Source organism: Salmo salar, chromosome ssa01 (assembly GCF_905237065.1).
Source record: "Salmo salar chromosome ssa01, Ssal_v3.1, whole genome shotgun sequence".
In the NCBI taxonomy this organism is placed as follows: Eukaryota; Metazoa; Chordata; class Actinopteri; order Salmoniformes; family Salmonidae; genus Salmo; species Salmo salar.
The window spans coordinates 135,317,319-135,461,497 of NC_059442.1; the positions used below are offsets into that span (position 1 = coordinate 135,317,319).

General features: G+C 42.8%; 5 protein-coding genes across 14 annotated transcripts in view; 4 read left to right on the top strand and 1 right to left on the bottom strand.

Moving 5' to 3' along the window:
- The first annotated feature begins 4,089 nt into the window (after window positions 1–4,089).
- Window positions 4,090–7,209, top strand: ska1 (spindle and kinetochore associated complex subunit 1). Its single transcript, NM_001146667.2, has 7 exons — window positions 4,090–4,126; window positions 5,046–5,137; window positions 5,311–5,435; window positions 5,559–5,656; window positions 6,084–6,218; window positions 6,340–6,509; window positions 6,708–7,209. Exons 2-7 carry the CDS (start codon window positions 5,050–5,052, stop codon window positions 6,854–6,856), a joined length of 765 nt encoding a protein of 254 aa, NP_001140139.1. The 5' UTR covers window positions 4,090–4,126; window positions 5,046–5,049; the 3' UTR covers window positions 6,857–7,209.
- Window positions 7,210–8,578: 1,369 nt separating this feature from the next.
- slc2a11l (solute carrier family 2 member 11, like) lies at window positions 8,579–9,913 on the top strand. Its single transcript, XM_045700555.1, is given in 8 exon segments — window positions 8,579–8,584; window positions 8,734–8,801; window positions 8,803–8,850; window positions 8,885–9,051; window positions 9,208–9,295; window positions 9,297–9,314; window positions 9,409–9,551; window positions 9,741–9,913. Coding segments are annotated over 8 exon segments (711 nt in total).
- Window positions 9,914–14,484: 4,571 nt separating this feature from the next.
- Window positions 14,485–28,833, top strand: nt5c2l1 (5'-nucleotidase, cytosolic II, like 1). Of its 2 annotated transcripts, none has more exons than XM_045690323.1 (18): window positions 14,485–14,779; window positions 17,018–17,091; window positions 18,469–18,586; window positions 19,156–19,251; window positions 21,118–21,209; window positions 21,309–21,366; window positions 21,506–21,599; window positions 21,715–21,768; window positions 21,975–22,058; window positions 22,326–22,367; window positions 22,466–22,567; window positions 24,172–24,238; window positions 26,073–26,243; window positions 26,392–26,443; window positions 26,545–26,605; window positions 27,062–27,238; window positions 27,355–27,450; window positions 27,620–28,833. In XM_045690323.1, the coding sequence occupies exons 1-18, from the start codon at window positions 14,622–14,624 to the stop codon at window positions 27,659–27,661; spliced, it is 1,638 nt and encodes a 545-aa protein (XP_045546279.1). In that variant the 5' UTR covers window positions 14,485–14,621; the 3' UTR covers window positions 27,662–28,833. The 2 variants fall into 2 exon arrangements, with proteins under 2 accessions (XP_045546279.1, XP_045546285.1); XM_045690329.1 differs by lacking the exons at window positions 14,485–14,779; window positions 17,018–17,091 and adding exons at window positions 17,773–17,810; window positions 18,865–18,951.
- A 14,383-nt stretch (window positions 28,834–43,216) lies between these two features.
- On the bottom strand, window positions 43,217–72,264 carry sppl3 (signal peptide peptidase 3). Of its 4 annotated transcripts, none has more exons than XM_014131576.2 (11): window positions 71,731–72,264; window positions 53,606–53,683; window positions 53,300–53,391; window positions 52,940–53,059; window positions 52,219–52,297; window positions 51,809–51,924; window positions 51,468–51,574; window positions 49,857–50,020; window positions 49,445–49,632; window positions 48,482–48,591; window positions 43,217–45,535 (listed from the first exon to the last, which is right to left on the bottom strand). In XM_014131576.2, exons 1-11 carry the CDS (start codon window positions 71,754–71,756, stop codon window positions 45,464–45,466), a joined length of 1,152 nt encoding a protein of 383 aa, XP_013987051.1. In that variant the 5' UTR covers window positions 71,757–72,264; the 3' UTR covers window positions 43,217–45,463. The 4 variants fall into 4 exon arrangements, with proteins under 4 accessions (XP_013987051.1, XP_013987035.1, XP_013987061.1 ...); XM_014131560.2 differs by having other exon boundaries at window positions 53,282–53,391; XM_014131586.2 differs by having other exon boundaries at window positions 51,809–51,921; window positions 71,731–72,263.
- Window positions 72,265–88,085: 15,821 nt separating this feature from the next.
- rab36 (RAB36, member RAS oncogene family) overlaps window positions 88,086–144,179 on the top strand; it is a 65,179-nt gene continuing 9,085 nt past the window's right edge. Inside the window, exons 1-4 of one of the 6 annotated variants that reach the window (XM_045690396.1) lie at window positions 88,086–88,550; window positions 100,246–100,343; window positions 122,525–122,758; window positions 123,142–124,007. In XM_045690396.1, coding sequence (XP_045546352.1) covers window positions 123,285–124,007 — 723 coding nt within the window. In that variant the 5' untranslated portion in view covers window positions 88,086–88,550; window positions 100,246–100,343; window positions 122,525–122,758; window positions 123,142–123,284. Of the gene's footprint in view, window positions 88,551–100,245; window positions 100,344–111,325; window positions 111,951–113,630; window positions 113,742–121,479; window positions 122,323–122,524; window positions 122,759–123,141; window positions 124,008–137,053; window positions 138,828–144,179 lie in introns of those variants that run through there. The other 5 variants (XM_045690399.1, XM_045690389.1, XM_045690394.1 and 2 more) reach the window with 5 other exon arrangements.

Below are 144,179 nucleotides of genomic sequence, written 5' to 3' on the forward strand. Positions count from 1 at the left end.
ATAGGAGATTCGATTGACCGCTCAAACTTTTGCCACCTCAATCTCCTTCACCCTTACAGGGCACTCAGGAACTCGGGATCATGATCCCCACCACAATTGCAACACCATCGTCCTTCTACACACCGTTCTTCAATATACTCTGTCCGTCTGCACACAATTGAAACATGGCCAAATCCTTTACAATTCTTACATTGCAATGGTTTGGGAACGAAAGCTCTTACGCCGTATCTTACATAACCAAGCTTCACAAGCGTAGGTATTTGATCTTCATCAAAAAACAACAGGACCGACAGACTTTCTTCTTTTTCTCCATTGACCCAGCGGGTCAGACGATGGGCACCAACCACACCAGGAATTTTCTTCAAGTATTCAACCTGAATATCTGTCGTCACCCCTGAGATGACTGCTTTGACGGGTGCTCTACTCCGAAGTTCAAAACTTCTTTGGATGTAAGGATTATTTTGAGGCTCACTGCAATCTTCCACTGTTCTTAAGAAATACAATTGATCAAAATAAGACCACTCCTGGTCACTCTGACAGAGTCCACTTTTCCCAGTGCGTACTTCACCATTTAACACCTCAAAACAGATTTCCCACATACAGTGCCTTGGGAAAGTATTCAGACCCCTTGACTTTTCAAATTTTGTTACGTTACAGCCTTATAATATTGATGAAATAAAAACAAATCCTCAGCAATCTACACACAATACCCCATAATGAAAGGGAAAACAGGTTTAGAAATTTTACCAAATGTATTAAATAGAAAACAGAAATACCATATTTATATAAGTATTCAGACCCTTTGCTATGAGGCTCGAAATTGAGCTCAGGTGCATCCTGTTTCCATTGATCATCCTTGATGTTTCTACAACTTGACTGGAGTCCACCTGTGGTAAATTCAATTGATTGGACATGATTTGGAAAGGCACACAACTGTCTAGAAAAAGGTCCCACAGTTGACAGTACATGTCAGAGTAAAAACCAAGCCATGAGGTCGAAGGAATTGTCTGTAGAGCTCCGAGACAGGATTGTGTCAAGACACAGGACTGGGGAAGGGTAGCAAAACATTTCTGTAGCATGGAAAGTCCCCAAGAACACAGTGCCCTCTATCATTCTTAAATGGAAGAAGTTTGGAACCACCAAGACTTTTCCTAGAGCTGGCTGCCCGGCCAAAATGAGCAATCGGGGGAGAAGGGCATTGGTCAGGGAGGTGACCAAAAACCTGATGGTCACTCTGACAGAGCTCTAGAGTTCCTCTGTGGAGATGGGAGAACTTTCCAGAAAGACAACCATCTCTACACCACTCTACCAATCAGGCCTTTATGGTAGAGTGGCCAGACGGAAACCACTCCTCAGTAAAAGGCACATGACAGCCCGCTTGGAGTTTGCCAAAAGGTACCTAAAGACTAGCAGACCATGAGAAACAAGATTTTGTGGTCTGATGAAACCAAGATTGAACACTTTGGCCTGAATGCCAAGCTTCACGTCTGGAGGAAACCTGTCACCATCCCTATGGTGAAGCATGGAGGTGGCAGCATCATGCTGTGGGGATGTTTTTCAGCGGCAGGGACTGGGTGACTAGTCAGGATCAAGACAAAGATGAATGGAGCAAAGTACAGAGATCTTTGATGAAAACCTGCTCCAGAGTGCTCAGGACCTCAGACTGGGGCGAAGTTTCACCTTCCAATAGGACAACGACCCTAAGCACACAGCCAAGACAATGCAGGAGTGGCTTCGGGACAAGTCTCTGAATGTCCTTGAGTGGCGCAGCCAGAACCTGGACTTGAACCCGATCTAACATCTCTGGAGAGACCTGAAAATAGCTGTGCAGCAACGCTCCCTATCCAACTTGACAGAGCTTGAGAGGATCTGCGGAGTATGGGAGAAACTCCCCAAATACAGGTGTACCAAGCTTGTAGCGTCATACCCAAGAAGACTCAAGGCTGTAATCGCTGCCAAAGGTGCCTCAACAAAGTACTGAGTGAAGGGTCTGAATACTTACAGTTGAAGTCGAAAGTTTACATACACCTTAACCAAATACATTTAAACTCAGTTCTTTACAATTCCTGACATTTTATCCTAGTAAAAATTCCCTGTCTTAGGTCAGTTAGGATCACCACTTTATTTTAAGAATGTGAAATGTCAGAATAATAGTAGAGAGAGTGATTTATTTCAGCTTTTATTTCTTTCATCACATTCCCAGTGGGTCAGAAGTTTACATACACTCTAATTGGAATCAGGAGTCAGCTAACCTGGAGTTCAATCAATGAGACGAGATTGAGGATGTTGGTTACAGCTGCCCTGCCCTATAAAAAACACTCACAAAATGTGAGTTTGCTATTCACAAGAAGCATTGCCTGATGTGAACCGTGCCTCGAACAAAAGAGATCTCAGAAGACCTAAGATTAAGAATTGTTGACTTGAATAAAGCTGGAAAGGGTTGCAAAAGTATTTCTAAAAGCCTTGATGTTCATCAGTCCACAGTAAGACAAATTGTCTATAAATGGAGAAAGTTCAGCACTGTTGCTACTCTCCCTAGGAGTGGCTGTCCTGCAAAGATGACTGCACGAGCACAGTGCAGAATGCTCAATGAGGTTAAGAAGAATCCTAGAGTGTCAGCTATAGACTTACAGAAATCTCTGGAACATGCTAACATCTCTGTTGACGAGTCTACGATACGTAAAACACTAAACAAGAATGGTGTTCATGGGAGGACACCACGGAAGATTTCACTTCTGTCCAAAAAAAACATTGCTGCATGTCTGAAGTTCACAAAAGAGCACCTAGATGTTCCACAGTGCTTCTGGCAAAATATTCTGTGGACAGATTACACTAAAGTTGAGATGTTTGGAAGGAACACACAACACTGTGTGGAGAGAAAAAAGGCACAGCACACCAACATCAAAACCTCATCCCAACTGTAAAGTATGGTGGAGGGAGCATCATGGTTTGGGGCTGCTTTGCTGCCTCTGGCCTGGACAGCTTGCTATCATCGACAGAAAAATGAATTCACAAGTTTATCAAGACATTTTGCAGGATAATGTAAGGCTATTGAAGCTCAACAGAAGTTGGGTGATGCAACAGGACAATGACCCAAAACAAAGAAGTAAATCAACAACGACCCAAAACACAGAAGTAAATCAACAACAGAATGGCTTCAACAGAAGAAAATACGCCTTCTGGAGTGGCCCAAGCAGACTCCTGACCTCAACCCGATTTAAAATTCTGTGGCATGACCTCGAGAGCGGTTCACACCAGACATCCTAAGAATATTGCTGAACAGAAACAGTTTTGTAAAGATGAATGGTCCAAAATTCCTCCTGACCGTTGTGCAGGTCTGATCCGCAACTACAGAAAACGTTTGGTTGAGTTTATTGCTGCCAAAGGAGGGTCAACCAGTTATTAAATCCAAGGGTTCATATACCTTTTCCACCCTACTGTGAATGTTTACACGGTGTGTTCAATAAAGACATGAACATGTATAATTGTTTGTTATTAGTTTAAGCAGACTGTGTTTGTCTATTGTTGTGACTTAGATGAAGTTCAGATCAAATTTTATGACCAATATATGCAGAAATCCAGGTAATTCCAAAGGGTTCACATACTTTTTCTTGCCACTGTAGCTCAATGGTCTGCTTCATTCGAGCTCAGCATACACTTCCACCGTCTTTTCCTTCTTCCGAAGCCATCACTGGGGCTTTATCTATTCGTCTGGAGGGGTCCTCATGGTTGTTGATTGTCACGGTATTCAGAGCCATGGCTGCAGTGGCGTACTGCAGTTTCGCAAGGCCCCGCAATGCCAATTATTAAAAACATTTTAAGAATACATTTTGTTTTATGAAAACAATTACTGCAATTCTCCAAATGTTTCCATGGGGCAGGGAGACCATTTCCAGATGTATAGCCAGTCTCATGCTATTCTACAAACGTTGCCATGAGGCTGAGGAAATGTTACTGTTTTAAAGATTGGCAGGGCATTCCGTCTGGTTGGCTGCGCAACTGCATTGCAGCAGTGATCATTGTGGACACAGCGGTAAGATTCGAATTGTGCCCGCGGGAGGGAGGTTGAAGAACAGAACATTAGCTATCTCGAAACACTCAGTCAACTACGAGTTGATAACTTTGGGTAAGTTACTCTGTGTTACTTGGGTTTTTAACGTCAGGACATGGTTTTGACTAACTGGACGGTTGAGCCAGTGTGGATTCAGATAAGCTAACTATCTAGCTAGTTAACGTTAGCTATCCATCGTTGTGACTACATTTTTTTAATGTAATATTATTTAACTAGGCAAGTCAGTTAAGAACAAATTCTTATTTGCAATGACGGTCTACCAAAAGGCATCCTGCAGGGACGGTGGCTGGGGTTAAAAATAAAATACATTTTATAGGACAAAACACGCATCACGACAAGAGACACCACAACACTACTATATACATAAAGACATAAGACAACAACATAGCATTGTAGCAGCACAAAACATGGTACAAACATTATTTGGCACAGGCCAAGAAGGTAGAGACAACAATGCATCACGCGAAGCAGCAACAATTGTCAGTAAGTGTCCATGATTGAACTCAATGTGGTTGAATGCAGCCAGCTACTCGCGAAATTCATATATTGAGCTAGATAGGATTGACAGTCTAGGAGGTTGATTATGTATTTTCACTTCCTAGCTAGTCTTTTTTTCCCCCCAAACACTTTACATATAACTAGCTACTGTAAGAATGTTGTAACGCTTCAAATGCGTTCTTTATTGGCAACTGTTACTTGCAACGTTTTTAGAAAGGCATTGTTTTCCTGAAGCTTTGTTTTTTGAGACAAAAGACATCAAGCGATAACAAAAAGAAACAATGGGGTAATTAACCGTTATATTTTGGGTTATGATAGTGGAAGACATTTAATAAGCCCATGAGGCATTTAGGCTAAGGCATTCTTCAAGATTCATTTGTCAAAATGAACATTGGCTGAACAGCAGGAAGTCTTCCAGCCTGTGCCTTTTTTCATTTTATTGAACAGCTGGGCCTTTTCCCATCTTATTTTTCAGCAATATGAGTCATTGTGAGCTTGAGGATATAACCCTGCACTTGAATGACAGGATTTCATCCACAAGACGTGTCTTGGAGCTGCGGACAATTGGTATGATGAACTGAGATGTGTGTATTTATGTAATGTATGTATGTATGTATGTATATAATAATATATATAGCTTGTTATCTCATGTATTTAAACACTGTTTCAGCTAACAGGAATTCAATGGTTTTGCATAACTTAATTTAAACTTTAAACTTTGATTTATTCCCTATTTTCAGCAAAAGATCAAGACAAGCGGGTCATTCTAGGGAAGATAGGACAAGATATCCTTGCAATAGATGGACTCCTTGACCAGTTTGAGAAATGTGTTGGCCGCCAAAAAGACCTACTTAAGCATTTAAAGGTATTTCATGCGTTCTTCACAATACATTTTTAGATGGGTCCTTTTAGCTTGTCTGGATTGCAATATCTTTAAGTATGCTATTTGTACTGTATGTCAGTGTGAAATTTGTTTTTTGTTTCACAGGAACTAGAGGGTTTCTTCGAGGAGGATGTGCAGGATGGAAAGAACCTTAGGGACAACATGCCCACACACATGCCCAGGAAGGGACAGCCAGCAGTCCAGTAAGGAGTGTGTGTGTGTGTGTGTGTGTGTGTGTGTGTGTGTGTGTGTGTGTGTGTGTGTGTGTGTGTGTGTGTGTGTGTGTGTGTGTGTGTGTGTGTGTGTGTGTGTGTGTGTGTGTGTGTGTGTTGGAGGATGTCATAATTGTTTTTATTTAACTAGGCAAGTCAGTTATGAAAAAAAATCGTATTTACAATGACGGCCAAACCGTTACGACGCTGGGCCAATTGTGCGCCGCCCTCTGGGACTCCCAATCACAGCCGGTTGTGATACAGCCTGGAATCGAATCAGCATCTGTAGTGACGCCTCTAGCACTGAGATGCAGTTGCCATAGACCTCTGCGCCACTCGGGAGCCCAGAGGAGAAGCTACTGAGTACAAACCAAGTAAATGTGTTGTCCTCTATTTTGCCCCTCCTTTGATATCCCAGCGGAATAGGGCCTGTGGGTCAGAGTGGACCTGTGAATGTGCAGCCAGTCCAGCAGGTTCACCCCAGGAAAACCTCAAAAAAACAGATCAGAGAGATGGAATTCATCACCAGCCCAGAGTTTGATACCATCCCTCAGTGAGTCTTCCTCAGCAGCACTATATCCACATACTACAATGTAGCTTTATTTATTTAAATGTTTTTTTTTCTTTATTGTTATTGTAAGATATATTTCTTCTGTAACTCTCTCTCTCTCTAGGTACATGAAAGGCCGTTTGACATATGAACAGCTAAACACTGCTGTGGAAAACATTAACACAGCCGTAACAGGGAAGTACAAGATCTTGAACCAGCCAGCAAAAACCCTTAACAATGCCACACGCAAGCTTCATCAACGATTTAAGGAGGAAGAGAACAAGGACACAAAAGGTACCTCAGTCAAACTACTCTGTTCTAAAGAAGGCTCTCTGCTTTGCTGTCCTTTGACACACAACAAGGTTGGTCATTGCATTGAGTAATTGTCTCTAAGCAAGGGCCATTATCTTCTCTGACCCAGATGGCATTGTTATGACAACCTGCATACTAATGGAAACAAACTATCACACTACTCCTCTGTGTTCCCTACAGGTCTGTTTTTCATTGTAGAAGCTGACATTAAAGAGTTCACTCAGATGAAGGTGGACAAGCGCTTCCAGAGCATCCTCAGCATGCTGCGTCACTGCCAGCGTCTGCGAGAACAGCGAGGGGGAGGCATCACACGCTACGTCCTGCTGTGAAAGGAGCAGAGATGGAGAAAGGGGGGTTGTCACTGAGCTTGATCTGAATGCATTGAGTTGTCCTCTGTCTCTAACATGATCGGCTACAACATCTGTCATATTGACTGAGGGAGGGGTGAAAATAATTATATTGAGAATAGTGGTTGTGGCTCAAAACATATATGTGCCTAGTGAAGAATAATTGTTTGGGGTGGGTGGAGGTTTGTATTTGAACTTAGTTTCGTTCATGCAACATTTTTTTAAATTCAAAGGTTGTTGTATTAGCTCATTTTAATTGTATCATCAATGTGACTTTGTCCATAACAACCATGTTTTATACAGGTAGAAAGGCAATAAATATTAAAAAAATAGTTAAACAAATCTTTTGGATCAATTATTATATTAATGTCAATTGTGTGCAATGTGTAATAATCTCTTTCCAGGTACCACTTGACATTGCAGGATGCACATAATAAGTTGTATCTTATTCTTCCCTACAAGGATGTGCATTTGTTTTTATAAGGGCACGGTGTGGTTGCTTTGATGTTTGATCCTGTTGGTTACTAATTTTAGCTGTATAAGTTAACATTTCACCAGTTTCAGTTAGGCATCTTTATTTTGGATGTCACATTTGCCCTCATTCAAGACATTACATTGAACCAGGGACTAGCTACATGCATATCACATGCCTAGACACTCCTGTTAAGTGGCAATATCTGTGATTATCTTGTACGTTAATTTTGGATTGGCCATTTGTGACTAATGATAACTACGCAATGCCCAACTATATCACTACTTGTTTGTGAATTATAATTGCTAGTGCTATTTTAGTTTTAATGCATTTTTACATTTTAGTCATTTAGCAGACACTCTTATCCAGAGCGATTTAAAGATAGCTAGGTGGGACAACCACATCACAGTCATATTAAGTACATTTTTCCTCAAAGTAGCTATCGCTAGAAAGGGGGGTTGGGGGGGGGCTGCTGCTGCTCTGTGGGATTATTTATTATTTCAAATACCAACGGACGAATCTGGATTTGGCGGATACGAGGAGAACGCTACCTGCCCGAATGCATAGTGCCATCTAAAGTTTACTGGAGGAGGAATAACGCTCTGGGGCTGTTTTTCATGGCTTGGGCTAGGCCCCTTAGTTCCAGTGAAGAAAAAAACCTTAAGGCTATAGCATACAATGACAATCTTCCAACGTTGGCAACATTTTGGGCAAGGCCCTTTCCTGTTTCAGCATGACAATCCCCCTGTGCACAAAGTGAGGTCCAAATGGTTTGTCGAGATCCGCGTGGAAGAACCTGACTGGCCTGCACAGAACACCTGATCTCAACCCCTTTGAACGCCTTTGGGATGAATTGTGAAGCCGACTGCGAGCAAGGTCTAATTGCCCAACGTCAGTGCCCGACCTCACTAATGCTCTTGTGGCTGAATGGAAGCAAGTCCCGGCAGCAATGTTCCAACATCTAGTGGAAAGTCTTCCTGTAAGAGTGGAGGCTGTTATAGCAGCAAAGGGGGGACCAACTCCATATTAATGCCCATGATTTTGGAATGAGATGTTCGACAAGCAGGTGTCCACATATTTTTTTGTGTATCTGTCCTGACCTCACTTCTGTGAGTACTGTAAATCCACATCAAAAGTATTAAAATGTCAAGAGTAGACCACCATGTCAGTATTAACAGATAAATGTGGCTTTACAAAACAAGTGCAGTTATTGTTACCTTATTGTTTTGGAAATGAGTGTAATAGCTCTGAATAACTTTTTTTCTCAACAAACTAACAACTTCAGTTGGATACATGCCAATGAAAATTAGAAATGGTTTGAGATCCATAAATGTTTGACTGACCCAACCTCCATAGCGTCACGGCCACCCTCTTGGTGTTACTGCAGTTCATAAAGGAGCTGGTGAACACCACATGCCAACAGCAGCATAGGATCTCCTAGGAGCAGTGGGAAGTGACTTATCTGGTCCTTCATCGTCTGCATCTGGGTCCTCCAGAGGTCTCTGTTTATTTGAAGGTGTGGTTACTATTTGATGTAGTAGAACATTAATTATGATGATTTTGTCCACCACACTTTCCAAAAAGAGATGCCTGTTATTGAACAACCTGTTCGTCATTGGCAGTGCTGTGATGATGCTGTTGTGCAAAACGGCCATGTCCTTTGAGATGATCATGGTTGGACATTTCCTCTATGGCGTTAATGCAGGTCCGCTGATTTTCATCTTATGAATTGATATCATTATTTTACTGTAGGCCACAAAACAAGGTCATCTTTATACCTGTCTTTTAATATCTCACTAGAGGAATTATGCTGACAAACTGTGTCTGTGATATGGTCTGTCCTTTCCAGTGTGTGCTGCAGGTGTTAGCCTCAGTCTCCACCGAATGTGGTGATGTAATGTACCCTTTAACGGCTGTGAGGAATGGTGGTTTGTGTCTATGGGGAAGTTCTCAGCTTCTGGGGATCAGGTGAGCTGTCGGTTCTAGTGTGTCAGTCAGGGATGCTTATATCAGTTTAACCCGTGGTGAATGAACACTATGTGATAGCCTTCTGTCCTTGCAGTGAGTTATTGGGGACAGAGGACAGGTGGTTGCTGGGCTTCAGTGGTGCGACCGCCATGCTCTAGCCTGCCACCCTGTCCCTCCTCCCAGAGTCACCCCGATACCTGCTGCTGGACCGGGGCGACCACCAGGGCTGTGAGAAAGGTAAGCACCTGGGTGGAGCTCTGTGAGGAATATGGACAGGTAACAGGTTGCCTAAGGAAAACTACCTCACCAAAAGTGTACTTGCAATTAGTGTTATCATAGTCATCCTCACAATCATCATTATGCCTGACTCAGCTGTCTTTATGTCCTTTTCCACCTGTGTATCTTATTTGGCCTTTCCCTCTGTAGCCATCCGCAGGCTGTGGGGCAGCAGAGACCACAGTGTGGAGGTGGAGGAGATGCTAGTGGAGCAGGCCTCCCTGAAGGGGGTCCACAGCAACACTGTGGTGGACCTGATCCTGGACCAGGCCGTACACTGGCAACTCCTCGCCGTCCTCGTCACCTTCAATGCTGTGAGTTGATGCATGAAGTCGATCCATGAGATCAGTGTGTTTAGAGTTAGAGTGAGCAAAAGGGTATACAAATGTAGAATGGCATGGTCATGTCATTTTCTGATCAAAGCCTACCTAGAATCTTACGTTTTTTTTCAATTAGATACAGTATGTCTGATTGACTGAGTGATGAACTTTGTCATTTTGCTCCTCTTCAGATGTGCCTTTACTAATTTGACGAGTTCCATATGACGAGGATCCCCACCCACCAGTTGCGCCATGTTGCCTTGGGAACCAGTCTGTGTGAGATTTCCACCTCTGTGACCTGTGTGAGTCCTATTTCACATATCCCTCACCACTAACCCTAATTAACCCTATATTAACATTGATGAACACTGTGAAATGAAAATGACCGTTCTTCATGTTTTGGTTGACCTTTAAAAGGAGGGGTTTGACAACAGAGCTTACATGTTATCAAGCCTGTAATTACAGTGCGTTCAGAAAGTATTCACACCCCTGGACTTTTTCCATATTTTGTTGCGTTACAGTCTGAATTTTAAATTGATTAAATTGAGATTTTGTGTCATTGGCCTACACACAATACCCAATAATGTCAAAGTGGAATTATGTTTTTAGAAATGTTTACAAATTAATAGAAAATGAAAAGCTGAAATGTCTTGAGTCAATAAGTATTCAACCCCTTTGTTATGGCAAGCCTAAATAAGTTCAGGATGCAATTGTCTGTAAGGTTCCTCAGTCGAGCAGTGATTTTCAAACAGAGATTTAACCACAAAGACCAGGGAGGTTTTCCAATGCCTAACAAAGAAGGGTACCGAGAGCAAGGAAACCGGTCAGGGATTTCACCATAAGGTCAAAGGAGGCTTTAAAAGTTAGAGTTTAATGGCTGTGGTAGGAGAAAACTGAGGATGGATCACTAACATTGTAGTTACTCCACAATAAAAACCTAAATGACAGAGTGGAATTAAGAAAGCCTGTACAGAATAAAGATATTCCAAAACATGCATCCTGTTTGCAATAAGGCACTGAAGTAAAACTGCAAAAAATGTGGCAAAGGAATGAACTTTATGTCCTGAATACGAAGTGTTATGTTTTGGGCAAATCCAAAACAGCACATCACTGAGTACCACTCTTCATCATTTCAAGCATGGTGGTGACTGCATCATGTTATGGGTATGCTTGTCATCGGCAAGGACTAGGGAGTTTTTTCTGATAAAAAGGAACTGAATAGAGCTAAGCACAGGCAAAATCCTAGAGGAAACCTGGTTCGGTCTGCAGTCCAACAGACATACATTCACTTTTCAGCAGGACAATAACCTAAAATATACCTCCAACCTCCAAATATACACTGGAGTTGCTTACCAAGACAACATTGAATGTTCCTGAGTGGCTTAGTTACAGTTTTGACTTAAATCGGCTTGAAAATCTATGGCAAGACTTGAAAATGGCCAATGGTCAACAACCAACTTCACAGAGCTTGAAGACTTTTTACTCCAGAAGACTGCCAAAGGTAATTAACATGTGTGAATACTTATCTGAATGAGATATTTCTGTATTTTATTTTATAAAAACACTTTCACTTTGTCATTATGTGGTATTTTGTGTAAATGGGTGAGAAAATTAATACATTTTTATACATTTTGAATTCAGGCTGTGACACAACAAAATGTGGAATAATTTCTCAAGGCACTGTATGTACTCAGAGTGCCCCCCCTGTGGCGTGTCATTTATCTGGAGTCGACAGTGAAACTTCTACCGTAAGTACTTGACACTGATTGGTATGACAGGTGATGGTAATAGCAGAGGTGCATAAATATGGTAGACCCCATGCACTTACCACAAATTCCTCTTTTTGCTAAGTTCCGTTGCTCTTTTTTTGTATGTTCATTTGCATAGTATTCATGATCCCAATTTTAGCTTCAAAGTCGATTGTGCTGATTTATTGGCACACTGAACCATGTTGCGCACCGTAGTTTAAAAACTCAATGTATAGTGCTAAAACAATGACGCCATATCTGCCATCCTAATGCACGTTCACCATTGATAGCACAGGAAAAAGGCTGCTCCTCTACAGGGATTCCCTATGCATGGCAGTTTCCCAGGGTCTTCTGGGTCACTCTACCTGCAGGTAAGTCACACTTTATAAGCAACACACTGCTCTGTCATCATGGGTGACATCTTTTCCATGAATGGAACGATGGTCATTATGAATTAATGAATGTCATTCATTCATAATGCCACAGAATGTCCCTATATATTATCACTGGGTTACATCAATCTTTTACAATGGGTGGCAACATCAGTGGCTCATCAATAAGCCACACCGATTGTTGTTATTTGTTGTTCAGATCCAAATCTCCTGGATCCCATACTGCAGTATAGTTCTCATCTTCACCTTCTTCTCCACTTAAACCAGTCATTCAAGTCAGCAGCCTTCACCATCGGCGCACCCTCAACTGGCTGGTGCTGTTCGTCCACCTCATAGTGGTGAGCACATCAGCCTCTCTCTCATACCTTGTCACGTACACAAACAGGTATAACAGTGGTACTGTAAGTATTATGTGACAGGGAGTATCTAGATTGTAATTACACGGTAATTACATAGGTATTGGGACTCTTATTTGTTAAGTGGGACCGTGGCAGCTGATGTCATACACATGCATTCACAGTATGTTTTTACACAGGAAAAGTTGGACTACTACTGTTTGCTGTCTGGGGTGTTTGGGTGGTACAACATGTCTGAGACCAGGAACCTCACCACGATGGAGATATTATTTATTTCACCTTTATATAACCAGGTAGGCAAGTTGAGAACAAGTTCTCATTTACAATTGCGACCTAGCCAAGATAAAGCAAAGCAGTTTGACACATACAACAACACAGAGTTACACATGGAGTAAAACAAACATACAGTCAATAATACAGTAGAAAAATAAGTCTATATACAATGTGAGCAAATGAGGTGAGATAAGGGAGGTAAAGGCAAAAAAAGGCCATGATGGCGAAGTAAATACAATATAGCAAGTAAAACACTGGAATGGTAGATTTGCAGTGGAAGTGCCAAGTAGAAATAGAAATAATGGGGTGCAAAGGAGCAAAAATAAATAAATACAGTAGGGGAAGAGGTAGTTGTATAGATGGGCTAGATCACTGGCGAGATTCACAGGATGCATCCCAACAGGGGATCCTCAGGGGAGGGATAGACTTGACCTCATTAACCCCATCATATCAAGGCACGCACAACCATCAAACTCTTAACATTTGCCATCATCAATGACATTGTGTCTGACTTGTACATCGTTGTGTCCTTCCTGTTAAAACTCCTCTGTAAAGATTTGCCCCACACCCAAGCCATTTCCAGTCTAATGACACCTTAATGGCAAATCAATAACTTTGACCTTTGGGATGGTGAGTACAGTGTGATAAAACTGTTAATTCTCTGGGTCCTCTTTAAGAAATGTGTTTAGTATTGTGATCAGGCCCAGGTCTCTGTGGTTATCAGGCTCTGGCCCCAGGCAAACAGGCGCTAATCAGGGAGGGAGAGGTTTTACCTCTGACACTCCTAAAGTCAGCATACTGTATGTGCTTTACTGATGAACAAGTTACATCCCTTAGGGAATGATTCAATCAGCTCGCCTTGAGTTTCTTATTAGTGAGTCTAGGCTGCCATACACAGTTTAATTGTTTGATTTATTGCACTCATTCTGAGATAGTATTTTTTTCCATTACTGTGGTGTTTAGGATTATTATCAGAATTATTCAATGTGTTCTCTCTCTCACCTGTAATCGGGAGTAAGTGTTATAGATATACAGGTAACTGCAAACATGAAGGAAACACTTGAGTAAATGAGGGATACAAAGTGTATTGAAAGCAGGTGCTTACACACAGGTGTAGTTCCTGAGTTAATTAAGCAATTAAAATCCCATCATGCTTAGGGTCATGTATAAAAATGCCAGTTGCCCATTATTTTGGGTACCACGGCTAGAAGAGATCTCAGTGACTTTGAAAGACGGGTCTCAAAGGAACATATGGGGGTGTTTGTGTGTGTGCGCGTGCGTGTGTCAGCCACCCACCCATCAGAAATCTCAACTCAATTGAGCACTTATGGGAGATTCTGGAGCTGCGCCTGAGAAGGGGTTTTCCACCACCATCAACAAAACACCAAATTATGGAATTTATCGTGGGAGAAGGGGGTCTCACCCCTCCAATAAAGTTTCAGACACTTGTAGAATCTATGCCAAGGCCCATTGAATCTATTCTGGAGGCTCGTGCTGGCCAACGAACTATTAAGACACGATGTTGGTGTTTCATTTATTTGGGCAGTTACCTGTATGTGGCCTAATGTAAAACGAATTGTTGTTTTCTTTAGTACTTCATTGTGAAAATCTTCACTCATATCGCAGAAGTGATATCAGCAAACTCAAGCCATACGCACGTTCCTCTCTGCGTGTGTGTGACTGATTACATTATCTTGGTATTTTAAGCCAGTTTCCAGTCCGCTGTGAGTTTGACCAATTCATAGACAAGATAGGATGCAGTAGGTCCCAGAGTCCCCGCACCCACTTTTAACTACCGAACCACGAAGCTTAAAGCAAGGGAGGGGCTGTTTACTGACGTGTAGTGAACCCCTTTACGCACAGATCTGCGTATTTTGGAGCATTAAAAGCCTCTCCAGTTAGTAAGCTTCTAGTGAGATGACAGCTAGGACTTCGGCTACCCATGTCAGATCTCACTATCCCCCTATCTAGAGAGGCTGTTACAGCGACGACTATGGAGTATCCGACTCGGATTGTGACAGATCAACCTACTAAATCTGATAGAGACCCGAGCATTTCACCAGATGTGCCCTTGGTGAAGAACATGGAATATCAGCACAAGTGAGTTATTATTTGATGTAGCATAATATTTATTACATCCATAAAGATATGACATGTGTAGCTCAGTATTGGGCCCAATCCTACACTAGTGCTTACAAAACTGGTAATGCTGTAGTATAAATGTGACACAAACTGTAGACTGTAGAGGCCAGTCCAGGAATGGTTATATCATACAGGTTTGCATAAGGTCATAGGGCATGTCCTGTGTCATATACACTAATTGGCTCAACTTATTTTTTTTTCTTCATTTTTCAAATACTTGGAGAAAATGTGCTTTCTGTTTTTTACATGAGCATTTTATAACTTTGTGAAAATTTTGGAAAATGTAGCCTATACGCTTTGTTACTGTGATCCAACACCCTTGCTGTATCAGGTTCTGACAATGCACAGAGAGATTTTTGTTATTTAACTAGGCAAGTCAGTTAAGAACAAATTCTTATTTACAATGACGGCCTAGGAACAGTGGGTTAACTGCCTTGTTCAGGGGCAGTTGCCAGCTCGGGGATTCGATCTAGCAACCTTTCAGTTACTGGCCCAACACCCTAACCACTAGGCTACCTGCCACCCCAGATATCTGTCAGACAGATTCACATTACCTGTTCTGATTGGTGGATGGGAGTGGAGATTAGGAATGGCATGTGAGATCAGGGACGCCTTCTCTTTCACACCTCGATTGTAAGTCACTCATTTCTGTTCTTCCTCCACATGATAGGCTAGTTGTTTGGCTGTGCTCTAAAAGAGAAGAGCGTCTTAGGTCTTTTCTAGCCTTGATACAAGTTCTCAGTCACCCAGGTGTAAACCACACTTGGGGGGACACTTCAATATCCCCTTACACCAGTGTTAGGTATATTATTTAACCAATTACTGTCAGTGTACACTATTCATGCTTCAAACCAGATATACTCCATCAGTAGCCTTGTTCATACCTCCCAGGCACCCACTGTCTCAGGGTGACTGTTGTCTCAGGGTGACTGTTGTCTCAGGGTGACTGTTGTCTCAGGGTGACTGTTGTCTCAGGGTGACTGTTGTTGTTCGCTCAAGTGAGGCTTCCTCAGCAACACGCTTCCAGAACAAGAGCTGTCAGGTGAATTATTAACAGCAACCCCATATGTTTGAACTGGCTGCTATTGGCAGGAGCTGGGGACAGACAGACAGATAGACGGGGTGAGGTGTAGGCCACTGTGACAGGAGGGAGATGGGTTTCTCTCCCCGGGTGTCACTGATAGAGGCTCCATGTCACCTGGTGACACAGGAACCCCCTCTGAGGTTACCTTGTGAATGACTGAACTGATCAGAGTCCTGATTTGATATATACGAAAGCAATCTCTCTTTAACTAGTTTGGTATTTCTTCTGAATACAGCAATCTATTTTCAGAAGTTGCCCATTCTGTCTTTTCATTGTGGTTTCCAAGTCGTTGTTCCATTCTTGATTGAACAAAAATATTTTTGTTCTAACATATGGATTTAGTTATTACATAGGCTATCCGTTACTGAAATATAAACCTGTTACTGATGATTAGGTGGAGTTCTGTGTGGTAGAGGCTAGAGAGAACTGACCACAATTTCTGCTGCGGCACCATCGACTGCAAAGTTTGATCACACGCAGAGTGTGCTCAATGAGTTGAATCAGGATACATTAATCACGGTACGTGACTGTCATTAAAAAATAAGCAGTGCCAAGTCTCGGAAATCCTTGCCAATACCACTGCAGCCTCCTAAAAAAACCATCACCTTAAATGGGTTTCCTCTAGAGTCTAGATGGACGTGGCTGTCCATGTTGGCAGGGTTGAAGACATATGTTAATGAACTGATAAGAGTAGGACTGTGATGATGTGATGTAGTGCAGTAGGATATAGAGCCCGATACGGCACTACGAGCTGAATGTGCAGCATAAGATATTCTTTAATGGTTGGTTCCCAAGAATATAGTTGGTGAGGCATATCCCAATGTGACCAGCATTGGGCTCAAGTTGATTGATTTCCATGGGCTTGAAGCAAGTTGAGTCAATTTGTCAAAATGAGTTCTACTCTTGAATGTTTCAGCCACTGGTCTTAGACAATAGGTCAGATTTGGAGCCACATTCAAGCCATGCCATTAAATACTCTTGTACAGCTGATTGGATATTCTGAAAAGCTTTGACATGCCCATATGAGATCTGCTTCTCCTCAACTGGCCCCTGTTTGTCTCCCAGATAATCACTTCGGAAACTCCAACTGTCCTGTTTTCCTTTGATTACAGGGTGTTTGTCAATAGGAGTGTACCATTGGAGAACATCAAATGCTATGGCTTTGACATGGACTACACTCTGGCAGGTAAGTTCATCTATACTGAACAAAAATATTACATGTTTCATAAGCTGAAATAAAAGATCCCAGAAATGTTTTATACGCACCAAATGCTTATTTCTCTCCAATGCACAAATTTCTTTAAATCCCTGTTAGTGAGCATTTCTCTTTTACCAAGATAATCCATCCACCTGACATGTGTGGCATATCAAGAACCTGATTAAACAGCATGATCATTACACAGGTGCACCTTGTGCTGGGGAAAATAAGGCCACTCTAAAATGTGCAGTTTTGTCACACAACACAATGCCACAGATGTCTCAAGTTTTGAGGGAGGGTGCAATTGGCATGCTGACTGCAGAAATGTCCACCAGAGCTGTTGCCAGAGAATTGAATGTTAATTCCTCTACCATACGCCGCCAACAACATTGTTTTAGAGAATTTGGCAGTACATCCAACCGGTCTCACAACCTCAGACCATGTGTATAGCGTCGTGTGAGCAAGCGGTTTGCTGATGTCAATGTTGTGAACAGAATCCCAGTGGTGGGGTTATGGTACGGGCAGGCATAAGCTACGGACAGCAAACACAATTGCATTTTATCGATGGAAATTTGATATCGATCCAGATGTGTACGACAGCGTGTTTCAGTTCCCGCCAATTTCCAGCAACTTCGCACAGCCGTTGAAGAGGAGTGGAACAACATTCCACAGGCCACAATCAACAGCCTGATCAACTCTATGCCAAGGTGTGTCCCATTGCATGACGTGAATGGTAGTCCCACCAGATACTGACTGGTTTTCTGATCCACGCCCCTACTTGTTTTTAAGGTATCTGTGACCAACAGATGCATATCTGTCATCTGAAATCCATAGATTAGGGCCTAATGAATTTATTTCAATATAGACTGATTTCCTCGTATGAACTGTAACTCAGTAAAATCTTTCAAATTATTACATGTTTTGTTTATATTTTTGTTCAGTATAGTAGCCCAGTAGACCTACTCCAACAAAGAGAAAATGTGATTGTACTGGTAAAGGGCCAAAAAAGGCAGGCTTTTGGAGAAAATCTGAAGACCTATGTCTCATAGATTTCAGGTGTATAATCAGGGGGTATATTATAAAGCAGGATTAATGAGTTAGCCCACTAACTTTGGTAAACAACCAGAAATAACTAGATTTCCTGATTCATTAACAAAGATCAACTTAAATTTGTTTTTGTTTGTTAGACTATGCCCGTTTCAAGCTTATCCTTAAAAAAAAAAAGTTATTTCAAAATATTTAGGCATGTTAGCTTGATACTTTATAGTATACCGCTCAGAGCTATATTGAACAGTATATGAGGATAGCAACATTGTTACATTTTCACTGATGAATACTGATTGTTCATGTGTCCTGTGTGTGTAGAGTACAAGTCTCCTGACTATGAGGATCTGGGCTTTGAGCTGCTCAGAGACAGGCTGGTGTCTATAGGCTATCCCCATGAGCTACTGCATTACACCTACGACCCTACCTTCCCCACACGGTGAGTTCTCTCTTCCTGTTGATCCCACACACATTTGCATACTGTTTATTTTTACATGGTCAGTTTGGTAATACATAACATGACCCTTTACTCACAAATATATATATTTTTAACTTCTGTTCTACATGAAATAGAGCTCCTTAGCATTGTGTTGATGCAAAGCTTGGTTAGTTAGGATGGGGCTCTTCATGGGAGTCTACTTATGAAATGACCCCTAACCATTATTTTTCAAGTCATTTGTTGCTCTGTGCATTCTATTTCCTGTATCCTTGCCCCAGGGGGACACTATGCTGGAGAAACAGCTGACATTTTATCACTTCATCAGCAGATAGACCTCCTGCAGAGATAGTTTCCCCAAAGGCCTGGTAACAGTAGAATAACAAGATTGGTCAAAATAGAGCAGAAATAAAAAGTAACCTACTGATACTATCAAGAGCAGCCACAAATCTAAAAGATATCATCATCTATCCCTCTCCCATCCATTCCTCTCTCTGCTTATCTCTGCATAACCATATCCACCCCTGGCTCTCTCTTCCTCCTTTTCATCCCAATCTCTCCTCCCTCCTTAGCGGCCTGGTGTTTGACACAATGTATGGTAACTTGCTGAAGGTGGACTCCAATGGAAACATTCTGCTGTGCAGTCATGGTTTCACCTTTCTAAAAAGGTGAGTGATACATCACAGGAAATGCAATAGTTTGTGTGTGTGTGCGCATGTGAACGTGTTTCATTATACATGAATAGTAAACAAACAAAAATTTGACCAACTGGGGACATTGTATTAGTCCCCACAAGGTCAAATGCTATTTCTAGAGGGTTTAGGGTTAGAATTAGTTTTAGGGTTAAGGTTAGGAGCTAGGGTTAGTTTTAGGGTTAGGAGCTAGAGTTAGGTTTAAGGTTAGGTTTTCAGGTAAGGGTTAGGTTAGGTTAGGGAAAATAGGATTTTGAATGGGACTGAATTGTGTGACCCCCACAAAGTTAGTTATACAAGTGTGTGTGTGTGTGTGTGTGTGCGTGCGTGCGTGCGTGCGTATACGGTTTGTAATTCTGTAACAGGATGTCCTTGGGTCAACACTGTCACTGAGGGCACATCTGCACAACCACTTTGCAAAGTCATCTAAGCAGGGGAACAGGGGAATGACACACACACCCGCATGCGCACACACACACAGCAAAACGGCATGTCTACTCAGTGGGTCATCAGGGTGAAACATCAAAAGAGCATGGTCACAGAAAACCACAAGTTCAACATGTGACTATTTTCATGTCTCATTTAAAATACCATGTTTTCTGAAAGACCAATATATTATACACATCTTATCAAACTGAATCCACAGAATTTTGTGATTCTCCGCTGGTTGTTACATTTCATAGAAGAAGCAGAATACACTACCTGTGTGTAGGCTATACATTGCAGCTGTATGAAGGAGTTGTTTTTATCTTGTTGAGGGTACAGGAGATGGACTGACTGAGAAACTAGGCTATGAGATGACAGGGGGATGGGCTGTGGGTTGCCCTGCTCTACCAGAGAACGGAGGATGTTGGAGACCAAGGGAGCCTGATCCTGACCTTGGTCAGATCCAACTGTGAGCATCTGTCTCAGTAGGCCTACATACTGCCGTTATATTCAGCTTACAACATAAAACAGCCCCCGTGTTCCTGGTTGTTTCACAGAGGACTGAGAAATGAACGCAAAATATCCCCTGAAACTTGCTAACAGCTAACATGATACTCCACAAGGTGTGCAGGAATGTTAAACGTTTTTTCTAAACATTAGTTGGATGCAGATATGCAGATAACCAGCTCACAAATATTAAAAAGTATATTTATATCCACCACCTGGTGCCGTGGGATTTGCGAATGAATGTCTGTATGTGTTTACATGTGTGTTATTGCATGATTACGTGAGTTCCTTATGAGTTAATCTTTGGGTTATTGTGAGTTGTATGTAGGACTATGTGTATTTATTTTATTTTTTTTATCATGAAAGATGAAAGACTATATTAATTATACTTTAGCTGGACATGTACATAGAGGGCCTGTGCCCATCTTCCAATCATATATCAGGATTTATATGTCTTTGGGATCCCCTACCAGCAGCGGAGCCATCAAGAGGCTCTGGTTCCAGTTCAAATCCACTCAATCGCCACTGTATCCTTGCCTCATACTCTTACAGTGAGGCAGACTACAGTGTTGCTTCAGTGGAGAAGGCCAGTGGATGTTTCTCCAGCTCTAGCTGAACGTCATAGTCAAGAGACTCCAAAAAGAGAGGTCTTGTGACGTTGATAGTGCTGGTGGGATACGTGCATTCTGTCTGTTATCTTGTTATCTTCTGGCTCAGTGGGTTCTCTCTGAATGACTCATCATCCAGAAATGCTCCAATAGTAGCTGTTTGGTGTTATTGGGGAGGTTGTCAGACCAGCTTACTTAATGAGGTTCTACTCACAGTATGCATGTTTTTATCATGTTACACGTATGCACCTGTGGCTACTCCTTAATTTGCTAGTTGTACACATACGTTCCTACTCTACAGGGACAAGATCCAAGACTACTACCCCAACAACTTCATTCAGAGAGGCAACACTGACCGCTTCTATATCCTCAATACTCTCTTCAACCTTTCAGGTAGCAACAACAGTGTTATTTTGTGTAGTTCTGTACAATCATGCTGCAGATAAAGTAAAGTAGAGTTACTTTGTAACGGCCCTCCTGCTCCTCCCACAGAGACCTATCTGGATGGCTGCCTTGTGGACCTCTTCACCAGATGCAGCAGATACGAAAAGTGAGTGGACTCTTTTATCCTCCTCCCTCTTCTCGTTGCCGACTCTTTTTCTCTACAGCTGTGAGAATAGTAAATCATAAAACATGAGTGAATAATGTGACTGTAGTTTCTGTACTTTTTTTTCCTTCTTTTTTTTTAGCTGCCAGAAAGGCTTCAAACATGGTGACTTGTTCATGTCCTTCAGAAGCATGTTCCAGGATGTTCGAGATGCAATGGACTATGTTCATGATACGGTCAGCATTATACAGTACATACACCACCCCATCCCGACACACATACTCACACATTATGAAACGTTACTGTCTGTGCCTTTGTGTAAAGACTGACTCTCTCCATTTTGTCATGTAGGGCAGTCTGAAGGAAAGCACTCTGAGGAATCTGGATAAATACGTCATCAGAGACGTGAGTGAAAATAACTTTGAACCTCCCTTAATTGCTGTTCCATATTGGATACCTTTTTTGGATACAGTATTTTGACCAAGTGCTTTGGACATCATTTATGAGATGATACCTCAATGAATTAGTGACGTTCAACAAAGTCTCTGAGATGACCTAAACTTTCTCTATCCAGAGGAATTGACCCTCTCCTTTTCTCTTCTTCTCGATAGCTAAACTTGCCTGTTCTCCTGACTCGTATTAAGGAGGTGGCCAAAGTGTTCCTGGCGACCAACAGTGACTACAACTACACGGAGGTCAGTTGTTAATCAAATCAAAAAATGCTTGTGCTTCTAGTTCCGACCATGCAGTAATATCTAACAAGTAATATAACCTAACAATTCCACAACTACCTAATACACACAAGTGTAAAGGAATGAATACGAATATGGTACATGGTACATGATGGTACATGATGGTACATGATTCTATACATTCTATACAATACATGATGTCCATTCTATTCAATACATTCTATTCTATTCACTTTTATACTAAGGATGTGTCTTTGTTCTTTTCCCTAGGCTATCATGAAATACTTGCTTGAAACTCCACCAGGTGCCAAGGTTAGTTTAGGTGTCTCCAGTTTCAAATTAAGGAAAAGGGTTTTGGGGAAAAAAATACCATTCATTCTAATGAGCAATTCAACATTTTTTTTCTTAAGTACCCAAAGAAACCGTGGCGCGCCTTCTTTGACCTTGTTGTCGTGGATACCAGGAAGCCACTGTTCTTTGCCGAGGGAACTGTGCTGAGACAAGTGGACACGGTAAGAACCTTTCACTCATCATCACATGGTGTGTATAGAAAATATCCTTTAACACACCTCGCAATTAGATTAATGTTCTAATCCAGAGCCATATATTTAGAGTTATGCCAATTTTTAGAATTGTGTATATTGTTCTAATTCTATACATTCAGTTATATAGCATTGTGGCTGCCAAAGAATGTTGAATGTCATGTACAGTGCCTTCAGAAGTATTCACACCCTTGAATTTTCCACATTTTGTTGTGTTACAAAGTGGGATTAAAATGGATTTAATTGTAAAAAAAAGTTTTATAATAATAATCTACACAAAATACTCTGTCAAAGTGTTCAACCCCCTGAGTCAATACATGTTAGAATCACCTTTGGCAGTGATTACAGCTGTGAGTCTTTCTGGGTAATTCTTTAAGAGATTTCCACACCTGGAGTGTGCAACACATTTATTATTTTGAAAAGTCTTCCAGCTCTGTGAAATTGGTTGTTAATCATTGCTAGACAGCCATTGCTAGACAGGTCTTTCCATTGATTTCAAGTAGATTTAAGTCAAAACTGTAACTTGGCCACTCAGGAACATTCACTGTCTTCTTGGTAAGCAACTACAGTATAGATTTGGCCTTGTGTTTTAGGTTACTGTCCTGCTGGTAGAAACCAGATTGAACCAGGTTTTCATCTAGGATTTTGCCTATGCTTAGCTCCATTCTGTTTATTTTTTTATCCTGAAAAACTCCCCAGCCCTTAACGATTACAAGCATACCCATAACATGATGCAGCCACCACTATACTTGGTTTGCCCCAAACATAACACTTTGTAATCAGGACATGTTTTGCAGTTTTGCTTTAGTGCCTTGTCCCCCAACAGGATGCATGTTTTGGAATATTTTTATTCTGTACAGGCTTCCTTCTTTTCACTCTGTACCTATCACAGCCATTAAACTCTTTAACGGTTTTAAAGTCACCATTGGTTTCCTTCCTCTCTGGCCACTGAGTTAGGAAGGACGCCTGTATTTTTGTAGTAACTGGGTGTCTTGATACACCATCCAAAGTGTAATTAATAACTTTACCATGCTCGAAGGGATATTCAATGTACTATTTTTTAAATTTTTACCCTTCTACCAATAGTTGCCTTTCTTTGCAAGGCATTAGAAAACCTCCCTGGTCTTTGTGGTTGAATCTGTGTTTTAAATTCAATGCTCGTCTGAGGGACCTTACAGATAATTGTATGTGTGGGGTATAGAGATGAGGTAGTCATTGAAAAAACATGTTAAACACTATTATTGCACACAGAGTCCATGTTACAAGTTTACTCCTGAACGTATTTAGGCTTGCCATAACAAAGGGGTTGAATACTTATTGACTCAAGACAATTCAGTTTTAATTTTGTATTAATTTGTAAAACTTTCTAAAAACATAATTCCACTTTGGCATTATGGGGTATTGTGTGTAGTGGGGGGAAAAACAATTTTAAATTCAGGTTGTAACACAACAACATTTGGAAAAAGTCAAGGGTGTGTATACTTTCTGAAGGCACTGTAAATGCGTCATAATGCAGAAACCACATTGGCCCAACTCTCTAAATACATGGCTTTGTTCATATCTATCCAACATAGAACACAGGGAAGCTCCGTATTGGAACATACACTGGAGACCTCCAGCATGGAACTGTCTACTCTGGCGGTAAGAATGAAAATGTTAATCCCAGCTAGCACATAACAATATGTTTCTTAGAGCTTGGTGAGAGCATGGTTTTCCTATGGTTATTTTCCATACAACCTTCCCACAACTTTCTGGGAATGGTGCAGGATAGTTTACATTTACATTTAAGTCGTTTAGCAGACGCTCTTATCCAGAGCGACTTACAAATTGGTGCATTCACCTTATGATATCCAGTGGAACAACCACTTTACAATAGTGCATCTAAATCTTTTAAGGGGGGGGTGGGTTAGAAGGATTACTTTATCCTATCCTAGGTATTCCTTAAAGAGGTGGGGTTTCAGGTGTCTCCGGAAGGTGGTGATTGACTCCGCTGTCCTGGCGTCGTGAGGGAGCTTGTTCCACCATTGGGGTGTCAGAGCAGCGAACAGTTTTGACTGGGCTGAGCGGGAACTGTGCTTCCTCAGAGGTAGGGGGGCCAGCAGGCCAGAGGTGGATGAACGCAGTGCCCTTGTTTGGGTGTAGGGCCTGATCAGAGCCTGAAGGTACGGAGGTGCCGTTCCCTTCACAGCTCCGTAGGCAAGCACCATGGTCTTGTAGCGGATGCGAGCTTCAACTGGAAGCCAGTGGAGAGTTCATTGGCTTTGGAACATTCTCAGCACATTTAAGGAACTTGACAAAAAACATGATATTCTTGGTATTTCATTACTTTAACAGAATGTTTCCTAAAAGTTAAAACATGGTTACATGTCATTTACATTTTGGTAATGTTCTAGGAACATTCTCCAACTAGTTTGACATTGTGAATGTTCTCAAATAGTTACTAGAACGTTAAGAAACAACGTTCTTCTGTGGAAATCTCAGTACTTCAGCATAACATTTCCTACAGGTTTTCTCATGGTTCTATTTAAAGTCATGTTCTCAAATTGTTCTGAGAATGTTAAGAAAACTTTCCATAAAAAACACAAGAAAACTTTAATAACGTACAGAGAACCGTTCTAAGAATTTATTAAAAAACATATACATTCTGTTTTCAGCATCAACAAAACTCTATCTTAAGTGTGCTCAAGTGTGTTGGCCGCGCACACTAATTGGCTTAATGAGTGTTTATTTTCTTTTGAAATGGGGTCTGTTTGAGTAGACTAAAATGACCAGCTTTGTATGAGTAAAAAAAAAACATGGCATGCTAGTTCAATCCTGGTGGCACAGTGGACTAATTCCATGGATAGAGAACAAAAGATCATAGGTTCGAATCTGACTGGCACCGTGCCACAATTAAAAAGAAATGTGTTTGCATGATTAATGCCTAAGTCAATTAATTTCCATGTGTCCTATCTGTGCTGGTGTTCAAAACAGTTAACCAAAACTAAGCTATCAGTCTTATTGAAACATGTTCTCAGAACGTTATTTAATTATCTTCATATAACCTATAATTTCTATTTTCAGAACATTACTAAAACCTCCCAGGAAAACTTTCAGGGAACCATAGTAAAACGTTCTCAGAACTTCCCTGCAACCTAAACATGTATGTTTCCAGAACAGGCAAAGTTTTCACTTCCGTTCTCAGAATTTTACCAGTCAGGAAACATATGGCTTCATTCCCAGAACCAATAAGAAAACAAAAATGTACATTTCCCCAACTTCCAAGCAACCAAGCTGGGATATTATCATCAAAAAAGGTAACATTCTAAGAAGAGGGACAGAGGAAATGGGAAGATAAGATAAAGGGATTAAGATGGTATTAAATTGAGAGAGGAATAGTGAGTTTCACCCATCTTGGTTTCAGTGGGAGTCATATCAGTGGGTGTCACATCTCCTCAACTTTCCATCCTCTTGTATCTGTCTCTCCTCCCTGCAGGCTCCTCAGACATTGTATGTGACCTGCTGGATGTGAAGGGGAAGGACATTCTCTATGTGGGTGACCACATCTTTGGGGACATCCTGAAGTCTAAGAAGAGGCAAGGTTGGAAGACCTTCCTGGTGGTGCCTGAGCTGGCCAGAGAGCTGCAGGTGTGGACAGAGAAGAACCGTGAGTACAAACATGGTCAACCTCCTCTTCATGACCTCACAGTGACCCTAAAACGGACCTATCATATACCACATAACGTGGCCACTTTACATACCTTAGGTAATGTAATCTTGGACACCATTTTGATAAGTGTCTCTTTTTCCACAAGATCTCTTTGAAGAGCTGAAGCATCTTGATATATTTTTAGCTGAGTTGTACAAGTGAGTGGGCTTTTCCTTTGTTCTATGAGTGACACTCGCCTATTATTGCACTTGACAGAGCTGTGCATGATGTTGTCAATCTGACTGGCCTCTCTCCTTAGGCATCTGGACAGTAGCTGTAGAGAGTGCCCAGACATCACTGCCATTCAGACCAGGATGAAGGTAAACCATGCCCACTGACACATAATCCCTCTCTGAGAAATGTTCTAATACAGTGGTTCCCAACTCCAGTTCTCGAGTACACCCACCAGCACACATTTTTGTTGTAGCCTCTGACAAAAAAAAACCTGATTCAATAATAGTATTTACTGTGGTGTTTTTGCAGACCTCACTGTAGTATTTACTATAGTGTTTTTGTTTTATTATCTTGAACATAGAAGTGGAGGCTTTCTCCTTGAGGGCATCAATACTTGAGAAATAAGGTATATAACTAAAGTATACTTAAGTAATAAAGTATGAGAGGGGTGTTGTATATGGCCAATATACCACACCCCACCGTACCTTATTGCTTATTAAGTATACTATAGTTTACTACAGAATTATATAGTAAGTACTGTAGTATTTTATAGTTAACTGTACTATTTTTTAATGTGGGGTACGTTGCCTTGTGTTTTACAGGTGGTGACCTATAGGATGGATCTGTCCTATGGGCAGATGGGCAGCCTGCTGCGGAGTGGCTCCAGACAGACTCTGTTTGCCAGCCAGCTCATGCGTTACGCTGACCTGTACTCTTCCACCTGCATCAACCTGCTCCACTACCCCTTCAGTTACCTGTTCAGAGCCCCGCCCGTCCTGGTGAGTCCCACCTCAGATATCCCTGTGATAATAACAAGGACATGCATCTCTTCTTGCATAAAATCTCTTGCTGAAATTACCATGAAAAAAAACAATTTCTTCCTGATGTTGTCCAGATGCCCCATGAATCCTCGGTGGATAATCACCCCCTTGACTTCCCTTCACCTGAGTTCTCTGTTCTGGATCAAATCCAGAAGATAGCTGAAGCCAAGGTTGGACACTCATACCTACACAGCTATCTGTTATTTACAAATGTTGCATTTTCCGTTTAAATAAACACTGTATTTATCTGTTAAAATAGACAGTCTTGCTTTAAGTCCTGAAAAAGTATATCTTTGTAGTCCATATTGATTTAAAAATATAACCTTTATTTTCTTACAGAGGGCAAGTGAGGATAACACAGTGGAACTGAAAGACACGTGAGGATGTATTTGACAAAACAATTATTCCGTTTTGACATGACTGTTCCTCCAGATCAAGAAAAAAAGGTGTTTGTGTGTTTTTTGGACTGGCAATTTTTTTAAGACACAATATAAGACATATATAGCGCCACCTCCTGGAAGACAATTTCATAACTCGTTTTTCATCAATCACCCCTGCATTTTCCCCATGTGATCAGTTTGCCAAGGGTTAGGGAAAAGACCATTTGGATAGACACTGATTCTAGGTTAATGTATATAAGTGAATATTTGTCTTAATAATATATGTATTTTTTTGCTTATCTATTTAGCTACAGTACTTTTACACGTCATATATGCAATACTGATTTTGTTCCCTGTGCAAATGTATGTTAACTTCAATGAGCATGTAAACTAAAACATGTTCAGTGACCATTTATAAAATATCACTTGTTTGTGATGAATTATTACGCAGGTTGGCTCATTAGCCTATGTTCAATAAGGATGTCGCGAGCTCTTTGGTGGTGGATATGCTTGTTTGGTGAGTATTACTTGACCAAAGTTAGATGGATTTATGACAAGTATTACATACAGTATAACAAATATTTACTTTTTCTCTTGTTGGCTACTCTTCACAGCATACCCTATTTTATTTTTTAGAATCCTAACCTAGCCTATGGGGACCATGTAATTAGCTGTTTTGTCCCAAACATTCATAGATCAAATAAAAGTAAGGACTCCAAAACATGTATCCTTTCTACAACGGTGAAACAAAATGACAGCATTTTGACATTAATTTGAGTGTAACAAAGAAGGTTTTTGAGGTGTATGTACGCTCTCTGCCCATTGGATGGCATCAAATCGCTGTTCTGTGCAAAACGCTTGCAACTGTATGCAAACCTATGGGTGGGATGTCATTTTTATAATCGAAACTTGGAAGACTATACTGTAGGTTCATAATGTGTTTCTTCCACATTCAAAATAACAGGGATTTAAACCCCTTTACCATCGAAAGCATTGGTTTATTGTAATGTAAAGTGGATAATGTAACCGAATTAATCGAATAACACAAATATTGAAAGTTCAAATAAGCTACAGTCATATTGAGGTGCAAGCGTGTGCTACTGGCCCAATGGATGTTTTTTTCGTTGCCTCTCGCCAGATCGTTGAAAATGTTAATAACATCCGATTACTGCATTTGCTGTCAAAATCATTTTCTTAAATATTTGATTTTAGTAACACAGATTCATAGGCAGAATTTAAGCACGTAAAGCTAAGTCATTTGCTCGTATATCCTAATCTTCCAAGTTTTCAGCAGTTTTAAATTATTTATTTAATCAACCTTCAAATGATACAAGAAATATAGGCTTAGTTATATTTACTACATCTCATAAATGTAGAAACCTAGGCCTAATTGGTATTTTCCGGTTGAAAACATATGGCATATTCTTCCTATTTTCACTGCTAAAGGTGGCCCCACAGATTGAAGCTGGGTCACGTTTGGGAACACGGGTGCGTCATGTGTATCCACTTTGCCCTTGTTCCTCATTCTTCACGAGCCCTTTCTATACAATGGCCAATCATTGCAGTTAGCCGTGACTACAGCTACACAAGATTTAATTGCATATCATTGCTTTTCAAGACAAAAACACGACAAAACTGTTCAAGGCAATGTGGCCTTTACATAGCCTACAATTTCCCAAATAGATCTATAAATAAATGAAATACAAATGATTCTATAACTATACAATGAAGACCAATTTCAATGATGAATCAAAATATTTCAATGTACAGTATTAGCATTTCATTATTGAGACTCAATCTAGATAAAGACAAAATAAAGTCAGGTATCTAAAGAAAATTAATACAACTATGGCAACAGTTCATTTTAACCTAATGATTAAATGTTTGCAGTTTTCTTTTTGATCTTATTTCTCTCAAATAAACATATAGCTACCTCATTTATTCTAACAGCAGACCAACACAAAACCCAGATTAAAACCATAGCTTTTATTCACAGCACATGTACTCACTCAAAAGCATACATTTTAACATTATGAAAATGTTTTTGGGAATCAATTAAAAAAACGGTATTTTGTTTTTGGTGAAACAATTGGGAGTACTTTGTGTCTCAGACAGCCTTGTGAGACCTCTGTATGACTAGCTAATTAACTCATTAACTTATCCTCTGCAGTTAACAGGGTGTAATGGAGCTTGCCTGAGCCACACACAAGTGGTGCTCCAAACCACTGACCTGTTGGATTCAGTGCAGGACTCTCAGTGCTCTACCCAGTCAGATATGACTGCAGACACACACACCCATGGCACCGTCCCCCATTCCACGCATTCCAGGATTTCCCAGAAAGCAATGCAAGCAAGCCTCAACAAGTCACATTCTTCACTCTGGGGGAATTTCGCACAGTCAAGTGGTTGAGATAGATCTGCTCCACCTTACTAATACTGAATTCACTACAAGATGAAATCAACTCAATGATTAATAAATATCTTGTCCCTCCCTAAAGCAAACAAAGTCGCTTTTTAATTAATATTCTTCAAAAATGTACAAAGCCTGGGTAAGTACACTACATGACCAAAAGTATGTGGACACCTGCTCGTTGAACATCTCATTCCAAAATCATGGGCATTCATATGGAGTTGGTCCTCCCTTTGCTGCTATAATAGCCTCCACTCTTCTGGGAAGGCTTTCCACTAGATGTTGGAACATTGCTGCGGGGACTTGCTTCCATTCAGCCACAAGAGCATTAGTGAGGTCAGGCACTGATGTTGGGCGATTAGGCCTTGCTCGCAGTCGGCGTTCCAATACATCCCAAAGGTGTTCGATGGGGTTGAGGTCAGGGCTCTGTGCAGGCCTGTAAAGTTCTTCCACACCAATCTCGACAAACCATTTCTTTATGGACCTTGCCTTGTGCACGGGAGTGTTGTCATGCTGAAACAGGAAAGGGCCTTTCCCAAACTGTTGCCACAAAGTTGGAAGCACAGAATCGTCTAGAATATAATTGTATGTCATTTATATGCTGTAGCGTTATGATTTCCCTTCACCTAGCCCGAACCATGAAAAACAGCTCCAGACCATTATTCCTCCTCCACCAAACTTTACAGTTGGCACTATGCATTTGGGGCAGGTTGCATTCTCCTGGCATCCGCCAAACCCAGATTTGTTCATCAGACTGCCAGATGGTGAAGCGTGATTGATCATGCCAGAGAACGCGTTTCCACTGCTCCAGAGTCCAATGGCGACAAGCTTAACACCACTCCAGCAGACTCTTGGCATTGCGCATGGCGATCTTAGGTTTGTGTGTGGCTGCTCAGCCATGGAAACCCATTTCATGGAGCTCCAGACGAACAGTTCTTGTGCTGACGTTGCTTCTAGAGGCAATTTGGAACTCGGTAGTGAGTGTTGCAACCAAGGACAGACGATTTTTATGTGCTCAGCTGTCCCGTTCTGTGAGCTTGTGTGGCCTACCACTTCATGGCTGAGCCGTTGTTGCTCCTAGATGTTTCCACTTCACAATAACATCACTTACAGTTGACCGGGGGAGCTCTAGCAGGGCAGAAATTTGACGAACTGACTTGTTGGAAAGGTGATGTCCTATAACGGTGCCATGTTGAAAGTCACTGAGCTCTTCAGTAAGGCCATTCTACTGTCAATGTTTGTCTATGGAGATTGCATTAGCTGTGTGCTCGACAATGGGTGTGGCTGAAATAGCCAAATCCACTCATTTTAAGGGGTGTCCACATACTTCTGTATATATAGTGTAGCTGCAGAAATATCAAATAGGCTCAGTAACAGAAAATACATGAACCTAATGTATTAATGGGACTGTCTGCTCAGACTGGCAGTTGATGGGGTTTTAAAGAGAAAAATAGAAACAAAAGTACACCAACATTGTGTGACATTGATCAAGGAGCTCGCCTTGAGATGTTCTCCAACACTTACACTTTTTTCTCTGTACAGTTAAGAAATGTTTAATCTTCCACTGAAAGATAATTCCATTTGGCAGTTGAATGTTAGCTTAAACATTAATTTGATTTAGTTTTGAGCTAAAAACAGAGCTGAGTTTATAATTATTTGAAGCAAGACAATACATTTCCTGATGACACTCACAACCAACTTCCCAGCAGTCTGATCCTTTGAAGGGCTCCCAAATGAGACACACACAGGAGCACTCCCTGCACCCCCATCCCAGCTCACCCCATTCCCCACCACCACCATACACAGAATAGGACCTGCCTCACTGCATTCCTCCAAAACACTCCCCTCCCCCACCGATCTGCCTGCCACTACCAATGATGTATATAAACCCTGGATTGCTGATCCTGTGTATTGGCCATTGAAAGGCTTTGAAGCCACTGGTCAGCCACATTGGCACTCCCTAGTAAGAGCAGTTCTACATAGGAATTATTTGAATTCTACAATATTTAAATTGAATGTTTCAAGGACAAAATGATGTGTATTTATTTGTTGTTGTAGTGGGGACAGTAACATTAGTAATCTCTAAAAATTAAACTTTAAGGAAAATATATTAATGTCTTCATTTTTTAAAAATGTTTCGCTAACATAATCTAATTTAAAAGTATGCATTGGATTAATGTGTCTGTAATAGAATAAATGTGACAAAAAGTAATGTATACATAATAATAAATGCATTTCTATGGCTTCCAATTTAAAAAAAAACTTACAACAGTGGGGGAGTGCCAAAATGGCGGCATAGTGGCTTCAACACAGCACCCCCTAATAGTCATCTAGTGTATATATAAACTATTGCCCAGTACAGAGGGTGCTCATTTACTTTGGGGAACTTACACAAGGGTACACAACAAGATACTATCACTAAGTTACTGTACAACTTTGTAAACTGGCTTAAGAGACAGAAATTGAAGCATTTAATTTTTTTGCAATTTAAAAGGACATATTTTAGAAAACATCAAGAATCGGAATACAAAACAACTACACAGAAACAAATGTTGTCTAGTGTCTTGCCTTTAACTACATTGAAATATGTTCAGTCTTAGGATGTCATTTGTTTCCTAATTTATACAACTGTGCTCTACTGATGTTTCACTTACCACTATAACTACTTGGAATCTGGAAAACATATTTTACTAAATTAAATTAGGATGTTGAAGTGAGCTATTTAAAACTTTTTACAGTGCTATGTGGGCTACTTTTAGATGCTCCTGTTGAAAAGCACACTGGGGCCACATGTCTATAGTTCACAAGAGTTTACTACTATACTTCTGAAACACAGACTTTGAAAGCAATAAAACTATTCCTGTCTCACCCACCATCCCCTTACCACCAATTCAGAGAGGGCTGAGGCCAAATGCTATGACAATACTATTGCACTGCTAGAATGAATGGTACAGTAGTGCAACATTGTCAAAGCAGCTGACCTCAGCATGTGTCAGCACGTGGACATGGGGACAGCCATTCTCCATTGCCAATAGAAAAGATTCAGCTAAAGCTAAACCACTTTTACATAAGCAGCCGTGTGTAGCTCACGTTTCCCATCAATAGTTTGAACATTACTTGGGTGGTTAGATTGCCATAAAATAGAATATAGATTCAAACCTAACAATTTTACAAATACCTGTACACACCAGATGTAAAATGATCATAGCTGCAAAATACTGTTTAACTGACTCATAACATGTGGGCACAATAACATCTAAAGACATAAAGCTGTACTGACTTAAAATCTTCTGACAGCGGTCCACATGTTCAACTTCAGAAACAAACAACATAAGTTTCATCTTTGTAAAGAAGTTATTAAGGAGCCTGATATTTAGTGTTCCTGTAGCCTCACACACAGCCACATGTGTAGGCCCCTCATATTTATTGTCTGTCAACTCAGAGGGGTGAGAGGTTACGGCAATAGAGGGAGGTGTGGCTCTCCGTTTCATCAGCCAATGCCCTTTTAATATTGCACTGCTCATCTCAATGCCCAGTAGTACAACAGAAAAAGGGCAATGGACGACAACATGGACACCATCAGCCTCGTCTGAAGACAGTAGCTCTTCTTACTCCAATCCTCCTGTTCCACCATGACACTATCAAACAAGCAGTGGCTGATCAACTCTAATCTGCCAGATTAATTGACCCAGTTTAAAAACAAGAATAGGCTACTCCTCACGAAATATACAATGTTTAGAGAGAGTTACTATAGTTAACACCAAGTAGTTCAGGAAATGCAGCAATTTAAGAGAGGGAAATAATGACCGTTATCAAGAAGTAGTTTCTGGAGACAATTTAGAAAAAAACATGCAAGTAGACGACTTGCCCTCTAATTCACTCAAACATGTTTTAAAGGGAGGCCTACATTTTACCAGAACTCCTTTGCCAGAAAAATAGATGTTGAAAGCATCATTATCATACAGGCCTAAACGGTTGTTTATTTTCATTTCTTTCCCTTTAATACAAAACATACAGATATTTGTCAATCATCTAATTACTTTATACAGGTTTAATTGTGCCTATATAATTTTGAGATGCATCATAAAAAAGATAAGTTGTTCCTCACACAACTGAGAGAAAAGGGGTTTTCCCTGATCTAGTTCTAATGAAATGTATTCTAATTCTGAGAACAGGTGGACATTTTGTTACTGTGCAACGTTTTCATGTAGACTTTGTACTCTTAAAACCATAGTTGAAACTTAATCAGGCACATTTATCATTTGTTCACTTTTGTGTTTAGACTCCGAAATCTTTCCTCAACAACCAATAATGTATTATGCCTATTTGTTGTATTATCTGTGGAACAAAATAAAAACTCAGAGGTAGGCTATTTAAAAGATAATTAGATAAGCTTTAATATTTTTTTTCTATAATTTGTCAGCCATTCAGGCGATAACTTTTGAACATAGCATTTTGCTCAACTCATGAAATTCATCTACAGCTGCTAGTGAATAGACTACCTTAGGCCCTGTAATATAATAAACGTGGTATTACTTTATAACAAGACAAATAAAAAAATATGAAAAATGTGCAAAACGAATAGCCTACGTGTAAATTGCAAAGTAGACCAGTGTTACCTCTGTAGCCCCCATGGATTACAATTACATAATTCAGATCTTTCACATAGGCCTAATACCAACATAGAACACAAACTTGTCAACGAACCTTTGTTTTTCTTGAGCTTTCAACTTCTATTTCAAAAGGATACTTATCAGTAGCAGGAATGGATACAATCTGCAAACCAAACGTGCCAGCTCTCTCACTATCACACAGACGACTTGTTACATAGCCTACATTGACTCTATGCACAATCCATGATCGTGAATGTCGCTCACAATTCTAATAGCCAGCAAATTATACGTGCTGCATTGATTTAGGACTAAACATGCATTTTTCCTGATTAATCCAGAATGAGGAAAACACAAACTGGTCGAATCTTGTAGAGGGAGCTCTTCCTTGCCCAGTCTTTATAGCAAGGTCCTGATGCGCATGAAAATGATAAACCCTTCTTTTGATGTTCTCTTCCCTTAATTATTTTTAAATATCACTCTTCTCCACCCTTACCAATTTGCCAGTTTCGCCCTGAGCTCCCGCCATTTCCGCCCAATACTACTCACACAGAGGACCCCCCAAATTCATAAATGATACCTAGCCAAGGGAGGGACCACAATCAATCCATCAGGCAAAAAAAAATATGAAAAGTTGACCAAAAATATAGGGACAAAACCCACTATGAACCACAACTATCTGTCCGCAACATTAGGAATTCATCCCGTCATTTCAAAACGCCTAAGTATAAAGCCATTTCTCTCGCGCTTGTAGATAAAATAGCAAATCTTTCATGCACAACCGCACGGCCTCCCAGATCCAGCCTCCATCTTTGACTACTTGACATTCAGAGGCTGCCGGAGCAAATTCCTCGTTTGCATGCCTTCTACTGATTGGCTTCTTCTTGCGCTAGTCTTTGCCGTATGATAAGCCATTGGTTTAGTTTCGAGGTGTTCAACGTTTTATCGGTTCCAGGATTGGTCACATAGGCTACAAGGAGCACCACAGCCTATAATGAATGCATGATTAACTATCTTCCATTCACAAATTTCTCATCACCATTACTTTTCAGTACACTCTATCCACCCTTTTCGACTGTAAAAGTCACACGCGTGTTTAAATTGATTATAACAGGATTAAACCATAATGATTACGATAAGGCTATGCTTGTGGATGTTATTAGGGTCGAGGCTTTTTGACCAGCCAACTCAACAAAAAAATATTATTATTATAATTTTTTACCATAACTTAGTCAGATAATAGTTAACAATGTAATGCATTTTAATATTTGTACTACATTAAATATGCTTGTGTTGCCTTTTTGTCACTGGTGTCACCTATATTTTAATGACAATTCAGGCTTTCCAGAATATAGTTTGGCTATTTAATTTGCTTATATAATCAAAGACAGAAAAGGTTAATGACAATATTAAGAAATGTTTTTGATTAGTAATAATGGACTTTAAACAAAAGGAATGTTTCTATAATAACACCAGTGATGGTAACCCCAGTGACTAGTACAACTTTCTTTTTGTTTTGCCATAACACTACACAGCTGATTCAAATGATCAAAGCTTGATGATTAGTTGATTATTTGAATCAGCTGTGTAGTGCTAGGGCAAAAAGCCAAAACGTGCACCCCTTGGAGTCCCATGTACCGAGTTTGGGAAACCCTGGACTAGTAACACCAAATCTTCAGAAAATACAGAATATCTAAGTAGGCAGCCACAGTAGCTCAAACCACACTTCTTAAATTAATCAGAAAAGCATGTGATTTGATCAATTATTTTAATCAAATGTCCTTTTCCCCTTACTATAAACTGTGTAACACCAGTGGCACATCCTAACGCTTCGCTTGAAATTACCAACTTAATCATCAAATTGCTAACAAATGAAAAGAGAGTGCAGACCCACCATGAACCTTTGACCCAGTAAGAAGTTGTCAGGATGTTGCATTTTAAAAAAATGTTTTTATTATTATAATTTATTATTCTTTAATTTTTTTTATAGAAGGGTAACACCAGTTACATGAAATTGATATTTGTAATATTTAGTTGACATTTTAGTAATCCACTAAATAAGTATAATACTTTCCTTTGTACTACGACATTAAAAAATATATTTTTTTACTCAAAAGCACAACTTTTAAGCACAACTCCTGACCCGAAGGACCAGACATTTTCCTGGTACTGACCGTATTCTACAATATGTTTGCAATATAACTGTCTTACATATGTTTTATTAACAATAAAACACTTCAATTTAAACAAAAACATATATTTTGTGTCATTATCTGAAATTTGTAGGTATTTTTCCTGGTGGTTAAGGCGGAAGACAGGAAGCCACCATTTTCGTAGAATGATTGGCTTTAGGACATATGTTAACCTCAATCCCACTCAAGATATGTATAAAGTAGCCTAGTCTATAATAAACAGTTATTTGTGATTAACTAAATAACCCCATATTTAAAATGTTAGACCTATTCATATTTTAGTCAGAGATGTAGATATTTGGACATAGTCCTCCACCCATTTAATTACCAAGTTTTAGCTAATAAGACTTGACTCCTGCACACTTATGTACACACAGCTATGCCACTCAAATAAGCAAATAATACATTTGACACTTCTTAAAAACACCCAAAAGTGGATGAATAGTATGTCATTGGGCTAATTTAAACTCTAAATTAAGTATAAGGACTGTTGTCTCGTTTCATGACTTGAATATAGACTATAGATTTTTGGGAGCTCTCAGGTTGGTTCATAACTGTGAAGAGGACCAGTGGGGCGGTCCCAGTAGGCGACTGAACCCTTGCAAAGCTTTGATTGACGCCTGGAGGAGAGTAGTGGGCTGTGAAATCTGGCATTCCTGATCAGGGGAGCTGAAATAATGGTATTGTCCTGTGGGAAAGGGCCCACTTTTCACCACCCCACCCTACCCCACTCTGAAGGGATCTGATTGTGCTGCCAATCGGCAAAAAATGTTTGATGTAAGGCGGGGCATGATGAATTCAGAGGGATACAGAGATATTATAGGAGGCCAGTGATGTTCTCTATCTCTTGGTTTACACATTGCCATTAAACACCACAGAAGAGGAGTTCTTGGTCTCACTGTCCCTCTGTTTCTCACTCGTCTCTTTTTATAAAGCAGTAGGCTACAGAAAGTCTCTTCATCACCACTCCTTAGTTTATCAGAAGTAGCCTGATTAAACTGTGTTTTCTATATAAAAAGAGAACAGACAACAGTCACGAACATTGATCAATGCTCCCGCTCTGGACTTTGAAGGGTTTGTGAAAGGTGCCACTCAAACAAGTTTCTTGATAGCAAGTCTTCGTTGCCCCCCCAAACCTCATTCATCCCTCTTCGACCTTGTCTTCAAAGCCCCGGCTTAGTATGGGATGCAGTGTATCTCTTGCCATGTCAGAGCACAATACAGACCAAAGAGATCATTACAAATTATAACTACTATCGATTTTGCTCAAGATTGCAAACTGACATAGAACCTGAATAGAAAAACATGAACATTTTCATGAACATAAGTTACAATATGCAATAGATCAATCTATGAAAGAGAATAGAGGGGAAGCTAAAGGAATGGAAAGGGGATGAGATTTGACAAGATACTGGCCAATGAACTGTCTTTTATTGTCTCACTGAGATAAACGTTATTGTTGGTCTGAGAGAGACTTGCCATGGACAGCAAATAAGAGGTATTGATGGGAAAACATTTGTGTAACTGCATTTATGGATTCCTAAGGGGAACTGAATTCAATCTAAAATAAATAAATGATTCTCTGGGAGAGAGAAGAGCAAGGTAGAGAATGAGATAAGTTTGAGTATTGCGACAGTAAAAAGAATCCCAGCAGAATAGAGAAACTTTCATGTATCATCTCATAGTATCCAGAATGTTCACTTCAACCTTTCTAATAATGATTAATCCAATAAGAAATAAGCATCTGTTTATTCGTCTGTTGAGTTTTGTACCAAGGACTTGGGTTTGTGGCACAAACAAAACAAGATTATGAGCGGTAATGTAAATACTAAAATGTATTATGATAAAAACAATTATCTTGTTAATTAGATCTTTATTCTTACTATCATTATCAGTGTTGTTGACCTTATTATAATTACATACAAAATACATTAAACAAAAGACTTGTATAATTCATTTTTTATAATTAACTGACTTATAATTAAATGAACTAATGAATGTATCTTTTGTGGCAGAATACCACTGATATAATCAATAATGCATTTGTACAGTCTAGGTTTTCAAGTTCTGTCCTCCCTGTGCAAAGCGGTAACTTTAAAATAATTGAGAAAGATGATTTGATTCATTACTGTTTGCTCATTGCTTTGACATCTAGTTATTTATTCAACTCTAAAAACAGAATTGCATTGGTTATACATGTATACTAATTTCATTCATGTGATCAAGAATGAACATTAATACAAGTTTCATTTAAACTCCTTGATGTGATTGAAGCATTTGAATCATAATTGAATCCTAATATTTTCAGAATTGTACTTGATGAAATCCTGAACATGTTGATGTACTGTTTAACTCAAAACAACAAACATCAAAAGAGAATTGACTTTAGTTGTGCTTTTGGAAGGGCAATTGTATTTTATTGAAAAGGAATATCCTTCCCAAAATAAGATACATTTTGCAAATGAACAAAATATATTTTAAGATAACGAAATAGGTATTTTCCAACATTATATCACAGGTTTTTAGGGGTGTATTTACTTACAAACAAACTAAATATTTACCCAAACGCTTTAATATTTCATATGAAAATCTTGAATAAAGCTGGTCATAGATATTTATATATTCAATATTTAGGCAATTTACTGTTTCAACAAACCATTGCAAACATATGATTAAGAATGTAACAATTCAGACATGTTTATTTGATTATGCTGCTATTTAAGATTCAACGTAGACTGTATTGCAACATTTAGCCAAGTGTCTGTCTTCAAAGTATTAGTGACACTAAGGATAGACATTCCCTGCTATTTCTGCATTACAAATAGAGGGAAATGAGCATAAAATCCTCTACCCAGCTTTAGCTTTGTCCTATATATGACCAGTTCAAATTCTATCTTGACGTACCACACACACACACACACACACACACACACACACAACAACAGAAATAAATCCAAGCCAATAATTAATAGCCTTTTCCAATAGCATATTTGAAGAGTGTGAATCCTGAAAAATGTGGTGAAATTACATTTTTCATGCTTTGATTCTAAACTCTGAACTGTGAGATGTCATGGGGCTGAGAGGATCCTTTTAAACATTGGAGTTATTGTTCCCTTCTTTTTTCCAAACTCCCTTCTTCCTCTGCCCTTTAACCTCTCCCAACCCCCATATCTCTTCAGATTCTGCCTCATCAGGAGAAGGGCAAACAACTGATGGATAGTCATTGATAATTTCCCAACCAAAAAAATGTTAATGGATTCGTTTTTTTGGTGAGTGTGGGGGTGGGGTGTGAGTGTTCCCCATATTTTCTCACACAGAGAGTAGACCCCACCTCTAGCACCCAGCCCCTGTGTGTGCTGTGTACCCGGTCTCTACCACAGAAGGCTCCCCTCCTCTCTCCCTCCAGAAACAGGGTCTATCCACTGCATACATGACATTCCAGCTGTGTGGGTGGCACTGCCTTTTACAGCGTCTCCAGCAATATGGTGACTGGTTCTGAAGCTCAGCACCACAGAAAACATCTCAGACGTTCCATCTTAAGCCTGACAGTTTCTCCAGGCGCTTGGGAGTGTTGCTTTGGAATGTAGTCATGGTTCAGCTGGTGAAGTTGGGTGAGAAGTGTTTGTGCAGCGTGTTAAAACATTCAAAAGTTCATACAACTGATTGTGAAATTGACCAAAGGATAGTAGATCATTATAGGAGTAACTGGTAATGCAAGTGCATTTTTTAAAACAATGTATTTTTTATTTCATTTTTTAAAACTTGTTTTCAGTTTAGCCAATCCCATTTATATCCACCATCCAAAGCAAATGATGGACATCATACAGGTAATTACATAAATCAACATTGTTGAGATTTATCTTCTTGTAAGAATGGCATTTTACATATACATATAAAGAGCAGCCCACTCGACCTATGTCTCTTCCGCTCTTTGGTGTACGCCACAATTGTTTTTCTTTCCACTCTGTGACTGTTTGAGTCCAAAGGATGAAAACCCGACCACATTAACTGAACTTCAGAGGAATTCTTCACTTTATGTACTGAATGCCCTCCGGGTCAGAGGGCCAGAGGGGAATCCACTTGCGCCCGGGCAGGCAAACCTTATTTAAACAAGCCTGGAATTCCAGAGTGGAGGACATGATGGAAGGGGAGAGGAGGGGGGGAGAAACCTCTCCCATTAGCATGGGTGTGAGCATGGGCCACAACCAGCACATGCATGCACACTTTGATAGTAGGCTACCTGAGTTGAGTAATTTTACTATATTACCTGATTTTGCAGAAGTTATAAAGGCCTACAAAAGACTTTAATGTTATTACTGAATAATAAACATGCTTATTCTGTAATTAGATAACATACATTTTTCATTGAGTATGATTTTTATCATTCTGTTTTTGACCATAATATGCTAACATGAGTGATGTCATTGTCAAAACAGTTCTCCTTGGCAGATAGAAAATAATGATTTGGCTCAGATAACCTTACTCTCTCAAGAGTAAATCACTTCTCAATCTACTCAGTGGTTGGCTAGTTCTTGGGCTGCCTCGTCTTAGATGAGGATTCCTGTGAAAGGGACTTAAGGACCTCTTCACACAGAACCCTACATTCCAATGGTGGGTTGACTTCTTATTTTAGGACACCTAGCTTGACGAACCGTGTTCCAGATGACATGCTACAATCCCCATGGCCCCGGTGGATTCGTCTAACTGGCAAATACGTGACGAGGGGCGGACCCTGGGAATTGAAAAGCCCCGGTCTTTCGCTCTCTCTGCCTTGACCTCACTGACCCTTCCCAACCTCCAATGTCCTGGAAGCCCTCTCCCTTCCTGCCCCCCCTACGACCACCACCTTTAACCATTTCAATCTGGTCCCTCTTCTCCCACCAGCACTCCCTCTACTTCTGTCAAATGGTACAGAATTCCTCGCCATATTTGCTAGGTGTGAGAGCCTTTAGATTGACAGGCATTTTGTAGTTATTCTGATAAATGTCTGACGTGGACAAGGAGGGGTGGTTGTGGTTTCAGTAAGCTGGACATTTCAACCAGGGGTCTTCTGGTAAAACCTCATGTTTTCACAGCCCACCCCCCTCCAACAGCACATTCAGATCCTGGCCAAATTCATCTGCGGACAGTTTTGAATAGATAAAATGCATCATCTTAATTCCCACTTTCCTATTTAGGTAGACAAGTGTAACCGGATCAGAGGTGGTGACTCAGCGGTTTTGCCACCCATCGCCAAGCTTGGTCCAGTGGTCTTTCACACTGTGCTCTATAGAAATCCCTGACTCAGCATCTTTGATGCGACACAGAGGCAGCCATTTTCCCACAGAAGGTAAAAAGGCTCCTCCATGCTAGAGCTTCCAATAATCCTTCAACGTTCTCTGGTGGACCTAGTCTAGAGCATGGAAAACAGAGTATAAAGGCATCTTTACAACATAGAATGATACACGTCAGACGCGCCGCAGGGGTAAAACACACAGGTAACATACTGTACCTTACAGCTTCTTAAATGGGTAGCCTTTCAGATCATGGGAGGCATACAAAACACCTGACAGCCCAACAACACACCTCTTTCCCCCCCCATACAGATTGGTGGATGCTAATCAGGGCTACTTAACCAATCCACAGGGGGGGTACATGAGAAGACTCATGATACCGTAGGCTTACTGGTAAAATACACAAGGGGGTACTCCCGGCAGAGCAAACTTCAGGTGGTGGTACAGTAACCGAAAAATGTTGGGAACCACTGACAGACCATACAGTGCTTTAAAACCAATCAGCAGACACTTTCAGCAGTGTTCAAACTGAGAATATCAGTATTGTTTTAAGGTTTAGAAATAAAGGGCAAAAGCATCTAATATGAATTCTCTTGTGGGATCCTAAGTAAATTCTTTGTGAAGAATACCATATGCATAATTCACATGCAGTGTGGATGAGGGAGCTATTCATATCAGACTTGCTCATGTATAGTTTCATTTTCAACCGACCTCAAGCATGACTTGGACAGTGTCGCCATCCAGTGGTATATCTTGGAAATACAGCATCTTTCCATAAATGGCATTTTGCTCATATTTTATTTCATAACATATTTCAACATCTATTCCTTATTAAAAAAAACAGAATATTCTGAATATAAACTACCAGTAACATTGGCATCATCACAGAGTATGACTGAATTGATCAAACATGATCCCCTGCTAATGTAGCTAGTGTGAAAGTAATCTATGGAAAGGTCTCAACTTCCTACCAGAGTAGCTGATACAGAACCAATACCAGTGTAAGTTGAACAGTGAGTCTGACACGACCCCAACGTAAGCCTGTATAAAAACAGCCGTACACAGGAGCCGTACAGTTCGAGTCATGTTTATTTACAGCAGAATCCTGACAAGGGGGAGAGGCAAAGGGAGGGGGATTAAGAAGACAAAATATTTTAGATTCAGCTCATCAAGGTCCATGTTTCACTAAACAGTTCTTACTTTATTCAACTTATTGTATACAGAATCCATTCAGCTGTAATGTCAATGCACCAAAAGAGCTAGAGCCCTCTGCTGCAAGGGAGGAGAGGAAAGAAAGGAACTAAACCTACAGCACTAAGAAAAAAAGAAAAGAAAAACTAATACAAAGGGGATAAAAAGAAAGATCTTCCATAAAAAAATGAAAACAAATTTTTCTTCAATTATTTATCACCATGATCGGCATTGTTTCTTTTTTTTTTTACATTTTCTTTGCCAAGTCCATAAAGAGGCAGAGGGGAGTTTGTTTTTTTGTAGTTACATGAAGTCCATGATGTTTAGGCTGTCTGACGGTGGTCTGTCCCACAGCCAGATAATGTCCAGGTAATGATTAGCCAGACTGAAGTCAGGGCTAAACGAGTCTCAAATCTGCCAGCTGGCCTGTTGGGTCACAACTGTTCAGAGTCCTCCAGACCCCTGGCCTTTGTCCATGTAACGTTCCTCTGTGCAGCCTTGCTGGCAAAGCTCAGTGCCTTGGTTTTGGCCAGGAGAGAGTTTGAGTTGTTGATGCAGTCTGAGGAATGACACACACTGTACACTTGACATGCAAGGCCAGAGAACCAACATAAAAATAAATTAAAAAAACAGGTAAAGAAAACCCAAGACAAACTGCATGTTCCATTCAAGTCTCGCTCTCCCTCTGACTCTCTCGCTCTCACACATACATACTTTAATTCCAATATCATTGAAGCTATGATCTAACTGACAAGCACCACAAACTGTGGGAGGAATGACAATCCAAAAACTGCTGGGATACTAAACCTTTGACAGTAAAAACTAGCTATGGGTTAGTTTGAACCTCTCAGGGTCCATTGATTACAATCCTTTATTAAGCTGAATCCCTCAGGGGCGTAATAGAGATTCTCTCTCAAGGTCCATTAGACATTATGGAGGTAATGCTATATGATCACACACAGACAGACACCTCCAGGTACAGACATGGCACATGTCAAGGGTTATCTAAGGGTTTCCCAATGTCCATTCTGTCACTCGTGGGAAGAAGTGTACACAAGGAAAACTCCCCCAGTGCGACTATCCTTCCAGAACAAAGCTGCGATCCAAGTCAGAGATTTGTCACTCCACGAGTCGAGTCATTGTCGATGTCTTTATACCTGTGCTGGATCTAAAACATTATTAAATTGTTCATAATGAAATAACACAATCTCTCATTCTATGCTCTCTCACACACACACACACACCCAAACAACATGACACCCAAATGTGTGTGTACACATATTTACAAAGAGAGATGCATCCCCATCAATAGCAGGGACACATTCACAATTTATAATGCATCATTTCTGTATATGCCAAGAATAAAAATCTTTTCTAAATAAAATACATGTTTCTGTGATGGGGCAGCAAATGACAGAAGGTGGGAGATTGTTAGAGGGGGAGGAAGATTGAGGGTGTAGAGGAAAGAGAGGTGTTCACGGGACAGGAGGGGGATGGCAGAGACAGAGGGAGGGAGAGTGATGAACCATTCCTTCTCTTTCTCTCCCGTCGGCTGCTGGTCCTGTGCACCGATGTCATTGTCCTGCGTAGTGGCAGCAGCTCTGCCTACTCTCTCTGCGGTTCATACCAAATCATTCCAGAATAATAATTACAAGATTTGTAAATGACAAAGACCCAGTCACGTCCCACAACAAGTAATCCATATAAGGGGAGACCTGGCCTTGGAGTCCGGCAGAGTCAGTCAGATACATAAATGGGAAGAGATGGAGGGGCGGTATGGCAGTAAGACAGAGGGAGACCAAGAGCAAAAGGAGAGAGTGAGAGGCCTAGCAAAATGGGTCATGGGAAGGGAGGGGGGGATGGAAAATAAGGAAAGGATAGAAAAGGAGGGAATATAGAGGGAAGGAAAGAGAAGGTCAAATGTGAGAAAAGGAGGGAGACTGAGAATGAGAAGAAAAAGGAGTTGTCTGGCAATGAGGTCCACACACTGGTGTCCATATGAGAGGTCTGCTGCTCAGAGGATGGGTGGAAAGAATGAACGAGTGATGAGGACGAGGCCTCTCTTCAGTGCACACGCTCCCTCTACTCTCATGGTCCTCCCCACGCTGGCTGTGTTCCCAGGGTGCATCATACCTCCAGGAAGCGGGAGCTGCTGGCCTTGGTGTGGAAAGGCTCTGACCACATGCGCCGCAGGTCTCCCTGTAGGACACGCCAGAGTTAGATTTTTATTTAACTAGGCAAGTCAGTTAAGAACAAATTCTTATTTACAATGACGGCCAACCCCGGAACAATTGTGCACCACCTTATGGGACTCTCAATCATGGCCGGATGTGATGCAGCCTGAATTCGAACCAGGTACTGCAGTGACACCTCTTGCACTGAGATGCAGTGTGAGACCACTGCACCACTCAGGAGCCCAAGTGATTCCCTTTACCTACCACACTATTGAATGCAATCCTCACCAAGATGTGATATGGCCAAAATATTATATCATAGTATTTTCCCCCCCAAAAATACTATGAAAATTCAGTTTTTTAATTATAAAAAAGTTCTACATTTGCTTTATGAGTAGTGAGTGTTCCTAGGGTAGCAACATATACATTCTAAGTGATTTCAATGAGTCTCTCAATTCTGATTGTTTTATACTGTTCAATTCAACCAAAACAAAATGTCAGTACTTTTATAATTTCTGCATTTCCTGCACTCAATTGCAGTGGTGGAAAAAGTACCCAATTGTCATACTTGAGTAATAGTAAAGATACATTAATGTGAAAGTCACCCAGTAAAATACTAATTGAATAAAAGCACGTGGTTTTAAATATACTTAAGTATCAAAAGTAAAAATAAAAAAAATCACTTCAAATTCCTTATATTAAAGCAAACCAGATGGCACCACTTGCTTGTTTTTTTATTTACGGATAGCCAGGGGCACACTCCAACATAATTTATAAACAAAGCATGTGTGTTTAGTGAGTCCTCCAGATCAGAGGCAGTAGATCACCAGGGATGTTCTCATGATAAGTGCGTGAATTGGACCATTTTCCTGTCCTGCTAAGCATTCAAAATGTAACTACTAATTTTAGGTGTCAGGGAAAATGTATGGAGTAAAAAGTACAGTATTTTCTTTAGGAATGTAGTGAAGTAAAACTTGTTTTTATTTGACAACTTAAGTAGTGCTTCAAAGTATTTTTATTAAGTACTTTACACCACTGCTCAATTGAGAAGTTCCACACTGCCACGTAGGGCTGCACAATATGGGCAAATAATCTAGGGCTTATTTTTAACCAAATGTTGCAATTGCGATTTGACTTGAATTTGAGCAAAACTGTTGGAATCATGGAAATATGACTATTCTAATTATATAGTTAGAATATAATAGTGGCCACTTTGAATATAGTGTTGTTTGAGATGACAACGAATTAAAATGCCAGAGGGAGTTATTGTGACAGGGTAAGAACTAAAGTGCCGATAAGTGTTTCCTAAGGGACACTATAAGCTTTGGCTATATTGCAGGTTCTCTCAGCTACTTCATGTGGCTGACATATTTTTGCTTGTCATATTCCTTTGCTTTAGAAGATACTGTTGCAAACATGCCGATTTAAGTCTACACCGTCACTGGTATTATCCGGCTGTATTAGCTAGCTACGTTTGCTCTTACTCAGTACATTTATTTGCTAGCTAGCTATTAGCATTAGCGTCTCAAGATTTAGGGCAACTTGCTAAGACAAACTAATGTAAGAAACAAACTAATAGTGTCATTATAGAATGCTAGTGGATTTATAATAAGAAGCAAAGTGAAAACAGCATTGTCGTCATCAACATTGTTACATGTGCTGCATTGACCATGCAGACTGAACGAAAGTGTCTCGTGGTTGAGGCACATCAAACGCGCTCCTTGAGTGACAGGGAGTGTGGCTAGGTCTGTGTGGAAAGTGGCACGGAGAGAAAGAGCGGAGAGAGATGACTCAAGTAGCGAAGTAAACTATAAAAATTGACATTACACCTGGCGTATCACATTTAACAAACCAAACATTCAAATACCGGTATAGAAGGCAAAGTAAAAACCCTAACCGGTCCCTGCATCAATACCGGTATGTCATAAAATACCGTATACCGCCCAGCCCTACCCACAGATATCAACCCATCTTTGCCTACTCTCCCACCCGTGTTAGTGGCTATCCTCAACATCCATTACCTCTGGTCACTGGCCTGGTGTCTTATCTGCCTTGAACCTGGATTACTCCTCTACCACTTAAGCACTGCCTCCATTGGTTCATCTCAGTCAATAGGCAGGTTTCCATTGACCCAGGTTTATTCGACAAAAGCAAAATGTCACACCATTGCGACGTGTAATGGAACCGGCAGCTATAGGAGACATGTTCTAAAGACGTCAACATTTTTATCCGTTTGACAGGGGTAGCTTTTTGTCAAACTTGCAGAAAATGAAGTTGGAAACAGTGTTTCTCAAATAAATTGTATTTTTAAGGTACGCTGGGCATGTGACATAATCATCACTCCACATTTAATTCAAAATGCCTACTGCTTGCTAAATCTATTTCAGCCATAATAATATTTCTTTGCAAGACAAGGAATTTCCTGACTTTCAAGAAAGCCTGAATTGCTTTGCCTTGCTTTTCTGGTTGGCTGAATGCAAGTTTCATCATCCAATTATTTAAAGATCTACAGGAGTGCAAGTTTCACCATGGCGATACCTTGGTAGGCTACCTGAGACATGAAACAGATAGGTGGGAGTTCACCTAAATGGATACACTTCATTTTTTTAGACATTCTAGTTTTTTTGTTGCAAAAAAGTGTTTATTTCTTTTGTGTGATGGCATTACATCCAGCTGTTTTTATCTACACAACACAGTTAAGTGGAAATGCACCATAGCAGGCAATTGCATCCATTTTCTATGACAACTTTGTAAATGTCGACAAAAAAGAAAAACTCTGGACAAATGAATGGAAACATAGCTTCTGACTGTCAGCATTCAGTCAACACATTCACACAAGCTTTGTGTCCTATAAAATTATTCCCCAGCAGTACTGCTATTTTGTCTGACCTCTGAACTTACATAAATGACTAACGCCATCACATTATCCCCCACCGCTCCCCCCTTTTCCAGAACCCCCCCCCATATGTACCTTCAGGTAGGCCATGGTGAGCAGAGGCAGCAAGGTGAAGGGTACCAGGTAGAGCAGGGCAGGCTGAGCCGCGCGGTGGATTCTGGAGGCCACAGTGGCAGTCAGCAGGCCTGGAAGGAGCGGCGACAGGTCAGAAACACTCATACTATGGAGTTTAAGGTAGACTACGCAATATGACATTGTGGACAGAGGGAAGCTTCCCTGTACTGCATACACAATACAACTAAATTCAAAAATCAGCCAAGAATGACACTATTGTTGTTTAATTCTCTAAGCATGAAGTCACCTCCCTTTATATTATTGCCACTAGTCTAGTTAACCAGACAACAGCACCCTCTACTGACTGGGTTCAACAAGTCAGAATGTGGTTCTCCGTTACATCAGGGCTGCCCAACTCTGTTCCTGCAGAGCTACCGTCCTGTTTGTTCCAACCCTAATCTAGCACACCCGATTCTAATAATTAAAGGTAGACTTTGGGCACAAAAAAAAAGTCCAACTCCGCCTCTTTCTCAATTTTCAAACAGAAATGGGGTGTGCCTTTGGTGATTCATCGTTGTGTTACTCTGGTCATGCGCACCGTGACCGACGTAGCTAGTTTGCTAGCTAAGCTAGCCAGTAACTCCTCCAGTATGTCATGACGTCATTTCACAGGATTTGTTTTTGGACAGAAGCTGTAGAGATCAGTAACAAATGGCACTTCTGTAGCCAAATATCTTATTCATCTTTGTTTTTCAGCATTAAAATGACCTGGTATGATGGTGAAATGATAAGTTATACAGTTTTAAAGACGTTATTTCTGCGCCCAAAGTCGACCTTTACCTTGGTTAATAAGCTGAATCAGGTTAGTTACCTACTGGGGTTGGAGAGAAAACCTACTGGAGGGTAAGCTCTCCAGGGACAGATTTGGGCAGCCTTGTGCTACACGACGGTTCCTCCCGTCTCCATCTCTCACCCTGTCCTTACCCACAAAGTATCCTATGAGAGTGCAGTGGAAGTAGGAGACGCGCCCCATGCGTCCAGGCGTGCCTGGTCCCCCCGCCTCCCCGCTGGCCTGCTTCTTGTAGTTGTCGTAGCGCAGCACGAAGCACAGCAGCAGCCCGGGCATCACGATGTCCCCAATCCCCAGCATGGAGAAGTGACTGCCTGTGGAACTGGAGGGAGAGAGGGATGAGATATAGGGAGGAAAAACACAGACAACCAAAACACGGTGAATGGCAGGTTGCAAAGAGGGTAATAAGGAGACAGCAGGAGGGGACAAAGCAGGACAGAGTGGGAGGAAATGCAAGCTTGAGTTTCAGAGCTCATAAGAACAGCTGTAGTGAATGCAGTTGGAGGTTTAAACATAGATCCACTCCCCACGGTGAGGCTGTGGTACCTGGGGAAGACCAGTTTGCCCGGCAGGGACAATCGGGGGACGTCGCGGCCCATCCCAGGGCCCAGGTGGAGCTTCCTGGAGAGCACGTCTAAGGGGTTGTCAGCTGGCTGGGTGGCCACCTTCACCATCACGTTGCTGTTGAAGATGTAGGCCGAGAAGAACACCTGCAGGGCAGACAGAGGAGTCATCTCCGGTGGCTCAAGCGATCCTTGGAAAATAGCCATGTTTGTAGTTCTGTCTGACATGTAGTCTAACCACGATAAAGGTGATAGAGATGGCATTTTAGGCTCCACCATAGTGTACAGCGGAGAAACGGCTACTGTCCTGTTAGTCGGATATTTCCACGCCATCTATGGTGTGCTGCTCTGTCCACCTCAAGAAACATAAGAGACCTGGAACAGCGGCACTCGCTGTACCTTACGTCTTCACACGTTTAGTAAGCTGCTTTGACAGTGGCTGAATCTCAAACTGAACATTTGGCCCCTAAGCCCTTTATTGGAGTGGCCCTTGTGTTCGATAGTGATCGCTCAAGTCTGCAGGTTTTGGGCAAAATTAGAATTGAGATGATAAGCACTCAATGTCACAACTGCCATAATTTGAAATCCAGTTGCAAGCAGAGTCCCCTGCGACTTGTCTTGTAGCATGACTCGATATGAAACATGGGCAGACACGCATACTCTGATAGACGGTGAGGAAGCTGTAAAAACTCTGTAGCTACTCATGCACAAAATATGTGGCAGTATATTGGTCGCAAGTGACTTCATGAGCCAATTTAGCTGGTTGCAGCCTGTCTGATGTTAGCTAGAGTCACTAACAAACAGGGTTGGAATGGAATTCAAACTAATGTTATGCAAGGATTTTAGCACCACTGCACAAGTAAACAGTGTGTAGTTCGGATGGGACATATTCACGATAGATGGACAGCTTGCTGATGAAGTTGTTGACCTATACTTAGCATTCCATACTTCGTCATTTACCAAAGCACCAATCGCTATACTGTAATTGAGTCAGCTGAGCCCTGTGGGCGCGATACTGCACTGACTCGGAGAAGGACAGTTGCTGCTTCATTAAAACTTGTTCGTTGTGATAAAATAATGTTCCTTAGTGTTGCACTAGCTGGTAAGCTTTGACATGGCCTGACTGGCCCAGGCTTAGCAAGAGAATAGACAGGTTTTCGTGCACATTTTCAAATGTCAGAAATACTGCGTCTTCAAGCACTGAACTCCTTAGCTAGATTTAAAATTGTGTGACTAAGACCTTGGCAAAAACGGCAGAAATAGTAATTATGTTGTTATTAGGTAACGTGCTGAGATTCATGGGAAGGAATTGCTGCCGAGGGCACTGAGTCAGCAGCGGATGCCACTCGATAAAGAGGTTTCCGAAGGGTTCAGTGGAGGTCTTGACGGCTCGACAAACTAGAGTTTGAGATGGACTCGATTGGCTCGTGAACGCACACGGTGTGTGATCGAGTGCTCAAAGTATTCAGTTTGAGATTCAGCCATGGTCTACAGCTGGGGTCCTTTGTGTCTGATGACTCATGTCCCTGCCTGTGTTTTAGTGGTTGTATTTGGGTCAGCTGGGTGGAGGGAGGGATGGGAGCAGCCATCTTACCCAGAACACGTCATAGATAAGCAGCCCTGATAGCAGCAGGCAAGACACCTTCAGACTGGGTAGCCGTACAAAGGCTATCATGGCCACACACAGCCCCATGGCCAGAGCTGAGGAGAGAGAGAGAGAATATCAGACTAATAAACACACAGCGCTGAGAGAAGGAGAAGAGAGAGACACAGCGCTGAGAGAGACCGGAATACCAGACGAACACACAGCTCAAAAAACTTGTAATGGAGCTGAGAGACATGAGATTAGAGAGAAACTAAAGGCAAACCTTACAATGGCAAGACAACGCCCCCTACCACACACAAACACAAGACAGTCATGACACACTGACATACCGTCCATGAGCAGCCAGTGTCCAGTGAGCACCCAGATCAGCACCAGCATGACAGAGAGGGAGAAGGAGAGGAGCTCGGCCAGAGTGAAGCGCCCACAGCAACCAAACGAGATCCTACAGGGGGGCAGAGAGAGAGAAATGGTTTATACACACTGGTCAAAACACAATCACTTCTCACTGGAAAATACATCACCTCTAAACGCAAGTCGATATGTACGGGGTCAAAAGTGTAGATACAGCCAATTTGAGTCAATGACCTCAACACACCCACACACAGGGGTTCAGGTTGAAGAATTCCGATTAAGCTGGAATATTTGAAGGCCAGATGCTTCGCATTGTCAAACATAAAAAGGGGAATTAAAGACTTCACATTATTGGTTGTAGGCCATGGCAGCCTCTCAGCTTCCTTACTTGTTTTGTGGTGAGCAGGGTCTGGTCAAGTACTGGCACATTGGCAACAGGAGGAACGCAAACGCAATTGTCGCAAGAACTGAAGAGGAACAACATAGAGGAAGATCAATAAGAGAACGAGAAAGAAATAGCAGCCAGACAGTTTGTTGTTTCGTTCCATTGGTTTCAGTCAGTTTAGCAGAGTCAATCATTGTCATCATAACAATTAGTTGGGCGGTAGGTATCCAGATTGTCATACAGCCTCTGTACCCTAAAGGGGTATATAGTATTACTGAATGTGGACACTAGGGGCACTATTTAATAAAAACATTTGAATGTTTCTGCTGTAACCAAGACGCTTGATCTTGACATCTAGCCATTTAGCTAGCAAGTTAGCAAACCAAATGCATAGCTGGAGCCCTGAGCTGGCAATAATTTGACACATCTTAGACTTAACTTAGTTATAAGAAGTGGCATAGCCGCCCCCCCCCGAAAACGATATTGAAAACCATACCGTCGGTATTTCGAAATATACCATTTATACCGTATACCGGGGTATTGCCCAAGCCTAATAAGAATTATGCAGAGAAAATGTTTCTGTTAAATCAATGCACCATATGACCCCATCAATATAACATCATGCTCTTATGGAATATATACACGTCAGCTTGCCTTTAAGATGGGCAAGAAACTGCTCTGTGACATTAAGGCGCCTGTATGTGGCGTGTGACGGGTCAGGTACCTGCGGTGCAAATGGTGAAGACCACCTGGACAGAGTCGAAGAAGAAGAACATGACGAGCAGAGACACGGAGGCTCCTATGGGCAGGAACAGAGCCTGTGTGGAGTCTATGGTCTGAATACCTACAACACACAATACATGCACAAGTGAGAATGCTCAAACACACAGGGATTGAGAAAGACAAGTCACAGGCAGAGACAGGCACACACATTTCTGCATGTGCTGCATCTACAGCCTGTGTAACAGCAAACCAACCAACCACAAAATATACGGAATCCACGGTATGACGACTTCCAACTTATAAAAAAAAAAAACACACACGCCCTGTATGTCTTATGTCTCACCAAATATGTGAGACTCACTGTTGTTTGTGTTGCCATTGTTGAAGGCCCCATTCGGGACAGGGTTACCATCCTTATCTTTTTCCTGGTTCTCACAGTCCATGTTTAATGATCTGCACAGGGAGAGATGGAGGGAAAGGTGGAGAGGTTGACTATCTGAAATAAAATCAAGCTTCTCACATTGCTATTCTGTCAAAGACTTGTTTTACAGTGACTGGATAGCTCATAGGCGCTCAATGTAATGGAAGTAACATGATAAAGATGAGACCCACAGTGACCAGTGTTGGCCCATCTGTGATGGAAGAGGGTTGGACAGGGTAGACTGACCTGAAGCTGCCATAGACTATGAGGAGGATGGAGATGAGGAAGGTGGACACCTGGCTGGAGTCGACCAGGGAGTACGCCCTATAGACAGAGAGAGAGAAAGATTTTAGATTCCATTTCCTCCACAGACTAGGTTTAAGTGTGGCCCGAAGGGCTGTTCTTATGCACGTCGCAACGCGGAGTGCCTGGATACAGCCCTTTGCCGTGGTATATTGGCAATATACCACAAACATCCGAGGTGCCTTGTTGCTATTATAAAAATTGGTTACCAACTTAATTAGAGCAGTAAAAATAAAACAGGTCTGATATACCAAAGCATTCAGGGCTCAACCCACCCAGTATAATAGAGTAACCCATACTATACCTTCAGTGTTGCATACAGTGAGGGAAAAAAGTATTTGATCCCCTGCTGATTTTGTACGTTTGCCCACTGACAAAGAAATGATCAGTCTATAATTTTAATGGTAGGTTTATTTCAACAGTGAGAGACAGAATAACAAAAATCCAGAAAAACGCATGTCAAAAATTGATTTGCATTTTAATGAGGGAAATAAGTATTTGACCCCCTCTCAAATCAGAAAGATTTCTGGCTGCCAGGTGTCTTTTATACAGGTAACAAACTGAGATTAGGAGCACACTTAACCTGTTGGGGATAGGGGGCAGTATTTGCACGGCCGGATAAAAAACGTACCCGATTTAATCTGGTTACTACTCCTGCCCAGTAACTAGAATATGCATAATGATTTGGATAGAAAACACCCTAAAGTTTCTAAAACTGTTTGAATGGTGTCTGAGTATAACAGAACTCATTTGGCAGGCCAAAACCTGAGAAGATTCCAAACAGGAAGCGCTCTGACTATTTCTTGGCCTTCTTGATCATCTCTATCCAAAACAGGGGATCTCTGGCATAACGTGACATTTTCTAACGCTCCCATAGGCTCTCAGAAGGCGCCAGAAAGTTGAATGATGACTTTGCAGGCCATGGCTGAAAATCAGTAGCGCATTTGGATAGTGGTCGATCTGAGAACAATGAGACTGCGGCGCTCGTGCACAAGCCGACTCCATGTTTACTTTCTCTCTTTGAACGAAAACAACGACTCCCGGTCGGAATATTATCGCTTTTTTACGAGAAAAATCGCATAAAAATTGATTTTAAACAGCGTTTGACATGCTTCGAAGTACGGTAATGGAATATTTAGAATTTTTTGTCACAAAACGCGCCGGGCGCGTCACCCTTCGGATAGTGTCTTGAACGCACAACAAAACGCCGCTATTCGGATATAACTATGGATTATTTGGAACCAAACCAACATTTGTTATTGAAGTAGAAGTCATGGGAGTGCATTCTGACGAAGAACAGCAAAGGTAATCCAATTTTTCTTATAGTAAATCTGAGTTTGGTGAGTACCACACTTGGTGGGTGTCAAAATAGCTAGCCTGTGATGGCCGGGCTATCTACTCAGAATATTGCAAAATGTGCCTTCACCGAAAAGCTATTTTAAAATTGGACATAGCGATTGCATAAAGGAGTTCTGTATCTATAATTCTTAAAATAATTGTTATGTTTTTTGTGAACGTTTATCGTGAGTAATTTAGTAAATTCACCGGAAGTGTTCGGTGGGAATGCTAGTCACATGCTAATGTAAAAAGCTGTTTTTTTAATATAAATATGAACTTGATTGAACAAAACATGCATGTATTGTATAATATAATGTCCTAGGAGTGTCATCTGATGAAGATCATCAAAGGTTAGTGCTGCATTTAGCTGTGGTTTTGGTTTTTGTGACATATGCTAGCTTGAAAAATGGGTGTCTGATTATTTCTGTCTGGGTACTCTGCTGACATAATCTAATGTTTTGCTTTCGTTGTAAAGTCTTTTTGAAATCGGACAGTGTGGTAAGATTAACGAGAGTCTTGTCTTTAAAATGGTGTAAAAAATAGTCATATGTTTGAGAAATTGAAGTAATAGCATTTCTAAGGTATTTGAATATCGCGCCACGGGATTCCACTGGCTGTTGAGTAGGTGGGACGCTAGCCCATAGAGGTTAAAGGGAGTGCTCCTAATCTCAGCTTGTTACCTGTATAAAAGACCTGTCCACAGAAGCAATCAGATTCCAAATTCTCCACCATGGCCAAGACCAAAGAGCTCTCCAAGGATGTCAGGGACAAGATTGTATACCTACACAAGGCTGGAATGGGCTACAAGACCATCGCCAAGCAGCTTGGTGAGAAGGTGACAACAGTTGGTGCGATTATTCGCAAATGGAAGAAACACAAAAGAACTGTCAATCTCCCTCAGCCTGGGGCTCCATGCAAGATCTCACCTCGTGGAGTTGCAATGATCATGAGAACGGTGAGGAATCAGCCCAGAACTACACTGGAGGATCTTGTCAATGACCTCAAGGCAGCTGGGACCATAGTCACCAAGAAAACAATTGGTAACACACTACGCCGTGAAGGACTGAAATCCTACAGCGCCCACAAGGTCCCCCTGCTCAAGAAAGCACATATACATGCCCGTCTGAAGTTTGCCAATGAACATCTGAATGACTCAGAGGAACTCTGGGTGAAAGTGTTGTGGTCAGATGAGACCAAAATGGACCTCTTTGGCATCAACTCAACTCGCCGTGTTTGGAGGAGGAATGCTCAAACATGGAGGTGGAAACATTATGCTTTGGGGGTGTTTTTCTGCTAAGGGGACAGGACAACTTCACCGCATCAAAGGGACGATGGACGGGGCCATGTACCGTCAAATCTTGGGTGAGAACCTCCTTCCCTCAGCCAGGGCATTGAAAATGGGTCCCGGATGGGTATTCCAGCATGACAATGACCCAAAACACAGGGCCAAGGCAACAAAGGAGTGGCTCAAGAAGAAGCGCATTAAGGTCCTGGAGTGGCCTAGCCAGTCTCCAGACCTTAATCCCATAGAAAATCTGTGGAGGGAGGTGAAGGTTCGAGTTAACAAACGTCAGCCTCGAAACCTTAATGACTTGCAGAAGATCTGCAAAGAGGAGTGGGACAAAATCCCTCCAGAGATGTGTGCAAACCTGGTGGCCAACTACAAGAAACATCTGACCTGTGTCATTGCCAACAAGGGTTTTGCCACCAAGTACTAAGTCATGTTTTGCAGAGGGGTCAAATACTTAATTCCCTCATTAAAATGCAAATCATTTTATAACATTTTTGACATGTGTTTTTCTGGATTTTTTTGTTGTTATTCTGTCTCTCACTGTTCAAATAAACCTACCATTAAAATTATAGACTGATAATTTCTTTGTCAGTTGGCAAACGTACAAAATCAGCAGGGGATCAAATACTTTTCCCCCCCCTCACTGTATGTCAACAAAGCTTGACATTGGTCAGTTGTGTCATAAGACTATAATGAACATATTATTGAAGAGTATATTCCCATTTGGAATCCTGGTATTCATAATCCCTTTAGTCAAACCTTAAATGAAATCCCTTGACACCAAATCAATACATTTTCTTTCCTTCAGCAAGTAGAAAGGAACCTAAAAAAGGAGCGCGACATACTAGTTGCTATTCATACTCTGTGTTCCTAACAGATGTTTGTTTTTGGTTTGGAGGACTGAATGAAAGAGTCTTTGAAAAATACACAATCAAAGAGGAGAAACCGTAGCCTAACCCTTACTGGCATTAATCTAATGTATGTGTATGTTCGTCTTGTTCTAGCCACATTTATTTATGCAGTTCTTTGTGCAACAAACAAGTGAACGTACACAGATGGGGTGGGAATTACCAGGGACCTCACGATAGTACTACAATACGTAGGTGCCAAGATGTATTGCAATTTGATAAACAGACCAGTAGTGTGCGTTTCATTGAATCTTAATAGGGACACTGGCTATTCAATTGGGAAGGCTGTAGAAATAGCACAGGAAACATGTCAATGTCCCAGACAATTAAGACAGCTGACTAACAGGAAGGATGGTGGACCATCTGTGGCACGAGAGCTGCAGCACAGAGACACTTTTATGGATTTAACATTCTAAACCCACTAATCTGCAGCTTTAACCTTATCTGCCAGACATGGCCGGCTGACAACTTCTGGTTTCCTAGAGATACGCCTCGGTAGTAGCAGCTTGAGCGTGCCTAAAAAGCTCATACACAAGCTAAAAATGATCAAAAATACACAGGGTTACAAATCTGAGGAGCGCATGAATAAACAGAGAAAACACAAACAGATAGCTGTTCAAATGGGATGTAGACTGCCTACATTCATCTCAGCTTTGGGTACTGGGTCATGCTGTTGGAAGGCTGAGAGAGAGAAATCATGACCGGTCAGGTTGAGAGAGAAATCATGACCGGTCAGGTATCTGGCACAGTAAACCTTACCCTACATGTGTTACCAGCTGTAATCAAATCTGTTGGTTTACATTAAAAGGTGTGGATGGGACCGGAGGCATGACCTCAGTGTTGTATGCCCATGGCAGGCTAATTATCACTGGTAAAGTTGTAGATCAACTAATAGGTGTCCCAGAGGGGGAGAGAGTCAGTGGAAGACATGTTCCACTTCCTGAGATGAAAAATAAATAAAAAAGGTTGCACCGGCAGGGCTCTACAGTACAACCATTTTACTTGCTTTTGTGCCTAAATATTTTGCTGTGCAACTTGGAACTTGTATTTAGGAACATCAATGCACCTAGAAAAATTAAATAATTCCATCTTTAACATCTCAAATCTTTTTTCATTGTACTCCTTAACTGTATTTGTGCGCCTACATTTTTCAACCTAGGTGCACACGGTCCTTGTAAAAAGAAATTCAGCGTAGAGCACTGACAGGTTCATCTCTGGGGGGGTAAATAAGAGCATAATGGTTGCACTGTGCAACCCTGCCTTCATCGGAGAGGTGCCGGGTTTGACCCCTGACCCGTCTCATGTCCCTCTGTAGCCAGCCCTGAGAGAGAAATGTTTTCTGGCGTTAAGAGGACACACCCCCAACAGAAACAATAGTATGCGTTCTTCATAACTATGCATCCCATCGCCTGCCGTACGATAACTATGCATCCCATCGCCTGCCGTACGATAACTATGCATCCCATCGCCTGCCGTACGATAACTATGCATCCCATCGCCTGCCGTACGATAACTATGCATCCCATCGCCTGCCGTACGATAACTATGCATCCCATCGCCTGCCGTACGATAACTATGCATCCCATCGCCTGCCGTACGATAACTATGCATCCCATCGCCTGCCGTACGATAACTATGCATCCCATCGCCTGCCGTACGATAACTATGCATCCCATCGCCTGCCGTACGATAACTATGCATCCCATCGCCTGCCGCGATAACTATCATCCCATCGCCTGCCGTACGATAACTATGCATCCCATCGCCTGCCGTACGATAACTATGCATCCCATCGCCTGCCGTACGATAACTATGCATCCCATCGCCTGCCGTACGATAACTATGCATCCCATCGCCTGCCGTACGATAACTATGCATCCCATCGCCTGCCGTACGATAACTATGCATCCCATCGCCTGCCGTACGACTGCACTCCAACCCTTTAAATTACACCCCTGGATAAGTGTTAGGAAACACATGAAACGGCATCAATCATACATACTTATGAGCTGTGAAGCGTAAACTTGCAAGGTAACGCGTCAATCACTACCATAACAAATCACAGGGCAAACTAAAAGCTAATGGATTGCCCTGTTGACAAACAAACATTCTCTCAAACACGCTGGAGAGAAATGTTCCTTAGCCCATCAATGGGCCTGACTGACATCTTTTCAAACCAGGAGATGCAAAATCCACTTCTTCCATAAAATATTCAGATGCAGAGGGGATCTGCATCACCACGCACTAGAGATGACCCCATTTAGTTGACTGGACAATTGTTTGGTCGATAGGCAGTTGGTCGACCAAGATTTTTAGTCAAGCAGTCAAAAATCAATACATTATTATTATTATTTTTTTTAATGGCACACGAGACACCTGTCTGATTCAGCACCTGTCTGATTCAGCACCTGTCTGATTCAGCACCTGTCTGAGTGGACTAATCCATTGGAGGCCGCGGGGATGGCACACCAGTAGTAGGACTACATTTACAGTTCATTTCTACAATCTCTAATCTACAATGTTTGTTTGGTTACGGTAATTATGTTACTGCATTCAAAATATTATTAGTCTTACCGTTCTCATTGTAGGAGTGGACATGACATTTGCAGAGGGCACAACCAATGCTACACTTGTGAGAAACAGGTTGATTTATTTCATTCAATTTATGAGTGGTCATGCTCGGGTCCGGTGGAATTTAATTTTTTATTTTTTATTTTTTTTAAATAGGCCTACCTGATTCCTTGCGCCAATAGCGGTGTCTGTTAGTTTTCCGTGCCAGTGAGCTCCTGAGGGCCCAGAATATTTTAAACAAAGATGTAAAGTTTGCTAGCACTAGCTTCAGGTGGAACCAAGTTGATACAATGTTTCAAGTTCCTTAACCTGTTATGGCTAGGGGGCAGTATTTTCACGGCCGGATAAAAAAAAGTACCCAATTTAATCTGATTATTACTCTTGCCCAGAAACTAGAATATGCATATAATTATTAGCTTTGGATAGAAAACACTCCAAAGTTTCTAAAACTGTTTGAATGGTGTCTGTGAATATAACAGAAGTCATTTGGCAGGCCAAAACCTGAGAAGATTCTGTACAGGAAGTACCCTGTCTGACCATTTCTTGGCCTTCTTGATTATCTCTATCCAATACAGGGGATCTCTGCTGTTACGTGACACTTCCTACGGCTCCCATGGGCTCTCAGAAGGCGGCAAAAAGCTGAATGATATCGAGGCAGCCCCTGGCTGAAAAACATTAGCGCGTTTGGATAGTGGCCAGTCACAGTACTATGAGACTCAGGCTCGTGCACGAGGGGATCCCATGCTTTTATTTTCTCTTTTGTACGTAAACACGCTTTCCCGGTCAGAATATTATCGCTTTTTTACGAGAAAAAATGGCATAAAAATTGATTTTAAACAGCGGTTGACATGCTTCGAAGTACGGTAATGGAATATTTAGATTTTTTTTGGTCACGAAATGCGTCGTGCGCGTGACCCTTATTTACACTTCGGATAGTGTCTTGAACGCACGAACAAAACGCCGGTATTTGGATATAACTATGGATTATTTTGAACCAAACCAACATTTGTTATTGAAGTAGCAGTCCTGGGCGTGCATTCTGACGAAGAACACCAAAGGTAATCAAACTTTTCTAATAGTAAATCGGAGTTTGGTCAGGGCTAAACTTGGTGGGTGTCTAAATAGCTAGCCGATCTACTCAGAATATTGCAAAATGTGCTTTCACCGAAAAGCTATTTTAAAATCGGACACCTCGATTGCACAAAGGAGTTCTGTATCTATAATTCTTAAAATAATTGTTTTTTGTGAACGTTTATCGTGAGTAAATTTAGTAAATTCACCGGAGGTTTGCGGGGGGTATGCTAGTTCTGAACGTCACATGCTAATGTAAAAAGCTGTTTTTTGATATAAATATGAACTTGATTGAACAAAACATGCATGTATTGTATAACATAATGTCCTAGGTGTGTCATCTGATGAAGATCAAAGGTTAGTGCTGCATTTAGCTGTGGTTTTGTTTTTTGTGACATATGCTAGCTTGAAAAATGGGTGTCTGATTATTTCTGGCTGGGTACTCTGCTGACATAATCTAATATTTTGCTTTCGCTGTAAAGCCTTTTTGAAATCGGACAGTGTGGTTAGATAAAGGAGAGTCTTGTCTTTAAAATGCTGTAAAATAGTCATATGTTTGAAAAATTGAAGTTTTTGTATTTTTGAGGAATTTGTAATTCGCGCCACGCCTATCATTGGATATTGGAGGAGGTGTTCCGCTAGCGGAACGTCTAGATGTAAGAGGTTAAAAAAAGACAGGCTGTTTAGTCAATTTGATTTCTAGGATTTAATTATTATTTTTTTAAGTCAGGATATTGTCTACCAGCAGGCTACAAGGTTTATTTATTAGCTTTATGTAGGCTATTTTTACGTATTGGCAATAGGAGTTACTATGGGGACCCATGCCTAATCTTCTCAGTCTCCTGAGGGGGAAAGATGTTGTCATGCCCTCTTAACGACTGTCTTGGTGCATTTGGACCATGATAGTTTGTTGATGATGTGGACACCAAGGAACCTGGAGCTCTCAACCTGCTCCACTACAGCCCGTCGATGGTAATGGGGGCCTGTTCGGCCCTGCTTTTCCTGTAGTCCACGATCAGCTCCTTTGTCTTGCTCACATTGCAGGAGAGGTTGTCCTGGTACCACACAGCCAGGTCTCTGACCTCTCTATAGGCTGTCTCGTCGTTGATCAGGCCTACCACTGTTGTGTCGTCAGCAAACTTGTGGTGTTGGAGTCGTGCTTGGCCACGCAGTCGTGGGTGAACAGGGAGTACAGGAGGGGACTAAGCATGTTGAGGATCAGCGTGGCATGTGTTGTTGCCTACCCTTACCACCTGGGGGTGGCCTGTCAGGAAGTCCAGGATCCAGTTGTAGACAGAGGTGTTTAGTCCCAGAGTCCTTAGCTTAGTGATGAGCTTTGTGGGCACTATGGGGTTGAACACTGAGCTGTAGTCAATGAACAGCATTCTCACGTATGTGTTCCTTTTGTCCAGGTGGGAAAGGGCAGTGTGGAGTCCGATTGAGATTGCAGCATCTGTGGATCTGTTGGGGCGATATCCGAATTGGAGTGGGTGTAGGGTTTCCGGGATGATGGTGTTGATGTGAGGAAAATATATACAGTACCAGTCAAAAGTATGGACACACCTACTAATGCAAGGGTTTTCCATTATTTGTTACAATAGAGCTGTTCTTGCCATAATATGGACCTGGTCTAACCAAATAGAGCCATCTTCTGTATACCACCCTGACCTTGTCACAACTGATTGGCTCAAACACATTAAGGAAAGAAATTCAACAAATTAACTTTAAACAAGGAACACTTGTTCATTGAAATGCATTCCAGGTGACTACCTCATGAAGCTGGTTGAGAGAATGTCAAGAGTGTGCAAAGCTATCATCAAGGCAAAGGGTGGCTACTTTGAAGAATCTCAAATATTTGTTTTACACTTTTTGGTTAACACAATTCCATAGTTTAATGTCTTCTCTGTTATTCTACAATGTAGAAAATAGTAACAATAAAGAAACTCATTCAAGGGTTTAAGTGCCCAAACTTTTGACTGGTACTGCATATACCGTTGAAGTCAGAAGTCTACATACACCTTAGCCAAATAAACTGAGTTGAAATGTTTCACAATTCCTGACATTTAATCCTAGTAAAAAAATTCCCTGGTCTTAGGTCAGTTAGGATCACCACTTTATTTTAAGAATGTGAAATGTCAGAATAATAGTAGAGAATGATTCAGTTCAGCTTTTATTTCTTTCATCACATTCCCAGTGGGTCAGAAGTTTACATACACAATTAGTATTTGGTAGCATTGCCTTTAAATTGTTTAACTTGGGTCAAATGTTTTGGGTAGCCTTCCACAATAAGTTGGGTGAATTTTGGCCCATTCCTCCTGGCAGAGCTGGTGTAACTGAGTCAGGTTTGTAGGCATCCTTGCTCGCACACACTTTTTCAGTTCTGCCCACAAATGTTCTAATGGGATTGAGGTCAGAGTTTTGTGATGGCCACTCCAATACCTTGACTTTGTTGCTATTTTGCCACAACTTAAGAAATATGCTTGGGGTCATTGTCCATTTGGAAGACCCATTTGTGACCAAGCTTTAACTTCCTGACTGATGTCTTGAGATGTTGCTTCAATATATCCACATGATGCCATCTATTTTGTGAAGTGCACCAGTCCCTCCTGCAGCAAAGCACCTCCACAACATGATGCTGCCACCCCGTGCTTCACGGTTGGGATGGTGTTCTTTGGCTTGCAAGCCTCCCCTTTTTCCCTCCAAAAATAACAATGGTCATTATGACCAAACAGTTCTAATTTTGTTTCACCAGACCAGAGGACATTTCTCCAAAAAGTACGATCTTTGTCCCCATGTGCAGTTGCAAACTGTAGTCTGTCTTTTTTATGGCGGGTTTGGAGCAATGGCTTCTTTGCTGAGCGGTCTTTTAGGTTGTCGCTATAGGACTCGTTTTACTGTGAATATTGATACTTTTGTACCTGTTCCCTCCAGCATCTTCACAAGGTCCTTCGCTGTTTTTCTGGGATTGATTTGCACTTTTAGCACCAAAGTACGCTCCTCTCTAGGAGACAGAACACGTCTCCTTCTTGAGCGGTATGACGGCTTTGTGGTCCCATGGTGTTCATTCTTGCATACTATTGTTTGTACAGATGAACATGGTACCTTCAGCCGTTTGGAAATTGCTCCCAAGGATGAACCAGACTTGGAGGTCTACAATTGTTTTTCTGCGGTCTTGGCTGATTTCTTTTGATTTTCCCATGATGTCACGCAAAGAGGCACTGAGTTTGAAGGTAGGCCTTGAAATACATCCACAGGTACACCTCCAATTGACTCAAATTATGTCAATTAGCCTAACAGAAGCTTCTAAAGCCATGACATCATTTTCTGGAATTTTCCAAGCTGTTTAAAGGCATAGTCAACTTAGTGTATGTAAACTTCTGACCCACTGGATTGTGATAGTGAATTATAAGTGAAATAATCTTTCTGTAAACAATTGTTGGAAAAATTACTTGTGTCATGCACAAAGTAGATGTCCTAACCAACTTGCCAAAACTGTAGTTTGTTAACAAGAAATGTGTGGAGATTTTGAAAAACAAGTTTTAATGACTCCAACCTAAGTGTATGTAAACTTCCGACTTCAACTGTATATGGGAAAAAATAGACGTTTTAAAATTTCGACCAATCGATTGGTCGAAAGAACCGACGACTCTCGGTCTACTAAGATTTTTTGGGGTCGGGAAGAGCACTACTACTCACCACTTTCAAAGCGAAATACATATGGATAGAAATTAAGACGTCTTGACTGCATAAGTATTTCGACCAAGGTCTGCTTGGCGTTGGTCTAAGCAAGACTTCATGGAGGCTGCTAACATTGTGTTTTGCGGAAGTAGCCTAATGCCACAACACTCATCCAGCGCCGTGCAATCAATGAAAGGCAATAGCGAAAAAGTGCTGGTTGCATTACAATATTGATAGTCTAATCCTACTGCAGAGGTCTTATGTCTTTAGACACAGCTAGCCTACCTAACATCCAGGAGATATGGCAAGACATTCGGCTGTGCAAATATTCAATTATGTATGTTAATGTACATAAAATGTTAATTGAAAATATAAAACATACATGAGTGTGAACTTTCGTAAGGCATTCACTATAGGCCTATAGGCATAAAGAATCCTGTTAGTCTTTACTACTGGAATTGGGTTGATCCTTTGGCACCATAGTCATCCTTTCCTGGTAGAAAACCAGGCCCCGAGTTCATATAAAAAGGATTGTAGTTACTAGCCTATTCTATTCTAGAGCCCGACCGATTTATTGGTTGACCGATATATACACTTCACAAAAATATAAAAGCAATAATTTTACTGAGTTACAGTTCATAGAAGGAAATCAGCCAATTTAAATAAATTAGGCCCTAATCTATTGACTTCACATGACATGGGTGGGCCTGGGAGGGTATAGGCCTACCCACCGGGGAGCCAGACCAAGCCAAACAGAATGAGTTTAACCCAACAAAAGTGCTATATTAGAGACAGAAATACTCCTCAGCACCCCTTCCCCCGACGATCCTGCAGGCGAAGGAGTTGGATGTGGAGGTCCTGGGCTGGCGTGGTCTGCGGTTGTGAGGCCAGTTGGACATACGGACAAGTTCTCTAAAACAACGTTGGAGGCAGCTTATGGTAGAGAAATGAACATTAAATTATCTTGCAACAGCTCTGGTGGACATTCCTACAATTAGCATGCCAATTGCATGCTCCCTCAAAACTTGAGACATCTGTGTACCAAAACTGCACATTTTAGAGTGTCCTTTTATTATCCTCAGCACAAGGTGAACCAGTGTAATGATCATGCTGTTTAACTAGCTTCTTGATATGCCACACCTGTCAGGTGGATGGATCATCTTGGCAAAGGAGAAATGCTCACTAAATGCAGATGTAAACAACGCTGTGCACAAAATGAGAAATAAGCTTTTATTTTGGCTCATGAAACACAGGACCAACACTTTACATGTTGCTTTTATATTTGTGTATCTGCGTTTAATCCACTGAAAAGGACCGATACTGTCATGGCCAAAAGTTGAGAATGACAAATATTAATTTTCAGAAAGTCCGCTGCCTCAATTTGTATGATAGCAATTTGCATATACTGCAGAATGTTAATAAGAGTGATCAGATAAATTGCAAAGTCCCTCTTTGCCATGCAAATGAGCTGAATCCCCAAAAATAACATTTCCACTGCATTTCAGCCCTGCCACAAAAGGACCAGCTGACATCATGTCAGTGATTCTCTAGTTAATACAAGTGTCAGTGTTGACGAGGACAAGGCTGGAGATCACCGTCATGCTAATTGAGTTCGAATAACAGACTGGAAGCTTCAAAAGTAGGGTGGTGCTTGGAATCATTGTTCTTCCTGTCAAATACGCTTACCTGCAAGGAAACATGTGCCATCATCATCATTGCACAAAAAGGGCTTCACAGGCAAGGATATTGCTGCCAGTAAGATTGCACTTAAATCAACCATTTATCGGATCATCAAGAACTTCAAGGAGAGCGGTTCAATTGTTGTGAAGAAGGCTTCAGGGCGCCCAAGAAAGTCCAGCAAGCGCCAGGACCGTCTCCTAAAGTTGATTCAGCTGCGGGATCGGGGCACCACCAGTACAGAGCTTGCCAGGAATGGCAGCAGGCAGGTGTGAGTGCATCTGCACGTACAGTGAGGCAGACTTGGAGGATGGCCTGGTGTCAAGAAGGGCAGCAAAGAAGCCACTTCTCTCCAAGGAAAACATCAGGGACAGACTGATATTCTGCAAAAGGTACAGGGATTGGACTGTTGAGGACTGGGGTATAGTCATTTTCTGATGAATCCCCTTTCCGATTGTTTGGGGCATCCGGAAAAAAGTGTGTCCGTAGAAGACAGGGTGAGCGCTACCATCAGTCCTGTGTCATGCCAACAGTAAAGCATCCTGAGACCATTCATGTGTGGGGTTGCTTCTCAGCCAAGGGAGTGGGCTCACTCACAATTTTGCCTAAGAACACCGCCATGAATAAAGAATGGTACCAACACATCCTCCGAAAGCAACTTCTCCCAACCATCCAGGAACAGTTTGAACAATGCCTTTCCCAGCATGATGGAGCACCTTGCCATAAGGCAAAAGTGATAACTGAGCGGCTCGGGGAACAAAACATCGATATTTTAGGTCCATGGCCAGGAAACTCCCCAGACCTTAATCCCATTGAGAACTTGTGGTCAATTCTCAAGAGGCAGGTGGACAAACAAAACAACTGCCAATCAAATGTTTTCTGAGATAGTAAAAAGCTTAGCAAGTCACAAAGTAACACTTTGTAGCTACGTTTTGATGCATGGTTTCGCTTGATAAGGACGGGTCTAAATTCACATTTTGCCACCCCCATTTCCACGACAAGTTCTAGCTAACTCGCTGTGCGAGAGTACTTTGAATTTTGAGAATGATGTTTTTCCCTTTCATTTTACAGTCATTTGACAGACACTCTTACCCAGAGCAATTAGGGTTAAGTGCCTTGCTCTAGGGCACATTGGCAGATGTATCACCTAGATGGCCCTGGGATTCAAACCAGCGACCTTCCGGTTACTGGCCCAACGCTCTTAACCGCTAAGCTACCTGCCGCCAGAATCCAGTGGCTACTGCCCTACAAAGAAATAAGATGTAAACAACTAAATACCAATACATTGAAAAAGTGTACTGTCGTTTTCCAGCTGGTTAGCACGAGGCAGCTCATTCTTCAGAGCCTAGACAATTTCTTTGCTGGAATCTGTGCAGTTAATCCTCCTTTTTACAAAAGTAACAGTTTTTCCATTAAAAAAAATTGCGGCGCTTACGTGATTGTTCTTTCCTGAAATTTAAGAAATCATCTTTGAGTATCTTCATGGGGCTGTTTTAAAACACAAAAAAGTTAATTCCAGTTAAAAAAAATACAAATAAAAGGCAGATATCGCTCATCTGTTCATATTTCCACTAAAATCAGATTTGGATCCAAAAATCCCATATCGGTCGGGCTCTACTCTATTCATGCGCTCTGCCAAACAGGAATAGCCAGGCCCGATACGCCACACTTGTAATTAGTTTGAGAAAAAGCGGGTATCTCCTGTCCATTTCATTCATTCAGTCAGTAATACAGAAATGACTAAAGCTGTCTATCAGGGGAGGGAGCAGCGTCATGTAGTTTACTGTTGAAACGGGATAAAAGGTCAGTGCTACGCCTCGTTAGTGGTGTTATGGTCCAGGCAGTCCCAGAAAAGACGTGTTCCTAAAGTCTGCATACAGACTTACTGAGATGTATTTTTCCCCATAGGGCTTCCGCACACACACACCACAGCTCTCCCTCTCTATCCTGAACAAAAATATAAAAACGCAACATGTAGTGTTGGCCCCATGATTTATGAGCTGAAATAAAAGATCCCCAAAATGTTCCATACCTGTTAACGACCATTTGTCCTATGCCAAGATAATCCAGCCACCTGACAGGTGTGGCATATCAAGAAGCTGATTAAAAAGCTAGATCATTACACAGGTGCACCTTGTGCTGGGGACAATAGAAGGCCACTAAAATGTGCAGTTGTGTCTCACAGCACGCCACAGATGTCTCAAGTTGAGGGAGCACGCAACGTGCATGTTGACTGCAGGAATGTCCACCAGAGCTTTTGCCAGAGAATTGAATGTTAATTTCTCTACCATAAGCCACCTCCAACGTCATGTTTTAGAGAATTTGTTGGTACCTCCAACCAGCCTCACAACCACGTGCATGGCGTCGTGTGGACGAGAGTTCTGCTGATGTCAACGTGCCCCATGGTTGCGGTGGGGTTATGGTATGGGCAGGCATAAGCTACGGACAACAAACACAATTGCATTTTATCAATGGCAATTTGAATGCACGTGACGAGATCCTCCGCCGCCATCACCTCATGTTTCAGCATGATAATGCACTGCCCCATGTTGCAAGGATCCGTACACAATTCCTGGAAGCTGAATATGTCCCAGTTCTTCCATGGCCTGCATACTCAGACATTCCACCCATTGAGCATGTTTGGGATGCTCTGGGTCGACGTGTATGACAGCATGTTCCACTTGCCTCCAATATCCAGCAACTTCACACAGCCATTGAAGAGTGGGATAACAATCAATAGCCTGATCAACTCTATGCGAAGGAAATGTGTCACGCTGCATAACGCAAATGGTGGTCACACCAGATATATGGCCCTACCTTTTTTTAAAGGCATTTGTAACCAACCGAAGCATATCCGTATTTTCAGTCATTTGAAATCCATAGATTAGGGCCAAATTTATTTATTTAATTTGACTGATTTCCTTATAGGTGCTGATTCTCAATACAATCTCTGAAATTGTTGCATATTGCCTTTATAATTTTGTTCATTATATATGCCATTTGCATAACATTATAAAAAGCATGCTGGTCTATATCCCTAACAGAGCTGTAAAACACCATTAACAGGCACCTTCTGAACCAGCCACCGTAGGCTTGCATTCCAATGAGAAATTCGGCCTTCTCTGTTGCCAGTCTTGGATTTAACTCAGATCAAATTAAATAATTATTGTTTTCAGAGAGTGGTAATACATCTCCAGACAGTGCTTGGACATTTATAAACAAATATAAAATCCCCACTGAAGTCAAAGTAATGGATTGTATTAAGTAAAAAAAAAAAAAAACAATATACAGCAAGTAAACTGGTCAAGTTGTCCCTCAATTCTGCTCACATGGATGAGATGGACTAAATAAATGGAACATTTAAAAATCAAATACAATCCTGGAATGTTGAGGGCTGGACAGAAGCCCAAGGGCCATAAGACTTCCTTGTTTGGGAGAAACAAGGCTTCTATAACACAATTCCAAAACCGTACACCACCAAGCCAAAGGCATGCATGCTTTGGTCACTGAGGACTCAGCCACCAAGCGACAGAGGACAAGGATTAGTTTCTCAAAACATGTTGCTATAGCAAATGACTATTGACAATTCTGATTGACCCACAAAAATGAGTGCTGGTTTGAAATTACATCATTATTCATGGTAGCCCTACATGAGCAAAACAATCAGAATCTCTCAAAAATGTCTGTATACAGAGCATTTGTGTAGGATATTACCCCAAAAGTTGTGATAACCAAGAGAACACCTCATGACACTGTCAATGCTGAGGCTGTTGTAATAAATTACAGCATGTTGGTAGAATTGTTACATTTCACTAGGTAGTTGCCACCAATTAGGCAATGTAACAATGCTTCCTTATAGGTCTTACAAGACAGGCATGGTAAAATATTGTGCCTCAGTCTGACCTCATGCGCTTCACTAGAGGGAAATCTGAGTGAGACCATGTCCCAGGATGGTAGGTGCAGCTAGAGAATTGCCTAACTCTGGTTAAAAACAACTCGTATTTAATCTACTCAGAAGGGTTGCGATTTAATTAAGTGGTACGTTTTTATCTTAACTTCAAATCACATCATTTTATTAGTCACATGCGCCAAATACAACAGGTGTCGTTCACTTTACAGTGAAACGCTTACTTGCGAGCCCCTAACCAACAATGCAGTTTAAAAAAATACAAATAACAAGTAATTATGACATACATTTTTGTAACCAAGACACAGAACATACATTTTAAAAGATAGAACGGTCAAAATACTATTAGGCTGACCATGTGTGTTGCTTATTATAACTACATAACATAATGGCTCTGGCATTACAGTATTTTAGTTCTACTAAACGGGGGGGTCACTATTTTCCAAACATTGATCACCAGGAGCAGCATACTCATTCAAAATACACTTGGTCTTAGTGGCATAACCTAAATGTTTGCCTCCACATCAATACTTAAGACAGAAGAAAATACTACCAGTAATTTTGAGATGTCACAAAATTAGACTTCAATAATTCCATGAACTGCAGCACAAGACTTCAATTAAAACACCTAAAAAAATTGTAGACAAATGACCCGATTTCCAATTGTGAACAAGAGAGACATGACATGGAATGTATCTGCCCAATAAGTTACTATACTGGTCTGAATGGCATCTATCGCAATCATACATTTAAAAATGTATGTAGGCATCGTACAAAATAGAAAATAGTTAGCCATCATTATGGCACATGTAACTACTGATTGCTAACTAGCTAGCTAACAATGATGCGGGAAGATACACCCAGATCTATAAAGACAATGCCTTATTTAGCTAGCTAGCTACTATTTAGGACAATCAATATTACCTAGCTAAATTAGTTAGTGAACTAGCTAAATTAGTTAGCTGTGTTGAATAGCTAGCAAGTCAGCTGCGCACTTAATTGCTAACAAAATAAAAAATGGATGGCACAACGTCCCTATCTATTCATCTGACGCGATAAAACACCGGGCGTGGTATAAATAACGTTATCACAATGACATTTCATGAATTAAGGTGAGCTTTTCTGCCTAGCAAGCGTAAACTGTCTGGCTAACGTTAGTTACGATAAACTCTCTTGTGTGCAACTGGCTACGAGAGGTAGCAATAAGCTATTTATTTTAACAAATATATTGTCGAGGGGCTTAAACTATTTAAATAACATGTGGGTATGAGTTGGCGAACCAACGTTAACTAGCAATAACCTTGCGCATTCGTCTAGCTTAAATATGCCACTGAACCCTTTTCGTAGTTCTAAAGCAATGGTAATGCCACCAGGGAGACGAGTCTGAGCTAACTTGCGGCTAGCTGGCTAGTTAACCCCGTTCACGCTAGCCTACTGTAACTTGGACCGTAGCAAGCTAACGTTCAGTTCACTAACACAATTTGAAGAGGGCCATCTCATTCTAACTAAGGGAAAATAGCGGCTGATTCATGTAGGAACGAGATATGTTGCTGTATCTGTGAATTGCAGTGTAAAAATGGCATAACTACACCAATCAATTCAGTCTGGTTAGCCAATGCCTACTCACCAAGAAGAGTAGCCTTGTTCCGCCATGTCGCCGACGACAACAGTGCAGTGGTGGGTTCCGCGACTGTAGAGATTCGTGTCCCTGTGGCAAAACGGTAGGACCTGGTGGACACAATTGCCGCCTTTACTTCAAGATTGGTCTTTTTAACAGTCACTATTTGATAACAACATGGCGATGTACACCAGCCCCCAGACCTGCTAGCAAACACCAGCCGAATAGCTTCCAATCGAATTACAATGATGGTTTGCTAGGTGGCCAAGACAAAGCACGCCGAGAAAAAAACCCTCAATATTTCATCAGTTTCGCGAGTGTCCTGCCGTCTCACTGCCCCCAAGCAGGCCCGAGTCTCAACGAATCCTACACTCGCTGTAAATCCATATTTAGGGGGTGTTTTCTAGCGTCTATATTCAGATATTCCCTAAGTCTGCACCCTCGGCTGTAATGGAAGCCGCGCAGATAGCTTTATTTTCTATGGCGAGAGAGTCACGGGCACGCGCAATATCGCCCTTGCAAGAGAGGTTTACACAAGTACCTGTGTGAAGCTAACCACAATAAGGATTAGCCACAATAGTGGAATTTGCGGTTTGACTTCAAAATAAAAGCTCGCCATTGAAATTGATTCAAATAGTGGAATCATGCCATATTTGGACTAGATAATGCTAATGAACAAGGTCGGAATGTTGTTATATAAATTCAACAAAATACTATAATTTGTTAATTTGACACGAAAAAATCCTCTGTGGATGTGTTAGACGTATATGCACTGTCCAGCCTAAGCTATGGACCAGCCTAAGCTATGGATGTTGCACCCATGAAATGGGGTATCAGCCTACTCAGTGACACTCACAGAAGACAACTGTGTAGAGTTTCCGCAAATATTATTATTGTGGGAATCTAAAAACCAGTGCGAAATGAGCCACATTAAACATTCAGCCTATTATATACATATTGAACATTCATATTGGACTGGACAGCCTAAATTAGAGGTTGTGCACCCATGAAATGGGGTATCAGCCTACTCGGTGACACCCACAGAACACAATTGTGAAGAGTTTCCATAAATATTGCACAGTCTTACCTATGGATCTCTGGAAAATAATTTCTTTAAATAAATGCTGATTAAAACATTATTTATGTTGCAATTTGTCATTATTGGGTATCTTAAATGCTGTCACCAAGTAGGCTGATACCCCATTTCATGGACCCAAGATCCATAGTTAAGGCTGTATATTGCAATATGAATGTTCAATAGAAAGTATGTTGACTGGTGAGCTTAATATGGCTCATTTCACACTGGTTTCAAAATCCTGCAATAAGTGTTGCGATGGTAATATTTTTGAAAACTCTTCACATTTGTGTTCTATGGTTGTCACTGAGTAGGCTGATACCCCATTTCATGGGTGCAACATCCATGAAATGGATTCATAGCAAAGGGGGGAATACATATGCACGCACCGATTTTTTTGAAACAAATCATTTTTTAAATTTCACTTCACCAATTTAAATGAGAGGTTGGAATGCAACAAAATAGGAAAAATGCCAAGGGGGATGAATACTTTTGCAAGGCACTGTACATAGACACACATGCTTTATTCAACATCAGTGGAATGTCATTGGTAAAAACAGAAAACAATAATGGCCCATGCCAGCCTCTCTGCGGTACACCACACTCAACCTTATTTGCATTAGAGAGGATTCCATTAAATAAAACCCTGTGTTCTATTAAATAGGTGACTCTCAATACATGATAAGGCAGAGGGATGTAAATTCACATCAGTTTTTCAGCAATAGGTTATGATCAATGATATCAAAATCTGCACTGAGGTCTAACTAAACAGCTCCCGCAATCTTCTTATTATACATTTCTTACATTCCATCAGTCATTTTTGTCAGTCAGTGACAAGTGTGTTGAATGCCTTCCCTATAAGCATGCTGAAAGTCCTTTGCCAATTTGTTTTCTGTAAAATAACATTGTATTTGGTCAAACACAATTTTTCCCCAAAGGTTTGCTAAGCACCGTAACAGGATGATTGGTTGGCTGTTTGAACCATTAAAGGGTGCTTTGCTATTCTTGGGCAGCGGAATGACCTTTGCCTCCCACCGTCTTCTAGGCATAAATTGAAGATGTGGCACACAGGAGTCGCAATGTATTCCACTACCAACCTCGGCAATTTACCATCCAGATTGTCAGTACCAGGTGGCTTGTCCTTATTTATAGATAGCAACAATTTTGTTAACCTCTTCCACATCAACTTTGCGGAACTCAAAACTACTATACTTGTCTTTCATTATTTGGTCCAATATGCATGAATATGAAAGCTCAGTGTTTGTTGTTTGCATGTCATGCCTACGTTTGATAATCTTGTCAACAAAAAAGTTATTAAAGTGGTTGGCAACATCAAAGGCCATCTGCCTTAATAATGAAGGATGGAGCTGAGTTCGCTTTTTGGCCAAGAATTTCATTTATGGTATTCTTTTTATTATTTATCTTGGTTCCATTGTATAGTTTTTTTCTTCTTTTTGTTTAGATTAGTTACGCGTTTTCTCAATTTGCTGTGTGTTTGCCAATCTGCTGTGTTGTCAGACTTATATCCTATTCTCTTTGCCTCATCTCTCTCAGCCATACAGTTTTTCAATTCATCATCTATCCATGGAGATATGGCAGTTCTAACTGTCAGTTTCTTGATAGGTGCATGTCTATCAGTAACCAGAAGAAGAAATGTATCATGAACATTTTAAGTGCATCGTCAGGTAGCTCCTCATTACAAACATCAGACCAACAAATCACATCTTCGACATATGAATCATTGCAAAACCTTTTGTATGATCGCTTATACACTATTTTAGTTCCAGTCTTTGGAGCTTTTATTTGTAATTTTTAGATATGGCTGTTATATTATGATCACTGTTCTGTTTATAAATATCCTGGTAGGTTGAGTGTTAACCTGAACCAGATTACAGGCATCGGATACAGCTTAAAGCTTATTTTTGAGTGGACAGCTTGATGACAACCAGTCAATATTTAGGTCACCCAGAAAATATACCTTTCTGTTGATATCACATACATTATCGAGCACATACTGTATAGTCCATAATACTGACTTTTAGCACATGGGGGTCTATAGCAACTTCCTACGAGAATAGCCTTTAGGTGAGGCAGATGAACCTGTAGCCATATTACTTCCACATCATATGACATGAGATCCTCTCTCAGCCTAACAGGAATATGACTCTGTATATATAAGTACAGTGCATATAAGTATGCCCCCAATGCAATTTTGAAGTGTAATATATCCACAGTGCGATATCAACAGATATATATATATTTTTTTGTTGTTGTTGTCAAATTAACTAATTATTGTCTTTTGTTTAATTTCTATAACAACATTCCAACCTTGTTAATCATTATCTAGTCCACGTGTCAAACTCATTCCACAGAGGGTCGAGTGTCTGCGGGTTTTCGCTCCTCCCTTGTACTTGATTGATGAATTAAGGTCACTAATTAGTGAGGAACTCCCCTCACCTGGTTGTCTAGATCTTAATTGAAAGGAAAAACTAAAAACCTGCAGACACTAGGCCCGTCATGGAATGAGTTTGACACCCCTGGCTAGTCCAAATATGGCATGTTCCACTATTTTTTATCAGGTTCAATCACTTTCAATTAGGACTTTTATTTTGAAGGCGAACCGCAAATTCCATTATTGTGGCTGAAACGTATTGAGGCTAGTTTCACACAGATTACACAAGTAACGTGTGTTCACTGAAGTACAATGGAACTTGAACTGGGTTCTTTCGCTAGTTAGCAGTGTGGAAGCAGCGGAGATACCACGTTGGTCAATGCACCTCAATACCACTTGAACCATATTATGTGACATTTTACTCTTTGTTAGTCAATTGCATTAATTAACAAACACACCATTTTAATCATTATACAGAACTATGGACCTAGTATTGGTACCTCCAAATGAGGCAGTCATATTTCTGATCAGGGAGTGCACAATTCCAGTGTAGTCAATTGAGTGAACATGAGACCATTGCAAGCACCTCTCCAATTATGTGAGGAGCATATATATTGTGATCTACTGTATCTCATCCTTAATAAAGAAAGAAAGTGTCCTTTCTATGATGATCAATCAATGTTCAGATTATTAAAGAGGAAATATTGTTTAGCCTTGAACTCTTGAACTGAGCAGAGATCTGAGGTGGTTCATGCCATAGCTGATGCCTAGTATGCTATTTTTGAGCTGTGGTACAACCTGTTAGTTTCACCCTAGTCAACTCAAAGACAGTGGATGCAACAGCCATAGGTGACCACAGTGACAGGCCACCTGTGAATGCACAGTGCACATGGGGACAGGATAGTGGGTATGGTGCCTTTTCTGGGGATGAAAGAAGAGGCGATACATAGGGTCAGTGGAGATTTTAGCATGTAAAACATGTAAATTCATGATTCATTCCTTCCAAACCACTCAATGTTGAATTTGTGATTTCCAACTTGTTGTGGAATGTTTATGTCGAATGGCCGATGAGCACTGATACATTTTATCTATAATTTCTCTTCATTATTTCTCATCATATGACAAGGATTTAAAAGGATTTGCCAATAGATTGTCAACTTGATTCATGATAATGACTGCTAGCTAAGATTTTGAAAGTATGATGTCCAGTATGATGTTCAAATAAAGCTACTGTAGATATAACGGGATTTGACATAATTTTATCTGTGGCCAATGACCTTGAGCCATCTTGGATGGGCACTTCTAATGTAACTCTATGGCAGCACCCAAGGGGCTTGAATTTTTGAGCTCTACCATTAGACTTGGCGATGACGTAGTGTCCCCATGAGTGACAGAACAATGAGCCAATCATGGCGCAACGCTCCATATTTTCTGCTGGCTTGCCCCACCACCATAGAAGCACTGAGCTAGGCTGAAACACCTGCATTAAGGAGCTGCTTTACTCAAGAAAACAAAAAAGAGACCATGTTTGTATGCAGCTTTATGATATATATATATTTTTTTACGTTGTTTGCAAACTGATATGTGACACGTATTAATGCCAAAATAACATGCATAACAAGCCTGTTTATTAAAAAAAAAAAAAAAAATGGTAAAAATGTGGGGCTCAAAATAGATGATGGGTCGCCTCTGCATAGGTTCAGGGATTCCCTCTCCCCAAGACATATCAGCCTAGGATTACCAAAATCTGCAAGGAGCTGCTGTTCTTAGAGATTATGTACAATCTGTTCCTACCAACACAACAACAGATTTAGGGGGCAAGAGTGGCATCCTTCAGTATTTACCACAAGCTTACGTTAATTCACTTCCTTAAAGGCTCAACTAAGTCAACAATTATCTCTTATAATATATGTCACAAAGTCCTGCATTGTGTCATTTGTGGCCCCTAGATGTCCACCGTCTACATTTTGATGGAAGTCCATTGTATGTTACAGGGAGATGGGGTGGGAGGCGGTGGACAGGGGCAATTTATATATTTTTTTATCAGGACTCCGCAGTCTGGACAGGACTGAAGCCTGAGCCTTCCTGTGTTGAAGGCCCATCATGTCAATGTCTCTCATCCAGATACAGGCCTTAAGAGGCCATTGCTTCAGCTAAATTGATGCAGTGGTGATGGCTTCTAGAGGCCTCTGTTAGGCTATGTAAAATGAGGAGGTATCTGGTGAATAAATCAAGCTCCAACTCACCACTTCCCACTCCAAAATCCACTCTGTTTTAAATTGTTGTTGTTGCCCTGGACAAGTACACCTGATTCAACTTGTTAACTAATCATCAAGCCTTTGATGAGTTGAATCAGGTGTGTTTGTCTCTGGGGCTACAAAACAAAATGCGTAAAAAATGTGTGCTGTAGGGGGTATTGGAGGACTGGAGTTGGGAAACAGTGGCCTATGCTATGTGCACCATGTAGTGAAGTTCCTAGTTAATCCATTTAGTCTCTAATTTCAACATCACAAACTCAACTTTTTTACTTATTTTGTACATAATGTTGCCGCTACCGTCTCTTATGACTAAAAATAACTTCTGGACATCTGTCGTAATGTAGAGACCAAGGCGCAGCGGGTTGCGTGCTTATATTTATTATAGCGAACACGAAACAACGACAGCTAACAGATTTGCAGGCTATAACTACAAGCAGTGCAAATACAACTACCTACAAAATAACCAAACCAAACACACACCTCTATATAGGACTCTCAATCAGAGGCAACTAGAAACACCTGCCTCCAATTGAGAGTCCAACACCCAATCCTAAACATAGAAAAACTAAACTAGACAGAACATAGAAATGCATACACAACACAAACCCTCTGTCACGCCCTGACCAAAACTAATACAATTACTCCCTCTGCTGGTCAGGACGTGACAACATCAGGACTGCGATTACTCACCACGGACTGACAGAATCCTTTTTTTCCTTTAACGAGTCTGACGAGCCCGACGTGAACGATATACTGCTTTCTCTGGAACAGGCCCAGATCCCCCTTATTTCCATGAAGAGAAGGCGGAGAAAAAGGGGCCAGAGGGCGGGCTGCCTTCTGAGAATTCGTAGGCGATCGAATAAACCCCCACTTCCTTCCATTCTGCTAGCAAACGTGCAATCTTGGGACAATAAAATAGATGACCTATGCGGAAGATTAAACTGCCAATGGGACATTCAAAATATAATAATATCTTATGCTTCACAGAGTCATGGTTGAATGACGACACTAACAACATACTAGTTATACGCTGCACCGGGAGGATAGAACAGTGATGTCTGGTAAGACAAGGGGCAGCGGACTATGTATTTTTGTAAATAACTGCTCGTGCACAATATCTAATAAAGTCTTGAGCTATTGCTCACCCGAGGTAGAGTATCACACAATAAACTGAATACCACACTATCTGCCTAGAGAGTTTTCATCTGTATATTTCATCTGTATTTTTCGTAGCTGTTTAAATACCACCACAATCAGAGGCTGTCACTAAGACAGCATTGAATGAGTTGTATTCTGCAAACAGAAAAATGCTCACCCTAAGGCGGCGCTCCTAGTAGCTGGGGACTTTAATGCATGGAACCTTAAATCCGTTTTACCAAATTTCTATCAGCATGTTAAATGTGCAACCAGAGGAAAAACAACTCTGGACCACCTTCACTCCACACACAGAGACACATACAAAGCTCTCCCTCACCCTCCATTTAGCAAATCTAAAAAGGAGTCAGATGAAGAAGATGCTAAGCTACGGGACTGTTTTGTTAGCACAGACTGGAATATGTTCTGGGATTTCTCTGATGGCATTGAGGAGTACACCACATCAGTCATTGGCTTCATCAACAACTGCATCAATGACGTCGTCCCCACAGTGACCGTACATACATACCCCAACCAGAAGCCATGGATTACAGGCAACATCCGCACTGAGATAAAGGCTAGAGCTGCTGCTTTCAAGGAGCGGGACTCTAACGTGGAAGCTTATAAGAAATCCCACTATGCCCTCCGATAAACCATCAAACAGGCAAAGCGTCAATACAGGACTAAGTTCGAATCGTACTACACCGGCTCTGACGCTCGTCGGATGTGGCAGGGCTTGCACACCATTACAGACTACAAAGGGATGCACAGCCGAGAGCTGCTCAGTGACACAAGCATATCAGATGAGCTAAACTACTTTGATGCTCACTTCGAGGCAAATAACACTGAAACATGCATGAGAGCACCAGTTGTTCCGGAAGACTGTGTGAACACGCTCTCCGCAGCTGATGTGAGTAAGACCTTTAAACAGGTCAACATTCACAAGGCCGCTGGGCCAGACGGTTTACCAGGATGTGTACTGCGACCATGCGCTGACCAACTGGCAAGTGTCTTCACTGACATTTTCAACCTCTCCCTGTCCAAGTCTGTAATACCAATATGTTTTAAGCAGACCACCATAGTGCCTGTGCCCAAGAACACTAAGGTAACCTGCCTAAATGACTACCGACCTGTAGCACTCACGTCTGCAGCCATGAAGTGCTTTGAAAGGCTGGTCATGGCTCACATCAACACCATTATCCAAGAAGCCCTAAACCGACTCCAATTTGCATACCACCCCAACAGATCCACAGATGATGCAATCTCTATTGCACTCCACACTGCCCTTTCCCACCTGGACAAAATGAACACCTATGTGAGAAAGCTATTCATTCACTACAGTTTAGCATTCAACACCATAGTGCACACAAAGGTCACCAATAAGCTAAGGACCCTGGAACTAAACACCTCCCTCTGCAACTGGATCCTGGACTGACGGGCCGCCCCCAGGTGGTAAGGGTAGGTAACAACACATCCGCCATGCTGATCCTCAACATTGGGGCCCCTCAGGGGTGCGTGCTCAGTCCCCTCCTGTACTCCCTGTTCCCTCATGACTGCACGGCCAGGCACGACTCCAACACCATCATTAAGTTTGCCGATGACACAACAGTGGTAGGCCTGATCACCGACAACGACGAGACAGGCTATAGGGAGGAGGTCAGAGACCTGGCCGTGTGGTGTCAGGACAATAACCTCTTCGTCAATGTGATCAAGACAAAGGAGAGGATTGTGGACTACAGGAAAAAGAGGACCAAGCACGTCCCCATTCTCATCGACGGGGCTGCAGTGGAGCAGGTTGAGAGCTTCAAGCTCCTTGGTGTCCACGTCACCAACAAACTAACATGGTCCAAGCACACCAAGACAGTCGTGAAGAGAGCACAACAAAACCCATTCCCCCTCAGGAGACTGAAAAGATTTGGCATGGGTCCTCAGATCCTCAAAAGGTTCTACAGCTGCACCATCGAGAGCATCCTGACTGGTTGCATCACTGCCTGGTAAGGCAACTGCTCGGCCTCCGACCGCAAGGCACTACAGAGGGTAGTGCGAACGGCCCAGTACATCACTGGGGCCAAGCTTCCTGCCATCCAGGACCTCTACACCAGGCAGTGTCAGAGGAAGGCCCTAAAAAGGACTCCAGCCACCCTAGTCATAGACTGTTCTCTCTGCTACTGCAGGGCAAGTGATACCGGAGCGCCAAGTCTAGGTCCAAGAGGCTTCTAAACAGCTTCTATCCCCAAGCCATAAGACTTCTGAACACCTAATCAAATGGCTACCCAGACTATTTGCATTGACCCCCACCCCCTCTCTTTTACACCGCTGCTACTCTCTGTTGTTATCATCTATGCATAATCACTTGAATAACTCTACCTTCATGTACATATTACCTCAACTAAACGGTGCCCATGCACATTGACTCTGTACCGGTACCCCGCTATTGTTATTTTACTGCTGCTCTTTAATTACTTGTTACTTTTAATTTTTATTCTTATCCGTATTTTTTTTAAACTGCATTGTTGGTCAGGGGCTCGTAAGTAAGCATTTCACTGTAACACCTGTTGTATTCGGCGCATGGGACTAATACAATTTCATTAGATTTTTTCAGAGATTGATGTTAAAATGAATTTCCTTAGTTCTTGGAAAGGGGAACAGTCAGAGAGATCAGCCAGTAGAATCTACATTCTATCACATCTTTAAACATGTTATAACATATTTTTTACACTTCCTGTACAGATTCAGTTATTCAAGAGGCTGTTTCATGTAATATACAAGTAACCAAGCTCCATTACTGTTACATTACTGATTGTTACAAAGTTGTAAACTTTTCATAACACCCAGTTACAGTTTCTGTGACCCTGATGCTTGGGTCACCAGTGGTAACATTGACGTGAAGCACTACCTGTAGTACGCAGAAAAGGGATGTTGTTGTAGGTGTGTTTTAACACTCTGCAGTCGTGTGTGTGAAAGAGATAAGCTCAAAGCTCTGTTTGTTTGCACAAGACTTTGCCCCTTTGTGAGATACATGACTGCCATATGCATATGGCGCAGCAAGTCAAATGCATGGCAGCTGTAATTCATAGTAAGTCTACAGTATATAATACAGTCTTATTTTTGTTAATGCAATACCATTTTTTGGGGCCAAACTGTAGAACGGTAATACTGTTGTAATTTAAGTTAGATACATCTGTTTCGATGCATCGCAAAACAAAATTCAGAAGTGGATTAGAGTGCAATAAAATTACAAAAAATATGTAATGCAGACTTTCAGAAAAGGATTATTGAAAAAGTTTGTCATAGCTAGCTAGCTATATGACCCCTCTCCTATTGTAATGTTCTAAGATTTGATATAGTTGGGTGAAAAAATTAAATATATCGATAGGATACATTCTTATATTTGGCCTCTAGATGTCGGGGTTTACATTCAAACCAGGGTGGAGCATGTATCAAAGCAGAGGAGGATAGCACAAGAACCATAGAGGACCAGATCCATTCAGTGTATGATTTTTACCTGAACCGCTGCCATCGATCATCTCAACAACCCATCTACATTCTCACATCCCAGAAAACAACCACACAAACACAATGCAACATCAGGGGCTTGTAGGAGAGGCACCAACGTGTTGCTGCATCATCTGCTTGTCTCTCTTCTAGTTAGAGTAGTCTGAATATTATTTTCCTTTTTATGCCTAAATACATGTTTTTCAGTGAGGAAGTGAGCTAGAGAGACAAACAGAGAGAAGAGAAGATTGAGGAAGCGGGAGATAGAGATAGAGCGATGCCTGCTGTTAGATTTTATCTAGGTCAACAGGGGGAGTGCTCATTCTCTGAAGCACGTCTGTGTACCAAATCTGTGATTGAACATTTTCTGTTACTCAGGCCTGCCACCCACTGCCTCTGCTCTCTGCTCTCATTGTTTCATGTGTCATCCCTGCTCATTAAATACCCATTCATCACCAGTACATCTGTCCTAGCTGCATGATGTAGAGCATCCAAGCTCTGGTTGGGAATGTATCGGTCTTAACCATTTTATGTGGAAGAATCTTTCTCGCTCTCTCTGTCTAATGAAGGCCAAGGGCACAGGGATGAACTTCTCGAAGGAGAAGCACAATCAGAGTTATATCAATGCAGCTAATTTTTGGAGAACTGGTGGGTGATGAAATATGTAATCATCTCACCTACTGCACTGGGAACATTTCTGTTTCAAACCCCCCCTGAAGGAAATTAGCAGTGGTTTGAAAATAATCTGAAGAGAGAGCGAGTGAGAGAGGGAGATGTAGAAGAAGTTGTGGTGGTGGGTCATATCAGATGCTGCACATCCTGTTCACAGCTGGGCGACAGTCTCTCAGGCTGATTCAAAACACCTGATTACATTTCTGAACTGATTATTAAAATGGGGTCTGAACGCAGTGTCAGTATTGTAGTGGATGCAGGGAGAGAGCTCCAGCCTGCCGACATCCCTGTTAACGCTGTTAACACTGCCACGCCCTGTTCCTCTGTCTGATAGCATTATGCTCTTTTACACCACATATCCCAGACCGTAAACCTTCTATGTTATCGGAAGACATGCATTACCCATTTACAGCAGCATTGGGTGCCTGACAAAAATGTGAGAGATTGGCTTTCTTTTCCATAGTACTAGTACATGCTTATGTATCACATGCGCCAAATACAACTTGTGTAGACTTTTTATTTGACCTTTATTTAACTAAGCAAGTCAGTTAAGAACAAATTCTTATTTACAATGACAGCCTACCAGGGAACAGTGGGTTAACTGCCTTGTTCAGGGGCAGAACAACAGATTTTTACCTTGTCAGCTCAGGGATTTCATCCAGCAACCTTCCGGTTACTGGTCCAACACTCTAACCACTAGGCTACCTGCCGCCCTGTAGACTTTAAACTGAAATGCTTGCTTACTAACCTTTTCCAATGATTCAGAGTATAAAAAATAAATAGTAACTAATACAAGGAATAAAATAAAATATACAAGAATTGAGCTATATGCAGGGAGTACCAGTACTTGATCAATGTGCAGAGGTACGAGGTACTTGAGGTTCTTGATAAGGACAGGAGTCCGAGACAGGGAAGAGTGTGGGTGTCAGGGGGAAGCCGTTTGACACATTACAAGCTGTGCCGTATCTGGACCTTTCTCTGGTGGATGTCCTTAGCAAACCTGACCTTTACAGGAGTCTAGCTTTCCTGTTCCTGTCACATTTGTGCCACCTTACCCAACAGGTGTTGGGTGGCATCGCTGCCACGGGGCGGGCAGCAGGTATTATCCCTGGCTGTGCCACACAATACCAGACACCTGAAACTCATTCTCAGGGACGGGATCGACAACAACAATGGCTGTTTTACGAGATCCATACAGATTTGAGTCACATTGTCTGGGGATGGAAGATCTTCTTCGAAACTGAAAGACACTGCTTGCCTTAAGTGGAACAACAATGCAGATATCACATAGTGAAATGATACAACAGGGTTACTCAGTTGTCACTGATGCCGCTGTGATGATGCAATGTTTGGAAACGGAGAGGCTGGTGTCCTGGTGCTGTGGCTGAGGTGGCGGTCTGCCTGTCTCCTATGGCGGGCTGGGTGGCTGGGTGTGTCCTCTTGCTTGGAGCTCCTCGACTCTGTTCTGCTTGGCTCCGTACCTCTGGGCTCCAGGGTTCTGTGGGATCCGGGGGAGCCGACACTGTTACAATGTCTGATATGAGAGCCTGATCAAAGCTGCCCCGTTCCGCCTGACCGATTTCCACAGGATTAAGGATTAGAGAGACAGGAAGCTGGGAGAGCGGCATAGAGACCATCTGAGCGAGAAGGGGAGAGACAGAGGAAGGGTGAGACAGAATCAGAGGGATAGAGGGAGAGAGAGAGATGAAGCAATAGTGTCATAGAGGGTAGAGAGAGAGACAGAGGGGAGAGGGGGGATGGGTCACGAGGGACACTGAAAGGGACAATCATTATTATGAATCTGTATCTAGTACTTGTATCTGTCCCTAAATGAGAGCAGCGGTGCACAGCAGGGACACAAAGGGTGGTTCATGATGACAAACAGAACAATGATGACAAACAATATTGAGAAGGTTACCTCTGGCTTTTAAATAAACAATACTAGTACATTCATGTTTCATGTTTGTCAGGAAATACGTGAAAAATATGTTTACAGTCTACAAGAGGGCAAGTTGGAAAATGCCACTAATTTTTTGTTATTAGCTGGATGTGTGCGTGTGCTTTGCGGTGCTGCAAAATGCTTCTGTCAATGATATGACATTGATAGCTGGTGATCATTTGCCCTTTCAGTTCATCCTCTATTACTGGAGATGATGCCGAGAAAGTGAGAGCTCTGCTAAGAGGATGAACACAAGATATGCAGAACTGGTTGCATGACTTAAAGGTTTCTAAACAGATATATTTCCTGTATATGATCAGATATGCTTCTTTGTCAAAATGCTACTTTGTCAAAGACTGTATGTCTCAGTCTTTTTCCCCCACACACACTTTAATTTACTCATAAGGGCAAATACCTAGACATTCTAAATGTAGTTTACAGTAAATCCACAGTAAATCTTTCAATGACAGCAGAATCATCAGCATAACAGAGATATTCCTCTGTAGATTGAAGAAAGCCATGTGACTAACTCACACAGGAAGTACTGTATGTATGGGCACCAGAGCAAATATTGTATGCCTTGGATTTTCAGGTGAGATCAGAACTAAAGTAACAAAGATAGACCACAATACTGACTTAGGCATTCTCGGAACCTTTATGTACTTTCTGGTCAACAGCTGTGTTTTAATCCTCAATGAAAATAACTGTAGGCTACGCACTTTGCACCAGTGGCAATGTGTGATAAATCAGGCCATGTATGTCAAATCAACTGTATGTGTAAATGTAGGGCACTTATCTATTAAATCCTATTAGGTATAAGATGACAAGATGCTATACATACATAAAGACTGTCACAAAGACCGGGTTCTGTTGTAGGTGAACCACAGGAGGTTGGTGGCACCTTCATTGGGGAGAACGGGGTCATGGTAATGGCTGGAGCCATCCGCCCCTAAGCAGCCTCCTGTAACTGATGAACGTGTTGTGGTGAAAGTTGCATGACAGTGGCAATGAATTGGGTCAAGAAGACATTGTTTTCATATGAGGTAACCTCGTCTCCAGGCTTGAATTGCTAGCGCGAGCCGACTGGTGCGTGAGATTACTTATGAGGCAACTTCAGAGAGGCTTTTTCATGCCAATTTTTCATGTCATTACTCGAGAGATATTGGAATGACAGGACCAATTTTGGTGGCAAACTGTGGATTGGGTATAGAACAAGAAGGCCCGCACACTGTTAAAGCTCCCAATTCACTGCTTTATTGACATTTCGAAACTTTGTCATAAAGCAGTGAATTGGGAGCTTTAACAGTGTGCGGGCCTTCTGTTCTATACTAGTATTCTTTATTAGCCCAGCACCTATGTTTTTTACAGATGTGCGTATGACCACAAACCTTTCTAAACTGTGGATTGGACCATATCCCCTCTCTATATTGAAGTTTTGCCACATCACATTGTCTTATTGGAGGTTATAACTTTCTAGGAGAGAGACAAATAGGTTAAACCCATCCCTTCCTCTTCATTTCTAGCTCTCTGCCGCTTTACCTCTTTTGAACTCAAAACACTGACAGATTACTGATTCTTAAATTGGAAGGATTATGAAGAAGATGAAATTCCTCACTTCCAGTCTTCCTTACAGTGTAAGAGTGAGAGGCAGACAGAAAGAGAGAGAGACTAGAGAGAGACTGTCTGATAAGATCGAGTAGCTAGCATTAGCTCATTAATGATCCATAACTCAGCAGCCAACAGGGAGGGAGAGGCTGCGGTGGGACAATGGCAAGCTTCCGGTCCCCGTCACAGCATCTGTCTGTCAGGCTGGATTATCAGAGGCTGTGCATTATCATGCTGAAATATGAGGTGATGGCGGCAAATGAATGGCACGACAATGGGCCTGTCATGCCAAATAGTGTCCCCCCTCTACGTCACAATGGTATTCCACAGGCCTCAAGATCTTGTCACGGTATCTCGTTACGGAAACCGGGACTCATCCGTGAAGAGTATACTTCTCCAGGGTGGCAGTGGCCTTCGAAGGTGAGTGTTTGCCCACTGAAGTTGGTGACGATGCCGAACTGCAGTCAGGTCAAGACCCTAGTAATGACGATGAGCACGCAGATGAGCTTCCCTGAGACGGTTTCTGACAGTTTGCTCAGAAATTCTTCAGTTGTGCAAACCCACAGTTTCATCAGCTGTCTGGGTGGCTGGTCTCAGACGATCTCGCAGGTGAAGAAGCTGGATGTGGTGGTCCTGGTCTGGCGTGGTTACACGTGGTCTGAGGTTGTGAGTCCGGTTGGATGTACTGCCAAATTCTCTAAAACGACATTGGAGGTGGCTTATGGTAGAGAAATTAACATTCAATTCTCTGGCCTCTAGTAGACATTCCTGCAGCCAGCATGCCAATTGCACACTCCCTCAAAACTTGAGACATCTGTGGTATTGTGTTGTGTGACAAACCTGCTCATTTTAGAGTGGTCTTTTGTTGTCCCCAGCACAAGGTGCACCTGTGTAATGATCATGCTGTTTAATCAGCTTCTTGTTATGCCACACCTTTCAGGTGGATGGATTATCTTGGTTATGGAGAAATGCTCACTAACAGGGATGTAAACACATTTGTGCACAACATGGAACACTTCTGGCATCTTTCATTTCAACTCATGAAACCAACACTTTAGGTGTCACGTTTTATTTTTGTTCAGTGTAGTAGAATTTATTGACAGCATGGTATAGGTGTTCTAATTACAGTTCTCATTTCCTCACTACACCCCAGCAATCTGATACTGGGTTTATTTCTCCTAGCCAGGGGGTATGTGTGTGGCGGGAGGAGGCTCCTTACACACAACCCATATCCTTAATGATGGATGTGCAGTTAGCTTCATGCAGCGGCTTAAGCACTATAACCTGTGTGTATATGTGTGTATGTGTGTGTGTGTGTGTGTGTGTGTGTGTGTTACCTTATTATGGGTATAAGCAGGACACAAAAGGCCCGTTTTTATCAAAGATAGATGAGAGCTGAGGAGAACAGCAAGCCCTACCCCTTCACATCGCAAAGTAGGTAGGATTTTTTATTTGTCAGCATATCTATTTGTTCTTGGTTAGAGCCAATAGCAGTAAAGGAAGTGGTCCCTCTGTCACAGAAACAGTTGGCACGGAAACAGCACATTACACCATTATCCAATCCCCCTCCCAGCCCCATATCGTCATCACTCCTATCCCTCCCTTCCTCTCCTCTCTTCTCCCCTTCCCACTCTCTCTCTCTTTCTCTCTATCGTGCATGCTTTTTCAGCCATCAATGAAATCACAACCAATCTTGCTGTTGACTTGTCATAGACCAGAGAAAGAGAATAAGCAGGGCTGTTACACATTGAAACACACACATAAGCTGTCCTTTCCATTGCTTCTCATAGGGGTCTCTGTCTGTTTCCCCTTCTCATTGCATGCAGCAGACAGCTTCTATTGTATCCTGTTTTTGTCACAGCCCTGTGTTCTGTTTAGCTTGGTGCCCTTTTACCTCTTTCTCTGTTTCTCTCATGATTTAATCCTGTCCGTTTTCCCCTTCTCTCTATCCCTGCTGACTCCTCCCTTCATTTCTCTCTCCCTCCGCTCTCTGACACACTCAAACACGCACACATACACACACGCACACACACCCTCCTCCCCCACCGCTGCAGTGTCTCAACTGCCTTGGAGCAAACAAGAGAGGAAATAGAACACAGACAATAATAAGAAAGGCGAGAAAGAGGGGAATAGAAAGAGATAGAGAGGGTGTGAAAGACAGGAGAATGTTGGACTAAAGGTGGAGTTCACACAGCCTTTCTCTTCCAGCAAGTGTTTGTCTGCAGTATCCCTGGTGAATGGACGCTGGACGGTGAAACGGTAAGCCTGCCTGCTTTATTTTCTCACACACCCTTTTTTTGTCATCACTGCTAACTTGGCCTCCTTTGGGCCCCCTTTGTTTGTCTGGGGTGGGGTGAGGAATTGCTATGTGACTGTATTCATAATACGGAGGAACAGAACATTTTTCCTCTCAGCTGAGCTCAGGATGGTGATGTTCTGAGATGGAACCAGTCCCCTCCTCCACCCTCCCTGCTCTCTATGTAGATATAGACATGGACAAGGAGAGCTGGTGTCTGCCTGTCTGTGGCACATCTCCTCCTTCATACATCCTTGTCTGTAATGTTGGGTTTATGTGAAATGGGAAGGATACCTTAAAGGTGTGTGTGTGCATGCTCTGTCCATCCCAGCGACCATGAGAGAGAGAGAGAAGAGAGCCAGTAAAAGCACTGTCACGTAGGATCTGCTGTATGGCTCTCATGACTGCCTTAGTTAGACAGTGAATGTGACACTGCGGTGGGAGGAGCACACACCCCGTGGAGCTTTGCTCTGCAGGCAGGCACTGGACTGGACATTGGCTTCACATCGGCATTTAGCAGCGCTCCGCCTGCCAGCCCACATCAACAATAACATCAGCACTTCGATCGATAACCGTTTTGACCCGGGATGGGTGTGTGTGGAGGTGTATTTGTGATGTGTGTGCATGAGTGTGATTGTGACAAAGTGAGAGAGTGTGTGTGTTCACTGCTCTCCATCGGCCACAGCACTGAGGGTCATTTGTTTTATTTAAAAAATCCCTCGTATCTCTAATGAGGCATTACCGTGGATTGTGGAGAGGGGTCAGAGTCAGCAGTGCAGTGCCAAGAGTCTGTCTATGTGTGTTTGTGTGTATGTGTGAGTGAGAGAGAGAGCGATAACCTGCGCAGGGAGGGGTCGAGGGGCTAGGGGGTTTAACAGTGGGGAGGCAGATGAGGTTGATGCAGTGGAGAGAGAGAGAGAGAGAGAGAAATGGAGAGAGAAGGAGATTGGGAAACAGGAGGAAAACAGGACAAGAGAGGAGAGATGGAGAGAATGTAATGAGAAACATTGAGGGGACAGGGCTGTTTAGCCGAGTGTCACCGGAGATGATGGATGATGCAGACTAAAGAACTGGCTGCATGCGATAGTCCGAAAGAATGAAGTGAAACAGCCAACATCCAGGCCCTCAGACATCTAAAAATGGAGGCAAAAATGGTGGAAGAAAATCCCACAATGCTTTGGGATCTCTGGAGAAAGACATATCAAATCAAATCAAATTTTATTAGTCACATGTGCCAAATACAACAGGTGTAGACCTTACAGTGAAATGCTTACTTACGAGCCCCTAACCAACAATGCAGTTTAAAAAATAAATATGAATAAGAAATAAAAGTAACAAGTAGTTAAAGAGCAGCAGTAAAATAACAATAGCGAGACTATATACAGGGGGAACCGGTACAGAGTCAATGTGATGAGGTACCGGTTAGTCGAGGTAATTGAGGTAACATGTACATGTACATGTAGGTAGAGTTATTAAAGTGACTATGCAAAGATGAAAACAACAGAGAGTAGCAGCGGTGTAAAGGGGGGGGGGGGGGGGGGTAGCCATTTGGTTAGACGTTCAGGAGTCTTATGGCTTGGGGGTAGAATCTTTTTAGAAGCCTCTTGGACCTAGACTCAGCGCTCCAGTATCTCTTGCCGTGCAGTAGCAGAGAGAACAGTCTATGACTAGGGTGGCTGGAGTCCTTGACAATTTTTAGGGCCTTCCTCTGACACCGCCTGGTATAGAGGTCCTGGATGGCAGGAAGCTTGGCTCCAGTGATGTACTGGGCCGTTCGCACTACCCTCTGTAGTGCCTTGCGGTCGGAGGCCGAGCAAATGCCATACCAGGCAGTGATGCAACCAGTCAGGATGCTCTCGATGGTGCTCTTTGAGGATCTGAGGACCCATCCCAAATCTTTTCAGTCTCCTGAGGGGGAATAGGTTTTGTTGTGCTCTCTTCATGCCTGCCTTGGTGTGCTTGAACCATGTTGGTGATGTGGACACCAATGAACTTGAAGCATTCAACCTGCTCCACTCCAGTCCCGTCGATGAGAATGGGGGCGTGCTTGGTTCTCTTTTTCCTGTAGTCCACAATCATCTCCTTTGTCTTGATCACGTTGAGGGAGAGGTTGTTGTCCTGGCACCACATGGCCAGGTCTCTGACCTCCTCCCTATAGGCTGTCTCGTCATTGTCGGTGATCAGGTTGTATCATCGGCAAACTTAATGATGATGTTGGAGTCGTGCCTGGCCGTGCAGTCATGAATGAACAGGGAGTACAGGAGGGGACTGAGCACGCACCCCTGAGGGGCCCCTGTGTTGAGGATCAGCGTGGTGGATGTGTTGTTACCTGCCCTTACCACCTGGGGGCGGCCCGTCAGGAAGTCCAGGATCCAGTTGCAGAGGGAGGTGTTTAGTCCCAGGGTCCTTAGCTTATTGATGAGCTTTGTGGGCACTATGGTGATGAATGCTGAGCTGTAGTCAATGAATAGCATTCTCACATACTGAAGGTGTTCATTTTGTCCAGGTGGGAAAGGGCAGTGTGGAGTGCAATAGAGATTGCATCATCTGTGGATCTGTTAGGGCGATATGCAAATTGAGTGGGTCTAGGGTTTCTGGGATAATGGTGTTGATGTGAGCCATGACCAGCCTTTCGAAGCACTTCATGGCTGCAGACGTGAGTGCTACAGGTCGGTAGTCATTTAGGGAGGTTACCTTAGTGTTCTTGGGCACAGGCACTATGGTGGTCTGCTTAAAACATGTTGGCATTATAGACCCGGACAGGGAGAGGTTGAAAATTTCAGTGAAGACACTTGCCAGTTGGTCTGCGCATGCTCACAGTACACGTCCTGGTAATCCATCTGTCCCTGCGGCCTTGTGAATGTTGACCTGTTTAAAGGTCTTACTGACATCAGCTGCGGAGAGCACGATCACTCAGTCTTCCGGAACAACTGGTGCTCTCATGCATGTTTCAGTGTTATTTGCTTCGAAGCGAGCATAGAAGTAGTTTAGCTCATCTGGTATGCTCGTGTCGCTGGGCATCTTTCGGCTGTGCTTCCCTTTGTAGTCTGTAATGGTTTGCAAGCCCTGCCACATCCGACGAGCGTCAGAGCTGGTGTAGTACGTTTCGATCTTAGTCCTGTATTGGCGCTTTGCCTGTTTGATGGTTTGTCGGAAGGCATAGTGGGATTTCTTATAAGCTTCCGGGTTAGAGTCCCGCTCCTTGAAAGCGGCAGCTCTTGCCTTTAGTGCGGATGTGCGGATGTTGCCTGTAATCCATGGCTTCTGGTTGGGGTATGTACGTACAGTCACTGTGGGGACGACATCATCGATGCACTTGTTGATGAAGCCAATGACTGATGTGGTGTACTCATCAATGCCATCGGAGGAATCCCGGAACATATTCCAATCTGTGCTAGCAAAACAGTCCCGTAGCTTAGCATCTGCTTCATCTGACCCCTTTTTCATTGGTCAAGTCACTGGTGCTTCCTGCTTAAATTTTTGCTTGTAAGCAGGAATCTTGAGGATAGAATTATGGTCAGATTTGCCAAGCGGAAGGCGAGAGAGAGCTTTGTATGCGTCTCTGTGTGTGGAGTGAAGGTGGTCCACAGATTTTTTTCTCTTTGGTTGCACATTTAACATGCTGATAGAAATTTGGTAAGACCGATTTAAATTCCCCTGCATTAAAGTTCCCAGCCACTAGGACCGCTGCCTCTGGGTGAGCGTTTTCCTGTTTGCTTATGGTGGAATACAGCTCATTGAGTGCGGTCTTAGTGCCAGCATCAGTCTGTGGTGGTATGTAGACAGCTACGAAAAATACAGATGAAAACTCTCTAGGTAGATAATGTGGTCTTCAGCTTATCATGAGATACTCTACCTCAGGTGAGCAAAACCTCGAGACTTCCTTAGAAATGTACAAAAATACATAGTCCGCCGCACCTTGTCTTAATAGATGCCGCTGTTCTATTCTTCCGATACAGCATATAACCAGACAGCTGTATGTTGACAATGTCGTTGTTCAGCCACGACTCTGTGAAGCATAAGATATTACAGTTTTGAATGTCCCGTTGGTAGTTTAATCAAGTCAAGCCAAGTCAATATGGAATATTTCAAGAACTTTGAACATTTCTTCAAGTGCAGTCGCAACAACCATCAAGAGCTTTGATGAAACTGGCTCTCATGTGGACTGCCACAGGAAAGGAAGACCCAGAGTTACCTCTGCTGCAGAGGATAAGTTCATTAGAGTTACCAGCCTCAGAAATTGCAGGCCAAATAAATGCTTCACAGAGTTCAAGTAACAGACACATCTCAACATCAACTGTTCAGAGGAGACTGTGTTAATCAGGCCTTCATGGTCGAATTGCTGCAAAGAAACCACTACTAAAGAACACTAATAAAAAGAGACTTGCTTGGGCCAAGAAACACAAGCAATGGACATTAGACCGGTGGAAATCTGTCTTTTAGTCTGATGAGGTAAAATTTGAGATTTTTGGCTCCAACAGCCGTATCTTTGTGAGACGCAGAGTAGGTGAACGGATGATCTCCGCATGTGTGGTTTCCACTGTGAAGCATGGAGGAGGAGGTGTGATGGTGTGAGGGTGCTTAGCTGGTGACTCTGTCTGTGATTTATTTAGAATTCAAGGCACACTTAACCAGCATGGCTACCACAGCATTTTGCAGCGATCCCATCTGGTTTTCGCTTAGCGGGACTATCATTTGTTTTTCAACAGGACAATGACCCAACACACCTCCAGGCTGTGTAAGGGCTATTTGACCAAGAAGGAGAGTGATGGAGTGCTGTATCAGATGACCTGGCCTCCACAATCACCCGACCTCAACCCAATTGAGATTGTTCGGGATGAGTTGGACCGCAGAGTGAAGGAAAAGCAGCCAACAAGTGCTCAGCATATGTGGGAACTCCTTCAAGACTGTTGGAAAAGCCTTCCAGGTGAAGCTGGTTGAGAGAATGCCAAGAGTGTGCAAAGCTGTCATCAAGGCAAAGCGTGCCTACTTTGAAGAATATAAATATTTGTTTAACACTTTTTTAGTTTCTACATGATTCCATATGTGTTATTTCATAGTTTTGAGGTCTTCTATTATTGTACAATGTAGAAAATAGTAAGAATAAAGAAAAACCCTTGAATGAGGACCGTAGGTGTGTCCAAACTTTTGACTGGTACTGTATGTCTAGTGTAACTCTTGCAGTCATTCATGTTAAATCTAAATGGCTATCACATAGTTTCATCTTCAGTGTGTTAGAAAGTATCACAAGGTTCAGTTTACACGTAGAAGGTACTAGAACACACAGAAGGACCGGGTAGGGTAAAAAATAGACGTGGACCAAGCAAAAGTAATAAAGTCAGGTCAGACATTTCACATACTTTAAAATCTTGGTGTGCTTTACGTTATGGAGGTATGTCAACAATTTCAACTGGTAACTCTACAGAGAAGAAATGTGACCCATAGTGATGTCACTGCTTGGAATGTTGGTGCAGCCATGTCAGACACAGCTCCTTCTGCACTATGGGAGATGTCCACCAAAGACAGAATCACATGCCTAAGTCCTACAGTACATTATATCACCTCAAACAAAAACGTCATGTAGCCTAGGACCCAGCATTCCGTGTCTGTATTTTCTGTTACACAATAATAAGTATATCTCAGGAAATAACTACATGTATGAGATCTGAAAAAGATTTCCTCACATATCCCATTTTCCCACTTCTATTTGCAGATTTGCTTTTCAAGCTAACAGCCTAGATGACACTCTAATATGATGTAGCTTGATAACCCATGCAATTAGAGTGGGATTGAAGCCGGAAGTTGGACTGAGAGGAGAAGGAACTGGAAAGGGCAGTAATGGGGCTTAACACAAAGTCAGAGGTCTCTGGTGACCTTGGCTGTAAGAATGAATGACAGGGATCATATCAAAGTAAATCACACCCCTTCATTGAGCGCTCTCTAAGGTTTTGCTAACACAAATTGGTTAAACTCACACACTCACATGATGCCATTGCCCATGCAGTGTCATACAAGACACAAACTAATATAATTGCCATATTGGTCTACAATATATCACCTACTTGGAATTTGGGCACAGCAGTACAAGCATAGCACAACACATTTCTGCCATTTTGAATGGGGCTTTTAATAACCTGCCAGTAAAGTTCCCCAAAGAACATATCCAGCAGGAAAAACAATGGTTAAGTTCAATTTGACCCCTCCTAAACCCTCTGTAAGGTTGCCTCTGCCCCTCCATTGTGAGACATAATGGCTTGGGACAGCTGTAGCTTTAAAGGGACAGTGGCCGGTTTGTCTCTATGTTTTTTGGTCTGAGAAGGACAATGGGGTTGTACCATATGCTTCCCTCATCTATGCCCTTGTAGGTTAGAAGACTTGGCTGACTTTACCACTTAAATTGATTATATTATAGTACGGGAAAATTATACAATATGTCTATCTCCTTTTACACTTAAGAACAATGATTTATGTGGACATATTTAATGTTATACTGTATCATATTACTCTAGGCCTGCAGGCTGTGGGTATATTCACCAAACCGGCCTCTATGAAATTGTTCTGCTAATTCCTTTAGCAATTGAATAACTCTGATAACCTACTCTGGAATGCAGTAAACACAGAAATAACGACTACTGTGAACCCTTTTAAGCAGGATATACCTTTTTTATTTGTTATTCTGCTAGGTCCAATACTGTGCCAAGCCTCTTGTGACCCATCATGCTGACTAGCTTCCTGGATTTCTGACTGTCAATTGGACTGAACCAAATTAGGGTGGGGCTTTATCTGTTTGTAGTAATGTTACAGTAAGTAAGGATTAGGTTATCGTTGAGTTTTATGTAAATCTACATAAATGAATTTCTCTTTCTCTCCTTCCCTCCTCTCTTTCTCCCTCGCTAATCTGTGCTGGCGCTCAGAACTAGGACCCTGTGTGTGAGCCTGAGGAAGATGGGCCCTCTTCCCAGCACTAATTACTGAGGGCAGAGCAAAGGAACCAACAGAGCATCTTTGTGTTCCATTCCTCACACATAACATCAGTCATATGACAGAGTACAAGGAGGAGGTGGTGGAGGAGGAAGTGGTGGAGGTGGTGGAGGAGGGGAGGCGATAGTGGAGGAGGGAAGAAGGAGGTGGTGGAGGAGGGGAGAAAGAGGTGGTAGAGGAGGGGAAGAGGTAGTGGAGGAGGTGGTGGGGAGGGGAGGAGGTAGTAGAGGAGGTGGGGAGGAGGTGGTGTTGGAGGAGGTGGTGGCAGAGGAGGAGGAGGTGATGGAGGAGTGGAGGAGGAGGAGGTGGTGGAGGAGGGAAGGAGGTGGTGGTGGAGGGGGAGGAGGTGGTGGTGGAGGAGGAGGGGAGGAGGTGGTGAAGGAGGAGGTGGTGGAGGAGGTGTTGGAGGAGGTGGTGGCGGAGGAGGAAGAGGTGATAGAGGAGGAGGGGAGGAGGTGGTGGAGGAGGTGCTGGAGGAGGTGGTGGCGGAGGAGGAGGAGGTGATAGAGGAGGAGGGGAGGAGTGGAGGAGGGGAGGAGGTGGTGGAGGAGGAGGGAAGGAGGTTGTGGTGGAGGAGGGGAGGAGGAGGTGGTGGTGATGGGGAAGAGGTGGTGGAGGAGGGGAGGAGGTGGTGGTGGAGGAGGAGGAGGTGGTAGAGGAGGTGCTGGTGGAGGAGGAGGAGGTGGTAGAGGTGGTGGAGGGGAGGATGTGGTGGTGGAGGGGAGGAGGTGGTGGAGGAGAGATGGAGGAGATGGTGGAGGAAGGGAGGGGTGGGGGATGCTCTGGACTGGAGGACCATTGGGGGTGTTGGAGAGGGTTTGAGAGGTGACAGTTTTTGAGTGTGTGTGCTTGAGTATGTGTATGTGGGTGTGTATACTATGTTTGTGTTTGTGCAGGTCTAGTAATGGAATATTAAATTGATGTGGAGGTCATGGGCCAACAGAAGTCTGTAACTGTGTGTATGTGTGTGTGTTTGTTTGTGTGTGTTTGTTTGTGTGTGTTTGTGTGTGTGCACACGTGCATGTGTATAGATACCCTTGAACACTACGTTAAATTGGATAATGACATATCATTCTTTGTCTGCATCAGATTTTTTTTAAAACGTCAAGGTTTGGAGGAAACAAAGTAGGTCAGATAGCCTTGTCTTATGACTGATAGCCTTGTCTTATGACTGATAGCCTTGTCTTATGACTGACAGCCTTGTCTTATGACTGATAGCCTTGTCTTATGACTGATAGCCTTGTCTTATGACTGATAGCCTTGTCTTATGACTGATAGCCTTGTCTTATGACTGATAGACTTGTCTTATGACTGATAGCCTTGTCTTATGACTGATAGCCTTGTCTTATGACTGATAGCCTTGTCTTATGACTGATAGCCTTGTCTTATGACTGATAGCCTTGTCTTATGACTGATAGCCTTGTCTTATGACTGACAGCCTTGTCTTATGACTGATAGCCTTGTCTTATGACTGATAGCCTTGTCTTATGACTGATAGACTTGTCTTATGACTGATAGCCTTGTCTTATGACTGATAGACTTGTCTTATGACTGATAGCCTTGTCTTATGACTGATAGCCTTGTCTTATGACTGATAGCCTTGTCTTATGACTGATAGCCTTGTCTTATGACTGATAGCCTTGTCTTATGACTGACAGCCTTGTCTTATGACTGATAGCCTTGTCTTATGACTGATAGCCTTGTCTTATGACTGATAGACTTGTCTTATGACTGATAGCCTTGTCTTATGACTGATAGCCTTGTCTTATGACTGATAGCCTTGTCTTATGACTGATAGCCTTGTCTTATGACTGATAGCCTTGTCTTATGACTGATAGCCTTGTCTTATGACTGATAGCCTTGTCTTATGACTGATAGCAACTGCTGTCAGCAATATCTATGGAAGTACTTAAGGATACATTTGACTGAGGGCCTGTCCAGTGTGGAATAATACGCTTTTTGTGAGTTGGTGTATATGGTGCAAGATTTCCCTGTATCTTAACATGCCATAAATTAGATTTATACATATCTGATACTGCTCCTCAGTAACGTCTACTGCACATTGCAGTCTTTTCCATAGTCTTGCTTGCCAGAATCGTGGCGTGGCAGCTGTGTGGAGAGACTGCCCTACACTGACCAGTATTCTTTCAATACGGCACCCATATTGATGATGCTGCTGTACTGGTGTTTGCTATTGCAGTCAATTCCAGTTAAGTTTCCTCATCTTGACCCAATGATGAAAGCATCAACTGCAGGATGTTAACTAACAGTCAGTGGTTTACAGCAGACACAAAATGGCTGTTCCCCAACAGTTTCCCTTCTGTTCCAAAAAAACAGTGGCGGCTGCTGAGGGGAGGACAGCTCATAGTAATAGCTGGAATGGAGTGTAATGGGCTGGTATCAAACACATGGAAACCAGGGGAGTCGTCCTCCCCTCAGCAGCCTCCACTGGTCATGAGAAAAATATAACTGTGTTTGTGCCTGTGTTAGTGGAAAGATAAGTAGCCTGAGCCTTGTCCTGAAATATGATTATGTTAAATAAGAATACTATCAACTGGTATTAAGCAGGTTGAAGAGTGAATAAGCTACAAAGCAGCCTGACTGAGTGTTTGTTTTGTCACTCAAATAACTATCCCAGTTTTGTTTCACAGACATTGAGAGACACACACACACACACACACACACACACACACACACACACACACACACACACACACACACACACACACACACACACACACACACACACACACACACACACACACGGCACAAGTAGATGGACAAACAGACATAGATACAGGCACATATAGACAGACACAACACACACACACACACACACACACACACACACACACACACACACACACACACACACACACACACACACACACACACACACACACACACACACACAGGCACAAGTAGATGGACAAACAGACATAGATACAGGCACATATAGACAGACACAACACACACACACACACACACACACACACACACACACACACACACACACACACACACACACACACACACACACACACAAGTAGATGGACAGACAGACATAGATACAGGCACATATAGACAGACACAACACACGCACACACAGATTGCTGGACTCGCTCCACCTTCTACCATCCTTTCCCTTGAGTGGGCTGGCTCACGGCTCTGTCTGTGCACAAATGTGCCATTGTCAGCGCCGGCTGGCCTTGTGATTCAGTGTGACCCGCTCCATCGGCGGGACGGGAAGGCAGAGGGGCACAGGCAGGCGCTGAGGCGAGGCACAGCAAACACAGTCCCTTATCACATAGGATCTGCTAGTAACTACACTGAGCCCCCACCACTACCCTGCTCCCAACCCTCTCTACAGCCCACTGTTTTGGAGGGATGAAAAATGAACACTGCCTTTCATTGTTTACCATGATGTAGGAACAATATACCCATGTGACCTATTTGTTGTGTGTATGTACTGACATGTATGTGTAACTGATAGATGCACACACACACACACACACACACACACACACACACACACACACACACACACACACACACACACACACACACACACACACACACACACACACACACACACACACACACATATATATATACACACACACACACTACATGGTAATGTTTTTAAATGTATGGAAAATGTAAAGTATTTTGTCTGTAATGTATTTTTCGTTATGTGTCAGACCCCGGTAAGACTAGCTGTCACCATTGGTGTCAGTTAATGGGGATCCTAATCAATCAACACCTAGTATCTGCCTCCCACCCAGGGCCAGAAAGAGTGAGAGTGAGTGTACTATATCATGAACAAATACAATGGTCAACGCCAGATCTTCAGTCTAAATTGTAAGTGGTCCATGCACAAATGTTCTCAAACAACTGAATGATTGTCGGGGTTAAAAACCAAAACATTTATCAAATAATTCAGTTAAATAACTATTATTACGGCTCCTGGGGATATGTGTGATGCAAAAGCCCCCAGCATGCAGTGGGTGTTTTTAGAGAAGCTGAGCCAGTGTACTGGCTGAGGAAGCATTCCTTTATACTGTGTGCTTTCTGTGTGTGTGTCCATATTTGGGATGTGTGGGGTGAGGCAAGGACAACAAAAGTATTTTTTGTATTCTTAGTTTAAGACATGGGTTTGGTGACACGTTATTTGAATGTTTCATCCTAATCCCTACATAAGATAATCATAAACACGGTTTAGTTATGCTTTAATTGTAAATCTAACAACAGTTTTTGACAACCGTATATCACATTGTTAGTCTGTGCGGTAAACATGTTATGACAGAACAAGTGTTCTGTCATTTCATCAATGGCCATATTCCCTCCATGATGTTATCCCTGGTAGTAAAGAGTAATTGTGAAGTTGGCCTGGAGTCCTACCCCAGCAGCCTCAGTAGGGGAGTAAATGCTCTCACTATGACCCAATCCCACACATCCTACACCAAGCTCCCAGAACATGGGAGGACGCCTGGGATTTCCTGAGGCCAATTAAAAGTTCTGGCACGAGTCAGGAGACAACAGGAAGAAAGTTATGGTCGACCTCTGATGTACCCCAGAAGGTTTAGGAAATGAATGATTATAATACATTCATTGAACTTGCTGATTGAACACAAGGGCCCAGATCTGGTTGCAGCACTGATTCATTTGTCCATATAGAATCCACGGAGGCTGCCGGAGGCCCCTCCCCTCACCTCATTTGACAGGAATCCTGGGTAATTCTGGGGGGACTTTGTCAGCTGACACATCTTGGGGCAGTAAGTGTTATCAGCTAACACACACACCCCCTCTCTCCCCCAATCACTGTCATACACACACACCCCCTCTCTCCCCCTAATCACTGTCATACACACACTCGCCACTCTCTCCCCCTAATCACTGTCATACACACACTCGCCCCTCTCTCCCCCTAATCACTGTCATACACACACTAGCCCCTCTCTCCCCTAATCACTGTCATACACACCCCTCTCTCCCCCAATCACTGTCATGTACACTCTCTCCCCTAATCACTGTCATGTACACTCTCTCCCCCTAATCACTGTCATGTACACTCTCTCCCCCTAATCACTGTCATGTACACTCTCTCCCCCTAATCACTGTCATGTACACTCTCCCCCCTCCCCTAATCACTGTCATGTACACTCTCCCCCCTAATCACTGTCATGTACCTTCTCCCCTAATCACTGTCATGTACACTCTCTCCCCCTAATCACTGTCATGTACACTCTCCCCCCTCCCCCTAATCACTGTAATGTACACTCTCTCCCCCTAATCACTGTCATGTACACTCTCCCCCCCTAATCACTGTAATGTACACTCTCTCCCCCTAATCACTGTCATGTACACTCTCCCCCCCTAATCACTGTAATGTACACTCTCTCCCCCTAATCACTGTCATGTACACTCTCTCCCCCTAATCACTGTCATGTACACTCTCCCCCCCCTAATCACTGTCATGTACACTCTCTCCCCCAATCACTGTCATGTACACTCTTTCCCCCTAATCACTGTCATGTACACTCTCCCATCTCCCCTAATCACTGTAATGTACACTCTCTCCCCCTAATCACTGTCATGTACACTCTCCCCCCTAATCACTGTAATGTACACTCTCTCCCCTAATCACTGTCATGTACACTCTCCCCCCTAATCACTGTCATGTACACTCTCTCCCCCTAATCACTGTCATGTACACTCTCTCCCCCTAATCACTGTCATGTACACTCTCTCCCCCTAATCACTGTAATGTACACTCTCTCCCCCTAATCACTATAATGTACACTCTCTCCCCCTAATCACTGTCATGTACACTCTCTCCCCAATCACTGTCATGTACACTCTCTCCCCCTAATCACTGTCATGTACACTCTCTCCCCCTAATCACTGTCATGTACACTCTCTCCCCTAATAACTATAATGTACACTCTCTCCCCTAATCACTGTCATGTACACTCTCTCCCCCAATCACTGTCATGTACACTCTCTCCCCTAATCACTGTCATGTACACTCTCTCCCCTAATCACTGTCATGTACACTCTCTCCCCAATCACTATAATGTACACTCTCTCCCCCTAATCACTGTAATGTACACTCTCTCCCCCAATCACTATAATGTACACTCTCTCCCCTAATCACTGTCATGTACACTCTCTCCCCCTAATCACTGTCATGTACACTCTCTCCCCCTAATCACTGTCATGTACACTCTCTCCCCCAATCACTATAATGTACACTCTCTCCCCCTAATCACTATAATGTACACTCTCTCCCCCTAATCACTGTCATGTACACTCTCTCCCACTAATCACTGTCATGTACACTCTCTCCCCCAATCACTATAATGTACACTCTCTCCCCCTAATCACTATAATGTACACTCTCCCCCTCCCCTAATCACTGTCATGTACACTCTCTCCCACTAATCACTGTCATGTACACTCTCTCCCCTAATCACTGTCATGTACACTCTCCCCCCTCCCCTAATCACTGTCATGTACACTCTCTCCCCCTAATCACTGTCATGTACACTCTCCCCCCTCCCCTAATCACTATCATGTACACTCTCTCCCCCTAATCACTGTCATGTACACTCTCCCCCTCCCCCTAATCACTATAATGTACACTCTCTCCCCCTAATCACTGTAATGTACACTCTCTCCCCCAATCACTGTCATGTACACTCTCTCCCCCTAATCACTGTCATGTACACTCTCCCCCCTCCCCCTAATCACTGTCATGTACACTCTCGCCCCCTAATCACTGTCATGTACACTCTCTCCCCCTAATCACTGTCATGTACACTCTCTCCCCCCAATCACTATAATGTACACTCTCTCCCCTAATCACTGTAATGTACACTCTCTCCCCCTAATCACTGTAATGTACACTCTCTCCCCCTAATCACTATAATGTACACTCTCTCCCCCTAATCACTGTCATGTACACTCTCTCCCCCAATCACTGTCATGTACACTCTCTCCCCTAATCACTGTCATGTACACTCTCTCCCCCTAATCACTGTCATGTACACTCTCTCCCCAATCACTATAATGTACACTCTCTCCCCCTAATCACTGTCATGTACACTCTCTCCCCCCAATCACTGTCATGTACACTCTCTCCCCCTAATCACTGTCATGTACACTCTCTCCCCTAATCACTGTCATGTACACTCTCTCCCCCTAATCACTATAATGTCCACTCTCTCCCCCTAATCACTGTCATGTACACTCTCTCCCCCAATCACTGTCATGTACACTCTCTCCCCTAATCACTGTCATGTACACTCTCTCCCCCTAATCACTGTCATGTACACTCTCCCCCTCCCCCAATCACTATAATGTACACTCTCTCCCCCTAATCACTGTCATGTACACTCTCTCCCCCAATCACTATAATGTACACTCTCTCCCCCCTAATCACTGTCATGTACACTCTCTCCCCCAATCACTATAATGTACACTCTCTCCCCCTAATCACTGTCATGTACACTCTCTCCCCCTAATCACTGTCATGTACACTCTCTCCCCCAATCACTATAATGTACACTCTCTCCCCCTAATCACTGTAATGTACACTCTCTCCCCCTAATCACTGTAATGTACACTCTCTCCCCCTAATCACTGTCATGTACACTCTCTCCCCTAATCACTGTCATGTACACTCTCTCCCCCAATCACTGTCATGTACACTCTCTCCCCCTAATCACTGTCATGTACACTCTCTCCCCCTAATCACTGTCATGTACACTCTCTCCCCCTAATAACTATAATGTACACTCTCTCCCCCTAATCACTGTCATGTACACTCTCTCCCCAATCACTGTCATGTACACTCTCTCCCCCTAATCACTGTCATGTACACTCTCTCCCCCTAATCACTGTCATGTACACTCTCTCCCCCAATCACTATAATGTACACTCTCTCCCCTAATCACTGTAATGTACACTCTCTCCCCCAATCACTATAATGTACACTCTCTCCCCCTAATCACTGTCATGTACACTCTCTCCCCCTAATCACTGTCATGTACACTCTCTCCCCTAATCACTGTCATGTACACTCTCTCCCCCAATCACTATAATGTACACTCTCTCCCCTAATCACTATAATGTACACTCTCACCCCTAATCACTGTCATGTACACTCTCTCCCCGTAATCACTGTCATGTACACTCTCTCCCCAATCACTATAATGTACACTCTCTCCCCCTAATCACTGTCATGTACACTCTCCCCCCTCCCCCTAATCACTGTCATGTACACTCTCTCCCCTAATCACTGTCATGTACACTCTCCCCCCTCCCCTAATCACTATAATGTACACTCTCTCCCCCTAATCACTGTCATGTACACTCTCCCCCCTCCCCCTAATCACTATAATGTACACTCTCTCCCCCTAATCACTGTAATGTACACTCTCTCCCCAATCACTGTCATGTACACTCTCTCCCCCTAATCACTGTCATGTACACTCTCCCCCTCCCCCTAATCACTGTCATGTACACTCTCGCCCCTAATCACTGTCATGTACACTCTCTCCCCTAATCACTGTCATGTACACTCTCTCCCCAATCACTATAATGTACACTCTCTCCCCCTAATCACTGTAATGTACACTCTCTCCCCCTAATCACTGTAATGTACACTCTCTCCCCCTAATCACTATAATGTACACTCTCTCCCCTAATCACTGTCATGTACACTCTCTCCCCCAATCACTGTCATGTACACTCTCTCCCCCTAATCACTGTCATGTACACGCTCTCCCCCTAATCACTGTCATGTACACTCTCTCCCCAATCACTATAATGTACACTCTCTCCCCCTAATCACTGTCATGTACACTCTCTCCCCCAATCACTGTCATGTACACTCTCTCCCCCTAATCACTGTCATGTACACTCTCTCCCCCTAATCACTGTCATGTACACTCTCTCCCCTAATCACTATAATGTACACTCTCTCCCCCTAATCACTGTCATGTACACTCTCTCCCCAATCACTGTCATGTACACTCTCTCCCCCTAATCACTGTCATGTACACTCTCTCCCCCTAATCACTGTCATGTACACTCTCTCCCCCAATCACTATAATGTACACTCTCTCCCCCTAATCACTGTAATGTACACTCTCTCCCCAATCACTATAATGTACACTCTCTCCCCCTAATCACTGTCATGTACACTCTCTCCCCCTAATCACTGTCATGTACACTCTCTCCCCAATCACTATAATGTACACTCTCTCCCCTAATCACTGTAATGTACACTCTCTCCCCTAATCACTATAATGTACACTCTCTCCCCCTAATCACTGTCATGTACACTCTCTCCCCCTAATCACTAAAATGTACACTCTCTCCCCCAATCACTATCATGTACACTCTCTCCCCCTAATCACTGTAATGTACACTCTCTCCCCCTAATCACTGTAATGTACACTCTCTCCCCCTAATCACTATAATGTACACTCTCTCCCCTAATCACTGTCATGTACACTCTCTCCCCAAATCACTGTCATGTACACTCTCTCCCCCTAATCACTGTCATGTACACTCTCTCCCCCTAATCACTGTCATGTACACTCTCTCCCCCTAATCACTATAATGTACACTCTCTCCCCCTAATCACTGTCATGTACACTCTCTCCCCCAATCACTGTCATGTACACTCTCTCCCCCTAATCACTGTCATGTACACTCTCTCCCCCTAATCACTGTCATGTACACTCTCTCCCCCAATCACTATAATGTACACTCTCTCCCCCTAATCACTGTAATGTACACTCTCTCCCCCAATCACTATAATGTACACTCTCTCCCCCTAATCACTGTCATGTACACTCTCTCCCCCTAATCACTGTCATGTACACTCTCTCCCCCTAATCACTGTCATGTACACTCTCTCCCCCAATCACTATAATGTACACTCTCTCCCCCTAATCACTATAATGTACACTCTCTCCCCCTAATCACTGTCATGTACACTCTCTCCCCCTAATCACTGTCATGTACACTCTCTCCCCCAATCACTATAATGTACACTCTCTCCCCCTAATCACTGTCATGTACACTCTCCCCCCCTCCCCCTAATCACTGTCATGTACACTCTCTCCCCCTAATCACTGTCATGTACACTCTCCCCCCTCCCCTAATCACTATAATGTACACTCTCTCCCCCTAATCACTGTCATGTACACTCTCCCCCTCCCCCTAATCACTATAATGTACACTCTCTCCCCCTAATCACTGTAATGTACACTCTCTCCCCAATCACTGTCATGTACACTCTCTCCCCCTAATCACTGTCATGTACACTCTCCCCCTCCCCTAATCACTGTCATGTACACTCTCGCCCCCTAATCACTGTCATGTACACTCTCTCCCCCTAATCACTGTCATGTACACTCTCTCCCCCAATCACTGTCATGTACAATCTCTCCCCCTAATCACTGTCATGTACACTCTCTCCCCCTAATCACTATAATGTACACTCTCTCCCCTAATCACTGTCATGTACACTCTCTCCCCCAATCACTGTCATGTACAATCTCTCCCCCTAATCACTGTCATGTACACTCTCTCCCCCTAATCACTGTCATGTACACTCTCTCCCCCAATCACTATAATATACACTCTCTCCCCCTAATCACTGTCATGTACACACTCTCCCCGAATCACTGTCATGTACACTCTCTCCCCCTAATCACTGTCATGTACACTCTCTCCCCCTAATCACTGTCATGTACACTCTCTCCCCAATCACTATAATGTACACTCTCTCCCCCTAATCACTGTAATGTACACTCTCTCCCCAATCACTATAATGTACACTCTCTCCCCCTAATCACTGTCATGTACACTCTCTCCCCCTAATCACTGTCATGTACACTCTCTCCCCCTAATCACGTCATGTACACTCTCTCCCCCAATCACTATAATGTATACTCTCTCCCCTAATCACTGTAATGTACACTCTCTCCCCCTAATCACTATAATGTACACTCTCTCCCCTAATCACTGTCATGTACACTCTCTCCCCCTAATCACTGTCATGTACACTCTCTCCCCAATCACTATAATGTACACTCTCTCCCCCTAATCACTGTCATGTACACTCTCCCCCTCCCCTAATCACTGTCATGTACACTCTCTCCCCCTAATCACTGTCATGTACACTCTCCCCCCTCCCCTAATCACTATAATGTACACTCTCTCCCCCTAATCACTGTAATGTACACTCTCGCCCCCTAATCACTGTCATGTACACTCTCTCCCCCTAATCACTGTCATGTACACTCTCTCCCCCTAATCAATGTCATGTACACTCTCCCCCCCTAATCACTGTCATGTACACTCTCTCCCCCTAATCACTGTCATGTACACTCTCTCCCCCTAATCACTGTCATGTACACTCTCTCCCCCCTAATCACTGTCATGTACACTCTCCCCCTCCCCTAATCACTGTCATGTACACTCTCCCCCCTCCCCTAATCACTGTCATGTACACTCTCCCCCTCCCCCCTAATCACTTTAATGTACACTCTCTCCCCCTAATCACTGTCATGTACACTCTCTCCCCCTAATCACTGTCATGTACACTCTCCCCCCTCCCCTAATCACTGTCATGTACACTCTCTCCCCCTAATCACTGTAATGTACACTCTCCCCCCTAATCACTGTCATGTACACTCTCTCCCCCTAATCACTGTCATGTACACTCTCCCCCCCCTCCCCCTAATCACTGTCATGTACACTCTCTCCCCCTAATCACTGTCATGTACACTCTCCCCCTCCCCCTAATCACTGTCATGTACACTCTCTCCCCCTAATCACTGTAATGTACACTCTCTCCCCCAATCGCTATAATGTACACTCTCTCCCCCTAATCACTGTCATGTACACTCTCTCCCCCTAATCACTGTAATGTACACTCTCTCCCCAATCACTATAATGTACACTCTCTCCCCCTAATCACTGTCATGTACACTCTCTCCCCCTAATCACTGTAATGTACACTCTCTCCCCAATCACTATAATGTACACTCTCTCCCCCTAATCACTGTCATGTACACTCTCTCCCCCTAATCACTGTAATGTACACTCTCTCCCCCTAATCACTATAATGTACACTCTCTCCCCCTAATCACTGTCATGTACACTCTCTCCCCTAATCACTGTCATGTACACTCTCTCCCCCTAATCACTGTCATGTACACTCTCTCCCCTAATCACTGTCATGTACACTCTCTCCCCCAATCACTATAATGTACACTCTCTCCCCTAATCACTTTCATGTACACTCTCTCCCCAATCACTGTCATGTACACTCTCTCCCCCTAATCACTGTCATGTACACTCTCTCCCCCTAATCACTATAATGTACACTCTCTCCCCTAATCACTGTAATGTACACTCTCTCCCCCTAATCACTATAATGTACACTCTCTCCCCCTAATCACTGTCATGTACACTCTCTCCCCCTAATCACTGTCATGTACACTCTCTCCCCCAATCACTATAATGTACACTCTCTCCCCCTAATCACTGTCATGTACACTCTCCCCCCCTCCCCCTAATCACTGTCATGTACACTCTCTCTCCCTAATCACTGTAATGTACACTCTCGCCCCCTAATCACTGTCATGTACACTCTCTCCCCCTAATCACTGTAATGTACACTCTCTCCCCCTAATCACTGTCATGTACACTCTCCCCCCTCCCCCTACTCACTGTAATGTACACTCTCTCCCCCTAATCACCGTCATGTACACTCTCTCCCCTAATCACTGTCATGTACACTCTCTCCCCCAATCACTGTAATGTACACTCTCTCCCCCTAATCACTGTCATGTACACTCTCCCCCTCCCCCTAATCACTGTCATGTACACTCTCCCCCCTCCCCCTAATCACTGTCATGTACACTCTCCCCCTCCCCTAATCACTGTAATGTACACTCTCTCCCCTAATCACTGTCATGTACACTCTCTCCCCCTAATCACTGTCATGTACACTCTCCCCCCCTCCCCTAATCACTGTCATGTACACTCTCTCCCCCTAATCACTGTAATGTACACTCTCCCCCCCTAATCACTGTCATGTACACTCTCTCCCCCAATCACTGTCATGTACACTCTCCCCCCTCCCCTAATCACTGTCATGTACACTCTCTCCCCCTAATCACTGTCATGTACACTCTCTCCCCCTAATCACTGTCATGTACACTCTCTCCCCCTAATCACTGTAAGGTACACTCTCTCCCCCTAATCACTGTCATGTACACTCTCTCCCCCTAATCACTGTCATGTACACTCTCTCCCCCTAATCACTGTCATGTACACTCTCTCCCCTAATCACTGTCATGTACACTCTCTCCCCCTAATCACTGTCATGTACACTCTCTCCCCCTAATCACTGTCATGTACACTCTCTCCCCTAATCACTGTCATGTACACTCTCTCCCCCAATCACTATAATGTACACTCTCTCCCCTCCCCTAATCACTGTCATGTACACTCTCTCCCCCTAATCACTATAATGTACACTCTCTCCCCAATCACTATAATGTACACTCTCTCCCCCTAATCACTGTCATGTACACTCTCTCCCCCTAATCACTGTCATGTACACTCTCCCCCCCCAATCACTGTAATTTACACTCTCCCCCCAATCACTGTCATGTACACTCTCCCCCTCCCCCTAATCACTGTCATGTACACTCTCTCCCCCCTAATCACTGTCATGTACACTCTCCCCCCTAATCACTATAATGTACACTCTCTCCCCCTAATCACTGTCATGTACACTCTCTCCCCCTAATCACTGTAATGTACACTCTCTCCCCCTAATCACTGTCATGTACACTCTCTCCCCCTAATCACTGACATGTACACTCTCCTCCCCTAATCACTGTCATGTACACTCTCTCCCCCTAATCACTGTCATGTACACTCTCCCCCTCCCCCTAATCACTGTCATGTACACTCTCTCCCCCTAATCACTGTAATGTACACTCTCCCCCCCTAATCACTGTCATGTACACTCTCTCCCCCAATCACTGTCATGTACACTCTCCCCCCTCCCCCTAATCACTGTCATGTACACTCTCTCCCCCTAATCACTGTCATGTACACTCTCTCCCCTAATCACTGTCATGTACACTCTCTCCCCCTAATCACTGTAAGGTACACTCTCTCCCCCCTAATCACTGTCATGTACACTCTCTCCCCCCCTAATCACTGTCATGTACACTCTCTCCCCCTAATCACTGTCATGTACACTCTCTCCCCCTAATCACTGTCATGTACACTCTCTCCCCCTAATCACTGTCATGTACACTCTCTCCCCCTAATCACTGTCATGTACACTCTCTCCCCCTAATCACTGTCATGTACACTCTCTCCCCCAATCACTATAATGTACACTCTCTCCCCCTCCCCCTAATCACTGTCATGTACACTCTCTCCCCCTAATCACTATAATGTACACTCTCTCCCCCAATCACTGTAATGTACACTCTCTCCCCCTAATCACTGTCATGTACACTCTCTCCCCCTAATCACTGTCATGTACACTCTCCCCCCCCAATCACTGTAATTTACACTCTCCCCCCAATCACTGTCATGTACACTCTCCCCCTCCCCCTAATCACTGTCATGTACACTCTCTCCCCCTAATCACTGTCATGTACACTCTCCCCCCTAATCACTATAATGTACACTCTCTCCCCCTAATCACTGTCATGTACACTCTCTCCCCCCTAATCACTGTAATGTACACTCTCTCCCCCTAATCACTGTCATGTACACTCTCTCCCCCTAATCACTGACATGTACACTCTCCTCCCCTAATCACTGTCATGTACACTCTCTCCCCCCAATCACTGTCATGTACACTCTCCCCCCTCCCCTAATCACTGTCATGTACACTCTCTCCCCCTAATCACTGTCATGTACACTCTCTCCCCCTAATCACTGTCATGTACACTCTCTCCCCCTAATCACTGTCATGTACACTCTCTCCCCCTAATCACTGTCATGTACACTCTCTCCCCCTAATCACTGTCATGTACACTCTCTCCCCCCAATCACTATAATGTACACTCTCTCCCCCTCCCCTAATCCCTGTCATGTACACTCTCTCCCCTAATCACTATAATGTACACTCTCTCCCCCAATCACTGTAATGTACACTCTCTCCCTCTAATCACTGTCATGTACACTCTCTCCCCTAATCACTGTCATGTACACTCTCCCCCCTAATCACTGTAATGTACACTCTCCCCCCCAATCACTGTCATGTACACTCTCCCCCTCCCCCTAATCACTATAATGTACACTCTCTCCCCCTAATCACTGTCATGTACACTCTCTCCCCTAATCACTGTCATGTACACTCTCCCCCCTAATCACTGTCATGTACACTCTCCCCCCTAATCACTGTCATGTACACTCTCTCCCCCTAATCACTGTAATGTACACTCTCCCCCCTAATCACTGTAATGTACACTCTCTCCCCTAATCACTGTAATGTACACTCTCCCCCCCAATCACTGTCATGTACACTCTCCCCCCTCCCCCTAATCACTGTAATATACACTCTCCCCCCCTCCCCCTAATCACTGTAATGTGGGAGAGCGAATCGCAGACCCAGTTCTGATGATGGACTCATTTAGGGCTCTTTGAGAAGTCACTGGTGCTCTAAATGTACAGTCTAGTCAAATGGAGTGTTCTATCTGTACATATTCCACATCTACTGGGTGTCTGACAGTTGCACTAATGTCTGATAATATGCTCTGATACTGTATATAGAGGCCTGTTTCTTACGGGTTGATCTATTTTAGCAGCATTCCATTCCTCAAGGACAAACGACATTGAGGACATCAGAATTGTGAACTGGGATCAGGTCTGGCTTATTATGGGAAACCCAGAGCCAGTAGGGAACCAACTAACCAGCATATTGAAGCAACAACTCTATTCAGGCCAAACTCTCAATCTTGCATAATGCAACACAAAGTGCTGAGTCCTGAAGATCACTCAGTCTGCGACCTACATCTACTATGGCTCTGACGTAGGATGGTATGAGTGAGCTCACCGGCAGTGACTCACTACAGCGATACAGGACATTTTTTAGGTTGAAACATTTGCCTCAAGCATGCAAAGCGAAATGTCCACGTTTACTGAACATATGAAGCCAGTCCTAATTTTCAGAGGCAGGAGGACATTGTGCTGTCTGTTTGTGATGGAAGGTTGTAGTGGAGTGACATTGATCTTTTTCTCTGCTGCCTGAGGGATATTATATTGACTTTCTGGTTGTTGCCCGAGATTTTTGAAGGCAGCCTGCTGGTATCTGCGTTTTGGTATGTGTGTTTTGCCTCATTTTAAAGCTATATTTTAGCACATTTTTGAGTGAGCACTTCCACTTTACTGGATCAAATTCAATACACTTTGAATTATAATACAATCCAACACTAATGAAACCAACGGTGAATTACGCCTCAGAACATCTAGGGTGGTCATGGGTCTTTCCTCCACTCTTAACCAAATGCTGTAAATCAATCATCTCCAGTTACTGAATTGCAGGCTATGCATTGATAATTAGTAATTTCTCAGTGTTCCAGTAACAGCAAGTTTATCATTGAAAGTTTCCACTACAATCTCAATCTCAGTACTTTTCACTCTGAATCAGTTTCAGTTATTATTTTGTGACTTGGTCTTGTTTTCTTATAGCTACAGATCAAATCAATTTTCGGGTTGTGTATCAACCCTTCTGTCTTTCTCTAAACTCTGTATGTATCTTCCTTTGCCTCCCTGTCCCAGAGTACTTTGCTCTGAGCAGGAGTTATCAGGAACAATTAACTGGCTGATTTAAGTCATGTGTACTGTCTCAATCAGTCAGACGTCACAGTGCACCTCAGAATCCCTAGCTTGTTGCGAGAAAGATAGAAAACTTGTGTCTTCAAGCCAAAAAAGTAATTCAACAACATATACTGTATGTGCCTCATGGCCTCATCCCATTGTTCACAACTGATTTATCGGAACAAAAGGCCTGTGTTGGCTAAAATGAAGGCCCAGATCCGTCTCATGGGAAATGTTTTGATTTAAAATATTTATTGCATTACTAGTTTGTTGACAATGGTTTCATTGGTCAGTTGGTTGGTCACAAGGCTGGCAAGCCATCATCTCTGTGTCCTTTAGGGGTGTTAAACATTTAAATGAAATTGGGATCGTTAACATCTAGAAAAAAAAAAGTTTTTTGGTGGGGTTTTACACAAAATGTAAATCAGAGTGCAGGGAGGTACTGTGAGACCCAAACCGTTGCTGGCAGCAGCACAGGCCCCCAACAACAGACATTAGACAAGCTTTTCACACGAAAAAAGTGTGAGTGAGAATAATCACAGTGCTGATTACAGAAATGATTGCAGTTCAAATACAGCCATTGTCATTGGTAGAGGATGTCGGCTTCAATACCCTGATGGCATATCTAGAACCGGACTGCAAGATGCCATGTCGGAAAAAAACTGTGACGGCCCGGATGGAGAAGTCCTCTTCTGGCTGTGCCGGGTTGAGATTATAACAGTACATGGCCAAGATGTTCAAATGTTCATAGATGACCAGCAGGGTCAAATAATAATAATCACAGTGGTTGTAGAGGGTGCAACAGGTCAGCACCTCAGGAGTAAATGTCAGTTGGCTTTTCATAGACGATCATTCAGAGTTAGAGACAGCAGGTGTGGTAGAGACAGAGAGTTGAAAACAGCAGGTCTGCGATAAGGTAGCGCACATCCGGTGAACAGGTCAGGGTTCCATAGCCGCAGGCAGAACAGTTGAAACTGGAGCAGCAGCACGACCAGGTGGACTGGGGACAGCAAGGAGTCATCAGGCCAGCTAGTCCTGAGGCATGGTCCTAAGGCTCAGGTCCACCGAGAGAAGAGAAAGAAAGAGAAAGCGAAAGAGAGAGAGAATTAGAGGAAGCATACTTAAATTCACACAGGACACCGGATAAGACAGGGGAAATACTCCAGATATAACAGACTGACCCTAGCCCCCCGACACATAAACTATTGCAGCATAATTACTGGAGGCTGAGACAGGAGGGGTACCATGTACTGACCACCTAGAACATGGAGGAGAGGCACACAGAAGAGAAGGTAAAAAAGGCATTAACTACTATTGTTGCTGACTGGGAGGGGGACAGCAGTAAGGTGAGCGCCGTCTGGTAGGTAGCCTGGACTACGGTAGATTTGAACTGCATCGCCCCATAGAGGTCATACGCATGACTATATCCGAATTGTCAATTCACATGTAATTAACGATTAAATGTTAAAAATGTCTGTTTAAACATTGAGAAAATGTGTACATTTGTCACTCAGCTCTCTCCCATCTAACCAGCTAGAATTCACAGGAATATTAGATACAGATTTTGTCCACTAACACAGGTCGTTGAATTTCTTGGTCGCCTAAGAGAAAAAAAGATATGATTTTTGACTCTCAACATTTATTTATTTTACAGTGGTCTAATTCAATCACTTTATTCAATATGAAAACAATCTGAATGGCATCCTACTTTTAGTTTGACGATGACGACAGAGAATAGATTAAAGGACATGTTAAGCTGATTGGATCTCATTTCTAAGTACAACTACACCAGGGCAGTCATTGATTCACATGCCGCTGTATAAACGTCAAAGCCAGATAAAGGCAGTTTGGACAGCCTCACACACACCAACATTTATCTGTCTAAATGATCACGAGTCCCATCACGTCAGCTCTTCTCTCTCCCAACTTTCTGTTCCCGTAATGTCGTTCACCAAGCCAAGCCTACTCACAGCCTATTTAGGTTGCGCTGCTTTTCTTGTGGTATTTTATTAGGATCCCCATTAGCCGTTTCAAAAGCAGCAGCTATTCTTCCTGGGATCCACACAAAACATGGAATACTATGGAACATTAATAGACAACAACAGTTCAAGGACAGAACTACATAAAAAATGTTTTAAAGGCACATGTAGCCTACATATTAATACATACACACAAACTATCTAGGTTAAATAGGGGAGAGGGGTTGTGCCGTGAGGTGTTGCTTTATCTGTTTTTTGAAACCAGGTTTGCTGTTTATTTGAGCAATATGAGATGGAATGGAGTTCTGTTCTATATAATACTGTACACTTTCTTTCTTGTTCTGGTTTGGGGACTGTGAAAAGACCCCTTGTGGCATGTCTAGTGGGGTAAGTGTGTGTGTCAGAGCTGTGTGTAAGTTGACTATGCAAACAATTTGGGATTTTCAACACAATGTTTCTTATAAAAAGAAGAAGTGATGCAGTCAGTCTCTCCTCAACTCTTAGCCAAGAGTGACTGGTATGCATAGTATTTATATCAGCCCTCTGATTACAATGAAGAGCAAGACGTGCCGCTCTGTTTTGGGTGAGCTGCAGCTTAACTAGGTCTTTCCTTGCAGCACTGGACCACACGACTGGACAGTAATCAAGATAAGACAAAACTAGAGCCTGCAGGACTTGCTTTTTGGAGTGTGGTGTCAAAAAAGCAGAGTATCTCTTTATTACGGACAGACCTCTCCCCATCTTTACAACCATTGAATCTATATGTTTTGGCCATGACAGTTTGTAATAAGGTAATGCCAAGTCATTTTGTCTACTCAACAGCCATACCATTCATTACCAGATTCAGCTGAGGTCTAGAACTTAGGGAATGATTTGTACCAAATACCATGCTCTTAGTTTTAGAGATGTTCAGGAACAGTTTATTACTGGCCATCCATTCCAAAACAGACTGAAACTCTTTGTTAAGGGTTTCAGTGATTTCATTAGCTGTGGTTGCTGATGTGTACATCAGCATACACGGACACACATGCTTTGTTTATTGCCAGTGGCAGGTCAATGGTAAAAATAGAAAAGAGTAGAGGGCCTAGAGAGCTGCCCTGCAGTACACCACACTTTACATGTTTGACATTAAAGAAGCTTCTATTTAAGAAAACCCTTAGAGTTCTATTTGATAGATAGCTCTGAATCCACGATATGGCAGAGGTCGAAAAGCCATAACACAAGTTTTTTCAACAACAGGCTATGGTCAATAATATCCAAGGCTGCACTGAAATCTAACAGTACAGCTCCCACAATTTTCTTATTATCAATTTCTTTCAACCAATCATCAGTCATTTGTGTCAGTGCAATACATTTTGAGTGCCCTTCTCTATAAGCATGCTGAAAGTCTGTTAATTTGTTTACAGAGAAATAGTATTGTATTTGGTCAAACTATTCTTTCCTATAGTTTGCTAAGAGCTGGTAGCAAGCTTATAGGTCTGCTATTAGAAAGAGTAAAGAAAGCTTTACCACTCTTGGGTAGCGGAATTACTTTGGCTTCCCTCCAGGCCTGAGGACAAAGACTTTCTTCTAGGCTCAGATAAAAGATATGACATATATAGGAGTGGCTATAGAGTCAGCTACAATCCTCAGTAGCTTTCTATTGAAGTTGTCAATGCCAGGAAGTTGGTCATTATTGATCGTTAACAATAATTTTGTTGGTTGAAAACAGTGGAGGGGAGGACGGCTCATAATGATGGCAGGAATGGAGTCAATGGAATGATATCAACCATATCGTTGATGTGTTTGATACCATTCCATTGACTCCATTTCAGCCATTATTACAAGCCGTCCTCCCCTCAGAGGCCTTGAACTGGTTGAAAACACTATAGGCTAATGTGTCACACAGCTCAACTGTCTTCATGTCTACTGGGGGAGCCAGGTCAGGGAGGGTAACTGTAACTGACTGACTATTTAGTCTGGTGTCCTCAGTACCCTCAGTCTGCCAGGCTACCACAGGAACCCCAGCCTCCAGCAGGTACTAAACCCTCTACCCGCCCTCTCTCCCAAAACCACTGTCCCTGTCCCTGCACTGTCATGGACCAATGGGTAAATGGAACATTAGAACCATAAGCGTTGTGCAAAACGATCCCTATTACACAGTTTACTGTCTGAGGTTCACGGAGGACCGTCGGCAGAGAGAGAGAGATGGGAAAGAGAAAGGGAGTGAGAAAGAGAGAGTGTGAGAGAAAAAGAGACAGAGAGGAGGGAGAGGGAAGAGAGGAGAGAGGGGAGGGGGGGGAAGTAACCTCAGCGTGATGTAAAATAACCAGTGACTGTGATTGTTGGGAAGAGACCTGGGGTGTTCATGTGTGTTCATGTGGTATGCGTGTGTGAGGAGGGGGGACATGCGCATGTGTGTGTGTGTGTGTGTGTGTGTGTGTGTGTGTTGTGTGTGTGTAGACATGAGTGAAGAGGGACTGGGGCATATCGCACAATGCCACTGCTGGTGAGATGCTTTATGTAACAACGGTATTCATCAATAAGACAGAGATGCCATTGTGCTTTTTGTCAGGACTTACATAATCTATTTATTGCCAGAGCCAGGCCTGTTCAGTGGCAGGAGAGATGGAGCAGTGGCATACAAGGTAGGCATGGTAACCCTGGAACTGGGGGAGCTGCTGCATGCTCTCGGAACTACCTGTATGCAGAGTTTATCATATCTAAAACAACACACTTCTTCAGGTGTATTTTTGAATTTGAAAATCACACTCCTGTATACCGGTATTTCTACTTGATTATTTATGTTTATTTCAACACATGTCAAGCTGGCTGTTGTGTCAGAAACCTTTGGACAATGGACAGTACAGTATGTTTGCTCTGAACACCTAACAGGATCCCTCTTCAAATACAAAACATGAACACACACACACCTGTTCACCTCATTTCTAAACCATTGATAGTTAACAAAAACCATACTCATCACACACTCCGCTCTGCCTCCTTCGTTTTGAAAACATAATGACCTGAGAACAACATTACTCCTCTGTCTAGCAACTCTATCATCACTAAACATGACACTAGCACAAAAACAGCACCTGGCTGTTCCTCAATTCTTAAATTGTCTGGCTTGGCTTTCATTGTCTCACTCTACAGTCTGTATGTGCCTCTCGATTAATTCTATTTAATTCAGCCCAGCCCATCGGATAAAGGAAGGCTAGCAGACTGACCCCATTGCAACCTCTTTCATAGTCCTATTTTATTTATTAATTGTAAGGAAAAGATCATGTCCGTACTACATGTGAAAAAGAGTGGTGATGTGTGGATAGTCCTGGTATCATATAACGTTACTGAACAAAAATATAAACACAACATGCAACAATTTGTTACAGTTCATATCAGGAAATCAGCCAATTGAAATAAATTCATTAGGTCCTAATCCATGGATTTCACATGACTGGGAATACAGAGATGCGTCTGCTGGTCACAGAAAATGGGCCTCGGGATCTAGTCACGGTATTTCTGTGCATTCAAACTGCCATTGTTAAAATGCATTTGTGTTCGTTGTCCGTAGCATATGCCTGCCCATACCATAGCCCCACCTCCACCATGGGGCACTCTGTTCACAACATTGACATCAGCAAACCGCTCGCCTACACAACGCCATACACGTTGTCTGGTCTGCGGTTGTGAGGCCAGCTGGACGTACTACCAAATTCTCTAAAACAACGTTGGAGGCAGCTTATGGTAGAGAAATTAACATAAAAATGATCTGGCAACAGCTCTGGTGGACATTCCTGCAGTCAGCATGCCAATTGCACGCTCCCTCAAAACTTGACACATTTGTGGCATTGTGTTGTGTGACAAAACTGCACATTTTAGAGTGGCCTTTTAATTTCCCCTGCACAAGGTGCACCTGTGTAATGATGATTTGTCACCCTCATCATGGCAAAGACACGGAGAAATGCATATGATGCAGCTTTCAAGTTGAAGGCGATTGATCTGGCTGTTGGGAAAGGAAATAGAGCTGCTGCACGGGAGCTTGGTCTTAATGAGTCGATGATAAGATGTTGGAAACAGCAGCGTGAGGAATTGACTCAGTGCAAAAAGACAACTAAAGCTTACTGCTAATTTTGTATTTTTTGTTACAAGCCGTGTTTCGTTAAAGCCTATTTATTTTTGTTACAAGCCGTGTTTTGTTAAAGCCAATTTATTTTTGTTACAAGCCGTGTTTCGTTAAAGCCTGTGTAAAGTTCATTTGTTTCAATGTACCGGTAGGCACCTGCAGCTTATAGACATGTGCAGCTTATTTATGTTGAAAATATATATATTTTTAAATTCAGTGGGTGCGGCTTATATTGAGGTGCGCTTAATAGTCCGGAAATTATGGTAATTATTTAAGCACGTAATAAAGGTCTGTGCTTGCATTCTGTCCGTTAACCAGGAATCTTCTATTACCCAACCCTCTGAGGATTACCATCACCTCCCAATCTAATATGATTGACCTTCTTTCTGACGACAAATTGGTGCTTTCCACTATCATGACAGAAATAGCCCATTACACTACCGTGACAGACTGACTGTAGTACATCTGCTCATTTCTAATCATGATTAGATATTGTAATTGTTCGCGGCACGGTCTAATTAGAAATAGGAGGTGAGCTCAGGGAGAGGAAGCCATTTGTGTCGTGTGCAACGAGTAGCGAAGGAGAGGCGAGAGAGTGACAGAGCTGGTCTCACCCTGACTATCACATTACCTCAGTGCTCACCATTAAACAGGAGTCTGGCCTGGCCTCTCTCCACGGCCCCTTCCGCGCTCCCTCTTCCTCCTCTCGCGTACTTAAAAAGGGACACGCCCTCACTACTTCACACAACGCCATTGTTCTCCACATCCCAACTACTGTCCTTGATTCAGTGAACTGGTGCTGTGTGCGCCGGGTAACCAGGTTTAAAGTGCATCCAGTTCTACAGTTTCAAAAAGTATGGTTTCATATGGACACAGAAAGGGTGGGGTATTGTAGTTGGGGTATTGTAGTTGACTGAAATAATATTTGTGAAGTGATACTAACCCCATATGCCCCCCTCTCACTTAGCACGTGCCTTACGAGAAAGAGTGCAAGCAGTTCTGTAGTTCCGTAAGCAGAGAAGGCACTCCACTGTGCCCATTATACCGGACTATCTGCGTGTTCAGAGTGGAAGGCCTGCCGACCGACCTCGTGACTCATCTTGCCCCTGGTGTTTGTGCTTCCACACTAACATAATGCATACCTTGTCATGCCATCAAGTCAGTGGCCTACATGTAGAATTAACTGGTCAACTGAACAACCAAAATGCAGAGCCAGGGAGTAAAGTGATACTTGAACTGATCAAAATAATTTGCCCATTGGTGTATTTCAGCTTTGATCATTTAGCTCAGTTGCATGTTTGCCTTTAAATGCTTGCAAAAGTGTAATGTTAACGCCAAAAGACAAATAGCATGCTAGTTCGCCATTCAACTAATACCTAAACCGTCAATCTATCTAATCTAACTGAACAAATAAACCCACCATTAAGTGTACGACAGTCTGTACATTCAGAGAGGGAAATGGGTAATATCATTCACAAGAGCCTGCGTTAAATGTGGGGATATTGTTGCGTAATCATGAAGAAATACACATCCCACCACCTCCTCAGCAGTTATCTAAAGAAGCATTACCTCTGAGGCAGTATGGCAATGCTGAGGAACGCTGAAATTGCACATTGAAATGAGCTCATGCACCGTTCGTTGTAATAACTCCTTTTATGGCCTCTGAAAATCAGTGATGTGCAGCTTTCTAACTGGTTTGGCTGGCTCCGCCATTTTGAGAGCTTGGGAAATCAGGTGCCCGAAGCAGAAGAACAATACTGTCTTTCCTGTTTGCGTTGTGTGGTGCTTCTGCTGTGTCAGACAGTCCTCCTAGTCTTTCCAAGAGTGGACCTCACTAACTTTGGGGAATGCTCTCTCTGTCTCTCTGTGTCTGTCTCTCGCCGTCTGTCTGTCTCTCTCTCTCTGTGTCTCTCCCTGTCTCTCGCCGTCTGTCTGTCTCTCTGTCTCTCCCTGTCTCTCGCCGTCTGTCTGTCTCTCTCTCTGTGTGACAGGTCTGAAGAGTGTAGTCTGGCCAACAAAACTAGGCCACAGTGTGATTTCACATTTGTTACACAACCAATAGCATACGGTCTGTCCTGTCACAATGTGCATCTATTTATCAGAGTCCCAGAGTCCGATCTCATAATGCAGCCCATTCACTGTAATATACAGTCAGGTCCAAAATGATTGGCACCCCTTGGTCCTGATTAGCAAAAAAGACTGTATAAAACAAATAATACAAATACTGAGCTACACTGAGTGTACAAAACATTAGGAACACCTGCTCTTTCCATGACCTAGACTGACTAGGTGAATCCTTGAGAAAGCCTTGATCCCTTATTGATGTCACTTCAATCAGTGTAGATGAAGGGGAGGAGACCGGTTAAAGAAGGATTTTTAAGCCTTGAAACAATTGAGACATGGATTTTATATGAGTGCCATTCAGAGGGTGAATGGGCAAGACAAAATATTTAAGTTTCCCGTGTTTATCAAGAATGGTCCATCACCCAAAAGACATCCAGCCAACTTGACACAACTGTGGAAAACATTGGGAACTGTTTCCTAATATTAAGTTGCACCCCATTTTGCCCTCGGAACAGCCTCAATTCGTCATGGCATGGACTCTACAAAGTGTCGAAAGCGTTCCACAGGGATGCTGGCCCATGTTGACTCCAATGCTTCCCACAGTTGTGTCAAGTTGGCTGGATAGCCTTTGGGTGGTGGACCATTCTTGATAAACACAGGTCCCATTCAAAGGCACTTACATATTGTGTCTTTCCCATTCACCCTCTGAATGGCACACATACACAATCCATGTCTCAATTGTCTCAAGGCTTAAAAATCCTTACTTAACATGTCTCCTCCCCTTCATCTACACTGAGTGAAGTGGATTTAACAAGTGACATCAATAAGGGATCATAGCTTTGACCTGGACTGTCTATGTCATGGAAAGAGCAAATGTTCCTAGTGTTTTGTTCACTCAGTGTCGTTATTATTTATCTGATACAGTATTTTTTTGCTCATCTTTATCAAGGGTGCCAATCATTTTGGGCCAGACTACCTGCAGTATTCCAACACATTAAATGCAGTGTATTCACACGGTGATTATATGATGTAAGAAAATGTTAATAATCCATAAAAATCCACATGGTGCAAAATGTTTTCAGCATTTTTGTAGGGCAATCTGTTTGTTTTCTGCTTGATACCCAAAGCTGCGATAATTTTTTTCCCTGACTGTTTTGAACCATGCACCTGCAGGATCACAAATTGGAGGTTGAGGCAGAGATCAGCCTTTGCAGTGGAATGAAAGAGTGAGAGGCACCTGTCGGCTTGAGGCAGTTATTTTCCACTGTGATAGTAAATAAACAGCACACATGACATCAGCTTGCAGAGCCTTAGGTAGACAGGAGAGCGGGAGAGTCCAGGGGCGAAGTGAGGGGAGAGCGGCTAGGGGGAGAAACATTCATCTTGCATGTGTTTCCGTTTCACACCCTGGATATCTTTTGGGTTTGCTTTTGTGTGTGTGTATGCACGTGCGTGTGTGTGTGTGTGTGTGTGTGTGTGTGTGTATGCGTGTTTGTGTGTTTTCTTGTGTATGACTCAGAAGGTCTATGGTAACACAGGGCTGCAGATGGAGATAGATAGGAGAAACGCCTGTTAGAAAGAAACAGCAAAGAGGAAGTGAGCACTGAGAGGGACAGTATGGCGACACAGCTGAGGATCCGAGATACAGGTCTGGGCTTTGACCAAGAGAACGGGTGCTGTGTGCTCCACATGCATTGTAGTGGAAATACACTGTCAGTTTTGGGGGTATGATATTTTGTGTCCCTTGTGTGTGTCTCTCTCTACATGTTTGTTTGAGTGTGTATTTTACTATGTGCATTTTGTGTGTTTTGTGAGACGTAAATGAAGCAGCTCAGCTCCACTTCTTGGTTTTCTCTAAGGCTCCTATGCTCTGATTCGTCATGACTGTGTTCATTGATCATGTCTCTCCTCCCTCTTTTGTTGGCAGAAACGGGGGCCTTCAGTTTCCTGAGACGCACCACTGCGAGGAGGAAACGGAGCAGAATATAGCCCAGAGAGGAGGCAGACAAGGCGTGAAGGACTGCCCTGGATGACTGCTGTCACCAAGATAGGGAGCGGTGACGTGAGAGCCATGAGGGAGGAGAGCGAGGGGGATTTGCTGCACCTACACATCATCCCCGAACACTGTCTCCACTAACACCTCCATCCCCATTCCTGCTCCGTAAGTTTCCTCAGGGGGTGACCCCTGATATGACCCCCAGCACTCGTGGAATTAGGCAATCCAGCCCAAGCCCCAGCTCCAGGCTCTGTGTGGGCATCCCACCATGTCCCGGTAGAGCTCTGTGCCATCGCCAGCCCCCAATCCTGGGATGAACCCACAGAGGACCAACACACAGCCTCTAGATCACGAGGAGAATGAAATATTCCTGAGTCATTCCTGCTCTATGGTTCTCGTTTCTCTTTGTTTGCTCTGAGTGGAAGGTGTCTCTCTCTCTTCCCATCAAGCCCCTGCAGCTTTGAAGATTCAAACGTAATCCTATTCCTGCTCTGACATCCCTCCCTCTCTTCATTAGTCTCTTATCTCTGTTCCTTTTGATCTTCCAGATTATTTTTGTTTGACCCCGGACGCGCCCCCTTTTCCACCCGGCACGTTCTCCTCTGTGATCACCACGTTCTCCTCTGTGATCACCACGTTCTCCTCTGTGATCACCACGTTTTCCTCGGTGTTCACCGCGTGGCAGACGACCATGGGTTGCCGGCAGAGTTCGGAGGAGAAGGAGGCGGCGCGGCGCTCCCGGCGGATCGACCGCCACCTGCGCTCGGAGAGCCAGCGGCAGCGGCGTGAGATCAAGCTCCTTCTGCTGGGCACCAGCAACTCTGGCAAGAGCACCATCGTCAAGCAGATGAAGATCATCCACAGTGGAGGCTTTAATCTGGATGCCTGCAAGGAGTACAAGCCCCTCATCCTTTACAACGCCATCGACTCGCTCACACGCATCATCCGTGCCCTGGCCACGCTCAAGATCGACTTCCACAACCCCGACCGCGCCTATGACGCCGTGCAGCTCTTCGCCCTAACCGGGCCGGCCGAGAGCAAAGGGGAGATCACAGAGGAGCTGCAGGGGGTCATGAAGCGCCTGTGGGCCGACTCAGGCGTGCAGGAGTGCTTCTGCCGCTCCAACGAGTACCACCTGGAGGATAACACTGCCTACTATCTGAACGACCTGGACCGCATCTCCTCCAACGAGTTCATCCCCACCGTGGAGGACATCCTGTGCTCCCGCGACATGACTACGGGCATCGTGGAGAACAAGTTCACCTTCAAGGAGCTCACCTTCAAGATGGTGGACGTGGGGGGGCAGCGCTCGGAGAGGAAGAAGTGGATCCATTGCTTCGAGGGCGTGACCGCCATCATTTTCTGTGTGGAGCTAAGCGGCTATGACCTCAAGCTATACGAGGACAACCAGACGGTAAGGGAAGCCATTGGGCAACACATGCAACATTAGCCATTACACAACCAGCCAGTTCCTGTCCACACTCTGTCATCACACCCTTGGGGCCTGCTGTTAGATATGGCACTGTGGTGTTCTCCTTTTCACACTTCTCAGGGTGCATTACATCTAGGGCCACACTACTCATTTCTGCAGAATTGAATAGATATCATGTGACTCAAAATGGCAGGGGCCCAAGTTGACCTCTAGCATGTGTCCTCAGAATGTTGGAGTTAAAAACAGGTAAATGATCAAGTAACAAACCCTAACTAACACTTCAAAGAGGAATATACAGTGTATCTGACATTCTGTGTGGATATGATAGCTTTACCCCGTGAAAGCATGAAAAGGGAAGACTATTCCTAGACAGAGGGCTAAAGGTGTATTTATTTATTTTTAGTTGTATTTGTTTGCACAAAAAAAGGGCTACCTTTTGTGAGAAGCATTAGGAGCAGATAACACATGCAAGAGCACGAGCCTGATGTTATCTCTGCTGCGTCAACACTACTCTATACCGCTCTTTACAACCTTCTGCATTTCCTGCATCTAAGGATGAGTCGGACCACAGAGTGAAGGAAAAGCAGCCAACAAGGCACTCACTGATTTAGTACATGAAATCAATTAGTTTATATTTGAGTCATCTTATCCAGAGCGACTCACAGGCTCAATTGCCTTGATCAAGGGCAGATTTTTCACCCACTCTGCCCCGGGATTCAAACCAGTGTCCTTTCAGTTACTAGCCCAACGCTCTTAACCGCAAAGCTACCGGCTGCCCTTTTTAGCGAGTTATAAATACCTTCTTGAGAGGATAATGCAGTTAGGTGTTAATTGACTTCATAGTGTAAGGTGTGAGGGTGTACCTGTGAGAATTAGCAGCTTGCGATGGCACTGTTCAGCAGTAGGACGTCACAGGTGCAGGAACAATTGACTGAGAGGGGGGTGAAGAGAGAGAAGGAGAGGAAGTGAGGAATGGAGAAGGAAAAAAGGGGATTGTTTGGAGGAAATCAGAGGGCCCACCCTTTTCCTCCCCTTGTCTGTCTGAGGCTTCAGCCAGTGGACATTATTTCTGAACTCCGGGTGTGGTTGGCAGGCACGGCTGATTTGAGCCCTTATTAGTAAAATGTCTGTTGGAACAGTTTCCACAGCTTTCCCCTTTATTGCAAGAGGCTTTTTCAACCCAAAGTGGTATGAAGTTTTGAGGGATGACCATGAATAATATTTCATTGTTAATTAGATGCTATGTAATAGGCCTACACAGTGGCCTACACAGTGGCCTACACAGTGGCCTAGTGCTCCAATCAGCGTCATATGAAGTATTCTGTTTAAAGAAACATTTGGTTCTGGTGCAAACTAAGTTCTGGTGTATTTCAAGCCTTCAAGCACATACTATGTCAGAAATGACAAAAACAGCTCTAGAAGTATTAGTGTCTGACTCAATGTAGTATTATGTCTCAATGTCTCTCATAAATCCTCAGAAGAAGATGAGAATGTATCTGAAGACAGGCAGGGAGTCAGAGAGGGAATCAGAGAGGCATGGAGTCAGAGAGGGAATCAGAGAGGCATGGAGTCAGAGAGGGAATCAGAGAGGCAAGGAGTCAGAGAGGGAATCAGAGAGGCATGGAGTCAGAGAGGGAATCAGAGAGGCATGGAGTCAGAGAGGGAATCAGAGAGGCAAGGAGTCAGAGAGGGAATCAGAGAGGCAAGGAGTCAGAGAGGGAATCAGAATAGAGTCAGAGAGGGAATCAGAGAGGCATGGAGTCAGAGAGGGAATCAGAGAGGCATGGAGTCAGAGAGGGAATCAGAGAGGCAGGGAGTCAGAGAGGGAATCAGAATAGAGTCAGAGAGGGAATCAGAGAGGCATGGAGTCAGAGAGGGAATCAGAGAGGCATGGAGTCAGAGAGGGAATCAGAGAGGCATGGAGTCAGAGAGGGAATCAGAGAGGCAAGGAGTCAGAGAGGGAATCAGAATAGAGTCAGAGAGGGAATCAGAGAGGCATGGAGTCAGAGAGGGAATCAGAGAGGCATGGAGTCAGAGAGGGAATCAGAGAGGCAAGGAGTCAGAGAGGGAATCAGAGAGGCATGGAGTCAGAGAGGGAATCAGAGAGGCATGGAGTCAGAGAGGGAATCAGAGAGGCATGGAGTCAGAGAGGGAATCAGAGAGGCAAGGAGTCAGAGAGGGAATCAGAATAGAGTCAGAGAGGGAATCAGAGAGGCATGGAGTCAGAGAGGGAATCAGAGAGGCATGGAGTCAGAGAGGGAATCAGAGAGGCAAGGAGTCAGAGAGGGAATCAGAATAGAGTCAGAGAGGGAATCAGAATAGAGTCAGAGAGGGAATCAGAGAGGCAAGGAGTCAGAGAGGGAATAAGAGAGGCAAGGAGTCAGAGAGGGAATCAGAATAGAGTCAGAGAGGGAATCAGAGAGGCAAGGAGTCAGAGAGGGAATCAGAATGGAGTCAGAGAGGGAATCAGAGAGGCAAGGAGTCAGAGAGGGAATCAGAGAGGCATGGAGTCAGAGAGGGAATCAGAATAGAGTCAGAGGGAATAAGAGAGGGAGACATAGAGAAAGAGGTTGTGGTGAGCCTCTGAATTAGATCTCTCTCTCTCTCTAACAGAAAGGGGAGGGATCAGAGAGGGCCTGAATAATTGAGTCTTAAACATGAATATATTTTAGGTACTCTTTTTTTGTGTGCATCTTTGATGGACTCTCTGAGACAAGAAGGGACACCTGAGGCCCTGACACTCTCTCGGCAGTTCACTGATTGTATTTTTTGTTGTTGTCAGTGTACGTGTATGTTTTATGGTTTAGGTTTTGGGACTGTTACTAATCAAAAGAGATGGGTTGAGGTTGAAAGACCATGGCAAATAGAATGGGAATTGGACTGATAATTACTTTCACATACATTTCAAATTAAGTATTGAGATATTTTTTATTTTAAAAGTAGTTGAATATTGGGATGTACTTGGAAAGTATTGGCATGTATTTGAAAATGCTCAAATACACTCCCATGCATTTAACCCAGGTTTTTGAAAATAGTATTTGAAAATACTTTCAAATAGTAGGCTATTTTATATAACATATAATCAAAACACATGTGTTTGAAACCCGGACTGATTAGGTGAGAGATAGGGAAAGAGAGGGACACAAAGGAGCAAGATAAAGCTTCCTAGAGAGTGAAGCAGAACTGGGAGAAGAGTGCTGAGTTTTCTCCACTGAGGAAAAGCTTTGGATCTACAATTACTTAATTAATGGAGCTCGTATGACCCTATAGTACAACCTCCATAACCACAGTCATCATTCAACCATGCTCTATAACAAAATGGACCCAGTTGCAATGGTGGCCTTAAACTGCAATATTTCACATCTGTTTTAACATGCGCAATTGGCTGATGTTAAATGTAAAAAAATACAGGAGGCTAGGGGAACACATGATGACCTCAGATTATGATATACTAACATGGAATAGAAGGCTGAATGACATCACCACCTGAGAAACCAGCAGGAAAAGAGACTCTGCTCTCTCTTATTCCATCACATGTAGTGTAGTACTGGATCCCTGGTAGGACATGCTACACAGGTTTTTTAGAGAGGATGGCTGTCTTTGTGAGGAAAAATTAAAGTCTTGCAATTCTTTCCCCACCCACCCATTCCCTGATGCATTTTTCCTGTCCCATCCCTGTCTTCATAATGAATTGGTTGCCATGGCTTCAGTTGCCTAGTAACAGACTAGTCAAATGCTCCTAATAATCCTGGGCTGTTGACAGTGAGCTGTGACTTAGGGAGGGTGTGTGTGCGTGCATCCACATGTGTGTGTTCTGCCTGCCTGCATGCGTGCGTGTACTGTAAACGAATACATGTTTGTATGCGGTAGGGAGGGCTGAGCAACTGGGTTCCATACTGTGTGTATGTGAGGTGAAAACAAAGTACAAGAGCTTTCTGGTTGGAGTGGTGTACAGTGGACATACATTTCACAGAGCTGCTACAGTGACATGTGACTGCACTCTAAGCCCCATAGACATAGTAGAGGTGTTAAATTAAAGTGTCCAGTGACTCCAGAGGATCCAAAATAGGACCACACTTCTAAAATCTCCTAAGGAGCGTAAGCATACTTTCTCACGCTGTATATATGAAAGTCATAATTGAAAAACTTAAGCTAATACAATTTCATGTTAATGAATGGGGAATTGTGTCTAATTGGAAACTGGGTTTCACAGCCGATAGGATGACAGAGTAGGACCATTCTTGGGTTAGCTACTGAAACACTCACCAACTATGAGGTGTTTAAAACAGAATTTAAGATCAGAACTTAAGATCTCAATAATGCTCTTGTGGCAACGAGCAGGTGTCCACATACTTTTGGTCATGTAGTGTATGTTATGAATTCTAGCTAGGTGTTAGGGGTAAGGGGTTAGGGTTAAGTTTAGGAGTTAGGTTAAAGGGTTAAAGTTATGGTTAGGGAAGTGTTAGCTAACAAGCTAAGTAGTTGCAAAGTAGCTAAAAAGTAGTTAGTAGTTGAAAAGTTGCTAATTAGCAAAAATGCTAAAGTTGTCCGTGATGAGATTCGAACTCGCAACATTTGGGTTGCTAGACATTTGCGTTATACGACCACCCATCCACCCCAACCAACCACTGCCTTAACTAACCACATGTCTTATGTTACCATACCAAACATAACACATCATACTAATTTGGGTGTCCTGAATTTACATTTGCTATGTTAATAAGTCTAGTCTCTGAGACCAGGCTGCCATGAGAGTAAAGCATAAATCATAGTCCATAGACACTGAGATGCGACAGTCCGGCGTCCCATTGTGACATAGCACTCTGAGACCACCATGGAATGTGCCCCTTGCAGTAAACCAACGTGTCTCTGGAACACCTACTCTATTCATTTCAATGTGTTGACAGTTGGAGAAATTGCTTGAGCTGCGCTGAGAATTCGAAAAGTTTGAAAGCCGGCGGTGCAATATTCTAGAACGCTAGTGTGTGTAAGGTCCACGTTTTGGACTGTGATAGACACTTTAGGCTTTAGGGTCCTTGAGGAATGTATTCATTGTAAAATCACAATTGTTATGGTATGGGGGTTTATTAGGGAAATCAATCACAGTAAAATGTTGAATCCGTTCAAATGAATCATGGAAGCTTCTTGAATTGAATTTATCCTGGAATTAAATGTTGTTTATAGGCTGCACATTTAATTGAATCTTGCAGAGCCCAGAGCTTTTGATTGAGTGAGGCTGCAGTGAGTAGCAGCACAGCGTACCGACACAGAGAGAGAGGAGAGAGAGATAGGGTGGAGTAACAAGCGCTACAGACAGCTACAGAGCATCAGGTGAAAAGATGTGAGGTAACGCTAGCTCAAAATATTCAGGTAGCATTACAAAACAGGGAGAGAGCGATAAACTACCTTGATTAATAAAAGTGTAGTGTGTATATAGATCCCTTTTTTTGAGGCTCTGGCAATTATAATGAAAAATAATAATGGAAAACGTTGTGTATGATATTCTTGAGGCAATTGTATTATTTGTGTCCCATATCTTAATGTACAGTGATATACAGTACCAGTCAAAAGTTTGGACACACGTACTCATTCAAGGGTTTTTCTTTATAAAGGGTGGCTACTTTGAACAATCTAAAATCTATTTTGATTTGTTTAACACTTTTTTGGTTACTACATATGTTATTTCATAGTTTTGATGTCTTCACTATTATTCTACAATGTAGAAAATAGTAAAAAGAATCAAGAATGAGTAGGTGTGTTCAAACTTTAGACTTCTGAAATATAAACTCAACATGTAAAGTGTTGGTTCCATGAGCTGAAATAAAAGATCCCAGACAGTTTCCACACGCACAAAAAGCGTATTTCTCTCAAATTGTTTACATCCCCGTTTTTGAGCATTTCTCCTTTGACAAGATAATCCATCCACCTGACAGGTGTGGCATATCAAGAAGTTGATTAAATGGCATGATCCTTACACAGGTGCACCTTGTGCTGGGAACAATAAAAGGCCACTCTAAAATGTGCAATTTTTTCACACAACACAATGCCACAGATGTCTCAAGTTTAGAGAATCCATAGATTAGGGCCTAATGAATTTATTTCAATTGATTGATTTCCTTATATGAACTGTAACTTAGTAAAATAATAGAAATTGTTGCATGTTGAGTTTATATGTTTCTTTAGTATATAAGGTAGTGCCATTCGAATCGAACCTTAATTGAATTATCTAGGGGTGGCTCCTCACTCACTCCAGAGATTTGTATTTACTTGAAAGAAAGCATTAACACAGGATTGAACCTCCTCATTAATACTTCATCTTAATTAAGGCCTGTGTGTCTAGAGTGCTCAGGGAGAGGGGGGGCTCTGCCGGTTGGCCACGGGGAGGGAGGGTGAGGGGGGCTCTGCCGATAGGCCACGGGGAGGGATGGTGTGTTCAGGGTCTAGGGGAGGGGGAGCTTCCTGCTGTGTGCTGCTACCCTAGTATCTACTCCGCTTTCCCCTCTTCCCTCCTCTCTCCCTCTTTAACTCTAACGATGACGGAATGAACAGGTAAGGAGGGTAGAGTCCCAAAGCACAGTGGGTGGGCTGCTGCCTTCCTCTCCACGCAGCAGGGTTCTGGTGTAGACACCCTGAGAACAAATGGAGGCGGAGCCTCTGGCTCTGACCTTATTTAGTGTACACTGCTTAGGGTCCTAAGATCAGTCCCTAAGGATGCCTACTTATGCCAGAGAAAAGAGGCTTGCGTCTTGCGCCACAGCACTGGATCCATAACAAGTCTGTATATTCAGATGATTGGTTCATAGAACTTATATAGAACATAGAACTTACGGTATACAAATGAGTTCATTTGCCTAGTCCCTTGTTTAACATTGCAAAACACTACATATTGTACGCAACAACAAATAAGTGTGGATGGTTTATATATATATATATATTTTTTTTTTTTGTCATTTAGCAGACGCTCTTATCCAGAGCGACTTACAGTAGTGAATGCATACATTTCATTTCATGCATTTATTATTTTTTCCTTTTCCTTCTCCCTGTGGGAATCGAACCCACAACCCTGGCGTTGCAAACACCATGCTCTACCAACTGAGCCACAGGGAAGCTATCAAGTAAATGAGACAGAGACTTTATACGTTACAAACCTCTAGTTATTAAACTGTTTAATTGCACTTGCCCACCTATCGCTCTCTCTCCCCTTCTATCGCTCTCTCTCCCCTTCTATCGCTCTCTCTCCCCTTCTATCGCTCTCTCTCCCCTTCTATCGCTCTCTCCCTCTCCTTCTATCGCTCTCTCTCCCTCCTTCTATCGCTCTCTCTCCCTCCTTCTATCGCTCTCTCTCCCTCCTTCTATCGCTCTCTCTCCCTCCTTCTATCGCTCTCTCTCCCTTCTATCTCTCTGAACATATCTTGTGATTTGCTCAGAGCACCATGATGTTTTGTGTAACCTTTTAAACAGCAGCCCAGTCTTCAGACTGAACTCCTCACTCAGTCACAAGCTACTGGATTCACACCACATGCCTGCAGCCTCCCATATCTCTCTCTCACACACACACACACACACACACCATGTCTAGTGTTAATCATTTTAGTACCGGGGACTTATAATGGAATATGAAATCTATCAGACCAAAGATTTTTGTTAATCCCATAGATATTGTACATCTTGGGAAAAGCCTCATGCATGACAGAGCTCTACTTGCTGCATCTGTACTGATGTCAGTCAGACTGTTCTTTTCACATTTGGCTTCACAACTGCCCAGCACTCCCTTGTGCTCAAACTATGATTCACTGCATGACCAACAACTGTTTCCTTGTTCTTCTTTGATATATAACAACTCCTCTCCCCAGTAATGTGAATATATATTTCAGTATGCCAGTGATTTAGGGAGCTGTTAACTCTTTACAATCATGGGAATTGGACTAATGTATATGGATAGGGCTAAATTGAAATGTTTCTTATAGAAGAAATATGAAAAGCATATGCATAACCATGGTAGCAATTGAAAGGGAACAGTTTGGAGATTATGGGGAAATTATTAGACCAAAAGGTGAGGACACAACAGTTGACCTGACACAAGACTGAATGTGTACAGGTTTGGATAGATTTTAGTCATGTTTTCAATTGAAATGTAAAAGTACAATAAACAAGGTAGCTTCTCAAATCCATGGGCATTGTATTCCAGTATATTGTAGCTCTAACAGAGAAGGCCGATTTTACTGTGTCGAAAAGGGACAACGCAATCCCCTCTAGTTACTGCCCTTGTTATCCTGGAGGTGCTTTCCTTGAGCATGATATGCTGGCATAGGGGTGGAGGGGCAAGACCATGCAGGATCTTAAAGACAAGGCTTGCATCTACATTCTGCTTAAAGCTATCTAGACTAAATAAATGATGTTTGTAAATGATATGACAATGGTGGTAACTGTTTGGTTTGTTATCAAAAATCTTAAGTGTTTGTTTGTAGAGTGATTCAATTGGTTTCAGAATAGTAGGTCCTGCTTGTGACCAGCATGTGAGGCAATATCTCAGATGCGAGAGGATCACAGCATGCATATATAGTTTGGCGGCCTCCAGAGGAAGGAAAGGTCTTGACCGTGTTTAAACACCTTCATAAAACTTCATAAAAATGACAAGAGTTTGAGTGAGAGGACTAACTGGGGTCTCCAAGTGACCACATTCCTCTCCAAAGCGTGCACAGTTCTTGATTCATTTCAATGCACTTGTATGACTCAAAGAAGAGTCTTCAACTATAAGGTGTTTTTTTGAGCTCTCCTAGCTGTGTCGTTGAGGAACTAGAGCAAGCACACTTGTAGTTGTTTTGTTTGGAACACAGACCTGAATCCCCACCATCACACAGTTACTGTTGTTGTTTACACAATCCAAAAACAGCCCAATATTAATTAGCAATCTGGGTCAGGTGAGCATGATTTGAAAGCTTGTTCTACTGACAACATGACTAGCTAAGTTCTAAAATAGGATCTTACAGTGCTAGGCTTTCACAAGGCAATTCAGAGAAACAGAACGTAATTGTGATGCGCATAGAAAGGAGTCATGAGTGCATTGAGGTGCACGTTCTGAGACAAATTTTCTTCAAAACAGACAAACATAGGCTCATTGTGTTCAGAACAACCCAGGCTATGACACCATGTCATCTTGTAACTGTATATCAAACAAAGTGATCATTGTCATATACAGTGTCAATGTCTTTAGTTTCATGATATGGAAATGTCAAGTGCACATTTGGACTCGTGGGTGTTTGGCTTGCTTGTATGACTGCGATCTGGACTCAGGGGTAGACATAACATAGTAAACGAAAATCCAGGACACTCAAATTAGTATGATATGTTACGTTTGGTGTGATATGTATTCATTTGTGGATGTCCATCATCCATCATCCAATTCATATGATAGAGTATGTTACGAATTGCAATTCGTACAGTATTTACGAATTTACAATACGCAAATGATATGCTACGAATTCCAATTTATTGTGGCTAAAGTTAGCTAGGTGGCCAACACTAACATTAGCTAGGTGGCTAACGCTAATGTTAGCTAGGCTAGGGGGTTAGGGGTAAGGTTAGGGTTGAGTTTAGGAGTTAGGTTAAAGGGAAGGGTTAGCTAACATGCTAAGTAGTTGAAGGTAGCTAAAAAGTAGTAAGGTTACAAATGAGCTAAAATGCTGAAGCTGTCTGTAATGAGATTGGAACACGCAACCTTCGGGTTGTTAGACGTTCATGTTTTTCTCCTTAAATTTCTCCTTAAATTAAATTCTGTCTTATGTAGCCATACCAAACATAACACATCATACTAATTTCAGTGTCCCGGATATTTGTTTATGGCTAGTCTGAGACTAGCCTGTTGTATGACATCAAATCAGTATTTATTATAATCCTTAACGTCTCATTAATTTACAGCATTTCCCTCACTCAGATGACAAAAATGTCCAAAAGTTGCCCAACTGGCGGGAGTGATGGGGCAACTTGTCTCGTGTGGTGCTCATGTTCTCAGAACGGCTGTCAGTCAATATCCTACAGCGCTGTGAAGCGCAGAGCCTGAGCTCTGACGTAATTTATAGCATTTTACTGTATAGTCATGGCCAAAAGTTGAGAATGACACAAATATACATTTTCACAAAGTCTGCTGCCTCAGTTTGTATGATGGCAATTTGCATATACTCCAGAATGTTATGAAGAGTGATCAGATGAATTGCAATTAATTGCAAAGTCCCTCTTTGCCATGCAAATGAACTGAATCCCCCAAAAACATTTCCACTGCATTTCAGCCCTGCCACAAAAGGACCAGCTGACATCATGTCAGTGATTCTCTCGTTAACACAGGTGTGAGTGTTGACGAGGACAAGGCTGGAGATCACTCTGTCATGCTGATTGAGTTCGAATAACAGACTGGAAGCTTCAAAAGGTGCTTGGAATCATTGTTCTTCCTCTGTCAAATATGGTTAGCTGCAAGGAAACACGTGCCGTCATCATTGCTTTGCACAAAAAGGACTTCACAGGCAAGGATATTGCTTGTAAGATTGCACCTAAATCAACCATTTATCGGATCATCAAGAACTTCAAGGAGAGTGGTTCAATTGTTGTGAAGAAGGCTTCAGGGTGCCCAAGAAAGTCCAGGAAGCACCAGGACCATCTCCTAAAGTTGATTCATTTTCGGGATCGGGGCACCACCAGTACAGAGCTTGCTCAGGAATGGCAGCAGGCAGGTGTGAATGCATCTGCATGCACAGTGAGGCAAAGACTTTTGGAGGATGGCCTGGTGTCAAGAAGGGCAGCAAAGAAGCCACTTCTCTCCAGGAAAAACATCAGGGACAGACTGATATTCTGCAAAAAGGTACAGGGATTGGACTGCTGAGGACTGGGGTGAAGTCATTTTCTCTGATGAATCCCCTTTCTAATTGTTTGGGCATCCGAAAAAAGCTTGTCCGGAGCAGACAAGGTGTGCGCTACCATCAGTCCTGTGTCATGCCAACAGTAAAGCATCCTGAGACCATTCATGTGTGGAGTTGCTTCTCAGCCAAGGGAGTGGGCTCACTCACAATTTTGCCTAAGAACACAGCCATGAATAAAGGATGGTACCAACACATCCTCCGAGAGGAACTTCTCCCAACCATCCAGGAACAGTTTGGTGACGAACAATGCCTTTCCCAGCATGATGGAGCACCTTGCCATAAGGCAAAAGTGATAACTAAGTGGCTCGGGGAACAAAACATCGATATTTTGGGTCCATGGCCAGGAAACTGCCCAGACCTTAATCCCATTGAGAACTTGTGGTCAATCTTCAAGAGGCGGGTGGACAAACAAAAGGCCACAAATTCTGACAAACTCCAAGCATTGATTATGCAAGAATGGGCTGCCATCAGTCAGCATGTGGCCCAGAAGTTAATTGACAGCATGCCAGGGCGGATTGCAGAGGTCTTGAAAAAGAAGGGTCAACACTGCAAATATTTACCCTTTGCCCCAACTTCATGTAATTGTAAAAAAAAAGCCTTTGACACTTATGAAATACTTGTAATTATACTTCAGTACTCCATAGTAACATCTGACAAAAATATCTAAAGACACTGAAGCAGCAAGCTTTGTGGAAATTAATATTTGTGTCATTCTCAAAACTTTTGGCCACGACTGTACAGCCACTGCATTCCAATTTAGGCAATTATCAGGGCCCAAATCTGCCATTTTCAACACGTATATGGGTACAAGTGTAAAGGGCTACAGTCCTCTTTGGTTTTGCATTTTGTATTTCATGCGTTTTAGAGGTTTGAAACACAAACCTTCACAACAAATTGCATTTTTGGGAGCATGTGATCTTGACAGTTATGACTGTGACCCTCATGGCTACACATTTTAACAGAACTGGCTCCCATTCATGAATTTGGAAAACATCCTAAGAGGAAAATAGAATGTATCCTAGGGGTTTGGATAATACACAGCTGACATCTCCGAGGCAGCACAAACAAATGGGTCTTGGTCTAGTAGCAGAAAACTAAGAACCAAAAGATTGTATATTGCTTAATTTAATATGCCTCCAAAAACACAATCTTGCAATCATAGAAAGAAAACAGACAGTGAAGTTGTGTTTTGGGCAAAGCCAATGTCAGGCAGGCTATGCTTTTGCTCCCATGGCTAAAGCTCAAAAGGTAGAGTAAATATTTTACATTTACATTTTAGTCATTTAGCAGACGCTCTTATCCAGAACGACTTACAGTAGTGAATGCATACATTTCATTTCATGCATTTTTATTTTTTTATTATTATAATTTTTTTTTATGTCATCCCTGGGATGGGCTTAAGAGATGTACTCAACCTATCAAGTCTATTCTGTCGCTTAGTCCATCTGTCCACACTGAGAATTGTTGCTGTTCATGGTTATGTTCAGTGTAAAATACCATGGAAATTCCCTGAAACGTAATACCGTTGATTTGAAAGACATTTCATACTCATTTCACCCATTTGTCTTACGTCAGACAGGGCAAGGCTATCTGTACATCATCCGACCTCAAAATCAAGACATTGATGTGTTTTTTAACTGTGCATAGTTCCAGTAACTCATTTAGTGCTTATCATGTGGGCAGTGACAGTTCTCTACTCATGTTAAGCTTGAAGTGAGAGAGAAGACCTGCTCTGTTTTTTTCCGGGATGAGAGTTCAAGTGCAGGTCTTTGACCGAGTCTCCAGTCCATGTTTACACAACATATAAACCACACCTTTGCCTGCTCGAGTGGAGATCTGAACAACTGCCAGAAAGATTTTTAATCTACACTACAGGGTCAAATCGTGTTCTCATTTTCAATGAGTTTTTGGAAACATTATTTTATTTATTTGAAGATTTAGCAGTTACAGCAAATCATATTCACAATCACTAAAAATGACTAATTTAACGCCATCTTCAGCTTTAGCCCAACGTCAGCCTCTTTCTCTTACATATCAATAGGCTGTGTCTCACATGAGGGAACAACAATTTTCTCATGATTGCCTCTTCTCTCTCCCTTTCATCCCTCCTTTCTACAGAGTCGTATGGCAGAGAGCCTGCGTCTGTTTGACTCCATCTGCAACAACAACTGGTTCACCAACACCTCACTCATCCTCTTCCTCAACAAGAAGGACCTGTTGGCTGAGAAGATCAAGCGCATCCCTCTGACTGTGTGCTTCGCCGACTACAGAGGTCAGAACACCTACGAGGAAGCAGCAGTCTACGTGCAGCGGCAGTTCGAGGACCTCAACCGCAACAAGGAAACCAAGGAGATTTACTCGCATTTCACCTGCGCCACAGACACCAGCAACATCCAGTTTGTGTTCGACGCCGTCACGGACGTGATCATCCAGAACAATCTCAAGTACATTGGGCTGTGCTAGGACTGGGGATAGGGTGGGGAGGGGAGAGAGGGCTGCATGGCAGCAGTAGACCCATTCGCTACCAGGCCCGTTACACACAACGCCTGTCTGTCAGTCTCTTTGAGGAAGTGTAGGAAAGAGAGAACCTGCAAGGTGGAGCGAGGGGGGTTGGGATTGTCAGGGACGGCTATAGGATCAACTGATCTGCTTGAAATATTAGAGTTGAGGGTCAAAGGTCAGGATGAGATTTACCCAAGGTCAGCATAAATGTGTTTGCACTGACTATATAGAGACACACACACACACACACACGCACACGCTTATGTTTGCTCACACACAAGGACTTGGGATCAACTGTCAAGCACTTGTTTGGCGTGGAAACAATGGAAACTGAAGACAGCTACCCCTACCCTCTGCCTGCCAAATCTGGTATTGAGCAGGAGTTCTTGACTGGCAGTTTCAGAGTTACGTTTGTCATTTTAGTTTGTTTGATTTGCCTCAGTCAATTAATGCTGCTTTGCGAAAATCAATAAATTCCTGTGGATTTTCCCCTAAAAGCTGGACAGCGGGTTTACCTGGCAAGGTATAGGGAGATGGTGAGTCACAGGTGTCCTGGGAAAATAGTTGGAGGACATGACTTATGTCACAGGGTTTCTATCCAAAGGAGAAAACCGCCAGAGTTGAAAGCTGAAGTAAAGGGTATTTTCTACACACACTGTATCTCATTTCTTGAGGGCTAAATGGCTCCTTAAGGTTATCTGTTTGTCCCTCTTCATTTTATTTTCATTTTTTTTTGTTTTTAAAAAGATTATGTTTGTCAAACCTGCCCCTTAGAGCAGGTCTCTGACCTACCAGGAGAGTGTTACACTCCATAGAGTGGATGGTGTTCTCTAAGATCATTCCAGTTTCCAGCAACAAAGACATCAAAAACAGTGCCAATTTTAGTGTAAATAAAAACAGATCCCATCAATAATGTTGGTTTTATTGACAGAAACATTAAAACATGCATGATTTTGTTAACTGGGATATTGATCATTTTTTATTTTGGATTTGTTTTCTGTTATTTTAGGTTTAACTAATATATTCCCTAAAATATATATACACACAAGTCAAACACTGTGTACGATTGTACAGCTGTTGTCTAAGAGGAATTTTATTGAAAAGAGTACTATAAATTGAGATTACGATGATGATAATGATGAAGATGGTGATGATGATGACGCCAATGACAAGCTCATTACAAACCCAGCATGAGATGATAGAGTGGGTCGGGGAGGGTTAAAGGGAAAAAAGTTTGAGGACTGCAAAAAATATGAATGCGAAAAAACAAACGCTTCAGTTTAATCCTCCTTGCGCTATCTACTTGGTAATTGTGATATAGTGGGTATGATGTGTAAATATACTGTAAGGTTCACTCTGTTAAAACAATAAATAAAAGGTTGAGTTGGAATACTGTAAGTGAGAGAGAATGTGTGAGAGAGAGAAAGAGATGATGTGAGAGAGAAAGAGAGATAATGTGAGAGAGAGAGAATGTGAAAGAGAGAGAGAGAAAGCCCTGCTCTACTTCTCTCCTCCAACCCTCCCTCACCTTTTCAGCGAAGAGGATGAAGTGCAAACAACTCAGCTAAGGGCTTCAGGCTTGACTTTACAGGATGTTCACTTCAACAAAAAACAACCAATTTAGCCAAACAATAAAAATAAAATAATAATAAATAAAATGAATTATGCAAATGCTGGTTGTGCAGAGAATGTGTTTTTGGGCGTTGGTCATGGGTAGGATGGGAGTAGACAGGGAAATACAGTACACACTACTATGTTTCAGATCTTTATGATAACAGGTTCCACACCATGCTGATGAAGCAGTGGTATTATGTTTTGCTGTCTCATACCTTTAATTCTAATCTAACACCACACCCGCCAACAACAAAAAATATTTTCGAAATTTTGAGTGGGACATGCTGTTTCTAAGCATCTCTCTCTCTCTCTCTCTCTCTCTCCTCTCAAATCACCATTAAAAGAGCCTGTTCTTATCTGAGCCACCATGCTACACTACCAGGGAGGGACAAATAGCTAACACACAATTAGAGTAGGTAATTAAATTACGGGTAAATTGATTTAAGTGATAAATTGTTGCAGCAGAGATTTGACAGGGTGGCAGAGGCGGTTGGGATAGCTACAAATTCCACTCAGAGCACAAACCCTGATTAGCAGTAGGAAGGGGGTCAATGGTTCCACGGGTCATTGTTTGGCCATCCACAGCGCCTGCTTCTTATGGCTGGTTTACAGTCTGTCTATCGACATGTCTGTAGACAATTGTCGTAGCGACATCAAACTTGTCATTGTTATTATGAAAGGCCGGTTTAACGACAAGTCTGTAGACAATTCAAAACAACATTTAATTTATACTCTGGTGGAATGTCTGTAGATTGTCGCTGCGACTGTCAGTTTCCTTGTCGCACAGACATGAAAAAAGTCTCTGCGACTGTCGCAACGTCCATTGTCGTGGTTACCGGACTGCCACAGTTCTAAAATGATCAGATAGAATGAGCTACTTTTATTTCGTCACACTTTGGCAGTAAGTGATTTTCTGTAAGCTCGCCATTACCTTGCAAATAATAATGTTTTTGGGTTTATTTTCTTGTAATAATGAATAAAAAGTCGCTAAAGTTAAGACATTGTCAGCTACCCTCTGGTCATTATTTGAACTGGCTAGCCATCTAGCTAACTAGTTTTTAACGAACCAAAACATTGTTTAAAAAAATTGCTTTTAGTTGCCTGGCTTGCTGATTGGTTGACATTTACTGAATTCATTTTTAAAACAGATGGGTTTATTGGTGTTAAAATAGAGAAAGTATGCTATCTGGAGCACATGGCTGCTTATACTTTTTCATAACGTTCATAAGTTTGGTGTCGGACGACAATTGAATGTTCATGATGTCGCTACGACAATTGTCTACATGTCGAGAGATGGACTGTAAACCAGCCATTTAACTTTTTTCATGTCAGTGCTACAAGGAAACTGACAGTCGCAGCGACAATCTACAGTCATTCCACCGGAGTATAAATTAAATGTTGTTTTGACCAGCGACACTTGTCGCATTCTAATTGTCTACAAACATGTCGTTAGACCAAGTATTAACCGGCGATTACATAAAATGTATAACAGCAGAATCGATGCATTATTGCTTCTTGAAGTATGCCCACATGGAATGATAGAAGTTGCTGAAAAAAAAATTTCTCTTCCAGCTTATCAAATAACAATGCATTAAAATGTGTTAAAATGCAATGCATTTTAGTCAATAATGTATCAAGTTTCAAGTGTAATTATTAGTTGTATGTGCAGAATACGCATGGCAGACATCGTACAATGAAATGCTCACTTGCAGGTTCCTTCTCGAACAAATCAAATGAAATTGTATTAGTCACATGCGCCGAATACAACAGGTGTAGATCTTACAGTGAAATGCTTACTTACAAGCCCTTAACCAACAATGCAGACACACACACACACACACACACACACACACAATGCAAATAGTCTGGGTAGCCAAATGGTTAGATGTTCAGGAGTCTTATGGCTTGGGGATAGAAGCTGTTTAGATGCCTCTTGACCTAGACTTGGCGCTCCGGTACCACTTGCAGTGCGATAGCAGAGAGAACAGTCTATGACTAGGGTGGCTGGAGTCTTTGACAATTTTTAGGGCCTTCCTCTGACACTGCCTGGTATAGAGGTTCTGGATGGCAGGAAGCTTGGTCCCAGTGATGTACTGGGCCTTACGCACTACCCTCTGTAGTGCCTTGTGGTCAGAGGCCGAGCAGTTGCCATACCAGGCAGTGATGCAACCAGTCGGGTTGCCCTCGATGGTGCAGCTGTAGAACCTTTTGAGGATCTGATGACTCATGCCAAATCTTTTCAGTCTCCTGAGGGGTAATAGGTTTTGTCGTGCCCTCTTCACAACTGTCTTGGTGTGCTTGGACCATGTCAGTTTGTTGGTGATGTGGATACCAAAGAACTTGAAGCTTTCAACCTGCTCCACCGCAGCCCCGTCAATGAGAATGTGGACGTGCTCAGTTCTCCATGTCCTGTAGTCCACAATCATCTTCTTTGTCTTGATCACATTGAGGGAGAGGTTGTTGTTCTGGCACCACACGGCCAGGTCTCTGACCTCCTCCCTATAGCATGTCTCGTCTTTGTCGGTGATCAGGCCTGTTGTGTCATCGTCAAACTTAATGATGGTGTTGGAGTCGTGCAGTCATGAGTGAACAGGGAGTACAGGAGGGGACTGAGCACGCATTCCTGAGGGGCCCCTGTGTTGAGGATCAGTGTAGCAGATGTGTTTTTACCTACACTTACCACCTGGGGGCAGCCCGTCAGGAAGTCCAGGATCCAGTTGCAGAGGGAGGTGTTTAGTCCCAGGGTCCTTAGCTTATTGATGAGCTAGCTTTGAGGGCACTATGGTGTTGAAAGCTGAGCTGTAGTCAATGAATAGCTTTCTCACATCGGTGTTCCTTTTGTTCAGGTGGGAAAGGGCAGTGTGGAGTGCAATAGAGACTGCATCATCTGTGGATCTGTTAGGGCGGTATGCAAATTGGAGTGCGTCTAGGGTTTCTGGGATAATGGTGTTGATGTGAGCCATGAACAGCCTTTCAAAGCACTTCATGGCTACAGATGTGAGTTCTACGGGTCAGTAGTCATTTAGGCAAGTTACCGTAGTGTTCTTGGGCACAGGCCCTATGGTGGTCTGCTTAAAACATGTTGGTATTACAGACTCTGACCGGGAAAGGTTGAAAATGTCAGTGAAGACACTTGCCAGTTAGTCAGCGCATGCTCGCAGTGCACGTCCTGGTAATCCATCTGGCCCTGCGGCTTTGTGAATGTTGACCTGTTTAAAAGGTCTTACTCACATCGGCTGCGGAGAGTGTGATCACCCTTTCGTCTGGAACAGCTGGTGCTCTCATGCATATTTCAGTGTTATTTGCCTCGAAGCGAGCATAGAAGTAGATTGACACGAGCCTACCAGACGAGCTACTGGACAGCTCTCGGCTGTGCTTCTCTTTGTAGTCTGTAATGGTTTGCAAGCCCTGCCACATCCGACGAGCATCGGAGCCGGTGTAGTACGATTCGATCTTAGTCCTGTATTGACACTTGGCCTGTTTGATGGTTCGTCGGAAGGCATCGTGGGATTTCTTGTAAGCTTCCGGGTTAGAGTCTCGCTCCTTGAAAGTGGCAGCTCTAGCCTTTAGCTCAGTGCGGATGTTGCCCGTAATCCATGGCTTCTGGTTGGGGTATGTACGTACGGTCACTGTGTGGACGACGCCATCGATGCACTTATTGATGAAGCCAGTGACTGATGTGGTGTACTCATCAATGCCATAGGAAGAATCCTGGAACATATTCCAGTCTGTGCTAGCAAAACAGTCTTGTAGCTTAGCATCTGCTTCATCTGACCACTTTTTTATTGACCGAGTCACTGGTGCTTCCTGCTTTAATTTTTGCTGGTAAGCAGGAATCAGGAGGATAGAATTATGGTCAGATTTGCAAAATGGAGGGCGAGGGAGAGCTTTGTATGTGTCTCTGTGTGTGGAGTAAAGGTGGTCTAGAGTTTTTTCCCCTTCTGGTTGCACATTTAACATGCTGATAGAAATTTGGTAAGACCGATTGAAGTTTCCCTGCATTAAAGTCCCCGGCCACTAGGAGTGCCGCTTCTGGGTGAGCGTTTTCCTGTTTGCTTATGGCGGAATACAGCTCATTGAGTGTGGTCTTAGTGCCAGCATCGGTCTGTGGTGGTATTTAGACAGCTACAAAAAATAGATGAAAACTCTCTAGGTAAATAGTGTGGTCTACAGCTTATCATGAGATACTTTACCTCAGGCGAGCAAAACCTTAAGACTTCCTTAGATATCGTGCACCAGCTGTTATTTACAAAAATACATAGTCCGCCGCCCCTTGTCTTACCAGACGCCGCTGTTCTATCCTGCCGGTACGGCGTATAACCAGCCAGCTGTATGTTGATAATGTCGTCGTTCAGCCACGACTCCGTGAAGCATAAGATATTACAGTTTTTCATGTCCCATTGGTAGTTTAATCTTCCTCGTAGGTCATCAATTTTATTTTCCAATGATTACACGTTAGCTAGAAGAACGGAGGGCGGGATTTATTCGATCGCCTACGAATTCTCAGAAAGCAGCCCAACCTCCGTCCTCTTTTTCTCCGACGTCTCTCACGCAAATGACGGGGATTTACGCCTGTTCCCGGGAAAGCAGTATAGTGTTCACGTTGGGCTCGTCAGACTCGTTAAAGGAAAACAAATCTTCTGCCAGTTCGTGTTGAGTATTCGCCGTTCTGATGTCCAGAAGTTATTTTCGGTCACAAGAGACGGTAGCAGCAACATTATGTACAAAATAAGTTAAAAAACAAGTTAGAAACAACGCAAAAAAACAAACATAAAAACACAATCGGTTAGGAACACGTAAAACATCAGCCATCTTCTCCGGCACCGTCACTGACTGCAACAACAAGACAACAATAAGAAATAAAAAAAGATACGAATACAAACATAATATAAATGGCTCAGTAGAACAGAATAAACATTTTAGCATAAGTATAGTACAGGAAGGAACAATTTATAGTCCAATATTTACACGTGTATTGGGGAAAGGGGGGGATGGGGGCCAGTGTACTGATCAACATAAGAGTCTGGTAGCAGCAGTTGTGATGTGTGTGTAGCATGAATGTATATATGTGTGTGTGTGTGTGTGTGTGTGTGTGTATGTCTGTGTAGGTGTATGCATGAGTGAGTGC

Bases quoted from the DNA above. Each gene is read 5' to 3' on its own strand.
- ska1 (NM_001146667.2), top strand. From the start codon at position 5,050: ATGAGTCATTGTGAGCTTGAGGATATAACCCTGCACTTGAATGACAGG. The intron at 5,138-5,310 runs GTATGATGAACT...CCCTATTTTCAG, and splicing joins CTTGGAGCTGCGGACAATTG to CAAAAGATCAAGACAAGCGG. The intron at 6,219-6,339 runs GTGAGTCTTCCT...CTCTCTCTCTAG, and splicing joins GAGTTTGATACCATCCCTCA to GTACATGAAAGGCCGTTTGA.
- nt5c2l1 (XM_045690323.1), top strand. From the start codon at position 14,622: ATGTCAGATCTCACTATCCCCCTATCTAGAGAGGCTGTTACAGCGACG. The intron at 18,587-19,155 runs GTGAGTTCTCTC...CTCCCTCCTTAG, and splicing joins GACCCTACCTTCCCCACACG to CGGCCTGGTGTTTGACACAA. The intron at 21,769-21,974 runs GTGAGTGAAAAT...TCTTCTCGATAG, and splicing joins ATAAATACGTCATCAGAGAC to CTAAACTTGCCTGTTCTCCT.
- sppl3 (XM_014131560.2), bottom strand. From the start codon at position 71,756: ATGGCGGAACAAGGCTACTCTTCTTG. The intron at 53,684-71,730 runs GTGAGTAGGCAT...CTCTGTCTATAG, and splicing joins GAACAAGGCTACTCTTCTTG to GGCGTACTCCCTGGTCGACT. The intron at 51,575-51,808 runs GTATGTCAGTGT...CTCTCTCCTCAG, and splicing joins ACACTGGCTGCTCATGGACG to CTCTGGCCATGGGGCTGTGT.